Source organism: Numenius arquata, chromosome 1 (assembly GCF_964106895.1).
Source record: "Numenius arquata chromosome 1, bNumArq3.hap1.1, whole genome shotgun sequence".
NCBI lineage: Eukaryota > Metazoa > Chordata > Aves > Charadriiformes > Scolopacidae > Numenius > Numenius arquata.
The window spans coordinates 114710947-114855125 of NC_133576.1; the positions used below are offsets into that span (position 1 = coordinate 114710947).

General features: G+C 40.8%; 3 protein-coding genes across 5 annotated transcripts; 2 read left to right on the top strand and 1 right to left on the bottom strand.

The window, feature by feature from the left end:
• Window positions 1–8713: 8713 nt before the first annotated feature.
• CCNA1 (cyclin A1) lies at window positions 8714–14708 on the bottom strand. The gene is made up of 8 exons (XM_074149115.1): window positions 14580–14708; window positions 13096–13336; window positions 12754–12875; window positions 11807–12030; window positions 10992–11196; window positions 9953–10066; window positions 9097–9230; window positions 8714–8765 (listed from the first exon to the last, which is right to left on the bottom strand). The coding sequence occupies exons 1-8, from the start codon at window positions 14706–14708 to the stop codon at window positions 8714–8716; spliced, it is 1221 nt and encodes a 406-aa protein (XP_074005216.1).
• Window positions 14709–55520: 40812 nt separating this feature from the next.
• On the top strand, window positions 55521–73973 carry SPART (spartin). 3 transcript variants are annotated; one of them, XM_074145475.1, is made up of 9 exons: window positions 55521–55583; window positions 61272–62111; window positions 63167–63364; window positions 64852–64956; window positions 66731–66860; window positions 67652–67846; window positions 68361–68519; window positions 68598–68688; window positions 71753–73391. In XM_074145475.1, exons 2-9 carry the CDS (start codon window positions 61281–61283, stop codon window positions 71937–71939), a joined length of 1896 nt encoding a protein of 631 aa, XP_074001576.1. In that variant the 5' UTR covers window positions 55521–55583; window positions 61272–61280; the 3' UTR covers window positions 71940–73391. The 3 variants fall into 3 exon arrangements, with proteins under 3 accessions (XP_074001576.1, XP_074001592.1, XP_074001584.1); XM_074145491.1 differs by lacking the exon at window positions 64852–64956 and adding an exon at window positions 69660–69717 and having other exon boundaries at window positions 55522–55583; XM_074145483.1 differs by lacking the exon at window positions 64852–64956 and having other exon boundaries at window positions 55525–55583; window positions 71753–73973.
• A 5094-nt stretch (window positions 73974–79067) lies between these two features.
• CCDC169 (coiled-coil domain containing 169) lies at window positions 79068–106770 on the top strand. The gene is made up of 8 exons (XM_074158247.1): window positions 79068–79144; window positions 85299–85381; window positions 86123–86233; window positions 86326–86366; window positions 99228–99326; window positions 99521–99574; window positions 103261–103337; window positions 106668–106770. The coding sequence occupies exons 1-8, from the start codon at window positions 79068–79070 to the stop codon at window positions 106768–106770; spliced, it is 645 nt and encodes a 214-aa protein (XP_074014348.1).
• Window positions 106771–144179: the final 37409 nt, after the last annotated feature.

Consider the following 144179-nt stretch of genomic DNA (forward strand, 5'->3'; position numbering starts at 1 on the left):
GCCAGGTGAAATGCAGGCCCCATTTGAAGACAGTATGAGATTTAGTGAAGTTTTCACTAGTTCAAGATAGTGGCACTCAAGAAGAGTAATAAGCAAAAATCCAGCCTTTAATCCTTTAGCAAAGTCACTTATAGAACATCAAGGCCAGATAGGTTCATTCCATTTGATGCTGTAATGAGCCTTTTAGCTTTAATGCTACATTGGATTTTACACCATTACACTTAATGTTAGTCTTGAATTTTTCAATATCTTTCATACAAATTAGCACAAAGAAGTTCCCAGAATCTCCTTGAGCACCCTTAGAATGATCACTTATGTCACACCATACAAGATAAAAATCCTAAGGATTCTAAAATATCATTTCAGACACTTACCAACCACCTGTGGAGGCTTTTCCCATCCCAAAGCATCCAGAAGTTTCTCTTCTCCAATGAAACAGCAACATTTTAATTTATATTGTGTTTGCTAAAGTCAATTCAGTACAGTATTGATATAATATTGACAATATAATCTTCTTGGTAATTATTTTAGTGAATCTAAGGTTGGTGTGGTTGTTTTTTGTTTTGTTTTTAAAAAAATCATTTTCTCTTTACAAGATAGCTATGAAAGGTTCTGGAGATTTCATCTGACAATAAAATAAAGGATTTTCCCAGTTTAAGTCCTGTCAGCATTTGCTTTAACACAAAGTGGAAGTTACAGAGATCAGCAGTTCCCAGGCTGTAATCTCTGAATTGGTCCAGAAAGTGGCATTAAACAGCAGAACCTACTAGTACATCCCTTACATGCTGCTCAGCTTAGAGGTCTGGGAGCACTGGCAGCGGTTGTGCTGTGAGTTTCATGGTGGCCTAATGTTTATGCACTGAGACAAGGAACTATTTACAGAAAGTACAGTTTTGTGAGGCATAAACTGGCAAACTGCAGCAGAGCTTTCTGTCCTGATTACTCCCTGAAAAAATAAAGCCATCAAAGCCTGTTTACTCCCTGCTGCGCTTGTCTTTTCACCAGGTGATACAGGATAACTAGCTAAAAAAAAAAAAAAGATTAGGAGCCAACTTCATGTGTAAGACTTAGTGCAGGGAGATGTTTTTTTAAAATGAGTGTGCTCTGTTCAGCACTAGTGTGTCAACCCTGCATGACGGGAGGTTTATTATTTGCTGGCTCCGGGCCAGCGGCCCTGCACAGCGTTATCCTGCTGGCAAACGAGCCTCTGCAGAGCCACATCCTCGTTCCACATCGTTTGAAAGTTGTGAGCAGTCACTGAATGAAGAGAAAAAAAAAAAGTGTGCAATGTTCAGCCACAGGCGTATGCAGAAAATTCCATTTGTTCACGGGTGCTCAAGTGCCTACTGAGGATACGCACGCATAACGTGAACATACTCCGCTTTCCCCCATACTTCTTCACCACGACAGCAACACCTACCAAAAGCTGCTACTGTTAGCCAGAACAAAACATTTGTTTTCCTCTGCCCATGTTTGGCAGCTCATGCATCTGCACAAAAACTGCTTCAGCAACTGTCTTAAAATACATCTGTACAGATATCTGCAAAAGCTCAAAAAGAATAAGGAACCTGGGCTCAGCCACAGCTCAGCAACATAACAGTCCAAAAAAAAGAAAAAAACCAAAACAAACAACATTTGCATTTGACTTAAAAAATGCTTTATGGACAAGTTTTTTATTGAATAATCTTAGATCACCACTGCAGCACTTAGATGACTGCTCTGGATACAAGCTTTCCACCGAATCTACCAATGCACCTCCCATTTAGAGGCTAAAGCCTAGAGCAGCTAGGCTAAAGCCTAGGAACAGCTTCAGACACAAAAGCAAGCATAGATTTGAATGGATGAGCAGGTTGTGAAAGTAAAACTCACTCAAGCTAGGAACAGAATAGGGAAAACATGACTAAGATCCAAAAAAGGACACAAACACAAGATGGGCAATAATTTTCTTGCATAACCATGCTCCATCTGGCTAGATTACCTTGAAACAAGAACTAATACTGAAGTTTTCAGTAAGCAAGAAGAACACATTCTAACTTTAAAATTATCATTGATTTTTTAATTTTATTTTCACCTTCCTCCAAATAGGGCTGAATCATCTGGCAGGCATTACCCTCTTTCCTGCACAAACCATACAAACTCTGTAATATTACAAGCGCTTCGTCTGCCCAACCTGCAATATAAGGAGATGCTTCTCCATCAGACCTGCTTCAACAGAACACTTACCTATGCCATGAACATGAACAGCTTCCATTATATTTTTATCCTGTCTGAAGCAGATTTTAAGTTAATATCAGATAGCCTGGTTTGTATAGCAAAAAGATCTAACTGAAAGTGTTGGATAAAAAGTGCAAAAAGTCAAGCTTCACTGTACAAGACTATAGATGTTGTGAAAAATTGCATTTATTTTCTTCAAGTATCCTTGGAGCACCACATGTGAGAGGCAGACAGCACAGCTGACAAGCTTACATTGCAGTTTCACTAAATCCTGGTTAGATTTAATGAAAAAATAACTGAATGTAACTGTACTGATGCAGTAATCTCACATGTTGCTAGTCTACCCAAAAAACGTGAAAATGAATCCAGGACTAAACAGGCCTTCTTGAGCTCTGACCCAGCATCCTTTTCGGAAACACTTAGGTTGACTTGATGCTCAAGCCACGGACCAAGGACGTTGGTGCCCTCTTCTGGTTGTATTCTTTGGAGACCGTCAGAATAGAGTATCACTAGTATTTTCACTGTAAGTCAATTCGCTCTTTGCTTCTTAATAGAATAAAAAGCTTCAGGTCTTTTCTTGTGTGGATGAACCTGAAAACACAGCAACCTGGTCTAGTGGGAGGTGTCCCCACCCACGGCAGGGGGGTTGGAACTCAATGATCTTTAAGGTCCCTTCCAACCCAAACCATTCTATGATTCTATGAACACTTTTATATGCCTCTTCAGTAAACAGAGGTAACGACCCATCACAGCACTGGGACAGGTATATCGTTCCTAAGCACATGCTATACAAATATGATTTGAGGTGAACTTGGTTCTGCCACCTTGACATCTCACTCCACTGTCACATGGGAGACCAGCACTGCTGTTGCTGCTCATCTGCAGCCTGTTTTGTCATCCATTTTGTTAATTCCCAGATATTTCTATCCTCCTTATGAGGGACAAAAAAAACCCAAATGGAGGATGATTTTTTTTTTTTTTGAGATACATGTCACATTCCAATCTCTGCCTAGATAGGGTTTATAATATTCTATTGTAAGCAGCTCACTGATTAGTACCAAATGCCTAATCTGTTGAATACTGTAGGCTCTAGGGTTCTCTTTCCTAATTTTTCAAGTTATTTACACATCAAAACACAAAACAATAATAAACAAACAGAAAAAGCAGCTTGGCTGCAGATGGTGGAGGGAGAAGACCTATTTCTTGCCAGAACTCAATGCTTTATCATGAGCCTGTTCTTCCAGCACTTGGCTCCAGTAATGCTCCTCTGTGTTCAAATAAGGAGGGTCTGAACATCTGAAAGACAAGGACTGACGACTCCCTTATGGTTTAGCGAGACATTTACTGGTGTTAGTGACAGGGACACTGGGGCAGACAGCAAGCATGAGCAATGAACACAGCCACCCACACAGCCCGCTAGCTCATATTGACTATTTTGTCCTGCTCCAGCAAGCTCTTCCCAGGACAAATCTGCTTAAAAAGGATCTAGCCCTAAGCATCATGGAAACAAGCCAAATGGAGACAGATGTTTGGCCAGGAACCAGTCCTTGCTCAGCCCACAATTATTTTTCCAATACCAGCACAGCCTAACTAGACAAGCACTGTACAAAACTCCAGGACACAGAGCCATAATTTTAGCATCTTTAGAAGGATTAAGGCCAGGACTGCCTGGTCTTTCTTGCCTTAGCTTCGTTTAGACTCAAGTTAATTTGATGAGGGTAGGCATGTATTTTAGGATTAACTGTATCATATGCTCAGTATTTTTCTGTAGACCATCCTAGAAGTTTGTCTGTGCTAATTCTCTTCAATGTTTGCACTGCTGCCATCTACACTGACAAACACCAAGCAGGGCACAGAAGAGTTAGGACTGGCTATATTGGCTTCCAAAGCCTGTGTAATGAGTAGCTGATGTTTCTCTACATCTCTGCAGGAGCATCAGAGGAAGTGCACATCCTCCATAAACTCGTTGCCAGGGATGTTCATTATGGGCACCTCATCGTGCAAAGTTTTGTATTTTTTGTGTTAAGTGGATGCAATCTGAACAAGAGAAAGTCTGAGCTTACCATACAAGAGAAGAACTATGAAGCAGACACAAGAGCTAAAAATAAGTATTCAACGAAACTCTTACTTGTCTGCTGCAATAGGGAAATACATATATCCACTATAAGCAGCAGAGGACCTAACAAAGTTCGTAAGACTCAACTTGACAGGGTTCTAGAACACCTGAGTGGTGGGTCTATACCTCCTCCAGTTCACACCTGCCTAGCAGAGTCTGCATAGTTCTTCAGTATACAAAGATGATCTTGCTCTGGGACAGCAGGTGCTGAGGAAAATTGCAAGACAAAAAGCTTAATTCCAGGAAGCAATCACTGGTGCTGATGGCTTGTTTCTCATCCTTAGGAGCAGCCCCACAAGCTGCTTCAAGGTCACTGGCAAAAATAAGTACCAAACTCAGCACTCAGAGCTAATTCTAGTCATTTGTAGAACTGACAACAAGCAGGTATGTACACAGACTAATCACACAGCCAGATTTCCCAGAAAGGCAGACACCCTTCAGTCATTAATTAATAGCTTAACTATCCTGACCATAGTTAAATCATTCTCCCTAATTACCCAATTACCTCTCAGATATCCTTAACTCACTCCAGAGAAGAGGAAAACAAAGACAGATGCTAGTTGTTAAATCAGTACCTTCCCACAGAGTATTATGTTGAGTTCTGCTTGTCCGCTTTAATCTTAAGGGAACAATGGATCCACAACACATCCCCAGCTCTAAAGAACAGCTTTCTCAGGACACCAGAGGCAGCTACAATGTTTAATGTTAGAAATTATTGGTTAAAAAAAATTAAATTAACTACAACACAGAAGAATCAGGATCATGCAACCACAGTACCTTTGGTTCTTCTGAAAGTCACAGCATAATAGTGTGGAAACTGATAAAGAAAAAGATTCCTATTCTTCTATTTCTAATACCAATGTTAAAGTGCTCTTGAACCAAATATCATGGGTCAAGTTAAAATCCTCAACACTTCTCAATTCCAAGCCATTCCACTTAAAAGTGCTGAATGATCATTCAAAGCTCCTTGGATGCACTCAGCCTGCTGTCTCACCAATAAGTTTTCTTCCTAGTGTATTGTCCCAATACATTTTAACTGGGGGGAAGATGCTGAATATCAAGTTCTATGCGGGTCACAGTCTTCAAATGGAAATCAGACTGATCTTCATAGCAGAGCTAACTGAGCAACAGCAAGCTTAACAATCCTGAAAATGCAATCTCTTAAGTATTTCATGAACAAAGAAAATGAGGTGTTAATTTGTGGCCATGGTCTACATGCCACTAAGTCGGATGGTCAAGAATTGCAATTGTCTCTGTTTAGTCTTTAATGTTGACTCTCCTTTATTTCTTCTCCAGGGTATGGCTGTCTTCAAGAAGTCTGGTTCTGTTTCAGACATCACACACAAAGCTGTGAGCTTTACAGATCTTATTTTTCTTGTATAGGCACTACATCAATGAAAACGTAAAGCTTCCTTTTGGGTTGTTTTCATCTCCCTCCTATAAATCTGTATTCCTGTGTACTTGATTATTTTCAGTACATCTTTCAAATACTCTTAAATGTTTTAATAAGATGAAGTTTAAATGCACATGCACAAACAGCATTATTTCACCTTCATTAACACAGTACACCAAACAGAAGCATCTCTTACACCTTTCTCAAGTATCAGCTGCAGATGAGAGCCCACTTGAGGGGCAGGCCAGAGTTAAGTGTGATGACTCACAGAAAATGAGAGAGGAGAGAGCACCCAGTTTTCACCTTGGAAAAGTCAAGGCTCACTCATACAAAAGCAGTAAGACCTTCCCTTGCTCTGAGTGAGACAAATACAAAGGAAGCGAAAACAGAGCAGGAACATTCCAAATGCCATTATTACCCACAGATCTCAGATGAGACCACTTCAAGATCACTTTCTTCTATCTCACAAATTAAATTTAATCCATCTTGCACAAACTTGTTATTAGCATTCACACTGCAGCATTATGTGATTCTTCACCTTAACTACTTAACTTTTTTTTCATTTTCCCTTTTAGTCATTGGAATAAAAGAGTAATTGAGCCACTAGCTCAGTTACAAAATAATAAAGAAACAAACAAGAAAGTAGACAAAGCAGTCTTCTTCAGATATTATAATTTAACAAAAAAATCAGGCAAGTTAGTATACCAGAGAATTAGAGCTTCAAGGAAGTTAAATGCAACTATTGTACCTGTCTTGCAGCTAAGTAAACTCTAAAAAAGTAAAACAGAAGGAAATTTTGGCTTCTAGGAAGCCACTAAATGGTAAAACATTTAGTCAATTCAGACCTGCCCGCCTCCTACTGTGTTAGATACACCAAATCTGTTGGCCCAGGAACACAAGACATGACCGTGGTCAGACTGTTTGTACGATCAAAACTCATCTCTTTCCCCATATGACATGACCATATGAATACCTTCAAACTGCTATAACACTAAGAAAACAGTTCTGTGCTTGAGACACTTGTTACTGCTTCTAAAATACTCAATAATAATTGTAGGTCAGCAAGCTTCTACTTATGAGCAGAGTAAGGCTTATTAAGATGAGGTTTCAGGACACTTTCTGTTCAGCCTGAAACACCATAAACAAGCTGGTGCTCATAAGCCTGGTCGATTTAGCAAGACTCCTTCTCAGTACACTCACCATTTCCTTATGAAACGGGCAACCAAGAAATTCACCACTCCCTGCTGTAACTAGGCACCTCTGGCTCTGACCTTCGTACCCAGCCACCTACTTTAAACGAGTTGGCTGCAGACATGAGTGAAATTCACAGCCCACCTTTAAGACTTCATCCGCAAGCTGTGAAATTCATTTCATGGAGACAATCCATGGATCTTGGCCCCCCACCATAAAGTGGATACCATAGACACAAGCATGAGATCTGGTCACATCTGTCATTGTCAGTAAATACCAAGACTGATTGATTTACTTGACTAGCAAACGTTTGAAGCAAGAGATCAGTAACTGCTTAAGCTAGACTGAAACTTAAGGCTCCCCTCCCTTAAAGGTTATTTATTTTGAGACAAGTGAATTAGTCATGACCACTACCTCCATTTTTGAGGAATACAAGCGTTTGCATTACTAGTAGGAGTCACCAGCCTGGACGGGGGAAGAAAGTCTTGCACACAGAAGTGAAACCCCTGAAGCCAAGAGCCTCATGACACGCACACTGGTATAATCAGGTTTTAAAATTAAAAAGGCTTGTTAGCTGGTATTTAGTACTTCTGCTAAATTGCACATTAATGTCAAGTGTTAAGCATATTCTTGCTTGGAAACACATCAGGCCCTGCACAGATTACTCTGAGGAAGCAGTAGGCACTGAAGATTTTAAACTCTTACAGCAAGAGAATGCCCCAGAACTTACCTTGCCTTTTAGATAAGTTGAATAGTTCTCTACATGTTGACCAATATGACCAACTATTTTTTTTTCCCCAACTCCTTTGTACAGCAGTTGCATTGAGGATACTCAAGGTAGTGTTTTGTTTGTTCTTTAAGAACACTAACAAATAACTGGGGGGCATAAGACAGTGCCCCAGGATAAGACAGTTAATAGTTAGCCCTGTCCCATCACCCCCTCCTTCCTGCCAAGGGTGATGTTTCTCTGGACTGCATAGCACACATGTTCAGCAGTGCTCTAGTGGCAGGAGAGGTTCTCTCAGACAGTTATGCCATAAGACTACTCAATACCACAAGTATGACACAGCAACCATCTCATTCAACTCCACTGTTCTAGCACCTCACACACCCCAGCTTCTTCCTAATAGCTGTCAGCATTGCTCTCTACTGCAGTCTGTCCACCAGTGTTCCTAAGGCTCTGCCAGCCACCATCTCCCATTCTTCGAACTCCCTGCAGAAGAATCCTCCTTATTCACCTCAATAAAGGCAAGTTTGACTTGCACCTCAACATTGAGGTCTTCAACACACATGTTCAGAGCTCATAGACTGCTTGCATCTGGATGATTTTGCTGTGATACGGTAAACAAGTTCTAGAAAATAGGGTCTGTTCATGGCTGCATGATCTTGTCTCATAGAAGAGGAAGAAACAGATAACTGCAGCAAGTCACCCATGTCTATAGGGATGTCAGGTTGTGTTGGTTCAAGCCACGCTTTAGCCACTGCAGCTACCTTAAAAGCCCTGCTCACAATTTTGTAGAAAGCCACAACCTTTTTCACTCACTGTTAAAACATTAACAGGAGTCAGAAGATTCACAAAGGAACAGTGTAATAAGACATTTATTAAAAGTGCTGTCAGTTTTATTAAGAGCTATAGTCTAATATCCTTTTTTGAAAAGGCATGTAGTTTAAAAAAATACTAGCTTAAAACCAGTCTGATCACTGTGGTTACAGACACATGACCTGCAGTGCTCTATGAAATATTAGACCAGCTTTGCTGATTAGGAGGAAGTTATCTCCAAGTCCAGGATCCACAGTCTCTATTGTAGAGGAAGAAGTGCTGGAGGTTCCATAAGAGACGCCTGCAGGTACCTGGAATAGAAATGCAGTCACTGAAGATATTAGTTTAACTGACAAATTAAAGATACCACCTTCTTGTGCCATACACTGAGGAAGAAAAGAATTATCCTGCAATTGCATAAGAATTTTTATCCAGTACATCTGTATACCTATGGATGAACTACTCTTTTGATCAGAAAATGTCTTCCCCTCAAGAAGCTGATAAAGGCTTCCATTTCAGGAATAGAAACTGACCACTATGAGAAGTTTTTGAGCTACAGCAGCTGTAGCCCAAGCTGCTAAACCGAGCTATCCTGTGCTTATCACCTCCAAGTTACAGAACACTGGCTTCCTGGTTACTTACTTTGAGTGCTTATACTTCTCCTTAATTGCTTGCAGTTGGCAATGGGGAGCATCAAGGCATGCTTTATGCAGATCAGTCAGGCAAGGCACTATCTCTCTTAATGAATACCCAGTGAATGCAGCAAGTGTTTCTGGCTGGTCAGAGCAGAAAAAACAGTGTTACTCTATCGTAGGCAATATTCATCTAGAAGATGCATTTTCTACAGAAGCAGGAAGCCATTTCCACTACATCAGTGCTCACTCTAGATTCTTTAGGCTTAAAAAGGATTCAAATGTATCTTGCCATCAGTTTTACTCTAGGTCTTATCTGGTGCCAGGAGATCTGACAAGGAGATCCTTCTGCTCTAAGTATGTGGCATCCATTACATCTCTTCTGGATTTTGCTCTCTGCTGAAGCCGTTCCTCCAACACATACCTGAGAGGCTTATCAAGGCCTGCATTAAAACAGCCACTCAGTGTGATCACTCCACTCAAGTGGACACATGCAGCTTTCCCCTCCCTCCCAGAAAACCCAGAATTGGTTTTGGTTTTTTTTTTTTTTTGCGGGGGGCGGGCAAGGGGGGGAAGAGGGGAGAGTGTTAAATTTTGGAGATTAAAAACTGACAAGGCCTTAGGTACAGACTTGATGTGAGCAAGACAGCGAGGTCCCTCCCATTTCAGAGAACAGACAGGGTATTTCAGGTTGATTTAACATTCATTTATCAGGTAGTCCCATGAGCCCAGGAACAGCAACTCATTCTAGGATTTCGGCCTTTATGACAACATACTTTGAAGCTACTACTTCTGCTTCTCAGCCTAGTTCTAATGATAACATGAAATGCTTGAGCTACTCATTAACATGCAGTTGTTGTTCTTACCCAGAAAGTCCTGTTCACAGTATAGTTTGCTAGACAGTAGGCTGCTGCAGCAGTTTGTGAAGGAAGGTACTTCAGAAAAGGATCAGCTTCAAGGAGACTCAGCTCTGCAAGATACTGAACAAAAAAAAAAACAAAACCAACAAACAAAAAAACCCACAAGTCTTGCAAACAGAATGGGCCTAGCTGGTACAGTCAGTCCAATACAGTAAGCACTGAAAATTGTCAGTGGTCTTGGTTGCATGTAAAAAACACGCGTTACATGTCTGGTGGGTAGAAATAGCATTCTAGTCCTGTTGATCTTACAGGACAACCTTTAGCATTTTTTCAGTGGTGACAGGAAGACCAAACAATCTACACTGCAATCTGAAGTTCTGGCCAACATCAGCTCTGGTGTTATATTACAGATAGAAACTTAGAAAATTCATGTTTTGTAAAAATGAAAGACAATTTTCCCATCCTCCAAGGCTCTTGTTCATATAGGTGGACCTCACTTGCAGATCAGGGATAAGTGGACAGCTTTAAGAACCAGAATTTGGGCTCCACTGGAGTAGAGTCACTCTACAGTCCTACACCCTTTGCAGATAAGAAGCAGGTCATATGTTTTACTATAAGCTTGAGTTACCCTGTTTCTAAGCAGGGCTGCCTATGCAGTTACACAGGCATTTGCTGTGTTATTGTGTAGTAAATATCTAATACCACCAGACCCAGGGCAGACTTGCTATGCCCTCACCACTGAAAAAAACAACCGGACTCCTACCACCTAGCTGCCTAAGTCAGTGCAGGCTGACTAGACCAGACAGGTAGATCAAAGGATTCTACGAGACATTTATCCAGAAGTCTCAGTACAGAAACATCCAGTTTTAGGCCTATTGCAGTTCCAGGTAAGACTTGGCTTAAAAAAAAAAAAAAAAAGAGTATCTTCTGATAGAGCATAGTATAGTAGCAGAACCTCTCTGTTCAGGTAACTTAGTGAAATAGAAGTGGTTCTGCTTCTATGATCACTTCTCCCCCTCAGTCCTAAAAGGAGGATAATTCATACCCTTGCAAAGTTCTCTGTCCTCATACAGACTCCATGCCTCTGAATATACTGAAGGAGGAACTGGTTGATGGTTGGGGCTGTTAGGTCAAAAGCCAGCACTTTGAGAAGCAGGTGTTCCATTCTTAGCAGCTGCCTCTTTGTGTAGGTATCATCTGTTATATACACAAATTCATCCACTCCTGGTGGGTAGATCTCTTCATATTTCCTGAAAAAGGAGTACAGAAGCCACATTTGTCATCTTAAAGTTACAGTAAAAGAAAGCCTTCTGTTGGACCATATCAGGATGAACATATGACATTAAGACTTGTCTAGAGCTCTTATTTTAGTCCTTCCTCCAGGATAGGCAAAAATTTAGTTTCAAATTTAGGCAAAGATTTTGAGAGGAACTCCAAGTCATCAGTCTAGACAGAAACACGCTCACATAGTTCTCTACTAATAGCAAGCTCTCAGAGAGAAAGTCTCAGTAACATAATGCACTCCAGACAAAAACCCATGCACTCCTAGGCTATGCTGGGTACCCTTTCAACTTTAACCTTGAACTGCTTTATTACAGATTGCAAGCATGCATCTACAACAGCCTTATAGGCTAGCAGCCTAACACAGCAGTGTTTTTGCTCCTGCTGTTATGGTTTTCCCACTGCAGTTCCTCGTATCACAAACATTAAGTGTTTAATTATGCTAGTGCCAAAGTAGGCAAAGTTGCTAATCCTGAGGTATCATGGAAAGCTACCTTCAGTCCTTCAAATTAAGCTAAAAGATTCTGTCCAAAAATAAGTTTTATCTCACTGATATTTCAGGAAGTGATAAACACTTACGCAGCCAGAAGAATTGCTGCTGTTCCTACAAGCTGCAGCTTCCCTCTGAGAACAGACATGCAGGAAAGAAACCTGTCCAGGAAGTTCACTGCCAAGTACAAAGTCTCCGTCCGAAGTTTATATTCTTCCCCAACTTCCACCAGCCAGTCTACTAAGATGGCACGCATTCCCGTTGTGATATCTGGTTGCTTCCTCATGTAGTTGGGCTTGGGCCTGAATCTTACCTGTTTGGAGAGAGAGCTGAAGAATCAGGACACTCACCCTGAAGAGAGCCATTGATGGCTGAGCTGGTTAACATTCTTTATACTTATAGTGAAAAGAGCATGAGTTGTTCCACTATTAATAACTCATTACTCCTAACCAAAATTATAGTGCTTGTAGTATTAATTAGCAGCTAGTAGCATCTCTAGAAAGTAGTATTTCTACACTGAGGAGATAGAAGCTACTGTGTTAGTAGCAGAATAGTAAAAGACCTCCTGGACTATAAACAGCTTCTGCTATCAAGCACATATGAGCCATTCAGAGGCACCTGAAAATAACTTTGAACAAATCACACTTCTTCCCCTCTTCCTGTTGGGAGACTGCACTTTACTTCTGATACAGAAAAGTAGGAAAAACTACCACTGTAGGAAGAGAGCTGTCAGGGAGATCACATCCAACTGATTTAGTACTTTTGCAGCATTCAACTCCCATCTGCAAGAGTTCTTCATTCCTAGGAGTCAAGAGATGCTCCAACAGTGGGGTACTTCTGGGATGCAGAGTAATCCTGAAAGATCTTATTACTGTCTAGGAGCTGCTCATGAGTCTACCTTCAGAGATGCCTTTTACTGCTTACTTTGTAACTCAATGGCAGCCTCAAGTTATCCTGGGGCAGCCATAGATCTTTGCAGTGTTGCAGCCCATCACAGAGACCACAAACATCTATGAGCTTGTTACAAGCCACTCACTTCAGCCTCTCGGAGGTACTGATGAATGTCTTCTGCATACTCTCCCACAGTCAAAGTTATGGGATCTCCCATGTGATCCTCAGGCTGGGACTGGAAGGATGTGTCTACTACCATTGGAGATCCTAACAGGTAAGAGGAACCAGCAAGACATTTTAGTAATTAGCCCCTTCTCCTGCTTTTTCTAGCACAGAAGTGCTGTACCTCACATAGACACAAACCAGGTTATGTTGAAGTGTTATTTATAGTAACATAAGCTACTTGCTAGCTTACCAGCATCATAACTCATAACCACCCTACGTGTACTTGTGCTGTAGATACCACCTCCATAGTAACAGGCGTTACCTGTACTCAGATCCAGCAGTAGGTGAATACTGGATTTCATCGCACTAGTATCCAGTTCACACAGGCTTGATTCCAGCTCTTCAGCCACCTGGCAGCTGTGGTTTTCTTTTTCTGGTTCATCTACGTAGATAGAAAATCCTTGCTTTGGTGCAGCATTGACCATGCGGTTGGGTAATTCATCTTTTCCAGATGAAGGGATGGTGTTTTCAGAGCCAGGGAAGCGTCTGATAACAGCAGCACCCTGAAACAGAGCACACAGCAATGCTGTGGGAGGGCGACTCGGGAAGAAAACAACAGTATCACTTGGTTTAGAAAATAAAATCACTTTCCCTGCCTCACAGACACCAATAACATAAGAGTTAACTGGAAAAACCACCCGCTACAACTGGTGCTTCAGAAGTACTGCTTGTTGCTGTCTTGCTGCAACAGACTCCTCACAGAAAAAGTGAGGTGTAGTCACAGTCGGGAACCAGGGGAGTAGCCTCATCTCCAGTGCCCACCCCCAAGGAGAATGAGGCGAGGGTGCTGCTCGGTTCTGAGGGGGCTGGCAAGTGCCGGGTATGCTCCGAATTCAGTTCCGGCAAGGAGCTGCTGCTTTAAAGTCCAGCAAGTTAAAGCAACAAAAAGGCTTAGGAAGGATTTCACTGGCAAGAATATGGATTTTATGCTGAGTTACAAGCCAAATTTTGAACTTTTCAGCTCAAGCACCACAACATGTGACCAGGATACAATCCTTCACATCATCTACTATCAGTGAGCCACCAACTGGGTTAGGGGCTTCACAAAGTCACAACTGAAAGAAGCTTGTTCACACAGGACACCTGCTATTTTAGGTCCTTTAAATCGCATTAACACTTTCCCTGCCACACCAGCAGACCCCAGGAGGCCTCAAGGAACACAAAAATGCAGACAGACACCCTGCTGTGAACTTCAGCTTCTTGAAGGCTCTGGCATCCTCAAGGAAGCACGGCTGGCCACATGGCAGTGGGACTTTGGGGTAAGCATCAGTGAACAGACTCTTCTTATACCCTCTAAAAGTCTATGGGGTGGTAAGTGCCCAAATAGCCTCACCGCATCTCCCTCCCTTCCAGGGGGGATTATCTGTTCAAAGCATTGCCGGGGGGGGAGTGCCAGTAGATGAGGACTAAGAAGCTACTAGCAGGGTTTCTCGGGAAACTCACGCTCCTTCACCGGAGCCCGATTCCGCTCCTCACCCCGCCGCCCCCAGGCCTTTACCTGCAGCCTCGGGAGAAGGTGCGTGCCCCGCTCACGCCCGCGCCAGGCGGCCGGCCCCGGCTCCCAGCCCGGGGCAGGGAACTCCCCTCGGCCCGCGGGGAGGGCGACGGGCCGGGGGCTTTCTCGGGGAGCCCGGCAGGTGGTCGCAGCCCTTCGGCGGGGAGAGGAGACGCGGCGGCCGCCGCACCGCTGCCGGGGCGGCCGGGCGGGCAGCAGCGAGGGAGGCTGCTGCCGCCGGCGGGGCTCACCTGGCCGCCGGGCCGCTGCTGCCCGTTCTCCGCCAGCACCCCCAGCACGGCCCGGCCGCTGCTGCTGCGGGGGGCGGCGGGGCACAGCTCCCGCCGCCCCGCCCGGCTCTTCTCGCTGACGCGGCGCATCGCCCCGACAGTGGTACCTTTCGGAGAAAAAAAAAAAAAACACAAAACAAAACAACAACAGAACACCACAAAGTAAAGCTGGGGGGAGAAAAACAACCCCAAAACAACCGAGCCACCGCAAATGCTTGGTTACGCCTCAGGGAATCCCCTCCCGCCCCGCAGGAAGGCAGGCTGGCGGTCTGCCACGCTGCCGGGGAGCCCGCACCGCGCTGCCCGACCCCGCTCGCCACCGGCCCCCGAAGGACGCTGCGCCACGCACCGCCGCGGAGGCTGCCCGCCCGCCCGCCCTCTCTATATAGGCGGCGGCCGATGGAGGCGGTGGCTGTTGGCCGCGGCCAGTTGGAAGCCCGGGCCGCAACCCCCGGCGCCGCCGCCCTGGCAACCCAAGCGGCGGCGGGGTCGTCATGGAGACCCCGGCGGGGGCCGCCCGCCGCGGGCCCGGCCGCGCTGCCCCGCTCAGGCCACGCACCGCCCCGCGCTGCGCCCGCGGAGCGGCCGCGGGCACCGGTGGCTGCCCGAGGGCCGCGGCCCCCGCCGCCGCCCCGCGCCTCGCACTGCCCGCTGCTTCTGAACATCCAGAATGTAAGAGAAGGATGTACAAGTGACAGCTTTACGGGGCCAGTTGAGGTTGGAAGAATTTGACTGCCCTCTTTGATAATGGAAAATAAAAAAAAAAAAGAAAAAGAAAAAGGAGATTTTAATTGATTTAAGTGTGGCTTTGACTCCCGTGGCACTTTGATAAAGTCTAAGCCAGGGGACAACTGCAGAAGTGATTGCACAGTTGGTACACAAGAGCAGTTGTCAACTGTCAATGATGGAAATGCAGAGCTTTGTGAGGAATTAAGCAGCAGTTCATCCAGTGGCACCAAAGATTTTCACCAGAGATGTGGGTAATGACACAGACAGCACGCTTACTAAATTTGTTGGTGCTGGGAAGACCTGTGGCTGTGCTGGGGAGGAAGATTAGATCCCAGAAATTATCTTGACAAACTGCAAAAATGTTCTGGAAAAGTGACAAGCACAAGTGCAAAGTCAGAGAGAGCTATCGGCTGCAGAAACGCAGGATGGGGAACAGCCAGGTAGGTAGCAGCTCCATGAAGAATAACCAGGAGGTTATACTGAACCTCAGGTTGAGCATGAGTCACCATACTCATGGCTGTCCTAGCGTGAGCGAACTGGAATATAGCTTGTGTGGCACTTGATCCCTCTGAAAGTCCATAGTGAAGACAAAAGAGCAAGCAGTATGAAAGCCTAGAGCTGAGTGTGACATTTAGGTTAGATGTGAGGATTGTGATGCTCCAGAAGAGGCAGGATTGGAAATTGGGGGATATCCCTTTTTGCAGATCTGTAAGAGCAAGTTAAAGAAACTACTGTCAAAAATGTCTCTGTCTTGGGCATTTGTGGTACTTCGTGAGATACTCTCCGATGTGACTGAAATATAGAAGCTATGATCCAAAATTTGGATACATCTTATGCCAGATTCGGTTTTGCAATTCTTGTCATCCAGGCTGTATTGTCTGCATTTTTTCTTTCCACTTCTCTTACGTTTATTTTTTAATCGACTTCCCCTCCTCTCCCCGCCCCCAAATTAATTTACTCTAGGAGGCAAGTGGTGTATCTCAAGGTGAAAAATGTTACCTGTGTTTGATCTGTTGGCCATGTAACACTACTTTTCCTTTTCAACGGGAGGATCTCCATGTGCTTGCAGCAGCAAGGTCGTAAGCAGGTAGTTATCATAGTGGAGCTGTCACAGCTACAGGTGTGGGCACATGCAGGTCAGGGGGACAGAAGTTTACGCTGTACTTCTGTGTTCTTCTCTTTCTTTCATGTCACCTCTAAACCCCAGGTTTGCACAAGGAAGACTTCACTTGGGGACACTTCTTTAAACATTTTCATGCGAAGTTTTTATTTCTGGAAAAAATCAGTCTAGCTGCCAGCCTTTGAATTTAGGTATCAGCTTAAGTGGAACTTTAAATATTTTTTATCCCATTCTTTTGATGAGATTATCAAAAAAATGTTGAAAAAATCCTGTGCTATGATATTTATACAATCTACACCAGTCTAAGAAAGGTCAGTGTTAATCAAAACCATTTCTAAATGCGTGAATATTCCACACTTTAATGAAAAATTTCCATTGTAGTAACATTTTTAAACAGCTTTTGAAATTTTTGTGGTTTATGCGTGAAAAAAAAAAGCTCAGTCTCACATTTTTAGCAACATAAGAAGAAAAAATGGGATTTTTTTCCATCAAAGCAAAAATTTTTGTTCTTTAGATTACAATTTAGCAATGCTTTTCTAATTCAGGAGTACCAGGACTCTGATTTCAGTCTCTGATTTCAGTCTTTCAGAAGAATGGAAGTTGTATATTCAAGAGTAAAATGCTAAAATATAAAAAAACCAAGGGAATGTATATATATATTTTTATAAAAAATATAGAATAATTAGGAAACTCATTCTCTCAGGACATCAATGTGATGATGGTTCTAGGGCTTAGATCCCTGAAGACATTTATGTCCCTGCTGCCCTGGTTGCATTCAGCATGGTCTGGCCTGCCATGGACACGGGTGGCTCTGCTCCCAGCCACTCACTGCTGCTGCCACCCTTCTGCTGGCACAAGGTTTTGTGCGGTTGTGAGACAAGCCAAGGACCTATTCCACCCGAAAAGTAACACAGCCACAACAATGGGTCAGTTCTCTGAGCTCCATGAACAGCAAGTCCAGCCCAAAAGAAATGATGAGGCTGAGGTACCAGCATCAGGAAGGCAGGGAGGGTGGTGCCATCCCTTGTCTTTATACACCTAGTACTCCATGCCTGAATAACTTTAAGTGCTGTTTTTTCATAATTTTTCATAATTTTTAAAATGTTATGCTATTCTTTTTCAACACTGAAAATCAGCTGTTCTTTCAAGGGATCTTGTTTTGGCAGTGCCAGAGCTGTTCTTTTTCTTTTCAGTAAAAACATCTGGGTATGATACTGAAATAGATGAAACATTATGCAAGTACATATTTTCAAATAGGTAAATGCTGTTTGTGAAAACTGTCTGTCGCTTATAAAAATAAACTTACCTCTGCCCAAATGTATTTCCCTTAACTGCTCAGTCTCTCCATATGGTATTTAGCACAAGAAATGTCAGAATTGGTAGTTACATGTTTAACAGATAACTCACATTCATACAAAGATCACGTGTCACTCCCATGACATGGATGGAAGTTATTTACTAAATTCATCTTCGGTCAGTGAATGTCCTTTATATCCAAATGCCTACCACATCCGTGTACCATATGGACATAACTGAAGAACCTCAGCTACTCAACAGATGACTTATTCCTATTTTTATATATGAGCAGAATATGGATATCCTCCGTAGTCATACAGTACATTAATGTAACTGAAACGCCTCTCAAATAGCTTTTAATGAGGTTATCTAAGCTCCAGTTTCTCAGGAACTCTTTGAAACAGCCCAACATGGATTAGTACCTGAGGGAGGCCAGTGAGCTTTGCCAGCCACTACTTAATTGTAACAGCAGATCAAATAAAGCTTTGGGCCATTAATCATTTACTTCTGAGCTTCCCTGCGTGTGCTTGAGAGGAAACTGAAGCCTTCCAGAGTGGACCCCTTAGGGCTTCTTGCAGTAATTACTGCCTTCTGATTTCTAGGAAGACAGAGAAGTCAAGAGCAATTCCTGACTTGGCGAGGATGCTTCCTCTGTGGCTCTGGAGAAGACAGTATTAAAGGGATGGTTAGGACTCATCTCTATCTCGTGAATCTTTCCTAGCTCCTTAGCTTTTTCTCCTTTTTGCAGTTTCTTATTTGAATGTTGAAATTTCTGGATTTGGGACCTTTTTCAATTAAAGGGACTTCCCTTCTGCCATGCCATGGGAGCAGGGATGGGCTCCGGCTTTCCTCTCTGAGGACCACTGTTAAGTCCCAACTTCTACACAGCAAGCTCCGTCCAGGCTTCACTTCACGATCCCTGGCATGGGGTGTGACTGTGGATGACCTCCAGTTCTGCCCCAGTGGACGACCTCCCAGAAGTGCCACAGAAGGCAGGGTTTCTTTAGAGACTGAAGAGCTGGATTTTATTTTTAAATTTCCTTTATATATCAACCTTTTTGCAAGATTTGAATTTCACTGAATTTCACTGAATTTTTTTTTTAGATTTGGAAGGGACCATATAGATCATCTAGTCCAACTCCCCTGCTGAAGCAGGATTGCTTAGAGAATGCTACTCAGGACTGCATCCAGGCGGGTCTTGAAAATCTCCAAAGAAGGGGACTCCACAACCTCCCTGGGCAGCCTGTTCCAGGGCTCTGTCACCCTCACCGTGAAGAAATTCTTCCTCATATTTGAGTGGAACCTCCTATGTTCCAACTTGTGCCCGTTGCCCCTTGTCCTGTCACTGGGAACCACTGAAAAGAGTCTGGCTCCCTCCTCCTTCAACCCACCCTTGAGATACTTATAGGCGTTAATAAGGTCTCCCCTCAGCCTTCTCTTCTCCAGACTAAAGAGTCCCAGCTCTCTCAGCCTTTCCTCATAAGGGAGATGCTCCAATCCCTTAATCATCTTTGTTGCCCTTCGCTGGACTCTTTCCAGTAGTTCCCTATCCCTCTTGAATTGGGGAGCCCAGAACTGGATGCAATATTTGTTTAGAGGAGAGAGAAATGTCTGAATAAATGCAGGTGCTTGGTACCATGCCTGGGAGCAGGAGAAGAAATGAAGCATACTATGTTTTTTCCTTCCTCATTCAATTGAGTTTTCAAGCTACCACCACCACCACCACACACCCCTTCTTGCATCTTGGTCATGCTACAGAATCACTGAATCACAGAATCACAGAATGATACGGGGTTGGAAGGGACCTCAGAAGATCATCTAGTCCAACCCCCCTGCCAAAATGTTGCCCTTGTAGGGAGCATCTTTTACCTCCGTGGCTTGAAATCACATAATTCACTCATGCTTATAAACATACAGGAGCAAAACTGGCTTTTGAAAGGAAATAATAACATATTTTGACCCAAAATATCTTTCCATATATTTCTTCCTCTCTTGAGCTTGAGATGGACACAACTGTTTCAGAAGCTCCATCTGTCTACAAATCAGACCACTGTCAGCTGTCCCCTTCTCTCTTTACCCATTGAAGTATTTTTAGTCCCTAGTGTGTTTTGATCCCTAGGTTTTCAGCTTGGCCTAAATAGCTATTTGCAGCCTGGAAATAGCATCTTCACTGGTAATAGAACAGCCATTTTCTTACAAATACGTGTCAGTATAAGGTGGGAAGTGGTTAACGTAAAACTGTTGCAACTTCCCAGCCTTGTTTCTCTAAGTCTCATACTGAATTACAACACAATATTCATATAGGAAAACCCATTCAGGCAGGTTAACATGGAGTTATTATGACCCTGACCAGGTGACATTCAATATTTGGCAAGTTTTTTCAGACCAATGTACCAAGCAATCACACAACAGGTCCTCATGTGCCACAGACTCTTCTGAGGTCAGGTTATTGAGGAGAAACCCTGGAAGTCCCACTGCATAGCAAATGTAACGCATGGCTGCATTACACCCTGGAAAATGTGCCACGGGAGCAGTCTTTGACTTAAGAAAGTTTATAAAAAGGATTATGAAATCTCTTAGGCAGAAAGAGCGGTGCCTGGCCTCAGTGACCTGCAAGGTCTGATCAGGACATTGTTGTATGGTTTTACCATAGCAAAGCAGTGAAGAACATGACCTCTATTCTTTCATATGGCTGTGATTCCTAAGCTTGTGACTAGTTCCCTGGCTGCAGTTTGCTTTGATTATCATACCAGTAAATTAATTTCACGTTATTTAAGAATACATAGATTTTTATCTTGAGTTTCGGTGTTTTTCTGAACTATCAAAATCAGAAAAATGGCCAACAACTAAGACATGAGTCCAGGACTCAGGAGTTGTTGGCCAAGGCACACAAACAAGACCAAGACATAGCTTTGGCTAAGCCAAAAGCTCTCCACATATATTATTAGACAGATCACTGTGGCTTTCTCTATCTGTACTGGATATTTACCACAGGCCCAAACTAGCACCCAAGTCCAAACTTGCCTAGTATTCCTCTGCGTAAAAGCCCACAGTGAATGGTGAGTTTGGACAACCCTGTAGCCCAACAAGGAAAAGCTCTGTGCACCCAACAACTAACAGATAGGATCACATATTGCTGGTAGCATAGGCAGTCACAGACACAGTCTGTATTGCTTGGTTTCAGATAGTGCATTAAAAAGGGACTGAAAATGTACACTAGCATGCAGTCCAGTCATCTATACTGCACAGTTGTTAGTACAGCTCTGACGTGGTCCCTGCTGCAGTTCAGGCTCGTGGAGATGGTGTTTTTCAACAGTTTGTGAGCATAATCCAAAGATGCATATGGCCAGGGACCAGTCCCCATTGGCCATAGGCATGTGGACTCCCTGTTTGATAGATAAGAGAACCTAATATAGTTTTTCTGAGCCTATATTCCTAAGCATAGGTCTGAGAGTGAGGATTGTGCTGGTTCAGCACTCTCCAGAAATGAAAAAAGAGGCCATGATTGAAAGAGGTTGTTAGGATGCAATCAAATTAGTAGTATCTGCCACCTGTTTTCCTTTCATTTTCTTGTGCTTCTCCTTTTGCCATTCCATAACTTTTCCAAATGCCTTGAGTTTTCGCGAAGTTACACTTGTCCAAAAAAAAAAGTAGAAGAAAAACAAAGCTAGAATTTATTTCGTTGCCTTCATAGGCAAAAAGAGGGCAGAGACAAAGAAATAAATACTGTGTTTAACTGAGAGTTTCAAAACACTAAATTGCTTTTCTAAAGTATTTCAGGGAAGTTTTAGAAAAATAAACTATGTTCTGAATCCTAGAAGATGGAAACTATATTGGAATGTTTATAATCTATTGTTTTGTCAAACAATAAGGATTAGGGTTTTTTTACTAATCCTTAATCTAAACTTAATGGTGCAGGTTGTACTGATTATCTAGTGTTAATTGATATAATTTAAATCAGGCTACATATATGCTTGTGAGCTGAGGCTATGTGTAATAGTCACCTCTAAGTTACAGGATGTGAAAGAAAGTAACTTCTTCCAATGAACCTAGTTCTTAAAACTGTTGCTTATGCACACCTGATGTCACCTGATGTACTTTAAAATCTACATGTCTCCTCTATGATGCTTCTGTGAATGATGTCTACATAACTTAAATTTGTAATGCATCACTATTCCTTAGGCTGCTCTAGAAAATACTTCGTATTTGCCTTTCAGAATCATTTAGTGATTAACTGTACTAACTTTGCCAGTGTTCTCTATTAAGCAAGTTCCACTAGGTTTCATGCACTAAACTTTTCAGTTATAAAAAAGAGAACAATCAAGCTACCATGTACATACAATTTACTTTGTGCAAAATTACATTTTCTCTGTGTGTATTAGGGCTTCACTGTAATGCAAACTTTTGTGTATTTTTTAAATACACTGGCTTTATAAGATTAATTAACTTAAAGGCTTAGAGTTAAAGCTTTCTTCCTAAATAGAGGCCTAAACTAATAACTCTTACTCATTATGTGTATGATAGCAGATTATCAAATCTGAGAGCTGAAATTTATCTGGAAAGTGAACGGAGGGATCTTCCTCAAGCCAAATCAACAATCAGTGCAAGAGGTTCATATTGCCTGCAGGATCAATCAAGAGGCTTATTTTGTTACATGGGACAATTTTTGTTACTATGAGCCAATTTCTGATTCTTACTATATTGCATGCCACTAGAGCACATATATTAAATGTAAAGTGGGTGTAGAGTAATTCTTATATAGAGATATGGAGCCAGGAGCATGAAGGAGGACAATAAATCTAGGACCTTAGTAAGTAGAGTGTTCCTGGAAATCCATTCTGCAGAGCAGCCTGGAGACAGCCATGTGAGAGGCTGGTGTAAGAAGAGCTGTGGTGATCCCAGAGCAGCCCTCAGAAGCAGATTTCTGTTCCCTAGATGTTGAACGTCTTCAGAGTTACAGTACACAGTCTGTGTTCTTGGCAGATGCTGTGCAAGGTAAGACTGAGATGTGCCTGTACTGTGCACTGTACTCCACTTGCTATAGAAAACAGAAATAATCTGTGAAAGCCCCAGGATGTCTGAAGGGAAGCAGCAACGTATCCTACGTCTCAGACAGAGCCATAAGCATCTTGTTCCCTCTACAGGAGGGGAACACTTTCTTCTTTGCTGGCAGCTGCGTTGTTCATGGCGTGGTTGATGCTGGGAAAAGCCTGATGCGCTCCACATCCTTATTATCTCTGTAGGTTCCCTGACCTTGGAGCACAGCCTGCCTGCAAAACCCATAGCCCTCATGCTAGATAATAAAGGGACCCTCCAGGAGCAATTCTCTGCTACCATGTCTCATGTCTGACAGTAGGCAGAACTCACCTCAAGGAGCAGTGGAAGCTACAGAGCACCAGCTGATGCCCACAGCGGGGAAGCAAAGCCTAAAGCCTCCAGCAGGTGCAAGATTTTCCCCCATGGGGTTGTAACGATCCTAACCAGCAGACTATTGTGCATCAAAGATTTAGTAATCCACATAACTGAACCTAAGTGGGCACACACAGCTTCTCCTTCAGGCCTGTGCTGGGCTGCGCAGGTCTCTTGGCCGCAGAATAAACTCAACTGGGTGACAGTAACAGAGGAGCTTGCAGGCAGCTCCCACTCGGTGTTGTCGATTGCACCACCTGCATGGCCTTGTCTTTATCTTACAGTGGAGCAGCAAGTTCTCATGTGAACATATGGTTGTTTGATGGCAGACATTATGAATACAGTATTTTTTTTTGTCTAAGAAAATCTTATAAGAGGTCTTGAAACCAAAATGTCAGTGAACCTTTGTACGGGTGGGATCTGTACCACATGCCCTGAACAGAGGTCTGTCTAATGCTGCACAGCTCGGGGTTCCCGGCACCTGAAGGGATGTAAGATTACCTGTATTCTTTCTCTTTCTTGTATTAGCTCCAGAAAATGGTACTTTAAGCAATAGCTTATGGAGTCTGAATGCCTTTCTTACCGGTATTGTAAGGGACACTCACCCCAGTTCCTTGCACCACAGGGTATCAGCAGAACAGCCTGAAGCTGACCCCAAAACTGTTTCTGAATCAGGTGGTGTGATAGGTGAGAAATACTGCTCCAAAGATTTCCAGCTTTGGGGTTGCTTCTCCACAGCAGTCTAGGGCTGCTCCTGCTAGCTTTGTGACCATGTAGGCTGCCCCGCAGCACTGCAGTTACTCCCATTTCACCCAGGACGAGAAAATTACTTTTTTCAGTATCAAAACAGTCATAGAATATAAACTATACCCTTTAGTGCTGCATATGAAGGGAAAATATCAAGCTTGAAATCAAATATTTCTGCTGTCTTTATTTTATTCCCTTAAAAGCTTCTCTGTATCGTAAAGCAGCTGATAGCGTACTGTAGCGCTGTGCATGTTTTAAATTAATGTCCTTCACAGCACATTAATATCTCAACCCTGCTTTTCATTTCAGAACAACACAGGAAAATGCCCGTAACTGACAGAACCTTGAAACAGTTCTGCATAATTCAGAAATAGATATTTCCAGATTGTTTCAATCACTGTCTTCAATAACCAGGTAGCTCCAGTGCTAGGTCCTTCTGCCATTGGGCAGATATTGCTGAAGTGCTCGCTAACATGCCCTTGTTGTACAGTAGATCTTTTCTCAATCAGCCCGCTAATTTATGGTCCCTATATTCACAGCATCTGTTACTCAGCTGTTTTTGACAGCTGCTGTTCATTTCTACTCAGAGGATAACCATTGAAAAGTTTTAAAAGAAATTCATGTTTTGATTTGATGATCCTATGGAAGCTGACTCTTGAGCTCTGTTTCGAGCTCTGTTTCTCAGGTTACAAACCACAGACAAGTTCTCAGAGTTCAGCATCTGGACATTAAAAGTGTTATTTATTATTTGTTGCTATCAGTTCTATTTGTTCATGTTAGTAATTCAAATGGAGTGGCTTGCATGCATACAAAGCAGATGAGGTTTGTTTGTATCACTAGTTGGAGATCAACTACCTGTAACAAAAAATGAGGCAAAATTTATAGCAACAGTAATCTTGGAAAACAGTTTTTTTATCTTTGTTGTTTTGAAAAGTAGGTGCGATGACCAACATCTATAGTATTGTGAAGGCAAAGGCTATTCATGAAGGCCTCAGCTCAGCACAGCTCTGAAGGGTTGGTGTAAATGCTGGGTATTGGATGTTGACAGGGTGGTGACTTGTTTGGGACTTTTCACATGCTAAAATTCACACCGTAAAACTTTGTTACCACTAAACTAAAAGGTGTGAGCAAACTTGATCACTATAATTATCTGAAGCCGTTTTAATAGTTTTCTTAGTAGAATAGCAGTTTGATACGGGATTTCCTTTTTGACTTAGAAAGAAATCAAACACCAAAACTTTCAGATCTTTCCTTTCTGTAATACAACTTTTTGATATTATAAGCATTTATTTCAAATTAAATTGAAAATATCTGTTGAAGGCACAAACAATATCTCTGAACAAAAGCAATGCATGTTTTGGTTTTGGAGGGAATGATCAGAATGACAACTATTTATCGGAATGAATAATGACAAGCAACTGCAAGGTTTGGCTTGCTGGAGTCTCACAATGGTTTTCTCTGACCTGGAAGAGATGTTGTTCTCTGAACTCTATGATTTACATATGAAGTACATGACTTCATGCCACCATGTGTGGGTGAAAGGAGAGATACGTGCTTAGATAGAGCATGGCCATTGCCAGAGCCATGGCCCCATGGTTTCACGTCCCTGGCGCTCTTTCCCTTATTTCCCCTAGAAGTCAGTGTTAAGACTCATCAAAACTGTTAGATGATCTCCTTATACATCAGGGCATTAGTGTGGAATTTATAACTTGTGAAGAAAATAGGCTGTACTGTACTCATCATACCTGGAGCATTGCAGTCTTGCCTTTCTCAAACTAAAGAAAATTACAAATATATGGCTGCTTGCAACGATGCACTGTTCATCACAAACTGTATACCAGGATTATTAGCCTTATGGCCGGGAAAGCGTATTGATAAAAGAAACAGGAGCAGCCATAACCTGGAGAGTTCCCTTGCCTTTTTTATTTGGTTTGTGTGTTTTAACTGGAATACTGTGTGGTTTCTCCACAATGTAATTTTAGTTGGCCCTTGGTTATCTGAGTACATTAGTTAATGATGCTTGCTCATTGCAGTTACACTTTCCCATTGCAATTATCTCAATTCTGCTGTTTCGAGTCATCTATAAAGGACCTGTGTTCATAATTACAGCATATTGCTAATAAATGTTTGTAGAAGATGTATGGTGCAGCACTGCTTATGTACATATACAGCAGCTACTGTTTAATGTAGCTGAGCTCACACATTCTTATTGCTTACTGCATGCTTTGCTAGTGATAAATGATAGCCATTTTTCTCTACTGCCGCCGAGAACAGAGATTAAAACTCTAGATACCAATCTGATCTCACAGGTCACAGCTTGTCTGTGTAACCCGCTTTATGTTATAACTGATAGCAGTAAAAGGTCTTTCATCAACCTTGTTTATTTATGTCTGTGATTCACAGTGATGATGATTTATAAAGCACCTGTAATTGCAAGTGTATACCTCTCATGAAAATGCAATGCATAGCTGGAAAAAATGACCTTGTGGGAGGGAGAGATGTTAAAAGTCTCGTATGAATAAAAGAAATCCTAACAGTGTGAATAAAATAAATCCAAACAACAGGATAATCCAATTACTAAATAAAGAGTAAATCTGTATATAAGCAGTGGAGGTGGATAATTAGAAGGAGAAAATAGAGAACTGGAAAATTTGGCACATCTTTTACAATGTTTAAAATTTTAAAAGTTCTGTTCATGTAGTCATCTATGCTGTTTGTCTTGCTAACATTCATCTTGACTACATCTTAGAAAGCTTTGAAATCATAGAGATTGAATTTCCAAGTTCAATGTGGCGGAGAATAGGAACTCATGAGATCTATAGTGTAGAAAACACGCACGATGATTTTAATAGGGAAAACCAATGTCTGCATATAAAAAAGACATTGAAAATGTAGCAAGGGATGCAGAAAAGAATAAAATAAGATGTGGAGGTTTTTATGAAAAAAGAGACGAGAAGAGAAGAGAAGAGAAGAGAGGAGAGGAGAGGAGAGGAGAGGAGAAGAGAAGAGAAGAGAAGAGAAGAGAAGAGAAGAGAAGAGAAGAGAAGAGAAGAGAAGAGAAGAGAAGAGAAGAGAAGAGAAGAGAAGAGAAAAAAGAAAAGAAAAGAAAAGAAAAGAAAAGAAAAGAAAAGAAAAGAAAAGAAAAGAAAAGAAAAGAAAAGAAAAGAAAAGAAAAGAAAAGAAAAGAAAAGAAAAGAAAAGAAAAGAAAAGGAAAGAAAAGAAAAAAAGAAAAGAAAAGAAAAGAAAAGAAAAGAAAAGAAAAGAAAAGAAAAGAAAAGAAAAGAAAAGAAAAGAAAAGAAAAGAAAAGAAAAGAAAAGAAAAGAAAAGAAAAGAAAAGAAAAGAAAAGAAAAGAAAAGAAGCCTTAAAGGAAGAGATTTAAAAATCTCAACATCTTACTAAGCAAAAGACTGAAAGATGACAGGATTGCATCAGGACTCCCATGAGAAGGTACGAAGCCTGAAAGGCCCATTTATTCTAGAAGACACTGAGATAATAAGACTCAATGACAGGTGCCTGAAACCAGTCAGATTCCAATTAGACATAAAGCAAATGTTTGTAACAATGCGATTGATTATCCATTACAGCAATCCCCTGGGGGAAAACGGTGTCTTTCAATGTTTTCAGTAAGCCTTTACTTAAGATATACATTATCTAAAAGATATACATGCTACCAGACTATATACACTAGAGTAACTGGGGAAAAATATTATGGTATGCTAATAGACAGAAAGTTCAATGAAATGATCTAACAGACTCTTGGCTCCTAAGATCAAAACAACTCTTATCTGAAAATAGTTCCTGTAAAGCTATATTTGGGCTATGCCATCAGTGACTAGATGACCCCATAAGCTTTCACTTGCATATTTATATTTACCTAATTTCCTACACTGGGAGCAGCTCTTTCCTCAGAAAACACAGTAAGAGAACTGAAAACTCTTTCCTCCCTTTTTAGTCTGGCAAGTCAAGAGACTGGTGTCACATTCTTCTGTCCTCCAGATGCTGCCTTCTCCCTGTTTTCATCATTCCCTACTTTCCACCCCAGAAGCCAACCGTGTCCTATTCTCAGGTAGTAATAAGCATCCATAGGTTGCCTCTGGAGCCAGGGAAAGCTTTGCCTAAAAAGGGATCAGCATCTGAGAGGTGAAGGAACTATAGCCATTCTAGAAGAGTCTTTATCTGTGAAACAGCCCAGGCCACTACGTATTCATTTGTTAGCCAGAAAAAAAATAATTTCTGCTTATCTCTGTCTTACAGACTACCACTGTGGTAATGATAAGATAGAAATAAATGCCTTTCTTGAAATAGAATATACTATCAGAGACAGTACTTAGAGAACTCTGTTTCATTTACTGAATTTAGATTTCTTTTTAATGTCTAGCATATGTATTCAGACTTTCTTCTTTTATTTTTTATGGTTGCTTAGTACCAAGAGAGTAGAGAGCTTTTACCTTTTTACCAGCTTTTTAGGGTTTCAGGTCTCATTTTTGGACAGCAATGCAGGACACCATTTAAGACCACTAAGAATTTTCCTGGTGCTTCCTTTCCTGCATATAGTTGTGCCCTGCTGACAGCTCTATACCTGAGTCTTGCACTGATCTCAGTGCTGGGGTGACGGAGACATGGGATCCCACTGTTTTAGGGCAAATAAGGAAGCCTTTGGAGCCAGATATACCAAAACAAGAACATAAATGTCACTGCTTTCCCCTTCTGTAATTACTGTCTCCTTGTTGTCCATTTAATCTCAGTATCCCTTTTGGACCATGGTAATTATGTCTCTGCCTGCAAATGACCTGGTGTCTGTCACAGCAGGTCAGCCCCAGCAGGCAGGGATGTCTGCTCTGTGCAGCAGTCCCGCTCGAGAACCGTATGGCTGTTCCCCTTCTCCGGGGTCCTTCCCTAGTACAGTTCAGTGCCAGCGCGGTTGTTTGGCAGTCCCAGAATATGCTCTTTCACCAGAGGCAATCTGGACCCTGTCCTGGATGCTGCTGAGCATCTTTAATGTGTGCAAACAGTCCCCTTTTGGGGACAATGAAGCTTCTCAGCACCTGACTGGAAATGCCCAGAAAGACTTCTCCTCTGCTGCGTGCCTGTGAAACAGTGATGTACTCAAGTCTTGGAAAGTTTAATTAGTATTTACATAACCAACTGGTTACCTCTACACCTGACTCTTGTCTCACATTTATTGGCATGACACAAGAAACTCTCCTTTGACTTGTAGAGACTTTCCACTCTGGTTTATGCAACCATAACATTCAGGGAATCAGGTCCTCCTCTTCTTGTGTGATGCTCTTTCTCAGTTGCTGCTTATGAAATGGATTTGTAAAAGAGTCATAATCTGGAGAAATTAAGACAGTTGAAACAGAATTCCTAATGTGCTGGAAATTATGACTTTTTGAGATGTCTTCCTTGCCTAAAGACACATTTTTAGTTTCCCATAAAATGGGATCTGGACATAAAAATGAATATGCAAAACTTCTTTCTAAAATTTGAGAATGTAATTTAAAATATTTTTAATGTTGAATTATTTCATAAAATACCTATTGTAGTATACAACATGCACCACAACAGACATACTGCGTATATATAGAGGAGATGTTATTTTAATTTTACTCTAGAATCACGAAGATAAATTACTCTTTTGTGGTTGGACAGAATACTTTCTATAGATTCCCTGTGTACTCCCTGTAGCAACCTGAGATATTAATCGTAAAAAAATTATATGGAAATGCAATAGTACAAAGTGGTAAAGGATTTGTAAGTATTGAACAGGCATTTCATAGTAGGGAATATTATGTTTCTTCAGAGCCAATAAATACATTTTTTATTCAATGGCTACATAAGTAAAACTTCTTTCAGAAAGTCAGGTTGAGGTTTTAAAATGTAGTGTAAAGCTCTTACAAGAATATGAAAATAGGTAAGAATAAGAATGCATGAATAGGTATATAATGACAGTCTTCTCAGCAGATCTGTTGTACATGTAGTTGAACAGCCTACCTCAGGCAAGGACCAACACTTCATTATTCAGAAAAAACCAAAATTCCGTTCATATGCACATTGTGTGAATACAGAAAGTGCTACATCCTCTTTATATTCCAGATTTTCAGTTGAGATAGTGATCAGTGGCATATAAATCAGAGAAAATTTTCTTGCAGTCCAGATATGGAAAGTAGAGTATGTCTTGCTTGAAAATTTTACTTGCCTTGAAGATAAATTTGAAAATTATGTTCTCTTGCAATAGAAGGGCATGTCTCATTTTAAACTGGGTCCTAAAGGTTGATAAGCTGAGTCAGCCTCAGGAGGTGCCTCGCTCCCTCCTTTGGCTGTAGACGGAGACTATCTCAACAAGTTATGTGAGATGAACACAATCTCTTGTGATTATTTTGTATCTGGAAGCTATTAATGTCTAATTTTATTTTTTTTTCAAAATCTAAAACTTAACTCGCAATCTGTGATCTCTGATGGCAATAAGTAATATACACTCTGTATTTAGAAATAATACTGTTATCAGTTTCCCATGTGTGGCTGTTTTTGGGCTCATTTCTGCTTATATTGACATATCTAGTTTTTTGTTTGGCTCCAGCTGGAGTCAGTTCAAACTTTTCAGTTTCTTTATACATTTTTACAGGTCAAAGGCTATTGCTGCTGTCTTCTAAAACCCAGGCAAAGGACACTAATGGCTTGACCTGTGTTCGTAGAAGGTCCAGTATCCCTGGATTTTAACACTGCCAAAGTTTTGGCAGTATTTGGGCAGATTTTTCTCTGTAACTCTTCATTAGTTAATGGAGTCAGTTTTTTTGTTACAAATACTACACTGACTTCTTTTAGATATTCACATTTAGCCACCCAAGGCTATTGCATCATTATGAGAAATGTCAGTTGTGTTGGGAGCACAATTAAGTATTATTTATTTTTGTTTACTGACAGCAAAAAGTTGTGCTAAAGATGTGCCCAGCCACAGAAAAAAAATAAAGCAACCCATATTAATTAAAGATTTTATTAAAAGCATACAAAGGACTTGAAGCATAACCAAGCAAACAATTGCTGTTCTCTCACCCTAGGAGAAGGGAGGAGAAGGAATTCCAGTGACAGGAAGCTTGGTTGCTTTTGACAAGAAGGGAAGCATAGATCTCCTAATTAACAGTGCAGTTAAAGAAGGGTGAGCAGCTTGTTGCCAAACATAACCACAGGAAAAACTGTAACTGCTGTAATCAAGGGAGTTATTTACCCAGTCAATAAGAACAGGCTGAAACAAATCACATAAACCCCTGAATAACTGTCATCTAAGAATAGGAAGTTACCAAGGAACGTGGCCGCTGGTGGGTGGTTCCCCTCTTGGTCCAGAGGAGCGTGAGGTGACACAGGTAGTGGACTGAAGGTGTCCTGTGTTGTATGTGCAGTGGTGGGCACTGAGCTTGGGTATCATCCCTGTGAGAGAAAGATCAAAGAGAAGATCATGTCCACAGATTATGAATATCCAAAGGGAAGTGACCGTCCAAAGACTCCCCAGCTATTGATCAGGGTCAACTTCCAGGCTACCAGGTGCTGAACTGGGCTGCACCATTTTGGATTTTGTAATGAATCCCAGGAGATTTGTATCTTCATCTAACCATGACAGGAGACAAAAAAATTTTCCATTCACTCCAGCATTTAGTGGGTCAGGACATATTAAAGAGCTAGTGAGCCTTTTTCACAACCTTGACAGCTTCCAGAGTGCCCCAAAAGAAATGAAAATCACTTTTACAAGTCTCAATCCAGAAGTGATTTGTCATACATCAAAAAGCAAAATGATTCTATATATGCCTTGGCTGACCTTTACAAAGATATCAGAAAATGCTCCAGATTTAAAGCTTGCCCTGGACCACTGCAGTGCTAAATAACTCAATGTCAATGCCAAGTCTGGTGCTGTGTGCACTGTAAGGAGTAAGCCATTGATAATGGTCACAGCTAACTGTGGGTTTGCTTTTTTTTCCTCTTCATATTATATTACCCAGAATGTCTACCATGCCCTCACATGATAGTCCATAGCCTCAGGCCTATGTTCTTGGTGTCCTGATGTCTTGCTATCAAATGGATCAGTGATAAAATGTGGTTCAGATAAATAGCTGCATATTTGGCGAATACTGAATACTGTTGATCCAGGTACCAATTAAAATCTTAGTGCATATAAATTATTTCTTTCTTAGCTTCAAAAATACTAATGTATTGAATCTTACAGCTGTACTGAGCCAGTTCCAGGTAATATGTGATTTTCTCAGACTCTTCGGTGCTCCTTCTTCAGATGAAGAGGGCTCTGATAAGGAGGAAGTGGTTGTGTGAGTCAGACTATGAGGCTCAGTAAGGATTTTCAGGACTTGGACTGATATATCTTAGCTTTCAGCTCTAAAAACATCTCTGCCTTTTTGATTAGCTTTGATGTAATCTTCTCAACCTCTGCTAACAAGAAAGCCAGCCAATATTTTTTTGTGTGATTGCAGCTAAAAATAACAAGTAGCATAAAGGTGCATGTGCAATTGAAATGCTTTCCAGTTTTTGGACATCTGAGTACCTGTGTCCACACTGAAGTCAGCTGCTCTGTTATTCAGACTGTAATTTCTACACAGCCCTTTGTGGACACAAAGGGTGTGTTTCCAAGCAGATTCTCCATCAGGCAAGACACTTCTGATATTACTGCACACACCCACCAGGTGTGAGTCATTGTGCTGATAAATCCTCATTCCTCTCTTGTTTTTACAGGTTTAGCAACTACCTTAAGTCACACCAATGCAAAATAGCAGAGAATGACACCGAGCAGATCTGACTGCCCTCATTTTCTCATCTGCACAAGACTGAAGTGAAAATAATCTGTGGAAACAACCAGAAAAAAAAAAAAATTGAATGTAAATGAAAGATCTGACCCAGCTGGAAAACCTGCCTTTAAGTTCATCAGTAAACTCTTCAGGTGTTTCACTTTCCTAGAAAAAAACTGGAAGGCAAGTTTCCCAGCTGCCTGGGGCAGTAACAGAGCAATTAAAGTGTCTCACTACAGTCCCTATGCCAGAAATTTAAACATTGCATAGTGCTTGCCATAAAGGGTGTCCCCTGGAGGCCTAGCTGCTAACGGGCATCTGGTCCACAGTAGCCAGACCAGGCAGTAGCCTTATCATACGCCTTTGCCTACTGAGTCTAAACATGCCTCAGATGCACGCACCAAAGACATTCTTGCAGCGTGGGAGAAGATGTAGAGATGAGAGGGAAATGGGTAAAACATGGGATTTGCATAAAACCATAGGAATGGCCAGCAAGAGACAGTCAAGCTGATTTGGGTGTTCTGTTACTGTTATTTAAGCTTTCTGTAAAGCAAACACTGGGTAAGAGTTCACTTTAACCTCATGCAATGCACATTGCCTTTAATTGGAGCATAGTAGCAATGGCACCTGCTCACAGCACCCATCAATCTCGTTTGTAAGTACCTCCATCATTTCAGAACACAGTTACAGTTGTCTCCTAAAAGTATATTATTTTGTTGAGTGATGAATGGCATTGTGAAATATTACCTATAATCAGCACCCTTTATTGCAAAGCTCATTAAATTCCTGACAAATCTAGTGTCGACAGCACTTTAATTTTGTTTTATTGCCTCATTTTATCTCACCAATTTCTGTCTCTGGTTTACAGTTAATAATGAAAGACAGCAGAACTACACTGTGCTTGAGAATCAGCAAAATAAGTATTCATCTTTTAAAAAGTCCCTGATTTAGGCCACAGGAACAGTGGGTACTAGACAATGCACACATTGAGAAGGTGATTAAAGTTTAATAAAACTGTCAAGTGAAATAAACCAATCTCCTTACAAAACATTCTGTTTGCCAGGTGCTTGGATTTTAGCTGTTAAAAAATTCTCTTTCAACAGTCTGTTTAAATGTGCAGCAGACTAATGTTGTGACTGCCAAGTCACAATTCAGTTTTTTGCATAATCTGTTGAGACTTGGTAACAAAAAAGATTGCTAAAATGACACATTCAGAAGCCACTACAGTAAGTGCTATATAGAATAAGCGTACTATTATTTAATGAGTTGCTACAAAGCTATTCCTATCTCTTACTGTCCAAGTTAGGCTTTGGAGCCTGGTCTTTCACCACTGTCTTCGCAGAAGAGGGTCTGATTCTCCAGCCGTGTAGTCATCTGCAACTGTCCAAACTGCGTATCGCTACCAGTGTGATTTAACAGCACTTTCTAGCACTTTTTCCATATACATGCACATATACAAAATCCGAGGCAGTGAGAAATCAAACACACACATACACATATAAAATCTATAGTTCCTATAATCCCCTGAAACAACCTTTCATCTAAGTTCAGCACAGAACTCTATTAAAATGTAAAAATCTCTGGTTATTAGTGTATTACTAATTATTAATTGATGTGCTATGCACTACCTCAGGTAACATTTTAAGATTTTTTTTTTACAAGTCATATTCTCTGTAGGTGAGTTAATACACAGAAATTCATAAAGACATATCCCCATGATTCTGCCTGACATGTCAGTGTGGGTACCGTCTGTCAATCCCTTCCTCCGCCTTCTCCAGCAGCCTCTCTGAAGAAAACACGTCAAACAACAAATTGAGTTTCTTTAAGGCTGTGATGTTCTCAAAGGACTCACAGTTACTTTAATGAGAACATCAACTGGCCTCTCACAAGCAGCCTTCCAGTATCTGAAGGGAGCCTACAGGAGAGCTGGAGAGGGACTCTTTATCATGGAGTGTAGCAATAGCACGAGGGGTAATGGTTTTAAATTGAAAGAGGGGAGATTTACATTAGATATCAGGAAGAAATTCTTTACTGTGAGGGTGGTGAGACACTGGAACAGGTTGCCCAGAGAAGTTGTGGATGCCCCATCCCTGGAAGTCTTCAAGACTAGGCTGGATGGGGCTTTGAGCAACCTGGTCTAGTGGGAGGTGTCCCTGCCTCCAGCGGGGTTGGAACTCGATGATCTTTAAGGTCCCTTCCAACTCTAACCATTCTATGATTCTAAGGTTTCGCAGCACAGAGCGCATCGTCTCCCTGAGTCAGAGGCAACCCTGACTGACCAGAGAGAGACCTTAAATAATGAGGAAACCATTACACCCCGGCGCTGCCCTGACTTAAGAAGGCAGCCTGGTTCTCAGGAAGACAAGCTTTTTTGGGGCCTCTCTGGAAACACTGAGTGACCTTTAGAGGGGAGATATGTCCCCCTGGACAAATCTGTCTGTGCACATCCCAGCAGAGCAGGCTCCTGCTTCTCTCTGATGTCAGAGGCAGCCAAAAATACCCACCCAGCCAGGTGCTCACTGCATAGGAAATTAAAAGAAGGGCTTAAATCTAAATCTGCAATGGCTTGTGGATCACAGTGCTATCTGTGATATCCCATCTTCTTCCCTTATTCTTCCCAATAATTGCTATTCCTCATGCTTGCAACTTACTTTAAATTGTATTGCAAGGCTCTTAGGAGGAGGCTGAATGTCTCTGTGTGTCTGTATTAGCTCAGCTCCGTGTGTGAATTCTGTATTCCAGCTTCAGGTACTTCTAGGGCTAGTACAGTAATACAGACACATATATGAGAGCTCTCTAGATAGGACAGCATTAATTTCCCCTGGAAAATTCTCGTTCAAAACAAAGAGAGCAAAAATATGCAAAATTAAAAGGTCACACGCATGTCAGCAAAGTTTGCATTTTTAATTTTCCTATACTTTCTCTGTGCTTGTGACAAGATGTGTGAATTTATACAAAGCTTTAATTAGTACTGGGTGGTGAGAACTGGAAAGCTTTATGAAAACACCATTTACAATTTTATCTGGAGGCTCCTAAAGATAATGAGATAAACCTCATATTTTCTTCCCCTGTGCTTGGCTTTTCAATAATACTGCCAACATACACTGTGCCATGTACAGCATTATCTGTAGAAAACCACTGCAAAGATCATAAGAAAAATAAGATATGCTATACTGAAGGAAAAGTAATTTTGTTTCTTTATGTTTTTGACAATGGTTTTGAACAGAGTGTATTTTGAAATTATGCGGAAGAGTGTGAGTAGACTCTAAGTAAGGAAAATGCATGACCTTTTCAGCGAACAAAAATCACCCTTTGTAGCAAGATCCAAATAAACCAATATGCCTGGCGTTCAGCTGAATGTATTGCCAAAGAGTCTGGCTGAAGGTGCAGCCCTGCTGCCTGGAAGGAGGCTGTCAGTGGGCTCCATTCCCCCACTCTCACGTTAATATAACCCCCAGGTTTGAGTCTGCTGCCTGGTAGTACAGACCAGGATTGTGCCAATATCCTTTCTTGTGCCTTAGCCAAAAAAAACCCACAAACCCAAAACCAACCCCAAGAAGAAGGGACACTATGATAAAATAAATATTTTCAGGGGGTTGCATTTATTTTATTCTATAACAAAGGAAACGTTTTTTTTCTGAGGATTTGTTTTAGGACCATTGAAAAGCATGGGAAATCATAGAATGGTTCAGGTTGGAAGGGACCTTAAAGATCATCTTGTTCCAACCCCCCTGCCGTGGGCAGGGACACCTCCCACTAGACCAGGTTGCTCAAAGCCCCATCCAGCCTGGCCTTGAACACCTCCAGGGATGGGGCATCCACAACTTCTCCAGGCAACCTGTGCCAGTGTCATCACCACCCTCATAGTAAAGAATTTCTTCCTGATATCTAATCTAAATCTCCCCTCTTTCAGTTTGAAGCTATTATCCCTCGTCCTATCACTACATGCCCTTGCAAAAAGTCCCTCTCCTGCTTTCTTATAGGTACTCTTCAAATACTGGAAGGCTACTCTAAGGTTTCCCTGGAGCTTGCTCTTCTCCAGGCTGAACAACTCCAACTCTCTCAGCCTGTCATCAGAGGAGAAGTGCTACAGCCCTCTGATCATCTTCATGGCCCTTGCTCCAACAGGTCCATGTCCTTCTTGTGCTGAGGACTCCAGAACTGGATGCAGTATTCCAGGCGGGGTCTCGTCAGTGCAGAGTAGAGAGGCAGAATCACCTCCCTTGACCTGCTGGCCAGGCTTCTTTTGATGCAGCCCAGGACATAGTTGGCTTTCTGGGCTGCGAGTGCACATATCAGGCTCATGTTGAGCTTCTCATCAACCAACAACCCCAAGTCCTTCTCCTCAGGGCTGCTCTCAATCCATTCTCAAATGACAGCCTAGATTCACAAAATCTGGTGCTGGTGGTAACAATGCTCAGGTAATAAGCGTCCCAAGCTGAGATGGGGGACACTTCATGTCAGATGTCTCCTTGACTAAGAGGATGTGAACCCTGACCCTTTCTCTGCTCTAATCACTGTACAGGCTGCTCCCAGCCACGTCAGCTCCAGTGCAGTGACCAGGGCAGACCTTTATAAAAACGTTTTCAAGTAGAAAAATTACAGCGTAAATAGCCTATGACATGGGCTAATGTAGTCATTTCACTTTTTGAGGAGGGAAAAATACCTTTCCTGAGAAGGAACTTCAGTCTAATCATCTGGACCACCAAGAGCTCTATACTCACTTTGATTTCAGTATGTTGAACATCTCTTTGTGAAAAATAAGCTGTATTTAGCAAAAGTTAAGTATTTTGTATTCAGAGTGCTGTCTAGAACAGGAATGGTCACCTTTAGCTCTTAACCTCCATTGTCTTATGGGCGAAGAACAGTCCTCAGGCAGAAAATGGGTCCTCCTCATGGGGCAGAGAGTGCTGAGGGGATTATTTGGATTCTCCGTGGTGGGAAAAAGCAAACCAGCCTGTGCTGCTATGGCTGCCATCACCAACTTGCCCAGTGTAACCTCATTCTGCAAAAATGAAGTGCTGGGACCCTAGGAGAGATCCTGCCTGCAGAGTGCTCCCAAAGTTTACAGGAGATTCTGATACGCAGCTTACAAGGTCAGGAACTTTTGGCTACCCATCATCTTGAACAATTTATCACTGCTTCCCTTCCCACCGAGAGATAGATGTTCTGTATAGAAGTCTACATGATTCGTTGCAGACAGAAATTTTCTCCTGCAAATCTTTTGCTGCTAGCTTGCCAGGAGGATGAAGCAAACCATTCTGGCATCACATTCAGACCCTACCTCGGCCCAACAAACCACAATCTCTCACACACGGCATTCTCTCAGACCAACTTTTGTTGATTTGAAGGAAGATGGAGGATGCCATCTCTCTCTCATGCTTTTATCATTGTTGGAACAAAGGGGTTTATTCTTGTTATCTCCCTCAGTGAGCAATAAAAGATAATCCACAGGACTTAGAGATTCAAAGGAAAGCTGAGAGACGTAGCTGAAGAAGTAAAACAAACCGCCAGCTGTGGCCAAGCACTGCAGGCAGGGAAAGCTGGTGGGGTGCTTCACGGCATGTCCTTCTGTGCCTGATGGCTTCAGGTAAAGTGAGAGGAAGAGGGGTAAAAAGATTACAAGGATGTTTCTCTCTCGTACCCTTTGGTCTTTGTTTTAGCAGTCAACAGGCACCTTGTGTGGTGCAGAGATCTATATCTAGATCGTTTTTTTTTAAAAAGGTTTGGGGGCAGTCTATTTCCAAGAAATTATTAATGCACCTGAAGCTCTGTATGTATTTAGCCCTACTGCTTTAAAAATCCAAAATACCCCATCATCTAACCTGCACTGTCTTTTACTAAGAGACTGCAATATCTTTTAATTCCAATAGTGTAGTACAACAGTGACCAACACGTTTCTACAGTTCCACAGCTCCTTGTAGTGCTGCTGATAGTAGCTACCAAGAGAGCTTCAAGCTGATGTGCAGCCATGCTAATTAGGACTAATGTACACATCAACTTGTAGAGACTCATACCAAAAACAAATACACGGGAGGCCTCTCTCTTCCACTGGTAACAGCTGCTCTAAGAAGTCTTTAATAAAAAATTGTTTATCAAGAGCCACCTTCTCTATGCATCTATTGACATTTGTTTATTGAACAATGCAGAATATTTACATGCAGCTTCCAGCAGACACTAATCTCAGAAGTGGGGAGTGGATGAGTAATGCGTATTGTTTCTTTACTGGCTGTCTCCAAATCATACACCACATGTTTGTCCAGCTTTAATTAGAAAACGGTAAAGTGATAGGACTTGGTTTCATTTCCAAGAACACAGGACACTATTTCTTGGAATGAATTTAATTTGTTAACACTTGAATTGTTTGTAAAGGTGACGTACATCAGGAGTATGAAGTTATTACTAATGGTTTTCTGGCTTAGAATTTGCTTGAACGACGGACAAGCAAATTCAAGGTGATTGCTATGTACAATTTAAGCTGTAATGCAATTTCCTAATAAGAGTTTATATCCACTCAGTGCAATGACAACTGCTGGGAAAGATAATACTGACATATCTAGAAAACTAAAGTAATAGAAAAAAGATGGTATCGTCACCTTATTCATTATTATTATGCCTTTTTCTAAAGGAACCGAACTGGGAAAAACAAGACAGAGCTAATCAGGGTTTCAAAATCATTTTTGGCAATGATAATAACATATTTATGTAGGAAATTTCATTCAGAAGAGCTTTTCACCTAGAGATTTTAATTAATTGCCTACACCAGACAAAGGAACCACAGAAACTCAGCCATTGCTGAGGAAGAGCCCACAGCCATTCTACAGCAAAGATAAAGGATGAGAGGTGAAAGTCAACTTCTCCCCCTGATAGGCAGGACTTACTGCTCACACTGACTGGGAACGGCAGGAGGGTCAGCGTAGGCAGCTGCCTCCCGGCGCAGCGGGATGTGCCTCGGGAGACGGGCTGGGAAGTGCAAGGACTTTGTATGTGGCTCTCGCTCGGCAGGGCTGAAGCGAGACGGGGTTTGTGAAGTTTTCAAGCAACTGCTGCCTGGGGGAGCTCCCACAGCACGGAGCTGCCCCCGGATCCCAGGCGCACAGATCCCATGTGCCTTTACACATCAAGCTGGGCTGGGCTGGACCACCCCCATCCCCAGCTGCGGCTCCCCTGCCATCCCTTGTGCCAGCCAGCGCTGTCACACCTGCCAGAACCACTGCTGGCACCCCAGCTGCTCTCAGCACGGCCGGCACTTCACATCGTCAGGGCATCATCGCTCCAGACGTACAACAGCTGCCACGGAGGTACCTCCTTCCTGCAGGTTTCCAAATCAATTGGTGCTTACTGTCGCCCATGCGAGAAATGCTGAGACTTGGAAAAGACAGAGCAGTACTGGAGTGCCTGCCTGAACCTCCCCACCGCTCCTGGACTTTCTCCAAGCCCAGCTCTCGGCTCGCACAGCAGCTGTGCCCAGGGGAGCCGGGCAGAATCATGGCCAGCAGCCAGGCAGTAGCTCCTCGTGCACAGGCCACCTCCGCTACAGCTGTGGGCAGCCAGCAAACCTAGAGATGTTTCATTCCTCCCAAACTCTTGACCGTGAGGACATTCTCATCTGGTAATTTTAGAAATTTTGACGTTTTAAAGGAGCAGCAGCAGATGTGCTCCAGCTTCGGCCCCAGATCAGCACAGCTGCTAATGTATACACACAAAAATCAACAGAGCCAATTTATTGATTCCTTAGGGTATACTTATTCTACAGGGAAACAGAATAAATTGGTAGTTTTATTTAATATTGTGCATGCCAGTGCACTTCTTTGCAACTACTTTGTGATTATGGTGCGTTGGAGGCATTAACCTGGGTCAGTTCCGGCCCTAAAGGAGTGTGAAAGCAGGATCAGAACATCTGCAAAAAAAAAAAAAAAGAGTAGCAACATGCGAGACGTGGATTCAGCTTCCGCAGCTGGGGATATCCTCAGCCCCTCAGGTTTCTGAAAGATTGGGAAGCCTCATTGTGTTCTCCTTCACGTCCCCACACAAGACCCTTCATGTGCAGAGGACACTTACCAAGAGTCAGTGTGAGAATACAGCCTGATGGCTCTGCACACCTCTGTTAACAAAACATTTCAGTTTTCCCTGTATATATTGTACTGCTGCAATCATACATTGGCTTATATTTCCTCCTTATATGTGATACCAGCTCGCCAGCTTGTTCATGTCAGTTCTTCTCTTCGTCCATCAGTGTTTGAAAGTTTGGTTCATGTTAGTGTCACAGTTCCGTTAAACCTTAATGCACTGCTGTTTGAGCCTATTTAATACAGACTAGCGTGTAGGACCATTTGTAGGTCTTGACATCAGGTGCTATTATACTGGGCAGGGTAGTCAGGGTTGGCTGACAAGTGAGCAGAATTACTTTCAGTAAGGTTACAAGACACAAGAATGGCTTTAGGAGGGAGCATTCCCTGCATATATTTAGGGAAATGGAGTAGCTGCCAGACTTGCTGCTTTACATAAGCTTTTTTATTTTTATTATTTTTATTGATTTTTAAACTCTTTCCAGGTCTTTTTTACTATAATCATTTCCAGAAAGGAACATTAAAGATAGGGCAATTTTTGACAACACTGGAGAATGTAGCTTTTACTGCAAGTGCAGAAGCTGAGGCAGAGAAGTCTAATACAAGAAAATGATAGCGCTATGTTTCAGACGTGACATAAACCCTCTTACTTTAAGTATATTAAACTAGAGCAGACAAAGAGCTAGAAGCTCTTTCACCTCTGGTGTGTATAAACTTGTTAATACAGAAGTCAGTTCAATAGGGATTAACTCAAATTTAGGTTACAAAAGCATTTTTTATACACTCACTGTTTTCACACCTACCTGATAAAATTGTCTACAGGAACAACTTCTTTTTTAAAGGCTTCAAACAAAATAAGGAAACTATATAAGCCACTTCACTACCAATCCTTGAAGCTAGGAGAACAATGTTCTGCTCTTGAATGTCTATATTTTCACTCAGGCAGCTTTTGAAAATACTCATAGAATTTATGCAGCAGACAAGAACAGTGAAACAAGTTCTACTTGAGTAAATAAGTATTGAATATTTATTGCATTCAAAGCATTTTACAAGTAAAAACATGTCAGAGAGAATTAAATCTTCAAACTTGTCTTCTTTAAATTAGAACAAAGTAATCATTTGACGAGCCCAAGATGGAACGTGGCATATTGTAAGGAAAGCTAATTTACCTTTCACTGTTACAGCAGATACTGTGTGGAGGTGTTATTTTCCTGGACAATGCAAGTCACCATCCTCCAAATGCACGTGCTTCCTTATGCCCAGAAGAGTATCTTTCTCACAGCACCTTAGTATTGCAGAGCTGCTGTTCTCAGCAGAGAACGGTGATCCCTGTCCTGTTGCTTATTGTTACCTTATGCTAACAAAAGAAATCAACTACTTACTACTACACAGTTGAGAAACATCTTAGAGGGTGTGTGTTTTAGTTCCTTAGGGTGCTGGTGGTGCCCCATTTTCTCCAGCAGCAAGGCTATTTTAACAAGTTCCCCACCTCCATGCTGCAGTTCATCACAGAATCACAGAATCACAGAATCTTCTTGGTTGGAAGGGACCTTTGAGATCATCGAGTCAAACCACCACCAACAAAAAAAAAAAACAAAACAAAAAAACCCACAAAAAAACAAACACCAAAACCAAAACAAAAACAAAACCCACACAAAACAAACACCCACAACCACACACCACACTCACCCACAAACAGACACAAACCAACAATCTTGGGCACTAGAGCATGCCCTGAAGTGCCATGTCTACACGCTTCTTAAATACCTCCAGGGACGGCGACTCCACCACCTCCCTCGGCAGGCTGCAAATGCGACTGTGATGGGGACCTACCATGAACTGCATCAGCGGCGTAAAAACCTGCCAAATCAAAGACAAAGAAACAGTTCTTCATGGGTTGGCTCGTTGGTTGGTTTTTAAACCAGGATGATTTGATTGTTAAAGGTAATTATGCCCTCCGCCTCTCTGCACTCCACTAGCATGTAGACAGCATGAGTTTCTGAGCTTTTGAAGGGTGAAATTAATATTAGTTTATTTGATTTGCAAGAGGGAAAGTGAAAGGGTATTTTGGTCCTACAAGTATAGGCTTCAAACCAGGTTAATTCTGTAATAGCACATATCGAGACCTGTGCACATAAAAATCTAGATTTAATTATGCTGCATATTATGTTTTCTTAAATATTTTAATAAATAATATTTGAGGGTAATAAAATAATTGTACTGGGATATAATAATGTCTCAGGCACCAAGGGAATAAAAGGCATGAAAAATTTCTCATAAAAATGTAATCCTTCGGATATAAGCTTGTTACTTGCATTTTAATATCACACAGACACTTTGTCCAGTAGGTTAAAGAGTTCTCAATGCTATTGGGACTTGTTTGTGTTAAATTAGCCCCAGAAGGGTTTTCCTTGTAATCCCTGCATAAAAAGGAAAGGTATTAAGTATTTCACTTACAATAATTTTGAAGTCTAATATAAATTCTAGAAAATTAAAAAATACCTATTTCATTTCTGAAGAGTTTCATGTTCACTAAATTTAATACGTATTTCTCCTTGACACAAGAAGACTGAATGAAGAAAATAGTAATTTTACTGCAATTTATTTATACGATGTTGGAACAACATGCCACCACTTGTACAGTGTAATTTACCTAGGCAAGGACATAAAGACAGTAAGAAAGGAGCTTTTGTTTAAAGTTCAACTTTTATATATGCTTCAGGTACGTAAGTGTTGTGACTGCCAAGCTGGAATAACCGTGAGCTATCTCTGAGTAACGGGTGCAGCCTTTTAACCGTGGGAGGAGGAATTAACATAAGCACAGTGGTTAACGGGTCACAAGTTCTCTAGACGCTTGGACAAAACCCCACACGTGTGGGTCCATTCACAGCAGGTCAGTCCATAACATGAAGGATGAACTAAGGTGTCTGTATCATCATCGTCTCAATTTTCTCTATGTTTTGGCAAATTTTAAAATAAATTCAGTTATATTGATAAGTAAGTAATGTATTACCTTGCACACTTACCCATATATTGAAGGCCAAGTCTTCACACTGAGCTCCCTAAGTATTGATAAGAGAACTGTGAACTTTCAGGTGACTTTTTCATCCAGCTTTTATAGCTTCTGCTTATGAGATTTAATGAACTATTGACCCTTGCTCCATATTATACAGCTTTTGATTATGAACTGCTGACCTTTGGTTGATATTACACATCTGCAAGAACTTTGGAGCTTCATTTCAGGTTCAGATGGCAGCTTTCCTGCCTTGAGCTGATAAATATAAAAACATTCCTATAAACTACAAAGCACAGGGACTGGATTTATACAAATAAAGAAAATTCAGAAAGCTTTTAGTCCATGGGTTACCAAGCAAGGCAGTCATCATGGGGCTGTAAGACCAGAATTACTGAACAGAAATGCACTTTTGCTAATAAAATTGTGCTTTAAAACCCTACATTATGATTTCAAATAGATATGTCCATAGTATAACTTCCAGTGTTATGCAGAAATACTGAAAATAGATTTAAGGATCTCTGTACTATCCTACAGTCTGCAGTCTATAGACAGACCCTGAGCAAAACCTGGTTTTCACTGCAGGAATATTTGATTTCAGGCTGACACCTCTGCACACTACATAGTTCGCCTGCTTTGCTTTCTGCAGTTTAGTCTATAAACTAGAGATAAGAAAGTACAGAGAGCAGCAGAAAAGGTTCTCTCGATGGTACCTCCAAGGACAGTGAGCTGAAATCCATAAATAATTGAACTGCGATAGCAGAGCTCAACTCAGCCCCATCTTAATGCTGAGGGCACAGCAACAGCTTACCAGAGAAGACAATATGCTTACATCATCCTGGCAATGCCAGGGTCTCCTTTGGCCTCCAGATCAGGTCAGCACAATCCTAAAGGCTCTTGAGACCAGCATCGCGGTTGAAGCGGTGGCTAGCACCTGAGGAAAGCCACGCCAGTCAGCTCTCCCTCTTCTCTCCCCTGCCAGGGAACCAGCCTGTCTGACATGTAGTCCACATCCAACCTGTCCCCATGGACCCTTTAAAAGGGTGTAGTAGAGCTGATTTTTGGAAGACATCAGAACATTCTAATTTACTCTTTAATTTATTTTAGTTTAAGGTGGCTTTGAACAGTTCCATGGCTTTCTTGGACTTCTCATCTGTCTCCCCTGCTGCCTTTAGCCTCCTGCTGAGAAGGCAAGTCCTTCCAGCACAGGAGCTTCCCTGTTGTTCTTTGCAATTCTCAGCACAGGAATGTCACGAACAGGGGGATTCTAGGAAATACCATCTCACTAGTAAATGAATATATAACTTTGCATACATTTAGAGACAATTTTTAAGCAGTTAGCGGTGAAATCAGTAAAAATAGAATCATAGAGTCACTTAGGTTGTAAGAAACCTTTAAGATAATCGAGTCCAGTTGTAAACCTAACACTGCCAAATCCACCACTAAACCATGTCCTTAAGTGCCACATCTACACGTCTTTTAAATATCTCCAGGGATGGCAATTCCACCACATCTCTGGGCAGCCTGTTCCAATGCTTGACAACCCTTTCAGTGAAGAATTTTTTCCTAATATCCAACCTGAACCTCCCCTTGTGCAACTTGAGGCCATTTCCTCATGTCCTATCTCCTGTTACTTGGGAAAAGAGATGGACCCCCACCTCTCTACAACACCCTTTCAGGTGATTGTAGAGAGTGACAAGGTCTGCCCTCAGCCTCCTCTTCTTCAGGCTGAACAACCCCAGCTCCCTCAGCCACTCTTCATAAGGCTTGTTCTCCAGACCCCTCACCAGCTTTGTTGCCCTTCTGTGGACCCGCTCCAGCACTTCAATGTTTACTTGTAGTGAGGGGCCCCAAAGTGAACACAGCACTCAAGGTAGGGGCTCACCAGTGCCGAGTACAGGGGGACGATCACTTCCCTAGTCCTACTCACCACACTGTTCCTGATACAGGCCGGGATGCTGTTGGCCTTCTTGGCCACCTGGGCACACTGCTGGCTCATGTTCAGCCGACAGTCGACCAACACCCCCAGGTCCTTTTCTGCCAGGCAGCTCTCCAGCCACTCTGCCCCAAGCCTGTAGCGCTGCATGGGGTTGTTGTGACCCAAGTGCAGGACTCGGCACTTGGCCTTGTTGAACCTCATTCTGTTGGCCTCGGCCCATTGATCCAACCTGTCCAGATCCCTCTGCAAAGCCTTTCTACCCTCCAGCAGGTCAACACTCCCACCCAACTTGGTGTGGTCTGCAAACTTACTGAGGTGCACTCGATCCCCTTGTCCAGATCATTGATAAAGATACTAAAGAGAACTGGCCCCAGTACTGAGCTCTGGGACACACCACTTGTGACTGGCTGCCAACTGGATTTAACACCATTCACCACAACTCTTTGGTCCTGGCCATCCAGCCAATTTATTATCCCACAAAAAATATGCCCGTGCAAACCATGGGCAGCCAGTTTCTTCAGGAGAATGCTGTTGGAAATGGTGTCAAAGGCTTTACTAAATCTAGGTAGACAGCATCCACTGCCTTTCTCTCACCCACTAAGCAGGTCTCCTTATCATAGAGGGAAATCAGGTTAGTCAAACAGGACCTGCCTTTCATAAACCCATGCTGATTGGGCCTGATCACCTGGTTGTCCTGTATTTGACACATGGTGGTACTCAGGATGATCTATTCCATAATCTTCCCTGGCACCAAGGTCAGACTGACAGGTCTGTAGCTCCCCGGATCCTCCTTGTTGCCCTTCTTGTAGATGGTTGTCACATTTGCTAACCTCCAGTCAACTGAAATAAAGATGTGAACAGCTGCCTACAAGAATGAAAGTAAGTAAAGAATTCACAACTCTGTTCATGCAGAAGAGTCAGCATACAACAAAGCATAGAAGAAACCTCCAGAGCACTCAGCTCTTTTAACACCTTTCAAGATGCTCATTGAAATGTGGAGTTGTCCCTGGCCATCTACCCAGCATCTTATATCCAACAGCAAATACACCATGAAACAACTTAGCCCAGATTATTGTCTCTTCCAATACCTAAAGGGGGCCTACAGGAGAGATGGGGAGGGACTCTTTATCAGGGAGTGGAGCAATAGGACGAGGGGTAGTGGTTTTAAACTGAAAGAGGGGAGATTTACATTAGATATCAGGAAGAAATTCTTTACTGTGAGGGTGGTGAGGCACTGGAACAGGTTGCCCAGGGAAGTTGTGGATGCCCCATCCCTGGAAGTGTTCAAGGCCGGGCTGGATGGGGCTTTGAGCAACCTGGTCTGGTGGGAGGTGTCCCTGCCCATGGCCAGGGGAGTTGGAACTCAATGGTCTTTAAGGTCCCTTCCAACCTGAACCATTCTATGATTCTACGATTTTTGATTTACAAAACATTGCCTGTTCTGCACAGAAATCGTTGCCCAAACCTACTTGTCTCCTCCTTACCCATACCCCAATCTTTCTGGTCTCACTTCTCTGTGCTTGTTTGTCACTCATCTCCTTGCAGCTCACCCTGGCCTTCAGCTGAGCGCAAGCAAACTCTGTTTCTCATAATGCACAGGCATCCAAGGTTGCATGCAATTGCAAAGTAATTAATTTGCTTTTTAGCAAATGAGCCTCAGGATATTGGTCATCCTCCAGAAAGCTGAGAGGACAAGGTGGAGCCAGCCCACAGCTTTGCTCATAGTGGAAGCCCTGTGTGAGCCTCAGGCTGTGTGAGCCAGCAGGGCCCGACCTTCCCAGCCCGGGGACCTCCCAGGCTCATCCTCACATGGGCTTCACATTAGGGACAGGAAGGCTTGTGCCACTGTGCGCGGTAGCCTGGACTAGTCAAATAAATGTCTTCGGTGAGTAGGGAGGAAAACATGGTAACCACCTGAAAGGTGTCCTTGTCCCCTGACAGGGCAAGGTGTGGGTTATGCCTGATGAAGGTAGGTAAGGCTTGGCGGGATAGATAGAGGGAGCTTGTTGGACATTCAGAATGAATTTGTTGAAAAAGTGTTTTGTTATGTACCTGAAAGGCAGAAAAGTCCTATATAATCAAAGCAAACTTGTTGTAGCATTTCATGGTACTTTTATCATAAACATATGTTTCCCTCTAATACTGTTTAAAGTAACTTCTTGGGATCTGAAGCTGGAATCCATTTCCCTGTTCATTGTGTTTACAGACCAGTCTATTATTATAGACACGTTCAATAGCTTGTGCATTCTACTGTGCTCCATTTACTTGCTTTTATAACCAAACAAATGAGGTTTGGGAGATTTTCTACTGAAGAAAAACAGTAGAAGATAATTTTAAGTATGATTGAATGCCTGCTGAGTCAATGGCAAAGATTCAATTTTTCCCTTAGTATTTCCTCAAATTTTAAGGAAATCGAGTATGTATGTAAAAAGAATGTTTTTATTTTATTGCAGTATCTTATTTATACAATTCTCAAATTAAAATACTAATAATTTATAATATTATATTAGCCCGTTTTGAAAGATGTAGACCCATAATCAGATAAAATGATCAACAGCGAAATACTACATTTCATACTCATTACCTCTAGGGCCAAATTATGAATCTCCAATTTAGACAGCTAAACGAAGTGGTCAGATTTTCAGATGTGTTAGGCATTCAGACATTCTTATGCAGCACATTTCAAAACAGGACGATGACATTTAACTGTTACAGAGCAGTGAGATTTTTCTGAAAATCTTTCAAATAACCCTGTTTTTTCTCAAAGCAATGTGAATACTGCCATCTAGCTATACAGTAACAGTATTTCTTCAGTCCAGTTCTGCTAGACACAAACTTTTTCAGTTTCGGTTTAGAATAGGGCAGAATAAGAGACAAGAATAAAAGACAAATGCAAAAGTTGCATTTGTTAGTTCAAAAATATGTGGGCACCAATTACTATTAAAATTATATTATAATATTATAAATTATTATTTTGACATCAAACTTAAAAGTTAAGAGCAAGAAGTTGAAGGTTCAAATTATTGCACCTGATGGTGAACAAGCTATTCCTTGCGAATGACTTATTTTACAAATGCAGGATCTTATTTTTCAAAGGTTTATACATGCCTTTAATTGAATGGGGTAACTAATAACATTAAAAGCACACATTAGTAAATTGAAGTCTAGATCCCCTTGCCAGTTTAAGATTCACCTACCAAAGATTAGGATTTCCACAAAACACTTTGTCTAACAAATATCTTTATTATTATATTTAAGCCATGAATTGTTTGGAAACCACTCAACCGTACTGAGTGGTTGAGTTGTACTGGTTGAGTTCTGCCGCTGGCCGTATGGAGGCACTTTCAGAGGTGTATCATTGCGCGCTCAAGATGTTGATCCACCAAGCATCCTACTCAACACCTCCTTGGGTAACCAAAAGACTGAGAAACTGAAGACACATACACAGAACTTGTCCTGATATTGAGAGGGCCATGGATGGTCTCAGCGCCTAGGCTTGGGAACTAGAAGAACTGATTTCCACAGCCAAAATCCACATTTCATCCAGAGCATTATGTACAGAGCTTTGCAGAGCCAGGCTGTTGTTTGGGATTACTGAGTGGATAACTAGAATCATTCTGGTTGAGCTCCTGCCCATCAATTTGAGGAGCTTGTATTTCAAAACAAATTGAGACACATGACTCCTTCAACTTTCTTCCCTAGGTGGGGAAAATTGATGCAATTACATGACAGACATGCCACCTAGTTAAACAGACAGTCTCGTTCCTAAGTACAAAGCTGTCAGGAAAGTTAGCCATTTCCCACCTGAGGAAGAAAAAGTCTACGTAAGCTAGCACACACACAGAGGGACTCTATAAAGCAAAACCTAACCAAAGGCAGACATACTTTAAACATAAAAGGAGAGGAAATCTACAGAAGCAGATGTCTCTTGGCTAGTATGTCGTAATTCCTTACCAAACAAGACACACAATATGACATATATTCCTGCACAGAACCAGTTCACAGAATTGTCTAGTCCAAAATCTGCCCAATACCAGATTGATCAAAGGAAGATGCAAGAAAATGTGTTGCTACTTACAGAACAAGAGCCCTCAGACCCATCCCAATTCAAGCAACAGGAGATTAGCCCGGATTTCAAACTGTGAAGAGCTGAGACTATAGGAAGAAAAGCCAGAACTGCCACATGCCGGACCCCAGCCTGCTTCACCTAAATCATTAGGAAAACAGATGTTCTCCCACGTCATCTGCAGTAAAATCTTGATGACAGTTGTTCTTACATACAGTATATCACAAGGCACTAATTCTGCCAGTATTGTTTTTTGAATAGCACACTTTGAAGTTCAGGTATACCTGCTTTTGTACACACTGACACACACGGAGAGCCGAATGAGAGTTACAGTTTCTTATTATTAAAAGATGAAGAGACTACATGCAGTCAAATGACTAGCTCAGCTTATCACGAGTGCCGAGCCACTTTTGGCCACTGAAAATCAATAGAAAAAACTGGTATCACTAAGACTATACATTATTTTTCAGTTTGACACATTAGTGCTCGATGGTGGTGTGAGCCACACAAAGCCAGAAGACAAACAAGAAATTACCTTTCATGTTCCCAGAGAAATTAATTTATGGTGAAGTGAAATCAGCATGCAGACGTGTTTCTCCCAAACATCAGGAGCATTAAAAAAAAATGTTTGATTACAGATACAGTGTGAGATATGCTACTTTCTAATTTTGCGTTTTCAATGTTGCATTTTTAATCTTCGGTGTAGCCTTTCTCCCCAAACAAAAACCAAAAAACAGTAGGATAAATTGCATAATTCAGGATTATTTACAAATTGTGTAAAATTTCACTCCCAGACATGTGAAGTGCAAAGCCCTTGTGCTTGAATGGTTCCCCTTCTTTGACAGCAGCACACTTTGCACCTCTGGTGCTAAAAGAAAAAGAAATATATTTCACCACCTCTGCTGCTTTCTGCAGTCTGACAGTATGTCAAATTATTCCGGACAACACATAGCTGCCAGCTAATAAAGTGGCCACTATTCCAAGCACCACAAAGGGGCACAATTGAATACACATTGCCATTTGAGTATATTTTCCCTCTGAACTGAACAAGCAGCATCTCAATAATGCAATCGACATGTGTGAGTAACTCGAGTTATGTGATGCTCAGCTTTATTGTGATCTATCCCAGCAGGGACGCGTTTAACTACAAACCACCCAAGAGAATAACTCTGATACCACTAATCTTTACAGAGCCAGGTACTTCCCTGGCAGTATTCTCTTCTGAATATTTTTGTTGACTTACTGTATGTACTGCTGAATTAACAAACTGAACTCCCAGTCGGTTTAATCTGGTTCACCATCTGTCTGCCCGCTTCTCACATGCCTATCTCCGTTGCAGCAGACCCTGCCATAGTAGACCCTCCAAGAGCACTTTGACCCCTTTCTAGAAAAATTTCCCTTAAGTTTGACTTGAGGACCACGCTTGTAACATCTCTGACGGTAGGAAATGTTAAATCTGGGGTCCCATAAAATGGTCTAGGTTTCCTGTGCTTACTCTGTGGGTACCCCCTATTCAACATACGAATATGGCAGCTTGTGGAGACAGCATTTAATGACTACACATGAGGAAGTGACTGCTCACAGCCAAGGGCAGGGAAAAACCTTGCTCGAGATGGCTGCAGCCTGGCAAGTGGCCAAATGCAATGTGGCGATAACATCTGGACCCGTATCTATATCTTTGAATTGGCAGAGCCTCCTCCTTCCCAGGGCTGTGCTGTTAACAGCCCTTTGGGAGCAGGCATCCCAGACGAGATCTTCTCGGGAGCCACCTACCCTTTCCAGATGTTTCCTGCTTGGAAACTGTCCTGCTGTCTTGGTTGTTAAGTGCATCACCCCTGCTGGTAGGTCAAGCCTATCAACGCCGCACACACACGCTGAGGACGTGTTCCTGCACCTTAACAGAACGCGGGTTCACTCTGGGGTCAGTAGCTGGCATAATTTTAGAAAGCTCCAATATTACCTTCATCAGACAGCTGTTATTGCCATTTCCTCACATGGCTTGAGGACAGATTATCCAGAAATGATTACAGGGTTTGAAGGCAGAAAAAAAAGGCAATCATCACAGATAAGATATCTACTCATCTACCACAAAAGTTTTTACTATTGTTACAAGATGTAGAATAATTATATATTTGGTTGTACCCATACGACAGTGATTTATTGCACTACCATCAGTGTTTTGGGGGCTGCTGACGAAATGAACTCTGTCTACACAGCATGAAGTGTAGGTAACTCCCACCAGGTTACGCTCGTTCTGGCGTTTGGTGTAAGTCAATGAAATTTATTTGCATACTAGTAAGTGGTTTTGGAGAATTCTCGCATATTTTTTTATTCACAGCCTCCCCTGCCCCATGTTTGCTAACTTTTACAGATCAGTTTGAGATCACTCGATGATTTTACTGTTTGAATGATGTTTAAATAACTTGGATATATATACATGCTTATATACCTAAAAACATACATATATATACAATTATTGCCTAGCTTACATAGAACTTATTTATATGTTATTAAAGCATAAAAATGGAGATATTTAAGGAAAATTATTTTTGTGAAAGTGCAGACAAAAATTAAGGAAGCCCACAGTGGCTGTTTAGATTGAAATCACTGAAGATACGGCTCACCACAAACAGAGTTATCATTTGGAAATGAGGACGAAGACTTGCAGAATAAACACGCAGTTTAATTTATGCAGATTGAGGTCAGGCAGAAGCAGTTTATTTCCACAGCTATAGGAGGAACCATATAGCGACAGAGATTCAGCCCTCAACCCATGTTAATTCTGAATTAAAGCAAAAGTATTAGGGCTTGTAAAAATTCACAGCAGATACAAGCTGCCCTGTGAGGGGGCCTGACGCAGAATCACACAGAAACACAGGATTGTAGGGGTTGGAAGGGACCTCTGATCATCTAGTCCAACTCCCATGCCAAACCAGGACTCTCTCCAGTAGTTCCTTGCCTTTCTTGAACCGAGGAGCCCAGAACTGGATACAGTACTCCAGATGTGGCCTCACCAGGACAGAGTAGATGGGCAGTATGACCTCCCTCAACCTGCTGTCTGTGCTCTTTTTAATGCACTCCAGGAGACCATTGGGCTTCTTGGCCAATGCTTCAAGGGCACATTGCTGGCTCATGGTCAACTTGTTGTCCACCAGGATCCCCAGGTCCCTCTCTGCAGAGCTGCTTTCCAGCTGGTCAACCCCTAACCTCTACTGGTGCATGGGGTTATTCCTCCCCAGGGCAGCGTTTCCATGGAGGGAAATGTTGTCACAGCGAATGCGCCTGTGTATTGCTGATAGCTCAGAGGATGCAGCCGGTGGCCTCGGCGTACTTCTGTTCACCTCATCCCTCCCTCGCTTGTGACGCTGCTGTGCCCTTCACCAACTTCACCAAGGCCTGCTTCCGCAAAATAATGTTGGTAGAAGGGTTTACTTAGGCTTGTTTCCAGAAAATGCTGTACTACTTAAAATGCTGAGGTCTCTATCGACTGATATAAATGATATGATTTTTTTCACTTTAGGAGGTATCCTCTCAAGCGACCTATAGAAACTACTTGCAGTTTCTGCTCTTAGAGAAACAAAAAAACAATCTATCATCAGTCATCACTTAGATCTTCTCAAGATTGACCTGTATTTCAGCAGTCTGGGGTTTTTATCCCTTTAAGGACAAGACTGGTATTTATTTCATAGAATCAGAAAAAATTAGGCTTGAAGGTCATCAAGTTCAACCCTCTGCTGACAGCACAGCCAACTCTGAACCTGCACCAAGTTGCTCAAGGTCATGTCCAGCCAGGTTCTGAACACCCCAGGGATGATGGCTGCACAGCCTCCCTGGGTAAACCAGTGTCTGACGACCCGCCTGGTAAAAAAAAAAAAAAAAAAAAGAAAAAAGAAAATCCTTATATTGACTTGCAGAAGTGCTTGAAAACAGTGTAACTTCCTTCATAAAACTGTTTTTCACTTGCTTGTAAGTCTTGCATATATCTGCATAACATAATTCAGTGTTATCTGGTTATCTGGTTACCTGAGCCCAACCTATCATTGGTCTAAACCAACGTTTAGGTCCCTCTCCACCAGCCCAAACCATGAATGCCGGTTGATGGACGATCAGCACACACATTACAGGACCTGAGAAAGCAAGTTAATTAGTCCCACTGGTAGGCTGGCACTCAGCAAGTTCTGGAAGAGCTTGCTCAGGAGAAGAAGAGTGCACCATGGAATGCACCTTTTGTAGATTTAGCATGGTTTGAAATTTTCTATGTGAAAAGCAAGCTGCAGAAGGTTTTTAGCATTGATTACGAAAGTGGCAAATAAATAATATCCCACCAGATTATATTCAGAAATTCTAACAGCTGTTTCACTGAGAAGTTGAAATTTCACTGAGAATGTGAGTGTTCATTTTCTAAGGCAGGTGCTGGAAATTTAGTGAGATCACTTCTCTTTTGTGTCTTCCCAACATCAGTGCACAAACGCAGCTCCCCTGTCCCACCGCTAAGAGGCCAGGACCTGAGGCAGCCAGCTCCACTTTCCCCACAGCTGGAAACCAGCCTCACCTCCAGACAGCCACCTCCGTACACTGAGCAGAACAGCCATTTTGTCACATTTAAAGTCAGAGCCAAAGTGAAATTTGAAATACGTGACATAAAAAGGGAGATTTTAAGCTTCAGAATGGTAGGTTTTAAGCCTTATTTTTCCATTTTTTTAAATATTGGTTTCAATTACCTGACTAGAAGCTCTGGTTAGAGCAAGATACCCTGGTTTTATCACCAGCGCCAGCCACAAGGCCTGTGCTCCAGTGCCAAGTGCTGCCCATTTCACCACCCCCAGGCTGCTGTGCTCACCCACCGGTGGTGCCTTGGGCAGGGGAGCAGTGGGAGAGCAAGTCCTCTTTCTTCCTGAGAAGAGATCAAGTCGGGGAAAGTCACAGATCACAGCCAATAGATCACAGAATCATAGAATGGTTAGAGTTGGAAGGGACCTTAAAGATCATCGAGTTCCAACCCCCCTGCCATGGGCAGGGACACCTCCCACCAGACCAGGTTGCTCAAAGCCCCATCCAGCCTGGCCTTGAACACCTCCAGGGATGGGGGATCCACAACTTCCCTGGGCAACCTGTTCCAGTCCCTCACCACCCTCACAGTAAAGAATTTCTTCCTAATATCTAATCTCAATCTTTTTCTTTTCAGTTTAAAACCATTACCCCTCCTCCCGTCACTACACTCCCTGACAAAGAGTCCCTCTCCGGCTCTCCTGTAGGCTCCCTTCAGATATTGGAAGGCCACAGTAAGGTCTCCCCAGAGCGTTCTCTTCTCCAGGCTGAACAACCCCAGCTCTCTCAGCCTGTCCTCATAGCAGAGGTGCTCCATCCCTCTGATCATTTTCGTGACCTTCTGCTGGACCTGCTCCAACAGGTCCACGTCCTTCTTACGTCCTTCAATATTTATGAAACACCTTTTATTAATTAAACTGTTAAACGAAGAGAACCCAGTCGTTGTATCTACGCAGACCTCCCCAGCGCGCCCCTTCCCCCCCCACCAGCGGCACGGCTTCTCCTCACATCTCCCGTATCCCCCCTCAGACAAGAGTCCCTCACCCCGGCCTCCCCATCCCTCCTCCGACCAACAGCCGGCGCGGACCCGCCACCTCCCTCCGGGCCGACGCTCCCTCAGACCCGTCCCGCCCCCCACCCCCCGGCGGCCCCGCCCGCTGCCGCCTGACCCGGGAGGCGGCGGTGGCGCAGGCGGGCCGGGGCGCGGCGGGGCTCGGCTGGGCGAGCGGGGCCTGGGCTGGTGAGCGCGGGGACGGGCTCGGGCTCTCCCGGGGGCTGGCGGGGCTCCCCCGGTAGCCGGGGGTCTGCGGTGAGGCGGGGGGTGGTGGGGCGGGGGTAGCTGGGATGGCTGCGGGGGGCCCGGACGCGGGCCTGGGCCGGGCCTGGTGGGGATTGTGGTGACAGGCGCCCGGGTGGCTCCTGTCCTCTCACTGCGGAGGAGCCCGGGGCGGCCCAGCCGGGGCGGAGGCCCCCATGGCCGCGGTGCGGTGCGGCCGGCTGGGAAGGAGCAGGGAACCCCGCTGGGCTGCAGGGCCGGGGGAAGTGGAGGAGCAGGAGCTGGGGGGGCGTGTGCGTGCGTGATTAGGCCAGATTACAGTAGCCATGATAATAAATAGCTTTTTTGAGTACCTCCTTATGGAACTGAGGGGTTATTTGTCTAAAGACTTCGGAAAACTGCTCCTTCTATTTTGGCTTTTTTTTTTTTTTTAAAAGGATTCGTGTCAGTTTGGTCTCGAGTTGTTTGAATGTGGAAAAATCTGTTGGCAGTGATGGGCTGTCACACAGCTAATGAAAAAGTATTAAATAGCGATCTTGCGTAACGCTAAATTTTCCGTGATGTTGATCGAATCTTTGGCCACAGAATGGGCAGAAAGCGGCAATGTTTTCGTACTCGCGTGCTGTGAAAAATGCAAGTGCAGGGCAGCGCAGCTGCAGGGGAAAGGGAATTACCTGCCCCACTTCCCTTTTCGTTTCTCTTTTTAGAGAAGTGCCAAATAGGTGTTCAGAGCCTAAAAGCTCTGCCGTGAGAGCAAGTGATGGAAATACAGGCCAAGGAGGGAAGGGGAGTCCCATTTATTTGAAGAAAAAAAAAAAAAAAAAAAAAAAAGGCTTGAGACGGCAGCAGTACCGAGAGGAGGAAGATGAGACGCGCTGGCTGGGTGACTGTAGGTGCTGGGATATCGGCCTGAGAAGACAGTGTGGGTTGAAACGGCAGAAGATGGGAGTTTACTGAAGTCTTCAGTAATTGTGAGAGTAAGAATTACCATGTTAGATCAGATCACTGACGTTCTCTGTTGTCTAGTCTTAGCTGTTATCTAGCCTTAGGTGCTTAAAAGCTAGCAGTAGGCCACTGCTTGATGAAAAATTTAAGGGCTACTTTAAACAAACTAATTTAACTAAAAGCAAAAAGTGGTAAATTTATCAGCTAGTATCTAGCTTGTGTTACTTTAAATCCTTTATAACATTTGTTTTAATTCAGTTCGTTCTCTGAATTCTTGGAAGTTGCTAATCTTTTCTTAATTGCTCTTTCCCTATAGAAGTAAGGCTTAACCAGTTCTGTCTGCATGGTAGTTATCCTTCATCCTTTTCATCTTTGAAATCAGTGGCTGATAGAAAACCAGTTGTCATATAGGAAGAGCTCTTGGATTAAGAAGTTTGTTTCGGTTTTGCTTTTTCCTTCTCTGCTTCTCCCAGGTTTCAAAAATAGTGAGTGGGAGAGTGTCCTACCTCTATGAGTCAGGATATTTAATCCTCTTAATAAGCTTTAGGCTTCATGTTTACCTTCTGGCAGAAGGGTCTGCCATTGAGCTATATTGTTTTTAATATACACGTTATTTTTTAATTAAGTGGGGTTTGCTGCTTCAGAGGAAGGATACTCAGCCAGATATTTGAGATGTTAGCTTACTATACCAAATTGAACTCAAATTTCCCTGTTGCTCTGTAGCCTCCCTTGGTGGAGTCACAACCCCAGAGTATATCTGTTCTGATAAATGAAAACGGGCCAAGGGATGAGCTCAAGCACTGGATTGATGTGTGATTATCTACAGCGCCCGCTAGCTCTTTTCCGAGCTCTGTTTTGGCCCAGCTTTCTCCAAGACAGGTTGTTCTTCCTCTAAATCTTGCTTAGCATTAAGTGGTACAGATCAGGGCCAGATCTTACGGACCATAGAACCAAAGGCTGGCTTGCGGCACTCTCGTATTTAGCAATATACACTTTGCCATTCATTCCAGCTTTGAAACAGAGGGAGTAAGACTCCGCATTGTACAGAAATCAATTACAGATAAATATTAAAACATGCAGGACACTTAAATACTATATTAAGATCATACACTGAAAATAAAAATGACCAAGGACCTTCCTTGCATAAGATCAGATTTCTACTTGAATGTTCTGTTTCAGAAAATATTTCTTCTTGTGTTGTGAGGGAGCAATCCAGTTGGCTTATTTATTTTATACTATCCATTATTTTGTATCAATTTTAATAAATTGGTAAGAATTAATTAAATGGAGTTCCTCAGGCTGACTTTTAGTTATCATGTTAAACTTAAAAATCTACTGTGTATTCCTTTTTCCATTCCCAAGTGCTTTGCCACCGAAATGCATAGTTTGATGGTACATATACTGCGAACTTGGGGCGTTTCAAACAGTCAGCGATGAGTTGCAGCACTCCCACTCTTTTGAATTGCTGAGCCAGCTTTTCTCTCTCTGCCACACACGGCCATGCACTAGTGCCGGGTATGCACTGATCGTGCTGACATCTCTGTTTTCTTACAGACTTTTTTAGTGTTAATGGAGACCGAGCTTTAGCAAGAACAGTGGTGCTGGCAGTATGATGAGCATACGGTGAATAGCAAATCAATTCACTATTAAGTTGAAATGCAGCTGTGACTTTAGGATTTTACTTGATGTCTCTTCTTGGTATATACTAACAATCACGAGCAGAATAATTATTTGAAATCTCTATCTTTGCCTTCGCCTCCCCCAGCAAAAACAAATCAAAAAACATGTGGAAAAGTAGACTGTGGTACATGCAATTGCATTCACACAAATGAATTGTTTACTTAACGCCTTAGGAAGGGTATTTTTACAGAATTGGATTCACAGGCACTAAAAATGTCAAACACTAATAAAAATTTTCTGTGTTTTGGAAACCTACAATAATTTTGAAATCAAGAGTTCTTTACTATTAAATTGTTTCTCACTTCTGTACTCTCCTTAAAAAGAACAATGGATGTTTCATTAGTAAATACAAGTGGTGACACAAGATGATGTGGTTTAGGAGCCCCTAGGATTTTTTTGTTAGCAAATATTTCGACTATGCATATCTCAAATGGTTAATGCCTAGATCATAAAATATATGGCAAGGTTAAGTATAATCTTTCATGTAAGGATCCAGCTATATTTGCAAACTTATTAGTTCTTTCCATTTACTTTCATTATAATTGCTTGCTGTTGTGCTGGTCAGAAGCTTGCTTATATCTTCTAAACTTGATGTCCTTGGTGGTTATTAAACATACACTTATTCTTATGCAGTGTTGTTGTTCAGCATAAATCAAAGATGCTGAGCCTATTGGCAGCTGGTCAGTGCAGGCTACCAGAAGAATCTCCTTCAGCCCAGGATTCATTTTCCTGCTACGTGACGGGGAACGGGCAGCGAGCCTGGTAGCTTGAGTCGCTGCTGATCCGCTCCTCGTGGGCTGCCTTCTCAAGCCACCCATGATGTATTCTAGCTATGCGTCTGTCATTGGACTGAAATCACACATCTTAGCTTTTGCATGAAGTTGGATTCTGTCACATCACGAGAATACAGAGGTGTTCCAGATTGTGTGGCACTTCTGTCATGTGACTGCAGATGCATCAGTCACATAAGTGCTATCTGTGTTTTGATTGTAAAGGATGTGGGAGCAGAGCACAGTGTTCCATCTTTGCCTCTTTAAAATCATGACTTGTAGTTCCTAAGTTTCTCCGGTTTTGTTGGAGTAGAGGAAGGATATTTTCCAGATTATATGCATGAAATACCTTCAGTACCAGAGGTCTTTGACCTAAGAACAGGTCCTAAAGGGACAACCGCTGCTGGTCACCAGGTCAGAGAAGCAAAAAAAGTGGTTTGGAGTTGTCTTTCTTCCCACTTCATACCCTGAACCTGACAGCCTTTTCTGCTGACAAAATAGCAAATTAAATGAACGTTTCTTGCACAGCAATTAACAGAGTACAGAACAAACATTTAGATTGGTTTCACTTCCTCTGTGTTTGGTATTTCTAACTCCTAATAGCCTTAGTTGCTAACATCAACCCACTTATTCTAAACAAACACCAGTGCGTGAGCAGTGCATAGCAGCAGAGCTAAACATCCCATCTTGCTCTGAAAAGAGAAAGAAAAAGTAAGCTATTTATTTTTTTTTACTTTATCGATAGACTAAGGCAAGAAGAGACATTAAATAAATACAGGCACTATTTCAGGATTTTATTAAAAGTTTAGGTTTCAGTACTTCTTTTTTCCTGATTTACTTTTTTCTTTTGTATCCAGTGTGTTTATAGAGACTAATCCAATCTCTAAGCCTTTGGTTTATTGGCTTGATAAGACAAACCTACTTCTCTCTAGGGAGGAGTAAAGTAATTGATTCATCAGAAAAAAATCAGTAACCAGCACACCTCTTCCTGTTCTGGTGCAGCTTTCTTGAACATGGCTCGGCGTTGTCTGAGGTCTCACCGGTGCTGTGTACAGGGGCATTAATGCTTCTGTATGTGTAATGGAAGTATTTTTACTTCTGCACTTTGGATTTTACTTACCCCCATGTTTTCTGTAGCTTGCTATCATTGTGATTGATGGATGTCTCTAGATTTTTCTAGCATCCAGTTTACAGCCCAGAATTGTTTTTCTTGAAAATGCACGCTCTTTCATTTTTGTTGTCCAGGATCATTATTCTCTTCTAGTATAATAACATGATTTTTCTGAATTGGCAATGCCTCTCAACACTGTCAGCAAAAAAATTCCCTGGAATTTTTTGCATTGTGTGTTGTAAACACTATCTTAGTCCAAGAATGATTTGTGTTTGCTGCATTTGGCCAAGACTGACGATCTGCATTCAATTAAAACAGTGATTTTATGCATTTTAGAGTTCAGATGAACCTGTTGGATTCTTTTCTGCTCTTCTGTTGTTGAAATACATGAGGCAGTTTGCGGAATACTTTCCAAATTACACATAGAATTTGCAACCTTTTGTACATATTGGTTCTTCCAAGTCTTTGTCACCTGGGGAGCAAGGAAGGGAAAACACCAGTTGTCTTTCTTACTTTATAAACACTGTAAAGAAAATAAGTAATTCTCTGGTTTTGTTTTGTAAAGCACAACTTTAACTGTTCAAAGTATTTCTTCCCAGTTGTGTGTTGATGTTAGTTGAAGTTTGTCAAGATTTTTTTTAGATCTCTTGAGTGCTTTCCCTTAAATCATTTAAATAAAAATGTACTGACTTTGTAAGTTTGTTTTTTATTTAAATAGACAAAATGTTAACTGAATTTTTTAATACCTCAGAGATCTTTTTGGAAAATATTATCAAAAGTAAAGTTAGATTTTCAAATTATTTTTTAAGTCCTCTATTTGCTACTGATCTTGATGCTTTTTAAGATGCAAAGTTTATTATCAGGTATGTCCATATTCTTCTGATGTTTAACTTACAAGAAATACGTGTCTGTGATGTAACTGGATGTGATGTGTGTAAATGCCTTGCTGTCTTGGGATCACGTATTCTAAATCTGAAGGTTATTAGGAGATAACCGTAACATATCAGACACTGTACCAAGCAACTAGATAGTCTTCTGCTAATACATGCAGTATGGTCATCAATAGAAACTAATTAGAAGGCATTTCATTCGAAGGTAAACATTCTTTGGCTTCATTTATGAGTACTCTTAATAATTTTTTTCCAGTTCGCAGTAATGGAACAGCTGCAGGATCCAGTTATGACAGAAGATGCAAATATTAAAGCCATTAATGAAGAGTACAGGAAAGCCTTTATTTTTATCAATAAAGGACTAAATACAGATGAACTGGGTCAGAAGGAAGAGGCAAGAAGTTATTATAAGCAAGGGCTTGACCACTTGCTCCGAGGAATCAGCATTCCATCGCAGGGTCCTGCTTGCGTAGGGTCCCAGTGGGAGTCTGCCCGGCAAATGCAGCAAAAGATGAGGGAGACCCTGCGAAACGTTCACGCTCGACTTGGCATTCTGGAACAAAACACCCCACCTGTACCAGCCAGTGCTGCTGCCATGGACGTCCCTGCTGGGGTGCCCAGGTTGTACCCATCCATTCCTTCCAAAGAGAAGCCAGAAAGACCCCCTGCCCCTTCTTCTCTGTTTGTACCAAGTCAGCCACCTGCAGCAGACGGAAGCGCTGCAACTGCGAGCCAGGGGCAGATCCCAGCTATGAGTACATCAGCTGCAAAACCTCTTTGTCTGCCAAATGAAGCACCTCCTGCCTATACTCCTCAAGCCACCAATGGCCATTTTACTGTGTCTTACGGCACAGACTCTGGGGAGTTTTCTTCTGTAGGGGAGGACTACTACAGTAAGTGTACTCAGCCACCTCCCCTTGAAAACCTGGGAGTGGATGCAGATGAGCTGATCTTGATTCCCCAAGGAGTACAGATATTTTTTGTGACTCCTGACGGGCAGGTTAGTGCTCCTTCATATCCAGGATATCTACGCATTGTGAAGTTCTTGGATACAGACAGTGAGACGGCCCAGAATCGCCCACCTGCGTTTCTTCAGGTAACAGGAATATAATTTTCTCCTTTTTTCAAGAACTTTCATAAAAAATTAAAAGGCAGTCTTCTTAATCTCTTACTCTTCTGAGCCTGAATCTCTGTGATAATAAGAAGTGTTACAGCTGTTGGAAAAAGTTTTTTGCAAATGCACACTTTTTTTGACTTTTTCTGAAAAAAGTCACCTCTGTGTCTTCCCAGGGTTGTCAAGTGCTGACTGTTCTGGTGAATTCCATTTTCTAAAGGAGTTGACTTAACATGTCTTTTCATTTTGTAAAATTAACTAATAGAGAAGACATGTTGATTCATCTATTGTGACATGTCAGTGTTAAACAGGGTTGCCGCTACTCACTTGAGTGTCAACTAGTGATAAAGTATTGCAATTAGGACAACTGATAATTTGGATGGGCCCATGTTAATCCAGACTCTGAACTACAAATAAGAAAGATGCATTATTTGGATTTTTTCAGTCCATGCTTGCTTCACGTGGGCATGTTCTGTAACGTACATTGTATTTCTGGTCTGGTTTCTGACTTCAGATCTCTGTTGGAAGTCTCGTCAGTGAAGGGGAAACTTGGAGGAACAAACAAAAACTGCTTCCTAGTTTTGGCTCTGCTGGTTCACCTCCATCTGAGTTAGCAGTCTTCAACAGTTGGCCAGCGATAGCCATATGTTCTCTTTATCCCATCGGTTAAACCTGTCCTGAGATCCACAGGAAGTTACAGGCGCTGTGAATCCTGTCTTGTTTGGCAGTGCTTTGCATCTGCTTCTACACCTGGGCCTCAAGACTAGAACTCAGTTAAGAGGCTACCAGCCTGAAGTATAGTCCTGTAAAAATTAGGTTTTTTCTCTATATTGACTGTCAGAATGAATCAAAACATGGGTTTTTTGTTTTGGAGTATTTCCCTGTTGGGTTTTGTTGTTTGGTTTTTTTTCCCCCAAGATGGCTTTTTTCTTCCTAAACTTTATGGAAAATCAAGTTTATGGTGCTTATCAGTACATTCTGCTTGCCTTTCTTTTTAAAAGGATCCTTTAATTCCTCTACGTAATTATCTTGTCTAGGTTTGTGACTGGTTGTATCCTCTAATGTGTAACCAGTCTCCTGTTCTGTGCTGCAATACTGGAGTCTACATGTTCCCTGACACGATGTCCCAGGTACCAGGGTCCTACGTGGGAGTAGTGCTATCTTCAGAACTGCCAGCAGCTGACAGAGAGCTCTTTGAGGATCTCTTAAAACAGATGTCTGACCTTCGAATCCAGGTAAATTTCTGAGCTGCCTGCTTTAAGCCAATAAGGAAAGGTGTAAGTGATCAGTATGTTCTCACATTTAGAGTTAATTGTGTAAAACTGCAAAGTTCTATGTCTTGCTTGGTAAGCTCACCAGTGAGGAATAGATAAAGTACTCAAGATTAAACAACTTGGTAATGAAATTATAGGCCCTGTGAGACTGATGGCACTGGTGCGGTCGCACGTTGAATACTGTGTTCAGTTTTGGGCCCCTCGCTACAAGAAAGACATTGAGGTGCTGGAGCAAGTCCAGAGAAGGGCAACAAAGCTGGCAAGGGGTCTGAAGAACAAGCCTTTTGAGGAGCAGCTGAGGCAGCTGGGGTTATTTAGCCTGGAGAAAAGGAGGCTGAGGGGAGACCTTATCACTCTCTCTACAACTACCTGAAAGGAGGTTGTAGAGAGGTGGGGGTCGGTCTCTTCTCCCAAGTAACAGGCGATTGGACAAGAGGAAATGGCCTCAAGTTGCGCCAGGGGAGGTTTAGATTGGATATTAGGAAAAAATTCTTCACTGAAAGGGTCATCAAGCATTGGAACAGGCTGCCCAGGGAAGTGGTGGAATTGCCAACCCTGGAGGTATTTAAAAGACGAGCAGATGTGGTGCTGAGGGATATGTTTTAGTGGTGGACAAAGCAGTGCTAAGTTAATGGTTGGACTAGATGATCTTAAGGGTCTTTTTCAATCAAAATGATTCTATGGGAAGTCAGAAGTTTTAAAATACTAAATTGTAAGCACAGAGAGGAATTGGAGACCATTTGGTAAATTTTCTCTATTTTTCAAAAAGATAATATAGGACCCAAAATGAAATTTTGTGTTCAGGAGAAAGCACGTTTTCTCCTGTCTGCATGCACACACACACATACACACACTCTCTATGGAGTTTTGATGATGCCTTTCTTGGAATATTGTGTCCAAATGTGTTTACAGTTAGAAATGTTAAACCGCTTCAGAGAAGACCTGCGAAAATAGTGTGTACCTCAAAAATCTTCCTGTAAATGGGATCTCAAAATAGGTAAATCTAGTGCCTTATTGCAGTAAAATATTGACAGATAGAGAAAACGGAAAAAACACCTCATAGTCTAATGAAGGTGCAGTAAGATACAGTGACTGGAAACAAGGTGAAAAATGTTATTGTAAGAGCACTGGAGCACCATTTCAGGAAGAGTGGTAATCAATAACTACTTAAAAGCTCATAGCAAGATGGTATCTTTTCATGAAAGACAGAATCTTGTTGAATCACCAAGATTTGAATGCAGTGGTGATGTACGACCAGTTTGCTGCATGCCGTGTTGGCAGAGTACTTTTATGGTATAAATTCTGTTGAGTTCAGCAGGGATTAAATAACTAGACAAAATTCTGTCATCTTTCCTGAGTAGAAGTACTTCTTAATTGGATATCTCACTAGTTCCTTACTGTCCTAAAATTCCATGTTTTTGTTAATGTTCCCTGATACAATGTCACAGGTGCCAGGATCCCATGAGAGAGTAGGGTTATCTTCAGAGCTCCCAGCAACTGTGAGAGCGCTTTTTGAAGATAAATTTAAACAGATGTCTGGCCACAAAGTCCAGGTAAATTCCAGGACAGCGATTCCAGAATTATATAACGTTAAAAAAAAAAATTAAAATAATAGTCACTGAAATACATGCTAGAACTGCTGAGATTCCAGACTTGACTGACGGCAGTAATGTATGCTGTGCCCTGTGGGGATTTTTGGTTGGTTTTTTTTTTTGTTTTGTTAAGAGCTGATTCAGTTACTACAGGCTACCACATTGTGCAAATCAGCAGACTTCTGAAGTTTTTAAAACTGTGATGTAGCACAAATATTTCAAAGCCTAGTAAGATGGTCATTTAATGTGTCTTTTATATAGTACTCATGAGGATCTAATTAACAGCTATATTTAATATAATTATAGTAGTCACCTGGTTTATTAGATAATCCATTTCTGTTCCTTAGCATAGTCCTTAGAAGCCTCATTGACTTTTTTTCTATGTAGTGACACAAACTGTGGTATAAATAAATTATATCTGGAGCATAGTTTGGAGGTTTTGTTGGGGTTTTTTTTGTTTGTTTTTTAGCTATAGCTGTGTATTAAGGTTATTTCTCCTACCCAGCCCCCAAAGTGTTTTGGTCACATGCTAAAGATGTTTCTTGAACATGAGATTTCACACTGTTGTCAAGCAGTAATTGATGATATAGTACATGCCAGTGATATATTGTTAACCTTCTAGGTAGCAACCTTCTAAGTCTTAATCTTTTCTGTTAATGTTGGTTTTGTTTTATTTTACTGCAGCAGTCACCTTTCTGCACTACGCTGCTTTTATTTCTAGTAAATACTTCAGGGGAAGCTAAGAATTCCATGTAATATCAAATATTATTCTATGTTGTGTATTCTACTCTGCTTATAGGTTTGCTCTAGGAATGCTTTCATTTAGACTTTTCTGAACTAAAAAAAAAAACCAATTTTTTTCTTTCTATTCATCATTAACTAGCAGTGTTTTCAATCATTGCAATATTTGGGTTTTTTTTTACTTTTACATTGGAGAAGTTCTAGAAATAGCATCTTAAGAAAAACCTAAATGTTACTTTTTTTTTTCTTTCTGTAATTAAAGTTTAATTATACATTGTCTGTGAACTGTGTAAAGTTACAATTTTTATAAACGCTAACCAGACTGTGGTGGTGGTTGCTATTTTTGAATGATTAACATCTACTCCAGAAACTCTAGTGTTTGACGTGAAATCGCACAGAACCTACTCACCTAGCTTGAAATGGGGAGCAGTGTCATGCACAGCTTGATGTGTTCCTTGGCTGTGCCAGTCTGCAAAAGCATCAACAGCACATAGAATGAATCATCTCCTTTATTTTTGAATTCAGGGGGAAAGGATGGGGAGCAAAACAACCAAACAGCTGCATTCTTTTAGTGCAGCTTGATTCTCTGACTAAAGACTCCAGTTCTCATATTGAATAACAACAGAGTTGACTTCCTTTTGAGAAGATAAAAATGATAGATGGACAAGTCTCTTATCCTTTTTGCCAGTTAACTTGTACTTTAAGTTTTCCCTGCTTAGGTACTTTACCATATGGCCATGTTGGCAAGCAAATCTTTTCATTGTAGCTGGATGAAGAAAGTGTACAGAAAATGCTGAGCTGTCTGATAAGCTTTTTTTTGAATGCATAGCATTTCTGTGCAAAAGTAATTGAATCACAAATTTCCCTTGAGTTTTTGTACACTTAGGCAAGGAATACACAACATTGAGATTATTTGATAATGGATCTGTATGATTTAAAACGTATGATGATGCGTTACAAAGTAGATTCTCAGATGTTTACTTTCACTTTTTAGCCTTCAGAAGCCTCTAGTGATGCCATTAACTTGCCTCAGACTGTACGTATCCAACCACAACCTGAAGGAGCAGAAAGCCAAAAAGAGTTGCCAGAATGGAGTGAGAAAGTTGCCCATGGAATCTTGTCAGGTACTGTTTTAATAAGAGGATTGTGTTGAATATAAACCTGTGAGTAACATTTAAACAGTATTTTCACCTAAATGCACGTGTGCTGGTGGAAGCTGAGTGGTTAGTAGTAGTTGATCACAACTGGAACTGGTGAACATCTAATGGATGCTTTTATGAGCTTTATAAAACCAGTGCAGAATTTAAATCCATTGCCAACTGTCTTGTTCACTGCAAATGAGTTAGGTCTCCTCATTGGACTATATGTTAGGATATCGCCCCCGTGACTCAAACCACTATGATAGAACAATTTAACTCCTGTACAAACTGATATATTAAAGCAGGTATCTATTGTGATTTCTGGAGGTAAAGTTTTTTTTTTTTTTTTCCTGTGAGAACCTTTGGAATATACTAATGACCACCAGCTCCTGGTAATAAATATGAATCTGCTAGGAAGGCTAGAGTGTTGGATTGTACATTTTCAGAATGTTAATAGCATTGAGATGTGCAGTTCTATCACTTCGGACCCAGCTGGGGCTTGGATATCTATTAAAAACCTGAATATCTGTATTAAGATGAAATTTCAATGAGGGCTGGCTGTATTAAATTTGAAGTGAATTGAAAAAATGTGGGTGGTATAGGAGCAGAAATCACTGCAGGAATTCATGCTGACCCATTCAAGGAAGAGTGTAATTGCAGACTGTGTAATCAGGAATGTTTCTAAAGTCAGTGTTGCAGAGGCAGAGGAGGGAAAGCTGTAGCAATCATCATCTGTAAAATTGTACATTCTAAGAAAAACAATTTTTGCCTTGAAGGTGCATCTTGGGTAAGCTGGGGCCTAATAAAAGGAGCAGAATATACTGGTAAAGCTATCCACAAAGGAGCTTCTAAGCTGCGAGAACACATTCAACCAGAAGAAAAACCTCTGGAAGTCAACCCAACTGTAGCGAAGGGGCTTCAGGTAGCAAAACAGGCCACTGGAGGAGCTGTGAAAGTCAGCCAATTCTTAGGTAAGAATTTCCATCTCATGGTATATTATATTTTTTCCTTAAATAAATATTCTGTAAAATGAGAGATGGTTTCACTGAACTAGATAGAGGAGGGACTGACCCGATGAAAAACAATGATCAGTAGTTTGTGCCCTCCTTGTGCTTTGTAAGAAAGACTTCTCCAGAACACAAGTCAGGAAAGAAACTTGTTCCCTCTCTGGAAGCTAGGGATAACAAAGCAATGGAAGCAGAGTGTGTGACATGTTCTATTTCTTGTGAAGTGCTTTTTAGCTGTAAGACCAACCTTACTTGTTTCTTAGAAATTGAAGGTGTGCAGAATCTGAAAAATAAGGTTGCTTCGCTATCAGTTGGGTACTTAAGCATGGATTAGAGTCTGTCTTTCAAATAAACATATTTAAATAGAATCAATACTTAAGACTTCAGTGAAGCTTACTTTTAATTAGGAGGAAGGAATTTTAAAGAAAGATGTTCTATGTTCTTACTAAATAATCTGCATACTCTTGTTTTATGGTAGTTGAGGGAGTGTGTTCTATAGCAAGCTGTGTGGGAAAGGAGCTGGCTCCCCACGTGAAGAAGCACGGCAGCAAATTAGTTCCAGAATCCCTTAAGAAAGATAAAGATGGCAAATCCACTTTTGATGGTGCTCTGGTGGTAGCAGCAAGTGGAGTTCAAGGTAATAAAAATTCCATATACTTTTTAAATTGCACGCTTTTCAATGCTATGAACTCAAATAAGCTGTTCATTCTTACAGGGTTTTCAACAGTGTGGCAAGGTTTAGAAAGTGCAGCAAAGTGCATTGCTAAAAGTGTTTCAACTGAGACTGTAAAAACTGTCAAATACAAGTAAGTTATGTTTTTATTGGTTTCATCTTCTACAATATATTGGTATTGTGCTTGATTACTGGCAAAAAAAGCTCATGAAAGTGCAGGGAAGCTAACTGAAATACCTGCTTTGCTCTAATTATGCAGCAGATGATAAGCTGCTAAGTGCACAGTAATGAGCATCTCCTGTAAGTGAAAATATGAAATGAGTAAATGGTTGTGGTAAGTATTTTTTTAGCTCTCTTCTAGAAGTATTATAGCTTCAGTCCATGTTACAGATACTGTTCGGATTTATATCTTTCCTCTACAATACAGTGTCATTATGAAAAAAGTTACGGTTTTAAACCTCTCAGCTCTGATCTTGAATTTATGTAAACTTAGCTAAATTTGAAGAAAAATGGAAGAAGGTCTGACTGAAGCGAGGAGGTACAAAAAAGAATATTGTATAAGGAAATCTAAGGCATAAATAGCAATAATAGGATAGCCACGACTTGCAAAATACAAGTGTTCTTAGAAAAAGGTAACAATGAAAGAGGATAGTAACATTCAGGATTAAGATGATGGAAAGAACAAGGTTGAGTACAGGTACTGGAAGATGCGGTGGAGAATAAGGGAATACATTGAAATAACTGCAAAATGTATGAAACGCACCCCTCAAAAAAGGTACAATAGGTATAATAGAAATAGAAGACTAAGCAAAAGCGTATGTGTTAAATGGCATCGGCGATAGCTGTAGCAAAACAGACGTTAAAAAAGATTGCTGCAAGTGGATACAAGCTACTAGCAGGAGGTAACAAGGTTAAACATCAGCACACAGGATTAAGTGGGGTGGCATTCAGGGTTGTGTTGTGATGCATTTCAAATAGGAGGCTCGACAGTGAAGTTCTAGTCACTGGTGCTTTCTTGCTAATGTTTCTTTTCAGTAGGAACGTCAGGGGGTATTGTACTGGTACTCTTTTTCACATAAATTCCCATTAATGTTTTTGTTTTAGATACAAAAATAGGAAATACGGAGATCAGCAGTCAACAGCCACTAAGAGTGAAAAACAAGTAACTAAATGTTGCAGTTAATTACAATATAATTGAAAATATTTGATATTTGATCTTTATCTATATAAATGTATGAAAATTCTACATAATATCTCTTTGGAAGCTGCTTTCTGTTGCAGTGACAAAGATTTCTGACACTCAAAGTACTTCAGTAAAAAAGCTAAATTCCACTTAATGGAAACGAAGCTAAAGGACCGTCATCACAGTGTCTCTAAATCAGAAAAAACCTCAGCTAAAACTTAGCTGCAATACCTTTGAAGTTGAAATTACAAAGAGATGCTCATCATATGTGTATGTTGATCAGAACCAGGGGAAAGAGTAGCCCAACTTTTTTCTTAAAAAAAAAAAAAAAAAGTTAGAAATGATGCAATTGAGACAGGCAAACTGAAAAATCAATTATCAAATATTAAGAAATTGTTAGACTAACTGTATGGGATGAGCTACAGTCTTACTTTAAATGAGGTTACCTATTTACTCATGTTATATAAAACTGGCTTATGATGTTCCTGAGGTGAAAACAACTAATCAAATTGACAAATACTGCGCTTTTGCTGTGAGATTAATTCTGTGATCTGCAAATCAGATGTTGGTAATTCAAGGCTGTTACTCTATCAGAGAATTAAAAACAAAACAAAAAAAAGCACTAATTCTTTTTATTCAGTTTCATTCTTGGTTCCATCCATTATACTATGGCTGCTGTACTGATGATGTGACAGATTTTTGGATACTTTGACACTCTGTGCTTCTCTCTAGCATTATTTTGAAGTCCTCAAAGAAAACCACAGAGAAAAAGTAACTCTGCTAACTGCTGGGATTCTGATGGTGCCAGAAATCCTTCCCTTTGGCCTGGTTTGTTTGATTACAGTGCTCTCTGGGGAAATGCCTGGCTGCCCGGAACAGTTGAGAGTTACTGCTCTCTCTGTATTTTTGTCCTCCTCCAGTACACTCTCTCTACTGGGGTAGGTGGGTACCTTGCTTCACACTTGAATAATTAATACGAGACTGCTGACTTGCCCCCTAACGCATAAAGAAGCTGGACCCACAGCCCAGTGTAGAGACCAGAGGTTTTATCTCTTGGTAATTTTCAATAAATCCTCAAGATAGTTTTGAGCGTTTTGGGGTTTTGTGTAACTTTTCCTCTCCCCCGCCCTTCCCCTTTGCCACTGTTTTGATTCCAGCTTACTTCAGACAAGTTTTCACTGCACAATGAAATCTTTTTTGCAAGGACCTTGCTACCCCCAACATATGAGCATAGCTGTGTCAGCAGTTCTTTGTACTCGGGAGACCTGTTAAGATTAAATTAACCTGTCTGGGTTAATTCCCTTGAGCACAGTGATGCTCTACCTCAGTGAGTCTACTTTTGGGACTTTGAACTAATATGCCAGTGTGTTGCTGTTACACCAGACATAGTATCATATTATGCCATGTAGACACAAGTAAAGGTGATGCAGCACAAGTACTAACCAAGCACTACTCTGGCAGTGGTGGTACCAACTGAGAAAAAGTATGCCTGAGGTGATTCTGGTCCCTTTTTCCATGAGATTTGGGAAGGTGAGATGGTGTTTGCCCTCCCTCCTCCTCAGTGCTGCCACCCACGGTACAGACTGAGAAGGTTTAGCAGCTACAAGGGTCTAACTGTGAGGACTTACATGGGGGAACAGAGGGTATTAGGAGTTTTACCTAAGAATTTAGGTTAAAAAGTACTTAAGTGTTATTGCACACAACTTCCCCTCCTTATGGTTCTATAGATAGCCTTCTCTACTCTTCAAAACTAGAAGAGAAGGAGGGAGAAACACGGGAAGGTTTTTGAGGAAAAAGCTCAGAAGCATATTAGTATCTTTAAAGAATAATCCGTATGATAGAGGAACAGCCCTTACTCAAACGGTTTGATAATTTCTAATTTTATTCTTTGACATTCAGGCTGTGTGCTTATTATTTGTTCTTGGTGATGCTTAAATTTTTTCTTTCAAAAGAATTCTAGTGAAGAGAACAATACTAAGGTAAACATATTTACAAACCTGCTATCTTTCTTAAGGTATGGGGATGATGCTGGCCATGCTACAGACAACGCCATGAATTCTGCAATCAACGTTGGTGTGACAGCATTTAACATTGACAATATTGGTATTAAAGCTGTTGTAAAGAGAACTGCGAAGGAAACCGGCCATGCTGTGTTAGATGAATATAAAGTATTGGATAATGAGAAGAAGGATAAAAAATGAAAGCAGTGAAATACTTCTCAAAGCCTTATATTAGAGACGAAACTTCCTATTTAGAAGTAACTGCATTGCTAATCTTCGATTTTAACACAAATCACACTATAATTTTCAAGCAGCTGTTACTTAATTTGTCATGAAAATGTAAAAGTATGGAGGGCATTCGTAGAAGGAAAAATGAAAGTTGTCTTAACTCCTCATTCGGTATTGAACAAGGGTTTTAAACAACTGGACCAGGGCTTTAGACAACTGGAAGGTTATGAGTTTGCAATAAATAAACTTGCCTCTGTAAGCACTTTTTCAAAATATAATAGATTAATGTAGAAATACTATTGTGAATATTTTTGTAATACTTTATATTTGTAAAGAAAGTGGTGATACAGAACAAACAGGATTAGTAATTGTGGAACAAATATGATTGCTAGTTTTGTTTTTTAACCTTAAGAGTTAGTTTTACTAAAACAGCCTTGTCTTATTTAATACGCATTACTAAAATAAGCTTTGTGTTTCATTGTTTTGTAGAGAATTTCCCTTTTCAGCTACCAAACAGCTAATCTTATCCAAAGTTAATGTTAGAAGAAGTGAAAGATGAACCTCAGGTAACTAGGTATTTATTCCCTTTAAAACAATTTTTTTTTTTCCATCCAGCATATAAGCAAACCAAAGATACCAAGCATTTATTCTAAAAGAGGGTATTTACAACTCTAGAGAAGTGTATTCTGCTGCTGACTCCATAAGGAATATACAAAGATTCTTTGAGATTTCTATGTAGAGAAGATAAGTACGTTTTTGCATAAATTATTTTTCTGTAAAAACATTCTATAGAGGATACTAGGAACTTCTATGCATTCTGTACTTTTCAGCCAATCCAGAAAGATTCAGAGTATATATCATGGCCTCCTGAAGGAAGACAATATGTATTTGTTCAACAAGTAGTTCTAACAGCATCTTTATTCCACTAAACTCATAGTTGCACAAGGTATGTCATTAAAGGGTATGAAGACAAGCCCTTTTAATGAAGAGATATGTGTGGAATAGAATACACACTACTGTGTAGGTTTTTCATCCTGTTCCTAGCACAGTGTGAAATAACTCCATACATAGAACCCATTAGATGCTTTTACACTGCTACTTATTTAACAGTTCATTATTGAGTTTTAAGGCTGCTATGCATTTTAATACTGGCTGGACCTGCAGCAAACAGAACACCATCAATTTACAACTTATCTTCACTTCATGTAAATGGAAAAAATAACTATAAATGGTTGTTAACAAATGATATTTGCATCAGATTGAAAAAATACACTAACAACTACTGTCTATTAGAATGGTAATAGGTGCACATTTTGTGGTAGCTACTGTAGGTGTGTACTTAGGGTGAGAAATGTGAAACAAAGGATCTAACCACTTGAAGTGTAACTTTGATTTATGGAAATAAAGGTGAAATTGAAATTGGTTAATCTGTACTTGGCCTTTTTATGATGTGAAGCTACTGTATGGATCAGTGAGTGGGAAGACTAGGACTTCTGAAGTAATAAAAGGACAGTGTTGGGGTATGTCTACAATAGAAACAAGCTTGTCAATTAGAGCTTAAAATATTTCAAACTAAAAAAGTCCATCAAAAGTACACTACAACAATTTCTGTTACTACAGTCTGTCACTTGCCAGCAAGTGTAACCAGTTTAAGGCTACTAAAGACTTCACACTAGCAAAAGCATTTTTGTGTTATGAACTGCATTTACAATAGGGATGTATGTATTTGTATCTTCCTTCTTCCTCCCATTTTGGTTTTGCATATAGCTCATGCCCTTTAGTTTCATCTATAAATTATCAGAACAACAAGTTGTATTACAGCAACAGTTAAGATCAAAGTGTTACAGTCTTCAAGAGACCAACTTGTAGCATAATGAGGAAAAACAGATTTAAATGCCATCAGTATCAGGCAAGAATTGTCGTCCTGTTCAACCTGCTTGTTCTTTTCACAGGTACTCAGTCTTTCAAATTTGTCTCAAAGTAGATTAAAGCTTTTTTTTTTTTTTTAAATAATGCCTACCCCGTTTTGTAGTTTTTCATGTGATACATCCCTGATCTTCCCTTTTACATTGTTCTAAAGTTTAGTTAATTCTCACTGCTGAAAGTATTATGCTGTTGAACTTGCCCTGCTTCAGCTGTCACTGCTCGGGCCCTGGGCAGCGAATCCACTGTCTTCTCCCCACTTCCTAAACTACATACAACAGCCTTCGCCCACGTACTGCCTTACCTCAGCTCTCCCTTTCATACAGTACTCACACTAAGCTCCCTAAGCCTCTTATCTTAGGTTTGCTTTCTATTCCCTGCTTGGTTTTGTTTCTCCTTTGAGCACTGAACATCTTTTGATGTATAGCAGTCCAAGAAGCAATCTTACTAGTGCTGTTTACTGAGTGAACTACCCTATTTCCTAATGCATTGCTATTTCTCAATTAACTTATTCAAAGTCTTTTCTGTTACAATATTGGTCTCGAATCTTGTCTTGAGATTACTTTTGATGACCTCTAAATCATTGTAAGCTACTGCTGAATCTGGCATCTTCATCATTCCATAGGTATAAACTATTCTTCTTACCTCAAGTCTAAACCCCTGCGTTAGAATGGATTTCTCTAGATTCTAAGGGCGGGCAGGTTAGCTGGTTTGTTTAAATACTGATTTAAAAACACCTTGGGATACCCTATTTCTTAATATTCCCTGAAAAACTAAAGCCATAATCCTTTGAAAAGAATTGGTAAAACTACCTTCCACTAAAATATGCTGACCAGCTCAGTTATTCAGATCACCATAGGTTATCTGTAGGTTGGAAGGGACCTCCAGAGGTTCCAGATTACAGAGGTCTGTAGTCCACCCTCCTCAAAACAGGTCCAGCTGGAGCACATTATTCTGTGCCCATTCTTGTCGTGTTTTGATTATCTCCAAGGATAGAGACTTTACAGCCTCCCTGTGCAACCTTTGCTAAGTTTGACTCCGGTAAAGATAAATATTTCTCCCTTATGCAAAAAATTTTATGTGCACTTGGGTGCATTGCTGCCTATCTTTCCATAGTGCACACTGGAGAAAAGTCTGGCTTCTCCGTCTTCTCTACACCCTCCTCTTACGTAGTTGTTAACAGCACAAAGATTTCCTTGTGCCTTCTCTTCTCCAGGCTGGACATAGGCTACATGTGCCAGCAGGTGCTCCCACAAGTCCTGAATGAACTGGAAGAACCACCTCCCTCAAACTCCTGGCTACACTCTTGCTCAGGTAGCTCGTTGGCCTTCTTTGCTGCAAAGTGCATTGCTGGCTCAAAGAATCATAGAATTGTCTAGGTTGGAAGGAACCTTTCGGATCATCTAGTCCAACCATCAACCTGATGCTGACAAAAGCCATCACTAAACCATGTCTCTAAGCACCACATCTACCGATCTTTTAAACACTTCCAGGGATGGCGATTCCACCACTTCCATTGGCAGCCTGTTCCAATACTCGACAATCTTTTCGGTGAAGAAATTTTTCCTAATATCCAATCTAAACCTCCCCTGGCGCAACTTGGGGCTGTTTCCTCTTGTCCTTTTGCCTGTTACTTGGGAGAAGAGACCGACCCCCGCCTCTCGACAACCTCCTTTCAGGTAGTTGTAGAGAGCGATAAGGTCTCCCCTCAGCCTCCTTTTCTCCAGGCTAAATAACCCCAGCTCCCTCAGCTGCTCCTCAAAAGGCTTGTTCTTCAGACCCCTCACCAGCTTTGTTGCCCTTCTTTGGAATCGCTCCAGAATATCAGTGTTACATCTCAATGTCATGGTTAGCTTAGTGACCCGGAAGACCCATGTCTTTTCATGTGAAGTTGCATTTTAGTTTACTGCCCCCAGCCTGTACTGATGCATGGGCTTTTCCCATCCCAAATGTCAGACTTTACATTTTCTTGAATTTCATTAGGTTCCTCTCAGCAGCGTGTTTCTCCAGGCTGTACACCCTGCTCTGAATGGCAGCACTGCCCTCCTGCATGGTGACTGCTCCTATCAGTTCATCACCATCAGCAAACTTACTGATGCTCAGTCTTCCAGGTTGCTAATAAAGAATTAAGGGTATTGGCTTGTGTATCGATCCCAGAGTCAAGCAGTCATACTGATGATCACCACACTTTAAGCCTGATGGCCCAGCCAATTTTCCAGCAACCTTATTTCCCAGTTATTCAATCTATAACTCGCCAATCTGGCTACAAAGGCACAATAGGAGACTGTTTATCAAAGTCCTCTGTAAAGTCAAAATAGACAACATCCACCAGTTTTCCCTTGTCCACACAGCCAGTCATCTCATCATACTCCAGTTACTGATGCTACAGAAGTAACTACTTCTTCATAAAAATTAATTCATGTCATAATCTAAATGTTTGTCTTCAGCAACTGGTCTACCTTGCTTTTAAGCAACCCTAGCTGTTTATTGCCGTCACATAATTTGAAGGTACTTATTTGAGTATAAAATTCTGTTTCCAAACCACATTGTGCTGTGACCAAGTTTCCTAAATTTTCTTGCTAAAAATTTTAGTTTCAAAAATAATGTTAAAAGCCTTAAATCAATTAAAGTTTAAGGTTAAGTAGTTTTAAGTTAAGTACATTTACAGGTATCTCTATATGTAATTTTACCAGATTTATTCAGAACAAAGAAATGGAGGAAAGCTCTTATGTGTTGCAAATGTCATTATATTACTGCCATAATTGTTAAAATTATTGATGGTTTGAAGTTTTACCCACTCAGACAAGACCTCAGTCCACAAGACACTTTTGCTCTTCTCCCAAACCATCTGGCAAAGCACACAGACCTGCTGTACTGTGCCAACCCAACCAGTATGGTCTGGGCTCATCCTTACGTGCCCTGTGACCTAGTTCCTGAGAGCTTACCTAGTTAGGACACCTTGTAATCCTTGAGTTGAGGCTGGGACCTGAAAGCATCCTGGAGAGGAGGTCAAAGAAAAGTCTCCTGGGGCAGAGAGAGAGTGGCTGGGATACAGCCCTCAGTTACACTGTTCTCTCTTCTCAGACTTCCTTGTGATTCCAGGGATCTTTCTGAGCTTTCTGGATGTGCCCTCCAGTTGAGAATTCCTCAGGTACACTGGTTAAGTTAATCTTGAAGCAGTTCTTCACAAAAACTGGTAACAAGAAAAATGATTACTGATTAACACCTTTGGTCTTAAAATTCGGTACCCTGAGTTCGTTATGAATGCTAACCTAGGTCCAAGTCATTACTTAAATTGCTGGTTTGGTATGGAATGTGTTTTCAGTATGTATCTTAAAAAGGTAGCATTCAGTAAATCCTGAAGGCAAAATGAGCAGCTAAATTTAAATGCTGTTACAGTGCAGCACTCTTCTAAATTTGTTTCTTGATTAAAGTATTTCAGACAATTTTGAATTCAATCCACACCTCAAGTGATAATTCACTGATGAGATGATAAGCATCAATTGTAACTTGAGACTGTCAAAAATCTCCTCCTGCCCTAATATATATGAGACAAGTGAAATTAAAAGGACTTTTTCTTCTTATGATCGAGCTTCTCACTCTCCATCCTCCTGTTCTACCCCCAGACACTAGATCCTGCTGGATTAGTGACCCTGCTGTTGCAGTATCATTGAGGTGTTAGATTGGCCCATTCCAGTATCACAAACTACCAATTTAGGACTAAAATTCGCAAAATTTCAGGGCCAACTTTGGAGGGCAATGCTGATTTATGCTTCGTTAAAGTAATCTATTAACGTAACCCTGGTTTTAAACTTTAAAAGCAGTGTCTGTGTTGCCCAGCAAGCTGTAGGGCTATTGCATTTGGCTTGCTGCTCGTGCAACAGAATTACTTCTGAGTTACTGAGAAACTGCACCTTTTTTCATAGTATACCAGTAAGGCAAAATTACAGTCCATCTCCTTCCTGAGAAAGTGAACGGATAGTTTCTCAAGTGAGCGCTAGGTCTCGTGAAATGGGGAGCTGATCTACGGGCACGCTAATCACTCCCAGTTTCACCCCGTCCCTTGCCATCAACTCCAGTACTTTTTTGAGCAACCGGTGAGCCACTTCAGCTCACTAACCAGCAGAAACGGCAACCGTTTTCCCCGATGTGAGCCTTCCAGGTTTCGTGAATTGTACTGCCTCCTTGGAGAGTTACAGGAATGTCAGAGCTGGCACTGAAGCAGCCGGAGATGGCGACAGGGAGAGCCTGGCAAAAGTGATGCCGCTCTTGCAGCATTAAGCTGTTAAATTAACTCAGTCGACCCCATAAAGCTTTACCTTGAGAAAACCATGAACCTATCTATCTGAAAGTGCTTGTTTGAAAAATGCAACATCAAACATTTTTAAGCATGAATCTGGACCACTGCAAGGTAACTAAAATATCAGCCAGTATGTATTGACTAATCGACTCCATTGACTTGATCAGTGAGGATTAAGGCTGATTATTCTAAGCTCTTCTGTCCTGTCTCAAGTGAGGTTCTTGCAAACTAATTAATGCAGAGCACAGACCGCAATTACCAAGGGTGTAAAATACAGGCTAGGCGCTCTTTTAAGACCAGACCCCGCCGTGCTGCGCCTGCCTTCACATGTGGGTCAAAGCGTTTATTTAAAACCGTGCTACTTTCTGTCCTAGAGAAGTGTTTAAAAAAAAAAAAACAACTGCACATATTTGTGTTTCCCAGGTCATGAAAAGCTTAGCACGGTTCATCCTGTGCAGTCAAAACGGGGCCAAAACTGTACAGTATGTTTCCCATGAATTTCTGGTGCTGCCCGAGCCACATGCTGGGGGATTTCCCTGGACAGAGGGAAGAAAAAAACCCTTTAAGTCAGGATCTGGTACAAATGTGTGAGATTGAACAACACCGGGCACACCCCTGCCAGAGGAGGTGAAGGCCACGCCGGCCACCAGCCCGGCCCTGTCTCCCCAGACAGCGAGAGAGCCCTGGAGGCTTCAGAGACAGGGATCGCCCACCCCGAGGGGTGACCGGGCCGAGATCACCGGCCACCGACCTACGGCCACACGGTGGCCGCGGAAAGGCGGGGCGGGCCGGGCCGCGCCGCTCCCTCAGGCCTCCCCCCGGGCGCTCGGCGGCCGTTACCCCGCGCAACGGTCGCCGAGGCGGGGGCGAGGGGCGCCATGGGGGAAAGCGGCGGCGGCTGGGCGGCTGATCCCGACCGCCTGGCGCTGGAGCTGGGGCGGGAGAGGCGGAAGAAGTGAGTGCCGGGCGGGGAACGGGGCTGCAGCCGGGGAGCCGCCCCGAAGGACTGGCCGTGCGGGGGCTCCTGCCGCCTTCCTGCGGCAAAATGGCGGCCGTCGCCGCAGGCGGGTGCTCCGGCTGATGCGGTGGGTGGGGAGCGGCCTGGGGGCTCTACACAGGAGGGCCCACAGCTCGGTGGGTTGTGCTGGTAACACGGTTGGGACTGGGGAGACGGTGTGGGGCACGTGATGGGCCATAGGGGCAGCTGGCCAAAGGGCTGGGACTGGCAGAAGGAGACCAAAGAAGGAGGATCAATAATTTCAGCCAAAAATGAGGCTGGTACTGTGCAGGGCTGGGGAATAGGACTGGGCATCATGGTTTAACAGCAGAAGGCAGCACAACCGCTTCCTCGCTCCCCTCCCAGTGAGATGGGGAGAGAATCAGAAGGGTAAAAGTGAGAAAATTTTGGGGTTGAGATTAAGACACTTTAATAAGTAAAAAAGAAAAAGGAAACAGACAAACCCAAGAAAAGCAAGTGATGTCGTAAAAACCCATTGCTTACCACCGGCCGACCAATGCCAGTCCCCAAGCAGCGGCAGCCTTGGCAAACTCCACCTCCCCCTAGTTCTCGCTGCTGGAGATGACATTACGTGGCGTGGAATATCCCTTTGGTCAGTTGGGGTCAGCTGTCCCAGCTGTGTCCCAACTTCTTGTGCACCCTCCGCTTGCTCCCTGGCAGGGGGATGTGAGGAGCAGATAAGGCCTTGATGTGTAAGCACTGCTCAGCAAGAGCTAAAACATCCCTGTGTTACCAGCAGTGATTTCATCACGAATCCAAACAGCATCGTATCAGCTGAAGAAAATTAACTGTATCCCAACCAAAACCAGTACACTGGGACTGGAAGCCGCGATGGTGTAAGAGCAGAAAAGACCTCGTGCCTGTTTTGGGGAATAAGAATCAAATGGACAAAGTGCTCTTTAAACACACTTCTTTCCACAATGTTGAATAAAACTGGAAAGCTGGATTTCACTTTTCTCTACTATCAGTAAATGTCTTTGAAACCTACAAGGAAGGTACGGTATCTCTCTCGTGCCATTTGCAGAGAAGATGAGGACTTGTTACTGCTACCAGTTAGTCCCCTTGCTTATGCAGCAGGTGTTTCAGTGCTCTGATGATTATTGATGCTCAGGCAGTGGTGGGATTCTAGGTTGGGTTTTTTTCCCAGTTTGCTTAGGAAGTTACACATTTTTCCCTGTGTTAAAGAACGTGATTGCCTTTTGAATGTTAATAAATTAAAAGTTAGAAACTGTCAGAAGCTCCTGTGTTACCTTAAGTCAGACCCTTAATATTTACATTTCCATACCATTTTCAAACATTTTATTCCATACTGATTTTTCCCCCTGGTCAATGTTTCTTTCAGTGTCTGAGCTGCAGGTTCTCTTCAAACTAGTCCTGCAATTGTGAACTTTATAAAGTGTTTATTCACTAATAGAAAGGGGGAAACCAATATTAAGAGAGTAAAATGGTTAGGCAGCTACTGCATTCAAAATGTCACAAAAAGGAGCATGGATGTACTTGCACTGGTATGTAAGCAAATGTCCTTTTACTAAGTCTCCCGAACAGTAGTGTGTCAGTGTAGTATGTGTTATCCTCCGCATGCGCCAATTCTTTTACCTAACACACCGTCCTGATATTACGGGTGTTCAGGTAAAAAGCAGAACGATACTGGCTTTGTTTCACTGATCTGATTTTAATTTAATTTTATTTTATTTTTTTAATTAATGAGAACCTGGATTCTTATGTGCCTTAAGTTCTTGCTAATGTACCTGAGAATCTTCTGCAAGACTGGGCCCAAAGCCCAGGACACACTGTGAAGTGGTGACTTGTTTGCTGATGGAAGGAAAATATATATTTAAGAAAAACCTTTATTGTGATGGCATGGCAGTAAAAGACTAGCTGCTTCAGGTGGATTCTACAACTGTTTCCCATGTATATCTTGTGTGTGCAAGTAGACAATACCATTATTGCCTATTTCATTGAAGTTGTTTGTTCAACATAACTGTTAATGACCAGGCTTGTTAGACATCTATATCTAAAGCAGTGGCATGTATAGCAATGAATACAGAAAGGCTCGGTGAAGGTGTGATTCATCTGACCTACTTTGGCTGGCTGTTTTAGCATGAGATGACTCACACCCCAGGAGGTGCCTGTTTCTCTCCTTTGGGTATAAAGCAGTCTGAGGATGACTGGCTTGCAGATAGCTATCTGCATTCCTTCACAGCCATCTCACACTTGTCGTCTTTTTACTGGTTTATTTGATTATTATGCCATTTAGGCAGTTTGCTAACAGGCCTCCTACCACTCTCCTTTAACACTCATGAAGAAGAGATTTTTACTTCAAAGAGTAAATTGAATCATCCATGTCTATAAGGGGTCTGTACCTAAAGTACCTACTGATTCTCAATGATTGTGGATGTAATACTGGGAAATCTTTCAAAGGCTTTAATGAAAGCAAGTTTAAATCTGAATCTGAATTACTGTTATCAAGATTCAGTACAGGTTTTGACTGTGAAATGTCATCGCAAATATTTCTGAGAGAGAGAAATCATATAATACTGTGGTATACTTAACAGACAAAGAGGTCTTAAAGCCATATATTTATGCATATCACCTACTTACTAATGTTGATGGAGCTGTGTGTTAATTCAGCTTGTGAGATTTCAGCTTCTGTGGCTTTTCTGGCAAGGAAAGCTGCAGCATTTTCCCAGCAGACTGCTGACTGCAAGTGTCAGAAGTCTGTAGCTTTCAATACTGGGTATGCTCTTCGCTGTGGTGCTTTTTGCACCACGCAGTATTGTTTCTGCTTTGTTTGTAGGTTCTGAAGGCATCTATGTATTTTGTCTTCTACAGGAATCCATAAAGGTCTGCTGCGTTATAGAGCTGATGCCCTAGAACTGATGATTTGTCATGAGCTTCTCCTGTAATATTTCACCGGTTTCCCTCTCCACGATAGAAAATGGCTTCAGGCAGTCTTTTGCCTGATAACATGTAGCAGATATCCAGATCTGGATAGCAAAACGTGCAGGAAAATGGCTTTCATCCTAAGTGGCTGTCACTTTAAAGTAAAATAATACCTGTAAACTGTCTTAAAAAGAGACTCAGCAATTTTTTTTCTTTTGTCGTTTCAATCACAGCCTTCTTCTCTGAACTGCCCTTTTTTCTCCTTTGCTTTGCAAGAGCTTTCTTGTTATGATTAGCATGCAAGGATATAGTTAAGTTCCCCTGATGACTTAAATGTGAGCTTCCAGGATTTATGGGCTTTCTTCTGTGATTGTAAATTGTCCATTGTTACGGGAAGGATTCACAAGTGTTAAATATGTGTGATTATGTTTAACGAGGTTGCAGATAAAGTCACACCGCAGTCCAAGTACAGACCAAGTCTCTATTTGGGCAGGTGGCTATATGCAGCTGCAGTAAACTCCCAGTAACAGATACATGACCTCACCGTCACTTTCTATCACAATTAGAAATAACTCCAGAAATGCAAAGTACTCCAATACAATAAAAAACGGAAGTATTTATCAAGTTGGTAAAAGTGATTTATTTCTACATCCCTTCTCTGTCAGTGCAGGGACTGTAATTTACTGCATATACACTGACTAAAATAGAGAGATTCCACTCTGGCTACTTTCTTGGTGCTATTGGAGTATTGGAGTATATTTAATAAAAACTAGATTTTTTAAAAAAACTAGTTTCAGTTGCCAAATGAAAATAAGACTTTCTGTCAATGTAGCAGTTACAGTCTGATAACTGACAATTTATCATTTCTGTACACATTTTCATCAGGACAAAATATAATTGGAAGTTGGCTGGTAGTTTTGCTAATGGTGCAGAAAGAATAATACAATCTAATGTAAGAAATGTTGTATATATTCTTGGAATGGTAACAGAAATTAAAACCTGAAAACACTGGATTTAAAGAACTCGTTCTTCCTGTGTTATCCCTCTGCATCCATCTAAGCATCTAGTTAGGATTTGTTTGAAAAGGAAAACAATTTCATTTTTGATACAGGTCAGCTGTAGTTACAGCTTTGACCATGTCTAATTTACAGTGTTGTTTCCTTCCAAAAATCCCATTTAACACTCACTGTTGACATAATTTCCTCTTTTCCAAGCACTGAGACGTTGATATAAATCTGCTTTATAGAAATCATACCTATTTGTATCAGAATGATACCAGCAATGTAGTAAGATTTTGTCTTTCTTCTTCCTAGTCACCTGCCTCTATTCATTTGGAGTGGAAGCAAATAGCAGAAGCAAACAGATTTCCTTCGATTTTCCTGCATCTAAGCTTTTTTTGACTCATGTTTCAAGTCTATCTTTTGCTGGGGCTTTCACTACAACCTTTTTGTCTCCATCAACTTACCAGTACTTTCATTATTTCTTTGCCTATGTCCCCGCTATCTAATTTAACATTGGTAGGCACAAAAAGGGCAATGGCGCAAGGAGGGATTGGAAGACCCCGCGCTCCCCTGCCCTGCCCTTCAAGATGTCTGTCTTACTTTGCTCCAGTGTGTTTCTTGCACTAAAAACTTACTTTAATTACCTTAAATTACTCCTCTTTACACTTCTTTGTTATTTCAGCTCTTCAGCCCTCACCATTCCAGGCACACCTCTTTGGTTTAAGATTGGTTGGTTTGCTTCTGCAGCTTTTAGTTGAAATTTGATGTTTCAAGCTATGGAAAACAAATGTCAGCGACTGAATGTGAACATGAGGAGTGCAACAGGTGATACAATTTCTTAGTGACCAGCTTTGTCATCAGAGCTTTGATTTCTCATAGGCTAATTAACTATTTCTTAAAGAGCATTTCTCCTTATGAACGTGTTCAGAAAGAGAAGATCCATGTTGACATGGAAGCCCACCTTTAAAAAAAACAACACCAAAAAATAGGACAACATAATGATTTTCTCTCTTGCGTGTTTTAATGAACTAGGCTAAGATTTAAAAGACTTCTATGTCATATTGGTATTGTAAAGCATTTCCAAATGGCCTTATTTGGAGAGTTGTGTTCTCAGTTCTTTTGAAATATCTCAATTTGGGCACTGAAAAATGGAGGTACCCAAGAACCACTGATTGTTTTTTGAAATCTTGGCCTTCCAAAGTTCACTTTAAAGGACAAAATCACAAACTGCTCTTGCGTTATGTTGCGCTGTGTTTTTATTGCAGTTATCCTGGTGTGGGCTGACTTGTTGGAATCTTACAGGCAAGAGCATTTCTCCATAGACATCTCCAAAAACAACTGGGCATAAATGTGGTCAATAATTTAGTTAGCAGTAATTTCGCCGTGGCATGATTGAGATCAGATGATTCATTGTAGCACACTGAACTACCTTCTTGCCACTTAAAATTATAAGAGTCATTCAACACGTTGTATGATGCATGCAGGTGGGTTTGGCTGTCATTAGACTAAGTCCTCTGCTAGCTTCTGCTTTTGATATTTTCCAACGCAGAAAGAGTCTGGTTTTCCATTGTCAGTTGTCTGGCTGCCTGACCAGTATACAGAAGCAAAATATATTTTTAATATATATATAAGATTGAGTTTAAGATATCAAAAAAAAAAAAAAAGGTGGCTTTAGCTCCAGTATTTCTCTGTAACACTCATCTTACTTTAATTGCTGGCTTTCTTTTCTGGTAGTCATAATACATGATATGCTCTGATTGGGTTTGTTATGGGTACAATTTGAAAAATAACTATTAATCATTGAGCAGTGAGTCAAAATGAAGAATTAATTCAAAATTTCAAATAGCACATCTCAGGCATATTCTTTCAAAAACATTATTTGGGCATGTTCTTTTAGATGAAAATTTAAAGCCATTGTCTTCTCTACATTTGTTTAATTCTGATGATCTGCTAGACAGTTATTAAATTTTAGGAAATGTTGGTCTTGTTTTTTATAAATAATTTTATTCACAAAACAGAAATGTTTCTATTGTTTTTAGGGCACTGTAGTATCTGTAGAGAAAAATACATAAAAACCCCATGGATAAGATGATGTAATTACACAGGGAAGACCAATAGAATTGAAAATATGTTCAATTTATTCTTTTTAAATTTTAATAATAAGATTAATGCAATAGACAACTTATTGACTTCTCTAAATACCACAGGCAAATGCTTGAAGTCTCAGTATTTGAACTGAGAAATACAGTAACAGAACTGGAAAAAAGACTTAGCAGTGTTGAAGATGAAGGTAAGTGAATTGCAACAGTCTTGCTAATTGATTGGGAAACACAGGAAATTAATTCATTTGGGTAGATACAGAGATACAAATTTTTATTTGGAAATTGAAGTTTTCCCTTTTCAAACATGACTATTACAGGTCTGATGTTGCAAATCTGAAATTAAGGAATTTATGCTGCATGTTAGCTTTAATTATTAGTGAAACTATGAATAACATGAATGCATAGAGTTGGTTAATATTCTGACCACAGTAAGCCCAGTGAAAAATTCCCTTGATTTACATTTTCAAGCTCTTTTATATGCAAAATTCCTCATTATGAGGATTACTAAATGGAGACTTTCACAGTGTCCAGAAAATAGCAGGAACTGTTTGAAAAAATTGTAGAATCATAGAATGGTTAGAGTTGGAAGGGACCTTAAAGATCATCAAGTTCCAACCCCCCTACCATGGGCAGGGACACCTCCCGCTAGACCAGGTTGCTCAAAACCCGGCCAGCCTGGTCTTGAACACCTCCAGAGATGAGGCATCCACAGCTTCCCTGGGCAACCTGTTCCAGTGTCTCACCACCCTCACAGTAAAGAATTTCTTTCTAGTATCTAATCTAAATCTCCCCTCTTTCAGTTTAAAACTGTTACCCCTTGTCCTATCGCTCCACTCCCTGACAAAGAGTCCCTCCCCATCTCTCCTATAGGCCCCCTGAAATGGATGAAATAATCTAGAAAACAGAATAACCCTGTATTTCTTTCTAAGGTAATGAATGGAAAACCAGATATGAGACACAAGTAGAATTGAACAAACAGCTGGAAAGGCAAATTAATATTCTTCAAGAGAAGATGGAGCTTATACGTGGCAATCCAGCAGGTAGAAATGGGTATTCATAACTGTTTTTCACTAGAATTAGTGTTCATATGTTGAAATTGAATCAATGGGTCACATTTTCTGCTTATTTGTAGATAAATTGTCCATTGTTCGCAGCTTTGATCAAATGCCTGTGGTGAGTATTACAACCCTTGTCCAGAGAAGGGCAACGAAGCTGGTGAGGGGTCTGGAGCACAAGTCTTACGAGGAGAGGCTGAGGGAGCTGGGGTTGTTCAGTCTGGGGAAGAGGAGACTGAGGGGAGACCTTATTGTTCTGTACAAGTACCTGAAAGGAGGCTGTAGAGAGACGGGGGTCGGTCTCTTCTCCCAAGTCACAGATGATAGGACAAGGGGTAATGGCTTCAAGTTGCGCCAGGGGAAGTTCAGGTTGGATATTAGGAAACATTTCTTTACTGAAAGGGTTATCAGGCATTGGAATGGGCTGCCCAGGGAGGTGGTGGGGTCACCATCCCTGGAGGTATTTAAGAAACGTGTAGACATGGTTCTTCAGGGCATGCTCTAGTGTCCAAGGTTACTGGTTTGTGGTGGGGTGCTGTGTGGGTGGGTGATGGTTTTTGGTTTGGTTGTTGTTGTTGTGTGTTCAGGTGGTGGGTGGTGGTTTTGTTTGTGGTGGTTTTTTTTTTTTTTTTTTTTTTTTTTTTTACTGTTGGTTGGACTCGATGATCTCTGAGGTCCCTTCCAACCACTACGATTCTGATTCTGATTCTGATTCTGATTCTGAAAAGTCTTGGAGATGATAGAACATTAATCTAGAAAATTTGCAGTAGAGTCTGCTTCAGACAACGTTATTCCTGTCAGCCTGTAATGCACAGACTGGCATACATGCTTACAGTATCGGAAATGTTTATTTCCACCCAACTGCTAGTACTCTCTCAACAAATCCTATTACACCTTGCCAAGCACTCAAAGAGTCATTACCAGTGACATAGTCTCCTTTACCAGCAGCTGGGCTGCATCAATCCAGTACATTTCTAATCCCTACTAAATGCTGCCCTGCCTCCTCACCTATGAGCTGTGGTTCTGAGAGGTTTAATTACTTTTCCCACAAGTAAAGGAATGACAGCACAACTGAAAGATTCATACTGCTAGAAGAGTCTAGAAGACTCCTTTGGAGAGTCCTAGACTTACTCAGTGACACGTAGGGAAGCCTGGAGCCAATGAGCCATGCCATAGGTTTTTCTTCTGCAGTTCTTAAGTCCTTCCTTCAGCCTTCCAGCTTAGAGTGAATACATTCTTCTGTTTGCTAGCCAGAGGGGAAAAAAAAGCGCTTAGGGATTTAGTGAAATGTTTCATTTTCCCTTGTTTTGATTTTCAGGAAATGGAAAGAGGGGAAGAAAATTGATGTATTTTGTGGGCTTTGCTGTTGGGTTTTTTGTTCCACTGAGGCTATCAGAAAAATCAGTGTATATTTCCAGACACTCTTGGAGAATGCAGAGCTGCTTTTTTTTTTTCCTTTAAATTTTCAGAGATAAAACATTGGTAAAAAATCACACAGATCATTTTGTGGTGTTTAAGCATATAGGTTTATCCAAATCCTTTTATGTTTTTGAGAGTTGTTCAGGGGAGTAGAGGGGAATATTTAGCTTCTCCACAGATGAGAATAAAGAGCAGATGTGGTGAGTGGGTGTAGAAAAACAAAGAGCTTTGCAGGCAGTCATCAATCTACATTTGCTCAAAGTAAAAATGCTGAGAGTGGGTATGTATAAAATGGTGTGTGTGTGTGTGTGTGTTCAATCAAAAGTACACTATGATATTCAGCTTTCAACTGGCAGTTGCATATGAAGCTCTGTGGAAAGATAGCAAAGTGATTCTTCCAGCAAGATGATATAATTTCTAGAATACGGTAACAGTAGGCAGCAGATTTTGTTTTGAGCAACGCTAAATAATATTTGCAAGTCTTTTTAACCTGTGTTCCCAAGAAAGTTAGAATTATGCAGTTAGAGTAATTAGAAGGACCTCTAATAATTCTTAACTTCGTAAGCAATTTTAGCTGTATTTAACAAAGGAGATATCTCAAAGATGGTAAAGAGATTTATCTCACTCAGCTAGTCATTTAATGTCCTACCATAGTCAATAGGAGGAGAAAAACATGTCTGTAGAGTAATTCATCCCGTTTAGAGATAGGTAGCATAAAATATTTTCTCAATATCAAGCACTACAGGGAAAATGAAAAAAGATTAGTCATCAGGGACCCTGGCAGTCAGCAGGCTATAAAAACCTGAATGAAAGAGAAGAATACAAATGCAAATTCTGGAGTGATGAACAAGGAAGCACAGAGGATTTTCTGTGTTGATAAATTGCAGTAATTGTTGCAGATGGCTTGCACTATTTTTGCTTTAGAATTAGCATTGTTCTGATGACTGATTCCTTGCTATTAAAAATACCCCTAAACCATTTAAATATATGGTTATCATTCTGAAGTTATACTGACTTGAGATAATCCTTTTTTTTTGTTTCAAAAAGATCATGTAGGTGTCACATGACAGTAAGTGCAGAACCAGTACCTTCAACACACAAAGTTTTTACAGCCAGGGTTTAGAAAATATTTTTTGTGTACTGAGGGCAGATTTAAAGCAATCTAAACAGTGACAAGCACAAGGGAGTTCCAACAGTGAAAACTGTTTAGTCAGTAATTTCCTTCGTGTCCCAATGAATAATACAAATGTCATACAATACTTCAGAAATAATTATAGAAGGAATGCCTTCTCTCTGAAGTATAACATGATATGAGTTTTACTTGCCTCTCTTAAACATGCTGCATTCATTTGTTCGCGTTTTTTCATTAAATGAGTTTTGGTGAAATACATACTCTGCTGAGCATAATTTCCCATATAAGCGGAAAGAAAATTATTCCTTTCTTTCTCACCATTTCTGCAAGAAAGAATCCCTAGATAGCAGCTTTAGTATGCAAATACTGAAAAGCATACTGCAAAATCAGTTCAGAAGAGCACACTCCTGATAGCATTGCCTTAGCAACACTCCAGTTAAGATTAGCCAAGGCACAAAGGTTTCTGTGATAAATCACCATTTTCAGGAATGTCCAGCACCATAGCTGAGAAAATTCTGACATTAAGGGCCAGATACTTGCTTTGCAAAGCTGCCTTTCCGAAAGCACAGTGACCACAAAACTGAGACCCTCACACAGCCACCTCAGGGTTTTTGCAGTCGGTTTTAAACTGTAAGCAGAAAGTGTGGTAGTAGTGTCACGCTGCAGAAGGTGTTGGCAACATGACAGGAGGGGAATCTCGGGTTTATAAAAACACACAACAAAGATTTTGTATTTCAGTAGGTGTTGATAACTACCCATAGGGAACATCAGCACTTGATAATGGCATAGGAAATGTTGACAATTCTCCTAGCAAGTCACTGTTAAATTAACCTTGTTGCTCTTGCTGGATTAAGTCACCAGCAGCTTTCTGGAAAAAAGGAATCTGTTATCCTATCATTTTGTGAAACTTGGAAGTATTTGGATACTGTAGTTTGGTCTGACTGCCTTAAGCTGTATGCAGCCTCCTCACAGACTTCCCCTTTCTACTCCTTTCATCTGACCTCAAACAAGTATTTTGGATGCCTCCAAGAGACCTTTTTGATTTGCATTTTTTCCTTTCCTTGTAATGTTGGCATTAGTTGTTCCTCCTGGTGGCCTTGCACAAACCAGCAGATTTATTTTACTCAAATCATTCTGTGGTATTCACAGAGGCAGAATACACTTTGTATTTCAAAGAAAAGAAAAATCTTGCAGTCAAGTGACATTATTAGCTGGTTGTTCTCAAGAATTCCTTAATAATTGACCGGGACCCTGGGATATCTTCCAGAGAAAATGTATAAAGAAGCAATCTCTAGCCTTTTTCAGGCCTACCAGGAGAGACAGTAAGTGAAATGTTTCAGGCAGCAATGACTCGTTCTGTCAATCTGAACCACAGCAATGGAGATCTCCATTTTAACTTCCTCCTCCCCAAGTCAGCAGATAACCTCTGTGAGCAATGCTGTGGAGACCATTGACATAAGGACTTAGGGTAGCAGAGTCCCGCAGCTATTACACTGAAGGAGCCTGAACTTCCCAGCAAGTCTCCAGGCTGAGTTCTTTACCCTGGCCATTGCCAATGTCTGGTGCTATCAGGATGTGTTGCGTTCATGTAGTTCAGCACTCGGTCTAGTTTCGAATATAGAGATGATGGTAACCACAAGGGGGCACTTGGCATTTAGACAAGTATAGGGAGCCTTTCTTCACCTGTACTGAAGCCGTTACAGGATCTAGTGTATATATATCAAGTGCATATTCTATGTAGAAATTTAGCTGTGCTAAATAATTTTTGTGTATCATTTTTTTCAGTAACACATGACTAGTGAGTTTATTGATATCAACATAAATTCTTTTACATTAAAGCTAAAGATGTAGTATTACTTTTTGCTCTCGATGAGTTTAAAATGATATGTTAAAAGATTCAGCTAAATCAGCTGATGAATATCAGCTCCTAGTGTTGGAGTGAAGGGAGTTTATTTTCTAAACAAAACTTCATTTGATTTAAAATGTCAAGCAGAATGGATTGCAAAGGCTTCTTGTGTTGTTGGGTTTTTTCCTACACGACTGACAGATGTATTGCTTCTGTTCTAACTCATGGAGAAAAGTTAAAGAGGCTTAGAGCTAAAGCAAATTGCCATAAGGATCAATAGTCTGCATGAGCTGGGCTCTTATGAAAGCAAGTTTGAGCCTCTTGATGATGCCATGGATTTGTCACTTTGTCTGTTGTGAAATGATTGATAGAAATTGTCTGCTCTGTTACCACTGGTAGCAGGGCAAGGAAGAATCCAGAATGAGAGCAACTTACGTGGGTGGGCTTAAAATTCAGCTGCAGTATCATTCTGTATAATTTCATTTTCTGGCAAGTGTTAAGCCAAATATGTAACTTCAGTCGAATGAAAAGGAAATTGTGTGACAAAAAGAACTGGAGAATTGGTGTTCCCTTTGTGAAACTCTGGGCTTTGGTCACTGTTGGACACAAGACTTAATGTATCATTGCTCTGAGAGTGAATCTTGCTAAGCCCTGCAAAATTCCACTACATGAAGAAAGTATTCATTTAAAATCTCGGTGTGTCTTTTAGCTTACCAGCTTGCTCAGAGTGGCTTGACGTGGACGACTTATTGAAAACTAAGGATCTTAAATTCAGGTTAAATCCCTTAGTCAGCTTATGTCTCCTTTTCAGGAATACATTGTCCAGCTATTCAAGGCTTAGTAGAATCTATAATAAATCTAACTTCAAAAAACACTTCAATATTCAGTTAAACCACTTCTAAAAAGCTTTTTCAGAATTTATCTTACTGGTTCATCCTAGAGTTTTGATGGCAATTTCTCCTTCTAGGGGAGTGCTGCATAACTGGGAGGCTCCTTCTGTGCTCCCCAATTCAAGAGGGATAGGGAACTAGTGGAAAGAGTCCAGCGAAGGGCAACGAGGATGATTCAAGGATTGGAGCATCTCCCTTATGAAGAAAGGCTGAGAGAGCTGGGACTCTTTAGCCTGGAGAAGAGAAGGCTGAGGGGAGACCTTATGAATGCTTATAAGTATCTAAAGGGTGGGTTGAAGGAGGAGGGAGCCAGACTCTTTTCAGTGGTTGCCAGTGAGAGGACGAGGGGCAACGGGCACAAGCTGGAACATAGGAGGTTCCACTCAAATATGAGAAGAAACTTCTTCACGGTGAGGGTGACAGAGCCCTGGAACAGGCTGCCCAGGGAGGTTGTGGAGTCCCCTTCTTTGGAGATTTTCAAGACCCGCCTGGATGCAGTCCTGAGTAACATGCTCTGACATGCTCTGGGCAATCCTGCTTCAGCAGGGGAGTTGGATGAGATGATCTTTATGGTCCCTTCCAACTCTAAAAATTCAGTGAAATTCAGTGAAATTCTGGTTCTCTTGAACTCTCGCTGGCCCTTGCTTTCCATGGAGACTTTTCTGTGCTTCAAGAAGTCTGCTTCAAGTCTGGGTTACTGTATGCTTTAAACTCTGTTTCCTGTGAGCTTCAGCTTTTGTATTGTTTTACTGTATTAAATGCTAAGCTGGTCATAGAACCATAAGCATCAAGAACTGAATCTGTTTCAGTGAGGTTTCTTTCTGTTACTTCCCACAGATTTCAGGAAAGGCAAATCCGTCCCTTAGTGATTTGGCTGCATTCATACGCTGGTGTTTCCTGCTTCTTGATTTATATTGTTGTGCAGCAGCTAAAGACTTCAGACACATAAGGTCTCAGCTAGTTCTTCAGTTACTGCCTTGAAAGTAGGGGTGTGAGGTAACTTCCAGCCAGTCCTAACTCAGCTTCGTAACTCAGCTGCCTAGGTTTCCTGGGTATTAACTGGGAGAAAGGCAGTTTGGCAGAGATTGGGATTCATAACAGTGTGTAGCATAGATGGAAAACCATTGTGTCTGAAATCCTGTCTCCTTTCCAAAAGTAGGCATGACCTTGCAGCCTTTCTCACTTGTTCCTTCTCCATCCACGTACTTTTTGCATTTCTGACTGATTAACAGCCTGGTTTCAAAAATTATCTCAGCAGTAGTTAAGTATGATGGGAAGGGCACTCTTGGAATTTTGAGATATGAGAATTCAAGCTCTTTGGGTGGCAGAGGACTAAAATGTAACTTATCTAATTTCTTTGTGGATTGATTTTTAGGCTGTTAGACAGAAGAGATTTCCTTCCTCATGTAATGTAGATGGAGCATGCTCAGGTTGTGTCCCATTAGGGAGATGACCACCAGGAGGCTTTGCTTTGAGACTCCATAGAGTCTTTCAGCAGCAAACTGAGTAGCTTGATTAAGCTTGTGCTTATGGGCAACCACAATAGCAACAACTCAGATGCCTGCCTAAGTTATATGACAAAACCAGATGTTAGGAATGTAAGACATTTCATACATTGCTATATTAGCATTAGGATGTTAAGTTCTGCCTCAAGTGCAATTTGCGCTCTAGTCCCTTTTTGATTTTGGGATTTACTTCCCAATCTGTAAATTGGGAGTAATTTATAACTTCCTTATGTCACAGGAAAATTGTAAATGTAGGTACATTAAAAATTGTGAGTCACCCACATACTGTAGGGATGGTAACTGTGTACTTAAGTCACATTATCAACCTATTTCCGTCTGCTTGCTCATCAGAAGCAGTGTAGTGCACCATTTGTTTGCTTGTGGTTGGATGTGATCCTTGCTCCAGATCTGAATGAATGCCCAGGCATCTGCACTGGACCAGCTGCATTGGCAGCAAAAAATAGACAGCGCTTCTGAAAAGATTAAATGAAAAAAAGATAAAAAAGATCCAAAAGTATTTTACTTTGTAGGTGAAAGAACTCAAAGAAATTAGATGAGTACTATCATTGAGGAGATACCAAATTGCTCTGTTGTGACTAACAGCTGCAACACCAAGTCTTGCTGACTCACATAACACTGATGGACAATATAGTGAGGAAATAAATAGTGGGCTGTGGATTTACACAGAACAAATCTGGAGAGCAGCATGAACTTCTGTATTTACTGTATTCAGGCTTACTGTGGTGGTACAAAATATGTTGTAGGTGGTACAAAATATGTTGTACAAAATATGTTGTCACGTGTTTATAATCTTTAATGTGCAGTCAGGCCAATAAGGCAAAAAAAAATAGTTTCCTAGCTTGACAGTGCTGAGGCCTTCTCTATCTGTCTTTTTTAATTCCATACAGACACTGATATTGTAATGAAATAGCACATGACCCCAGTGGAACTTAGCCACATCTTCTCTTTAATCTGCAGCTTCCTTTTTCTCCTTGAATTGGCCAACACTGACTGTAGGAGCCTTCTGTATTAGGACAAAGATTTCATCTCTATCCAAGATACTTCTGCTCTAATCAGGAAAAAAACAAAAAAAAATCATTTTTTCCATGTCTCCTGTGTGTCCGTTATAACAAATTAAAGTTAATAACAGTTCAGTCATATGCAAAACATTCTTGAAAGATATAACTCTTCTGTATCTCTCTTTTTTTTTTTTTTTTTTTTTTTTAACAGTGGGAGGGATTATTCTCTCTTGGCAATGTGTTTTAAAAGTACTGTGCCTTTTGCCATGTTCCTGCAAAACCTTGACTTTAATGGAAATCATTCCTACGGAAATCTCAGTAACAATGTTTTTGTGAAAAATAAGATTTGGAACTGAATAAGTAACATGTACAAAAAATTATGTGAAAAAGAATAAAAGATGCAATGATTTGCAGATGCTAGAAAGGAGAAGACTGGAGATTTCAAACAGGGACATCTAAGAGGCAGATATATATATATATATGTTTGGTGCTATCTGTTAGAAACCATTAGTAGGACTATCACTTTACACATCCAGAAAATAGAGTGTCCTGATGATGTCCAAAGTCAAGGATATAAGTTATGGACCTGAAATGAAAATGCTCTTATAAGAGTGATGTAATCTTTTGTGTGACAATGACATTTTCAAGTTCACTCTGGAATAGACCAAAGAAGACTGTGCTGGGTGGATGCCCAAAAAAATGGAAGTTGAATTTGTTTGACCAAGGTGCTGACTGAGCGATGGAAGGCACAGTTGTAACAATAAAATGGTCACAGAATCACAGAATTGCTGAGGTTGGAAGGGACCTCTAGAAGTTGTCTTGTCCAACCCCTTTGCTCAAACAGGGTCACCTAGAGCCAGTTGTCCAGGATCATATCTACATGTTTTAAAAATATCTTTAAGGAGGGAGACTCCACAACCTCCATGGGCAACCTATTCCAGTTCTTGGGCACCCTCACAGTAAAAAAGTGTGTCCTGATGTTCAGAGGGAGCCTGTGTTTCATCATGTGCCCATTGCCTCTGGTCCTGTCACTGAGCACCACCGAAAAGAGCCTGTATCTGTCCTCTTTGCAGCATCCTTCCAGGTAATTATATACATTAATAAGATCCCTCTTCAGTCTTCTCTTCTCTAGGCTGAACCGTCCCAGCTCTGTCAGCCTTTCCTTGCAGGAGAGGTCATCCACTCCCTTAATCCTTGTGGCCCTTCTTTGAACTTTCTCCAGTATGTCCATGTTTTTGTTGTATTGCGGAGCCCAGAACTGGACACAGCACTCCAGGTGTGACCATACCAGTGCTGAGCAGAGGGGAAGGATCACCTCCCTTGACCTGCTGGCAATGCTTTGAGTAATGCAGCCCAGGATAACATTGGCCTTCTTTGCAACAAGGGTGCATTGCTGTCTTATGTTCAACTTGTTGTCCACAAGGATTCCCAGGTCCTTTTCTGCCATGCTGCTTTCCAGCTTGGCAGCCTCCAGCATATATCAGCTCATGGGGTTGTTCCTTCCCAGGTGCAGGACTTTGGACTTCTCCTCGTTCAACTTCATGAGGTTCCTGTCAGCCCATTTCTCCAGCCTGTTGAGGCCCCCCTGGATGGCATCATGACCCTCTGCTGTATCTGCTACTTCTCCCAGTTTGGTGTCATCTGTAACCTACCTGAGGGGACACTCTGCCCAATCATCCAAACCATTAATGAAGATGTTAAACAGGACTGGACCCAGTATTGATCACTTGACGCTTAACTTATGTTTGGGATTTTTTTGCCATTAGCAAGCATTCATAAGCTTTCCGAGAAATAAACCATGCATGGATCTTCTGGATCTGATGCTTGCATGATAAATAGGCAGAAATTTCCACAAAAAAGCAGGAGCGAATATTTGGAGAGAGTCATATTATCCTCCTTTTCATGTTTACCAGGAAAAATCTGGTAAATAAAGGCATAGTAAAGCATTGAGGTCATGAGAAGGAATAACTGATTATTAAGGCAATGGTAAGGTAGTCAGTACAGAAAGTGAACGGATTCAGCTATTCTGACTAGGGACATGCTTTAGTTAGAAATAAAAGAAACAAAAATTCTGAAACAGATACTTATTTTACACAGGGAGCCTAAGCAGACAAATATAAGAACCTGACTAGCCTGAAATGTAATAGGATTTATAATGAAAACATGATGGGATAAGTATTAAAGGTACGCACTTGGCAGGAAAGATCAAAACAGAGATAGATGTGGTATGTAGCAGATGTGAGAGACTTTTACATTACTGTTATTTTTTATTTCTTCATCATCTGTTTGGATTAATTCACCTTGAGGATGGAAAGGAAAACAAATTTTAATCACAATAATATTGGGAAATAATATTGAAATCTACAATGAAACAATATGACTCACTTAAATATTAGGACACTGATATTTTCTTTTCTATATGTATGTGTCTACCTCTTAGCTAGATCTTTAATTCCTTCTACAGGCAGTGCAGGTCTAATTAATACAGTCAGCTGAGTATAGGGAGTTGTATATAGATTTATCTAAGTAGGCATTTTCAGTGGAATAGTTGTGTAAACAAAGTGGAATAGTTGTGTAAATAGTTGCAGATGTTTCAGTGCAGAGTAGCCCACTGCTGCTCCAGAAGGACATGTCTCCTGTAACCTGTGTCATATCTGCCACACATGAATGTCTTTGGCACTCTAGGGCATCTCAGATGGCAACTGAGTTGAGCTCTTCAGCTGCTCAGCTGGATGAACCTCTGCGCGTTAGCAATTGTGTTGACTGTGACTCTTGGTAGGACCTTAGTTTGCATATAGAACTCAAATGTAGATATCCTCACCTCAGATTACATCCCATCCATAAAGTCAAATATAGATATAAATATAAAATTTGGATGGATGAATTTGGATATAATATTACTAGATTACTTCCAGAAATTGCATCATATGTAAAACTTGTAAATAAAGACTGAAACCCAAGTGCTAGTAATAATGATGAGGCACAGATCGCAGTGGATGTGATAGTTACACATTTTGTCAGAAAATACTGGATAAAAAGGAGGAAATGCTGGTTTAGATTTTGAAAATCTAGAATAACATTGCAGAAAGGCCAGTCATAAAAACTGTCAGATCAAGTGATCATGATTTCATTTGTTTTAAATTAAACGTGTATATTGCCTAAATTTTCAGTAAAGGCAGAAACAGTAAAATGCAGAACAAAGGAAGAAATAGCTGATGTCAGCAAATGCTTGGAAGACGAAATGACAGTAACCAGATCCTAAGGAAAACTCAAGGAGCTGGGTATGCTTAAATTGAGGGAAATGGGTAATCTGTGCCTTAGGATTCTGAAAGAACTGTCTTGCTACATCACTGATCTGATAGCAAGTGGTTTTAATAAAGCTGCGCGTGATGGCATTGTGTGCATTGGAGAAAAGAAAATCTATTTTTTTAGTTTTAAGATAGACAGAGAGAGGAATAATTGTTGCAAAACCAGACTGAAATATGGACTTACTAAAAGTGGCTCATGGCAGGAAAACCTGTTGGCACTCTGTGATGAAACAATAGATTTTTTGTCACAATAAATAAAGTAATCTTGTTCACTGTGACCTCTGATAAAGATACCGTGTCGTATGGAAAGTGACTGATTAATTTGGAGAAAATGAAAATTAGTAGATTTGCTGAGGGAGTCAAGAGCTAGAAAATGGAAGATGATAACGGTGGCTAGTGAAAGAGGCTGCTAGGAAAATACAAGCAGAGTTCTTCCAGGACCAGGTTTAGGACAATTCTTAACGCTTAATGCATGACCTTGATACACAAATTAGAAATAGATTATGATATCTTTCTCCTGATACCAATTATGTAATATAATAGGAATCTGGATGTTGTTTAGAAAAAGAATTACACTGAAGACTAGATTGTTAAAAATGAGATTAAAATGTAATAGTGTAGACTAAAAGATTTAGGAAATCGTAAACAAATTCTATTATTAATTGAGAGCTGATCACCTGTACGTAGCTGCAGAGGAGAATCTGGGTATTCCAGCTGATCCCATGTTGACTGTGAGCCATCATCGTGCAGCTGTGAAAAAGGAAAACACAATCCTAAAATTTGTCTGTACAGATAAAGAAGGATTACTGATGTTGTTTAAGGCAGTGAGAGGGCTACTGGAGTACTGCATGCTGGTTCTGTTCTCCAGCTGTAAGAAGGCTGAGATCTAGCCTGGTGTACAAAGGGGCTACTATGATGGTTAGATGAAAGGACAGCCTGCTGTGTGAGAGACGGTGTTTAAAAGCTCAGCTTATTTATCCTGGTAAAATGAATATTGCAAAAAGATGTTCCTGTTTTCTGTCTGCACGTGCTGGGGGCAAACACCAGGGAGGAAGAAGAGCGGTTACCTTAAAGGTGATTTCAATACAAGAACAAGCGGGTACAAACTGACCTTCAGTAATCTAAGGGAAGGAATTAAAAAAGCCATCTACTATTAGGGCCTCCCAATAAGAGTGTCTCTACTGGATGGAGTGGATCAATTTTTGAAGGGGATTGTGAAATGCAGTTCCTGTGTTAGAAATGGAGGGGGACCTGCTTGGGTGTGCATTCTACTTCCACTATACAGCAAACAAAGAACTGGCCAGTGCCAGTAACCATAACGGACTCTACCACTGTTACTCTAGCTCATCCCAATTGTAGATAAGGTAAATGGCTACACACCTAAGACAGGTAGTTTCCCCACAAAATACTGCTTTCTGGCCAAGTTGTTAGGGGTTATCTTTGACATCCCATGTGCAGCAGCTCTTTTGGCAAGTGGCTTGAAGATGCATGTGCAGGTGAGATCTGAAATCCTCCTACTAAAAAGGAGCCATCAGAGTGAGCTTTGGTTAGAAGCAGGGAGCAATTCTGTCTGGTCACCACAAGGTGACTTTGCTAACCTATCGAGGAGCTACAGTGTGGAAAACCATGTCTGTATCATTTTAACACAGTGGAAATGTGTAGCGTGTAACTTATAATTGTAACATATGGTTAATTGCTTTTGTCTCTGCAGTGGGCCAGTCAGAACCATGTAAACAAAAAGTGCACAGGAAGCAAATAGAGTGACAGACATCATGCTTGAAGAATAAGGACTATGGTGATGGTATCTTTACACAGAATGGAAATGTTTGTAAAACATCTTTTTATTTACTATAACCACAGGGTTCCTTAAAGGAAGTTCTTAAACAACTAGAAGAAGAGAAGAGAAGTCTTCAGAATCAGCTAAAAGACTATGAACTTAGACTGGAACAGGAAGCAAAGGTTTGTAATCACTGTATGCCGCTAATCTATAAAGTTATTATGTTGTCTGACAGTGTGTGTGGAAAACACAATAGTTACACAAAATAAGTTACTGGAAGAAAGCTCTGCTGTATATTTGTTTCTTCCTGTATTATTCAACTTTCAAAATAATAATATATATTAATGGTAGCCTATATCCCTTATTTTAAATGTAGGCTTACCACAAAGCTAACGATGAGCGGCGCATGTACCTCTCAGAGATCTTACAGGTAAGAAAAAAAATGTGCAACTCAATGACTTTTAAAAATCAGTATGCTTTCTTAATATCAGTTAATGCCATTAGGTCAAAGTCTTTAATCACTTCATTCATCTACCAAATCCATTACAAAAGCTGCTTTTTAAAATTTTTAAGAGGTAGAAATTGAAAGATAGCTATGGTTTATTTATTTTCAAATACTTTTTTTTTTGCTTTTGTATCAATTGAAGTTTCGTTGTTCCCAAGGATAGTCAGAATGCCCGTAACTGAGAAAGCTGAAGCAATTTCCAGGTACTTGCTTGCACATCCGTTAATCACAAGACTGCTATGTTAATTTAATGTTTCAGTTGAAAAGAACAGAACCAAATTATTAGCAGTGGTGACGCCCACCTTAGGTAGCAATTCCTCTTTTTCATATTTCCCCTTTTTTCTCTTAAAGACAAGCTAGCCAGCCAGCTGAGAATGACAATACAGCACATAATTCAATTAAATTTATAAGAGAAGATACATTGTTTATGTGAAATCAGAGGTTGAATTTTATTGCTGCAGATATGTAATACATAAAAGTTGGTACTACAAACTGAAGGAACCTTTAGAGGGACCTGTAAAGATTTCTAGTACCTATTCTGAAAGAGCTCTTAATTCCTGAATACTGTAAAAGTAATAGCTTAGTGTCGTACTCAGGAATGATTGTCACTGAATCCCTGTCACAGCTAACTGGGGTGAAAGGCTGTAATTATCAGTGTTTCCATGTGTTTTCACAGTGAGCAACTGCATCTCTTATGTGGTTCAACACTGCTTTGGGAAATCTGAAATAGTTGCTTAAACTATCTTTCCAACATGAAACCAAGAAAGAGCCCAGGAAATGCTCAGTATCTTTGCATTAACAGTGAAACTGGGAGCTGCTGGAGGAAGGAAGGAATAAAAGATGATTTTATTACTTAACATGCTAACAAAAGGAGTGCCCATGTTCAGCTGCCTCAAAAAGCACTTAAATATGCATAAAACATTATCTGAAGTGAGGTATATGCACTGGCATGTTGCTTAAATGGGGCATTAGGGACTTTGCCACTGAAATTCAAGGTAGTTAGTGCATTATATTTTCAGTAATCAATTATTTACCCCCATGATTTCAGAATCAGGAGAGCAAAATAATCATCTTCGGATTAATCTCCCTATCTTTAGTTCTCAGAATGTTAAACAGCCAATCTAAAGTAGTTGTAGAGGGATCCTCTGTAATCTATGGAGAGAAACATGTTTAAGGTGCAAACCATCACACCTGCTTTAGATCAAGATGAAAAGAATTTCCCAGGGACTTACCTGTCTCTCTTCCTGAGCCATAAGCAGAGCCTAGGTGAGTAGTTTAGAATAGACATCTACCATTTACATTGCTAATGTGAACATGGCAGTCAACCTAATCATGGTTGACTGTTAGTTGCAACGGAATCAGTGGCTCATCAGGTCTCTTCAGGTCCTGTTCTGCTGTGACTTTGATGGTATGTAAGCCCTCCTTTTTAGCAGTTCAATTTAACATTAGAGGCAGAAGTAAACTCACATTCAGTCCGGACTCTTTCAGATGTATCAAAATTTCACTGTTCTGGAGTCTGCACAGTAATGTTGGCAGCAGTTGAGTTAGAAGGATTTACCCATAGACTAACATTTTCCATACATTCCAAAGTAAATGTTGTTATTCTGTGACAACAATATATTCCAGTGACACTCTCTTAGCTATAGAGAATGGATATAATGGGGTTTTAGGCCTTTTTTTTCTTCATTATCTTTGTGCTATTGTATAGCTCTCAGTAAAAAAAGATAATAGAATGGAATTTTTTACTGGTAGGTGTTAAAAGTTCCTAGATGTTTTGGGTGTTTTTCTACTTTGTTTTGTATCCCTACTGAAGCCTGTGGCAGAAGCAGAAGAGAGAGATGCTTCTGAGCAGCCATTTCTTTTATTTACCCTTTTTATTATTGAGTGCTTTTCTGCTTTTTTAGAAAATAAGTATATGTCTGAGTGCTTTTGTTATTTGTCTTGCCTGGGTCCATCAAGATATAGTCAATTTAAAATGATAGTTTTAAAATAAATTGAAGATTTCACAAACTTGAGAACTAATGCTAGAGGCACCAATGGTTTATGGTGTATTTTTGTTTGCTATTTTGTTTTGTTTTTAATCTGAAAAAATTATGGTTTGGGATTTGGACTCCACAAACCTCAAAGCACTTTCTGGTGGTATTCAGAAATTGGTTTGAGAAGCAGGCAAAGAAAAATGATAGCAGATCTTTAAAAGGGTTATTCTTTCAGGCCAGATTTCTACCACAAACTTTTACTAGTGTAGTAGAGCCTGACTTGTGATTGGGATTTCTTTGCAGAAAGAAGCCCGCAATTATAGATAGGTACAGCTGGAAAGCTGCCTGTGCAACAACTGGCATTCTATATTTATATAAATTAAAAAATCAGTGAAGGCAATTGTAGCATAGGTCTTGCCTCATGTGTCACAGAATCACAGAATCTGCTCAGAAAGATGATAAATTATATTAGCCACCATCTTTAGTACTACAGTTCCTTCAGTGCAAAAAAATTCTTGCCTTCGAGGAAGTAAATCTGTGCAGATCCTATCCAATTTTTACGTTTGCACTCTGAAAAGACTCTGCTTTAGTTGTAGCTGACTTTGCTATGACTGGGTCAGGAATACTTGCCTGGAAGTATTCCTGAAAGTAGAAACCTTTGTCATAAGCAGTGAAACATGCTTCTTTTGAGTGCCAGATTTCTTTCTCATAAGTGCAAGATGTTTTCACACATGCTACAAAATGTAGTGTTGTAATGTAATGTAATAATCCAAACCTCGAGCCTTGTTTAGGTAGCCCCAAAATCCAGCTCTAGGCTTTCAAAAAGGCTTCACTGGTCTGGTGTAGCCAATACTTCGTATATCATGATTATCATATATTTATTACGTGTTCCTGATGGATCTGTTTAAAGGGGCTGAGAAATTCCATTCACTTACACTGGACAACCTGAGTGTGCACAACAGCCAGAGAAGCCCTAAACCTTCTGTGTTTTCTGGTTTTCTGTCCATGGGGTAGCTGTCCCTCTTAAAGGCAGTTCTAGTAAAGGCAACTGGATGAGCCAGCAAGTGCTGGGTGAGGGAGGAACCCTGTGAGCCAAGGAATGGAGAACCAACTGATTTAATCCTGCTCAGATTCTGTCAAATGCAATACCAAGAGTAACAATTGGGGTTCTTTCAGTATGGCCAGTAATGTACACTGCCAGAGTATGCAGAGATTTCCATGCTTTCTTAATTTTTTTTTTTAAAAGTAGTTCCTGTTCCTAATTAATAGTTTAAATCATTCAAAAATACAACTAAGTCACTATAATTTGTTTGGTTTCCCATTCAGAGTATGTTAAAAATATAATGCTTCTTCATTGAAAATGTGGAGTTATAGGCAGTATGACCAAAAATATGCGGATTGAAATTACATATTCTCTGATCATCCAGCTTAATAAATAAAGGTGGTTTTGCACAGCAAGGGATTTGGGCATGTGGTCAATTCCCCAGATCAAGAACACATCAATATAATATGTGCTCAAAGTACTTCATGGCAGTAAGACCATAGTGGGTCAAAATTAGTTTGGAAATATTTTGCTTCCTTAATTGTGAATGTGGTTAGGATTTAACTTCTTTTCTAAAAATGTGGCTATTGCAGACATCAGCTTCACTTAAAATTGTTGAAAGGCAAAAAACAGATGCTCTGACACACAAGGGAGAAAACAAGATACTGAGGTAAATTTCCTTTATATTCCCTCTGTTTTCTGGTTTATTATTTTACGCTGAGTACTGTGTTTTGAATATTGCAACTCTCCGTGGTAAATATTGCTGAGAATAATATTACTGACAAAATATTAATCTTAACATCATATTTGATACTGCTTTTCAATCAGTTTTATTTACTACTAAGTATGTTGCAATATCGAAAATACACTTAAGTGGCCTTTTTGAAATCTACAGTTCCTCTGATGTTCTTCCTTTCCAACTTCTGTTTAAAATGGATCATTTTTTTCTATATCACTGCACAGCTGGGAGCAAGAAGTATACCCTTTAGTCCATTGTCAGTAATTCAATTAAATATATGCCTTGCTTGGTCTTTTTTAGCCAACAGAGATTGTAAAGCTTTTCTTGATGATAATGTGAGTGATTTTAGGTGACAATATATAAAGGCTTCATTGTTTAACAGATTTCTGTTTAGTTATATGGGCTAGAAATTTAAGTTTCTGAACTATATAGAAATAAAATTAGTTTCTGGTTGTAATGCTTGTGAGAAAGCTTGAAATTGGAGGAGATTTATTTTTTAAGTGAACAGAAAATGTTAAGAATATAAAGTATGAAGAGTATAGGGAATCATATCAAAAGTGTGTCGGATTCAGTATCCTGCCTCCAGTGGCCATAAGTAGATGACTGCAAAAGTGTGTAAGGAGGCAGATAAAATATTTGCTTTTGGAACTCTCCCAAATACTTTCTTTTTGGAGAGTTTCTGAGCTGGTATGGTTTCTATGTATTTAGCATCCCACAGTAAATACTCTTCCATGAGCCCACTTACCTATATTATTAAAATGAGCACACACAATACGTATTGGGAACATCTGAAAATGTAATGAGTAAATTATAAACTTGAAATTGTGTAGACATATTTTCTTACCAGCTTTATCCTTTTATTCTGTGTAAGCACAGAATCACAGGATTTCATAAATTGAAACAGTGGACCTTCATGCTTCAGGAGAGGATATTAGTAGAATATGAATTAATGTTGTACAATATGAATTAATGTCTATAACTTAAATTTCTCAATACAGAAAAAGCACTGTATGGGTCTGAGGTACCCCATATAGCCAGTGTGTTGCTTCTGACCCCAGGGATGTTTAACATGGCTCACGTGGAGAAGGTCAGGAAGCTAGAACTAGGAGAATTCACTGTTTCTGCTGGGAGATTAAATATCATCAGCCAGATACTGCGATTTGCTGAGGGTTAGCACTGATCTGTAATTATGTTGGGTTTTTTAGTAACTTATTTTAGTAGACTATTACTTACCTTGAAATTGTATGACAGTGCATTTCTGTAATTTATGTCAAACAAAAGAAAATAAATTATAAAAGAAATAAAGTATAAAGGAAAGAAAGTGTCCTGTAATTGCTGTTCCCAGAAGATGCGTATTATAACAAAATATCCCCTTTCAACCCATTTTCCCTCAGAGGATTTTTTTTTAACTTTTTAAAGTACTTTACACATATGAAGGGAATTGTTCATCTTTTACATTTTCCTTAGTGGCAAAGAACACAGTTTGCAAAGCATTGGCTTTTATAACCAGTGACTTGGAGCTTTCAGGTCAAACTTTGGGCTTAGTTGGCAACACAGAGATAAGAATGGGGATTTGGCATAGTTTGTAATTTAAGGAAATACTAGAATGTAAATAAGCACCCATTGATCATCACAAGGTTAACACAGCCATTGTTACATTACTCCTTTTTAACTATGTTTTGATTTACAACCTGAAGGTTGTTCATTCAAGCTGACATTAATGAGAAATAATTTCATTCAAATAACAGAAGACATGCATGATTGAAAATAAATGTGTTCTTGAGAATAATTTGAAATTTTTCTGGCCAGAGTTCTTATTCACTTCTGTTGGCCTTTCAGAAAACACCCACTTTCATTGGATTTCAATCCATACTAAGAAACTATTTTTAATGTTTTTTAACTATAAGTACAGGTATGAAAAACCCCATCTATATATTAAAGCAACAGTGAAACATTTTGGAGTAGTAATTGTGAACACTAATTGTTGACGCATTCAGTTTCCTGGCCATCCAAACACAGAAGCCAAGTTCGGTAGCAGTCCTTTTTATGGTATTTCATGGGGCTAGCTGACAACTGGGGAAAAAACCATGGATGGCTTGATGACTTATGTCTCTGATGCAATCTGAGCAGCCACTTTAATGTCCTTCTGAGCCCTTACTGTTACACTGAGTCATACAGCAGAGCTTATTAGCTCAGTTTCAACACCGCACTGGCTGCAGCTACCTGGCTTTAAGTCTGTTAAGTCCAGCTGGTACTGAGTGGAAAGAGGTTTTGCTGCCTGCAGAATTCCATTCTGTCTGCTTGGTCCAGCTCTACAGTGAACTACGGATTAATCAATTGATTTTGAGTAATCCATCAATTTGAATTTGAAGAATCAATTGTTTATTGAGCAAAATGGGGCCTTGGGTTCTGATCTTCCAAGCTCTGAATAGAAGCAGCTCCATACCTCTGTGGGGGCAGCTGTCCCTTCATGACCATGACTGCTTGTGGGAGGTGGAACAAAGGATGTGTCAATCTCAAGAACACTAGCCAGCCGCAGGGACAGCTTTGTGGGCTGTTTGCCCAGAAATTTGAAACTTGCGCAGATCATGTCATCACAACTTCTGCCATATAACAAAGTATTTCTCTGGCTGCCATCATGAATATAATGATGTGATATTGCAATATATTTTCCTTCAGAACACCTATTACTTGAGAAAGACATTGAAACCCTGTATATAGTCATTAGAATATGTCAAGTGCTGTCTGTCCACTGTAGTAATGAACAGGGAGAGAAGCATATGTAGGTGGTGTATGTATGTATGATGAGTACCACTTCAGAAGTCTGCTGGCAGCATTTCCTTTGTAAGATCATGGGCTCAAGAGCATGGGTCTCCAGAGTGGAATACCTGCAGAAACCTGGTACATGAAGTGTTTTTCCATTCCCTAATGGGGATTATGTAACTGATGAACATGTCTCCTTCGCCAGTTACTGTTCTCTTTGTGCAACTGTTTAGTATTCTGTTCATGTTCTTCAAATGCCATCATTTAGGTAACAGGAAGTAGTCAGGAATGATGAGATGAGGATTGAGATTGTATGCAGAATAATTAGATGCTCTAGTAGCCTGCAAAGCCAGAAATATACTTGTTTTTTCCTCTCTCAGGTTTATTAATTCACAATAGTAATCAGTTATGCAAATGTAAAAGGCATGCAAATTTCTAGCGGTTAAAGCTTACAGAGAGTGTGACATTTGATGACTAACTTCACCCATTTTCTTTCAGAGGGAGATGCAGTGTTCCAGGAAACACGAAGATCGTTAATCCTCAAAAAGGATCGATTAAAAAGACTGTAGGAGTGAAGCAGCTTCCAAAACTAAAGCACTGATTTAATATTAATGACGAGACCTTCCAATCGCTTTTAAAAAAATTTAATTTAACAGGAAGTTTCTAAATTGAAAATGAATGTATTTGTGCCATCCTATAATGCCAAACCTGGATCGGTATGTCTTCTTGGCAGCCTTAATGTAAGTGTTCCTCTGCCTAAAGGAATTGTTCTTCTAGTTGGCACCTTTATTCTGGTGATCTCTGACCCTTTCCACTCTGATTCTCATCAGTGATTCAGGAAGCCTTGGAAACACTTAAGTCCTTTATATGTTAGGTAGATCCTTGAACTCTTTGACTCCACAGCAACCACTAAAACCAAACAAACCTCCAACATTTTTGACCTCTCAACCAAGAAGAAGAAAAAGGCAGACTGATGTAACCTGAAGTATTATCTCACCACCCCAAATGGTAAATCTCAGATAAAATTCCGTTCCAAGGGCATCCTCATTCAGTACAGGCACCAAAGAGAGACCCTCAAGTAGTCGGATGTTGGTACAGCTGAACATGCCTTTCATTTGGCTTTTAAATAGACTGACAGCATGGTTTACTAGCCAGCCTGATGTCTTGCGTGATACCATACTGTAGAGTCCCTTTACAGCATAAAGTTGTTTTATATTCTATGAGCTTTCCTACTGTAGCAGAGAAGACAATACAACTCCCAATTTAACTTTTCTAAAAGCTGGCTTGCCACAGATCATGTGTTGACCACCACTTTCTGTTTGCATGGTTTGGAAGCACAGCGCCATTTCATAGGATCATTTTGGTTGGAAGAGTCCTTGAAGATCATGAAGTCCAACCATCAACCTAACACTGCCAAGTTACCTCTAAACCATAGAATCATAGAATCATAGAATTGTCTAGGTTGGAAGAGACCCTTGGGATCATCGAGTCCAACCATCTACCCTACTCTACAAAGTTCTCCCCTATATCATATCCCCCAACACCACATCTAAACGTCTCTTAAACACATCCAGGGATGGTGACTCAACCACCTCCCTGGGCAGCCTATTCCAATGCCCAACCACTCTTTCTGTGAAAAATTCTTTCCTAATGTTCAGTCTAAACCTACCCTGTTGGAGCTTGAAGCCATTCCCTCTCGTTCTGTCATTAATTACCTGTGCGAAGAGACCAGCACCAACCTCTCTACAGTGTCCTTTCAAGTAGTTGTAGAGAGTGATGAGGTCTCCCCTCAGCCTCCTCTTCCTCATACTAAACAGTCCCAGCTCCTTCAACCGCTCTTCATAAGATTTGTTTTCCAGGCCCTTCACCAGCTTTGTTGCCCTCCTCTGCACTCGCTCCAGCACCTCGATATCTCTCTTGTATTGAGGTGCCCAAAACTGGACACAATACTCGAGGTGTGGCCTCACCAGTGCTGAGTACAGGGGCACAATCACCTCCCTACTTCTGCTGGTCACGCTATTTCTAATACAAGCCAGGATGCCGTTGGCTTTCTTGGCCACCTGGGCACACTGCCGGCTCATATTCAGCCGCTTGTCAGTTAGAACCCCCAGGTCTCTTTCTTCCAGGCAGTTTTCCAGCCACATTTCCCCAAGCCTGTAGCGCTGCTTGGGGTTATTGTGGCCTAAGTGCAGAACCTGGCACTTGCCCTTGTTGAAACTCATGCCACTGATGTTGGCCCAATGATCCAATCTATCTAGGTCTCTCTGTAGAGCTTCCGTATCCTCCTGGGAATCAACACTCCTGCTTAGCTTGGTGTCATCTGCGAACTTGCTGATGATACACTCTATGTCCTTGTCGAGATCATCAATAAAGACGTTAAACAGAAATGGTCCTAACACTGAGCCCTGAGGCACACCACTCGTGACTGACCGACACCACTTGTGACTGGCCGTTTGTTTTTTTTTTTGCTTAGATGGAACTTCCTACGTTCCATTTTGTATGTTATGTTCCAGTTCCTTACTGCCATCCTTTGCTAATAGTACACTGAGAGTGGGCTTGATTTTTGCATTGGTTACCTTACTAGGGAAAATAGCAATTGCTACATAAATGTCCATTAAGTTACTACAGGTTTCAGATTTGTGTATTTTTACTTTGAGTACTGCAAATAATGTAGAAATTTCCTTGTGCAAATAGGTAAATGTTTAAAGCAAAACATTAACAGACCAAGATATAGGAAATGAAGTTATTTCAAGATCCAGTAAAAGTATAATAAAATCAAACCAAACAAATGCTGAAGTTAAAATTAAAAAGATACATCTCAACAAAAATCATAGATTCTTTCTGAAGTCTCCCCCTCTTTTCCACCATCATGATGGTTTATGTTACTGAGATTTATTTCTCAGCTGTCATTGGAAATATAAGCTTACTAGGGCTCAGTTGCTTGACAGTAGTAACTCATAACACCAGTAAGCTGGCCGCTGTTACCCCTCTGTCTGCAACTCCTGTTCCAAGTGCCACATCCACACATCTTTTAAATACCTCCAGGGATGGCAACTCAACCACTTCCCTGGGCAGCCTGTTCCAATGCTTTATAACCTTTTTAGAAGAAAATTTTCCTAATATCCATCCTAAACCTCCATTCCCAGATCCTCCTTCTTGCCCTTTTTGTAGATGGGTGTCACATTTGCTGTCACACAGGACTGCTGGCAAATGATGGGAAGTGGCTTGATGGGCATTCCCGCCAGCTCCCACGTTACCCTTGGATGGATCCCATCTGGCCCCATAGTCTTGTGTGTGTCTCAGTGGTGTAGTACTACAGCTCCTGTCCAGTAGTTACTACAGTTTCCAGCTACTTTAGGCACTAGTAATGGGGAGAAGTGAAAGAAAAATTCATCAGCTTTTATTAAGGATTCTTCAGAGCCTCTTGTGGAGTGGTTGTTTCTGTTAAACACTATATACACATTATGTTTCCCGATATGGGTGTGTTGGTCTTTGAAATTCGATCTCCCAGATGAACTTTTGTATCCACAGTCTGGGTTCCATAAAAATCTCTTATGTATTCCTCAGTGCCACTGATCCATGTATTTTTAGAGTACAAAATAATGCCACTCTTTAAAGTCATCTCTTCAATGAAAGTTGAACTACTTCATATTTTCATTCTTAAGCATGCAATTATTGTTGCAGTTTCATTACCTACATTTTAGTCGTTAAACTTCAGCAGAATTTTTTTAAGTGGCAACAGGAAAAATGTTTTGGTAATGAAGTTTCAAGCCTCTGGGTTACATCTTAAAAGCTCTTCACAGAGCAAATGTGATTGATTGACTGCCCCTTATTATTTTTAAGAGCATCCCTAGCTCTTTGCAGTGTCTGATAAAGCTTTTTGTTTCTTTAAGAGCAGTACTAATAGTGCCTTATTACTGGCAGCATTAAAGTGAGGCTGTAATTAAACTCACACAAAAAGATCAATGATGTCATTCTAAAATGCAGAGAGACAAGACCTGCAGTATTGTACAGCATATTCAATATGGAAACCTCATTTTTTTCTCTTGCGTAATATGAGATTTATTACAGATATTTCTAATGCTACCGCGATGCACCTCGTATCTTTCTTTCCCAAGCAGGGTGGTCTGCCCAGCCAGCTTTTTCCCCACCGTCACAGCTGAAAGCATAGCACAGCTGATTAGGGTAGCACTCTTCTGTTCCTGTTTTTTACATGGAAAGTTTCCAGATTTTGATTGTGCTGGCATTTGTCATTGTGGAGAAGGAGAGGGGAAAAAAAGAATCACCATAATGGTCCTGTTGGCATAAAAGACAAGGGACATCTGCAGTAGTGAAGAATATCCAGTTCTTGGATTTGTGCAGCAGACATATACTACTGCTGCCTCTGAATCAAACGTTAGTTAATGCACTTGGGTTAGTCCCTGTAGCACCTCAAAATAACTGGAAACATTGCACAAATGTGGCTGAACGGCATTTATTCACTTGGACACTTCCCTCATGGGTAATCCTCACTGAGGGCTTAAAAAGAGACCTTTTTTTTGAGGCCTAAGAAGATAAAGTTTGGTACAGTTTGGTACAGCAGTGGCCTGAGGAGAGGAGCAGACTTAGGAGCAGACTCCTTCTTAGCCGCTGTTTCAGCTTGCAGGAACAAGCTCATGATTTGAAACTCGGTAGTATGATAATTAATCATAGAATGAATCATAGAATGGTTAGAGTTGGAAGGGACCTTAAAGATCATCAAGTTCCAACCCCCCTGCCATGGGCAGGGACACCTCCCACTAGACCAGGTTGCTCAAAGCCCCATCCAGCCTGGCCTTAAACACTTGCAGGGATGGGGCATCCACAGCTTCCCTGGGCAACCTGTTCCAATGTCTCACCAGCCTCACAGTAAAGATTCTGGTATCTAATCTAAATCTCCCCTCTTCCAATTTAAAACCGTTACCTGTTGTCCTGTCACTACACTTCCTGACAAAGAGTCCCTCCCCATCTCTCCTGTAGGCTCCCTTCAGGTACTGGAAGGCTGCTACAAGGTCTCCCTGGAGTCTTCTCTTCTCCAGGCTGAACAACCTCAACTCTCTCAGCCTGTCCTCATAGGACGGGTGCTCCAGGCCTCTGATCATTTTTGTGGCCCTCCTCTGGACTTGCTCCAACAGGTCCATGTTGTTCTTATGCTGGGGACCCCAGAGGTGGACACAGTACTCCAGGTGGGGTCTCACGAGCGCAGAATAGAGGGGTAGAATCACCTCCCGTGATCTGCTGGCCACACTTCTCTTGATGAAGCCCAGGATGCGGTTGGCTTTCTGGGCTGCCAGTGAGCATTGCCGGCTCATGTTGAGCTTTTCATCCACGAGCACTCCCAAGTCCTTCTCCTCAGGGCTGCTCTCCAGCCGTTCTCTGCCCAGCCTGTATTTGTGCCTGGAATTAAGCCCTAAAACATGTGTTTGACCATTCTAATTGTGTGTCCAGCTGTAATGTTTGCTGTGCAAAATGGTTAGAGTTCTGTACTCTTACTCTTTAAATTACTTGGCATTTCATTTTCCTCCTGCCTTTCTGAAAATATGGGCGCCCTGAGAATCGATTAAGTTTGATGATTCAAAGTTTCTTTGCAACAGCAAAAAGATAGGTTTTGTTTTAAAAAATGTTGTGTTATTTCTTTGGACCTGAATAAAAATTCTACACTGCTAGTTTTCCCAAACCATGTTGGAATTTTTTGTTTGGTTTGGTGGTTTGGAATTCATGAGTGTTTTGAAATTCCTGGATTTATTTCATGCGGACTTTTCTCACTGCTATTATGCTGTGCTGCGAAAAGGCTTTTGTTTACATTTGCAGCAATGAACAGTGTCTTTATACAATATTTTCTATATGAATATTTCAGCACATTTAGGAGTAATTAATCCTTCAAAGCACAGTAGGTACTATCATTCTTGGTTTAGGCATGGAAGACTGGATCTTAGAGCTAGGTTTACTTAAAGTAGGGATGGCAGTGTAGCGGTCTGGTTTTTCCCTGATCTCATGACCGGGTGATCTTCTGTGATGTTGTTAACTGTTACGAGGTGAACTCTGCCTCCTCTAAAGTCTCTGTGCGTCATATTCTAAACAGTGGGACATGGACAAACATGGGAAATGGAATTGCTGATAGTTGTGGTCAGTGAGTGAATGGAGCTAAACGTCAGAGGAAGATAAGGTTTAGAGCTGACGGTTTGAATCCGGCCAAACTTCTTCCTGCAGCACAGAAAGTAATTGGGATTCCAGATGTACTGGTTGTAGCGTAAGTGCCTTTAATTGATGGACCGAGAAATTTGATATCCTAACTCTTGGCACTTGAGAGATGCTCCCCTTACGTAGTTACTCATGTAACTACACTGATTTCAGATGAGTCGTGATTTTGAGGTAACTGGCATTTTAAGTGTTTACCTGCATTGTGGACAGAAAATATGAGTTAAAAAACCCAAATGTGGGTAAGCAAACATTTCTCATTTCCCCAAATACCTTTTTTTTTAAGTCTCATGATTTAAGAGGGCATTGAGTTGTGATTTTTCTTTTTTATAAATCAGAATAGTTCCGCTGTATTCCTCTATGATAAAATAAAATTAAAATGTTTGCTGGATAGACATTGAGTGTGGGGTTGATTATTATGTAATTATGCAGCATAACACAGACTCCAGAGAACTTGAATGATGAGCTTCCTCATATTCAGGATATTTTTAACAATAAGCAAGATATTTCATTGCTTAAATACTTTGTTTAATGGGTTCTCCATATAAATAACTGACTAGGTGGTACAGTTCACAGCTTCCCTCATTCCTATGATATTCCATCTCCACTGGTAAAGATGAGATGCATAATTTAATCTTAATACATTTCCAGTAGTGGAAGATGCTGCACAGGCATTTTTGGAAATGGGATGCAGACACAGTAGCAGGCTAATAAATAAATAAATAAAGGAACAAACAAAATTCTATGTTATTAAGCTTCTGCTGTTGCTGCCAGACTGGTGTCAAACATAAACAGTAATTTGAACCAGCTCTGGTTGGAAGCGGGAGTAAAGTGTGTGGATGAAAATCACAGGTAATTGCAACAGTTTTATCTCTTTACATACAAGTGTCACACTAATGGCAGACATTTCTAGACCAGATAATGAGGCTTTTCAAAGGTGGCAGTGTGTCATTTAACTTGGCAGATCAGTTTAACCCTCTTTTCCAAAGATGCAGACATTGTATGCAGTTCCTTGTAGGTTACAGCTTGGAATACAATTCTCCTGAACTTCACTAATCTGTCCCATAAGCTACTAAGAACCATGTAGAGCCCAAATGAGTATCTCATGTCTACAGGAGCAGGATGTAGATGGGACCAGGCTTCCCCTATGGTTCTGTGTGCAAACCAGTGTGTCGCTCCAAAGAAAGGGCTCACCCGGGCTGTGCTGTCCTTTCAGCAAGACCCAACAACAGCTGAGCTATTGGAATGGGTTTAACATCTGAATCCATTCTGGACACTGCCTGTCACACAGGTGGCTTCCACCACAGTCCTGTCCTCCATGTGGCATGCTCTCTGTAGCTGGCAGCATCCTCTTAAGAAGACTGTCAAGATGCCACAAGTTTCCTCATGAAGGAGCATGGAGGTGTGTTTTGTGTCCTCTGTCTGGCGGACCAGGTGACAGCTAGCTGCCTTAGCTGTGCCCTTGCCATTATTTTATAGAAATTTCCTCTGGTGCTTGTGACGCTCTTTATCAAGCTCTCAGACATCCTTTCCATGACCAGAGATGTTGGCACGTCACCCAATAGCAATGGGAAGAGCGATGTACGCCTGATGGTAGTAACACGGTATTGGCAATTGCACTCTGTCCACCCACAGTAGAGAGCTGAGGACTGAGAAGGATGGCAGTCTGCTCCCCTGTTTTGAGCATCTCAAGTTCTCCATCTAGAAAGGCAGATTATTTGAGGAGGACTGTACCCCCAGCTGAAGGTCCTTTGCTTATTATAGCCAGTGAGAAAACAGGGCAGAGAACACAGTAGTGACTGCTGCAGATGCTCCAGTGCACACCTGGCTAGGAGAGGCTGATCAGCCGCTTGTGCCCATAGGTACCTGGGCAGTGCCTAAGCTAGAGCTGGGCTTCCAGGGGCAGGCAATGCAGCTTCTTCAAATTTTGCAGCTGAGAGTACTCTGTTGCCGCGGCCTGGCCCATGACCACCTCTACTCCATCAGGATTCCATAAAAGACTTCCTTGGTGCTCTCTTCCCTGATCTAAGCAGCAGAGCTTCACTTCCAGGCTGGTAAAGTTCCTACACTCTGGTTCCCATGTAACTTCCTCACCCCCTCCCTCTGTTGCCTGGGAGAGGATGAACCCTGCTTCAGGAACCCCTCTGTAAAGTGGGGAGAATAGTATGTTTCTGATACTGAAAAGTGGTAGGAAGATAAAAGTACATACACCAGCGCTGGCAGGAAGCCAACTGGTAAAAACACAGTGAGCCTAAGTAAGCCTGACCTGAATCAAATGGGTTTCCTTTTGTCTTACAATGAAAATGGATAACATCGGTGCTGTGTTGGAGCAGAAACTTAACAGCTGTGGCTGCTGCGTCTTACTGGAAGGAATCACCAGTAAAGATTCATGTCAGGGTATTTCCCAATGAACGCCGCCCAGCAGTGTCAGCAGTTGCTCTGCAAATCTTGTTGAAGGAAAAAATGTCAGCCACGAAAGGAGAAGGAGCCCTTGTGAGGGGTGGGTGAGGACATGCCTTGCTCTCCCACCACTCTGTAGAGCTCCTGCAGCTGTCTGATCCCTCCTCACAACTAGCAAGTGTCCTGTGGGGAATCTGCTGAGGAATGATGTGGTATAAGGGAGCGACGCAGGCTGGGGAGCAGAGGAATCATGCACAGCTGAAGGGTTATTCTGGGGGAAGGATGAAGCAACGAGGGTGCGCCCCCTTGACTCATCCTGTGCTGATTAGGAATAGGATACTGAGACATCTTAAAAAAAGAGCAGAAGGGGAAAAGAAGGAAACGGAAGCATGGGAATCATCTGTTCCGAACGTGGGGCTTGAAAGTCATCCATCTTAGTCTGAGCTAATCACTGTATACTCCATGTGTAGTCAAAGGGAAAAAATAGACACCTTCAGAGGGCAGTTCCTCTCCTTCTAACAAAGATGCTTAAAATGGGTCAGGTGACACATCTACTGGGTTTCCCTCCACCGACTAGAAAGAGAATATAGGATGACAAATTCAGAATAACCTTTCTAACATGTAGCTAGGGAGGTTGAATCTTGTTCTTGAAAAGGCCTTTGAGCAGGGAGTCTGAGCCAAGAAGAAATGTTGAGCTGCAATTTCACTCTCCTTTGGGGCAATCTTTTCCTCTTGCAATCGCCCAGCACAACATAAGCACTGTATTTACAAGGCCCACAGATCTATTCTCATGTTGCATCAGCACTTATAAGGGCAAATTACCTTTTCTTTTTTTTTTTTCCTTCCCTTTGAATCCCTTGAAGAGGTTTGGCAAGCTCCACACTCATTTGACATCAAAGAAACAAGCTGCTGCATTATTCTAAAAAGCCCTCTCTAAAGCCTATGGACCTCCGATATACAGGTGGGACAATATAACCCATAGATCAATTTGCTTCGGACCATAGAAGAAACCCAATGCAATTGTGATAGGAATCAATAAACTAGAGGTCGATAGTTTTTTATGCATTCCTGTCTCTTAAAAAGCTGAGCTAGGAATTTACTAATGACAAGTCAAATTATTGGCTGGGCAAATGTGTTCTTGGACGATTAAAATAGTTTGTGAGTCCTGCCAGGCCTGCAGTGGCTGACAGTGTAACTTCATTAGTGTAATATATTTCTAAGGCAAAGTTAATTTGTCCAAATACACTTAAAAGTTTTGGATTAAATCATCTGCCTTGCCTTAGGCTGCCATTAGAAATCATGTCTCGGGCCAAGCCTTTGGTCTGTCATTGGCACCTGAACAGAGAGGACGGATGCTGTGAGGAGAGAATGCTCCTGTGCCACCACAGCCATCCTGGCTCGGAGGGGTGCAGGAACTGGGTGTCCTTCACGTGGCTGGTGAGGAGTCGAAGACCATAGGTCTGGGCTGTGTTTTCTACTCCACGCATCTGTGGCTATTGTAGTTTGGGCTGGGCTGGCCACTAAAATGAACCTACAACCTTTAAGAGTCCTGTGCTCTGCCGACTGAGCCAGCCGGGCTGGTGTCACCAAGCACCAAGTCTGAAAGGTTACTGTGCCGTGCTGTGCTCATTGCTGCCTTGGCTAATGTTTCTTAATTTGTATTAAAACATTAAGTGGTTGGTGTTTCTGGGTGTGCCCACAGACGTAATAAACTGGAGGAATACTGGGAATTCCTAACAATCTGAATTAACAAAATGCTTGCTGGAGACAGAAAAAATACCTCTTTCCAACCCAATCAAAATTAGAAGACTGAAAACACCACAAAACCACACTCCAATTCCCTGGCTACGTTTTGATGCCTTGGCCATCCTGGGCTCTGTCCGACCCTGGTTCCCCTTGCCAGGCCTAATTCCCAACCCCACTTGTGGGCAGATGTCCTGTCCCAGCCTTGGTTGTGCCCTTCCCCAGGGAGGTGCTTGATGCCTGGGGCTGCCCCCGTAGCCCCCCCAGCTGCCCTGCTCCTGGTTGGGGTGGTGGGGTGGGCCCTGCCTGCCCTGCCCTGCCTGCCCGGGGACCTCCTGCAGCTCCCGGCCCTCAGGAGCAGAGGTCACTGGCTGCCACCGGTCCGGTCAGATTTGCACTTGTTGGTAGCAATGACATAAATAACAACTCGCTAAAGTGCAGGAGTGATTTGCTTTAAGCACTTTAGCACCTGCTGTTGCTCATTAAGGGATTATCATGCCCCAGATTGTTACTGGCAGCCCAGGGTTTACAGTTTTAGCACATGGCACGTGCGTGTACGAGTTACCTTACAGCGGTGGGTTCATGCACTCACTCTGTCCTCCCCCTGCCCCTCTCCCCAACCCCGGCCTTTGTGTTAAGATGTCACGTGTAACTTGAAGACACACATTTTGGAGGTGGGACGCTGAGGAGGAAATTCAACAATTATATAGCAACATGCATCCTTTTAAAGTTAGGTGTCAGTGTTTGGCAGCATCTCGTGACTCAGAACAGCAGAGCATTCTCCATTGTTGGCTTATTTGTTCACCATGTGGACGCCATTGCAATTAGCATTTCTTGGAAAGGCTAAGAATGGATGTGGAAGAGACGTCAACCTGTGCTAAAGCCTCTGCAGTGATCTGGCACTTCACGCTGTCCCTCTGGGCCTGGCGTTCAGTGGAAGGAATTATAGCAGTTTTCATGGCAGATATTCCAAAAACCTTGGTGAAGATACCCGTCTCTCTCCTCCTAGTAATCTCCCCTGCCTACTTAATTGCTTTAATTGCTTGTTCTTCTGTTCTCTGCTATCTGCAGCACATACTTTCTCACCGTAGCATTTCATGCTACTGCAAACTTGTTCCTTCGTCTTGTTTTATTAAGGTTGGTCACCTGCAAGCCTGACCCATAGAAGAGTTCAATTATTATTTTCAGACCTGGTGATTTTCCAGCACCATCTTTTTCCTAATGCCAGCATCAGCCACAGCGGTGGCCGTTATTCCCTTTTTGAACTATCAATCACCTGCCCTCTCTCCTCTCACCATCAAAACTTTAACTGGAAAATAACTTGAATTTTACTGTTTAGTACAGCTCCATGACCAACTTGTCTGATCTCAAGGAACTATAATTTAGGAGCAGTGCCCACTGCATTTACCAAGGAGGAGAGAAGGAACGGTCTGTGCCCAAAGATACAGAAAATGGAAAAAAGCACATGCTAACAGTGCAGAGGACAACCAGCAGCCGGCTGCTTTCCCAGCCAAAGCTCTGATGATGCGCAAAAAACCCCCAACAACAACAAAAATACCCCAACCCAAAACAATCCCCCCTAAAGTCTAAATAATAGATTTATGCAATGAAAGACAAAAATGGTCCATACAAGCTTTGGCTTGAGTTATTTTGAGGGAAAGTTCAGCATTTCTATAAAAACATTGTAATATCAAACTTCATATAAACTTCAATTTAAAACAAGCGTTGGTACAAAGCAGGGGGAGAGGGGGAAGGTTACCCTATAAAAGCCTTTGAAAGGTTTACTTAAGAAATACCTTTGAGGGACTATTTTAAGTCTAAAATTGTGCTCAGAGGCAAGGAAGGTACTTCTGCTACAGAAGAAAAGAGGCTTGCTGAGGACGTAATTAATTTACTTGCAAAGATAAATCTTAACAAGTTTAATGGACTGGTTGAATTCTCATATAAAGGAAAAATGAGAGAGAAGATGTTCTAAAGTAACCCCACATGCTTTTGGTCTTCCATCTGAGCTGTGGAGTGTAAGCATAGCTGCGGTACTTGCCCAATATATCTGTGCAAAGACTGTCTAACAGTACCCAGTGGATTCCTGGACCCTCAAAAAGAGGGTGAAAGAAAATAATACAGAATGTGTTGTTAAGGTTTATGTTAAGAGCCAGAGGACTTTACTGAGTAGATTCAAAGAGGGCCCAGATTATGCAGGGCTTGAAAGTTAGGTTCCAGAAAGGGAATCTGCCACTGCTGTTGTCTGTACATTACATGGGAAAAGTTAGAAATTGAAGGATGAGTTTTGCAGCACTCAGATGCTGAAGGGGGGGAAGCCTAAGCTGGCCAGCCAGTAGTCCAATTATCAAGATGATGACCTGATAATTAAGGAATAATATAGGATAACTAAGGAACAGTGGAGAGCTCCCATCAACTCTGCTTTGTCTTATCCAAACCAAGTAGGTAAGCTACTTCTGGGGAGAGCTTCCTTTTCAGTTATTGGCCACTTCATGATGAAATGCAGCTTGACCAGAAAATTCTGTGCTGTTTGCCATTTTGGATCCCTCAAATGTCTTTGGAACAGATCAGCCTTTTGATGGTTTCTTGCTAATAGATTTTTCTACAGTGCAGAAATAAATACATCACCAATGTCATTGCATGTACATCGCAACATACACGTGTTCCACAGTCATCCAGAATTCACTGATGTTTGACAAATAGAAAATGCTCTGCTGGAATGGTTAAATAAAAAATGTTCTTGGTTGTTTTTTTTTTTTTTTAAATAGCACTTTACGTTATGAAATGTATGTGCACAAGAAGACTGAGAGTAATCATAATCAAGTGAAAGGGAAAGGTCTCCTTAATAAGGAATGCTGAAGAGGTTTTGTGTAACCTTTTCACTCTCTCCCTGGCAAATCAACAGTTCCAACATGTACATTTCTGGGATAAATGCTCTTATTGGGTTAGTTGTCTCTCTGTGTTATTGCCTATGAAGCATTGCTTTAAGTGGAACAGGTCAGTCTCCCTCTTCTGCTTTTTCCCTGACCTTAAACACAACTGATATTAAAGAGCCTGAAGTTGTGATTTTGACAATTTTAACAAAGCAGTGATATCAAAAGTATCCTGTCTATGAGCTGATTAGTCAAGCTGGTGACTCTCAGGAAGGATAAGTTAAAGCTTCTTCAGTGTGTGCAGAAATACCAGAAGATTTTCTCCCCAGGTATGACACTGTTATCAATTAACCCTTTTCTTTTTGTACACATCTTGCACTGTGGTTCTAAACCAGGAGTATGGTGAAAGCATTTAAGGTGCAATTATCATAGTTGCATGCTAAAGTTACTTTGGGGCACCTGGCTCTTAACTGGGCAGTGAAATCACAAACCCGAGAAATGCAGATGGTTTTTGAGAAAAGCTGCTTGAGTTTTCTGGTAGGAAACATAGGAAATCAAAGTCAACCTAGAGGACATGTGCCATAGAATCATAGAATTATCTAGGTTGGAAGGGACCTTTAAGATCATCTAGTCCAACCATCAACCCAACTCTGTTAAAAAAAACCCCATCACTAAACCATGTCTCTAAGCTCTATGTCAACCTGTCTTTTGAATACCTCCAGGGATGGTGCCTCAACCACTTCCCTGGGCAGCTTGTTCCAATGCTTAATAACCCTTTCAGTGTAAAAAATTTTCCTAATATCCAACCTGAACCTCCCCTGGCGCAACTTGAGGCCGTTTCCTCTAGTCCTGTCGCCTGTGACTTGGAAGAAGAGACCGACCCCCTCCTCTCTACAACCTCCTTTCAGGTAGATGTAGAGAGTGATAAGGTCTCCTCTGAGCCTCCTCTTCTCCAGGCTAAACAATCCCAGCTCCCTCAGCTGCTTTCATAAGACTTGTTCTCCAGACCCCTCATCAGCTCCGTTGCCCTGCTCTGGACCCGCTCCAGCACTTCAATGTCTTTTTTGTGGTAAGGGGCCCAAAACTGGACACAGGACTTGAGGTGGAGCTTCACCAGTGCTGAGTACAGGGGGATGATCACCTCCTGAGTCCTACTCACCACACTGGTCCTGATACTGCTTCCCCAGAATAAGGACACTATTTGCTATGGAAAAAAATGGAAACACGCTACCAAATTTTGATGCTGATTGTTCTAATATATCAGAATCAGAATCAGAATCGTAGTGGTTGGAAGGGACCTCAGAGATCATCGAGTCCAACCAACAGTAAAAAACAAACAAACAAAAAAAACAAAAAAAAACAAAAAAAAACCCACCACAAACAAAACCACCACCCACCACCTGAACACACAACAACAACAACCAAACCAAAAACCATCACCCACCCACACAGCACCCCACCACAAACCAGTAATCTTGGACACTAGAGCATGCCCTGAAGAACCATGTCTACACGTTTCTTAAATACCTCCAGGGATGGTGACTCCACCACCTCCCTGGGCAGCCCATTCCAATGCCTGATAACCCTTTCAGTAAAGAAATGTTTCCTAATATCCAACCTGAACTTCCCCTGGCGCAACTTGAAGCCATTACCCCTTGTCCTATCATCTGTGACTTGGGAGAAGAGACACTTAAAAAAAAACCCCAAATACCACAATAAGAAATCTGTGGGAAATAATTCATACCAAAGGTTTTTGCTGACTTTTAAAAACTCATATTCTATTTATGAGTCTTGGTTTTGTCTTTGAATTTTCAGGTAGATGGCACCATTTCAGCTGCTGAAAGTGCTGTTTTCAGCACAGAGTAACACATGTATTACTTTCTGTGAGTACCATTACCAATTACCAATGGAATCGCCATCACCATTACCAATGTACCCAGTACAATAGTGCTCAGCAGGGAGCACATATTCACTATGCCCGCCCACTTGGAAACTTGGAGGAGATTTGCATTGTATGAGAAAACTTGAAGCTGATATAAAACAAACCACAAAAATATGCAATAGCTATAATTTTGTTCCCAGGCGACAGCTTTCTAACTTAAAGAGGATTTTCTTGGGTTCGTAATAGGAGGGTTGTCTTTCTTTTTGCTGTAATTGTACCTTTAACTATCAGGTACATTTTCTCAGGATGGTGAGTGGAAATCACAGGCAAGCTGTAGAGCGCTGTGGACAACATCCCATTCATCTGAGCTGAGCTCTTGGGAAAACATTTTTGAAAGGAGAAGTAGTCCTAGCTAAGATTAGATGATTACTTTTAAATTTTCTTTCTAAAGGCTATTAAGTAATCAAATTAGCTCCTTTGATTGGGAGGAAGGCTCAGTAAGCTTACGTAGCAGTGGGTCAGTATGTTTACTAGTGAACAAAGGGGAGGGAGCTCCACATGGCTGGGTGGAAAGTTCCCAGAGATGGCCATGCCCCGTTTACTTCAGAATAAGGCACTTCATCAGGGGAATATTGAACAGCCCTTTCTTTGATCTACAGTACCTCCTGAGGTCATCCTTCAGGTCATGATCTAGCCTAAATGTCTGTAATTCATAGAATCATAGAATCATAGAATGGTTAGAGTTGGAAGGGACCTTAAAGATCACTGAGTTCCAACCCCCCTGCCATGGGCAGGATCACCTCCCACTGGACCAGGATGCTCAAATTCAAATATGAGACTGCTTGTTGTGCCAGCAAGGCTCTGCAATACTATTGAGGTACTTACCTTTAAGGTTTCCTTTTACTTAGATGATTCTGAATAGGGAAGTATGTTATAATTAGGACACTCGACTGGACTGTAGGAGATGATGATGATACGATAACTCAATTTCTCACTTGCCTGTGGGATAACAACTGTTTCCTGTGGGTGTTGTAAGCACTGTAATTCTGTCATGTTCTAGAGGTGTCTCCAGCTCAAAGTGACAGGCATCACCATTAGAAACCTGCAAATGAATCCATGCCTTCTAACTCAGAAAGGTGAAACAAGAAAATTGAATGAATGGTGGAAATAGTGAATTCTTGCATTTTTTGTAAACCAAAAAATGGGATTATTGGAGTTTATTGGCTGTCCACCCAGCAAGATGTTATATGCAGATTTCTACAATGAGTAGTTTCCTGCAGGCTGTTGAAGCCATGAACTGAGAGTGAGAGAAATAGTAGCAAGTTAACCAGTATTTTTCATTCTCCCTTCCTGAAGGCTAAACCTCTTCTCTGTAGGCAGAAAGACCCTCCAATGGGTAAAACAGAGCAGTCCACCATTGCAAGAAAAGGACGGCCACAGGTGGAAATCCATACTCTCTTCTGCAGCATGCCGCAGGCATGATTTTGAATTAATGGCTTCAAAATCTGTCATGTTCTGCTTCAGAAATTAATGGAAAAAAGGGACCTTTTATCTTCCTTTTTTTACTGGCATGAGGACTGGACAAAATCTGCTATTTTGTCCTAGCTGAAATGGGTACAGAACATCTATTATGACTGAATCATTGCTAAACAGCTTTGGGTTAGAGAGATGAGCCTGAATTAAACTGTTGACTGTACTGGGAATATTTTCAGTTCCTTCCTCATGACTGGCTCCCCTGCTCGGCCTTTCTCCATAACTTTTCAAGGAAAAAGATGGGATATTTGGTTCAGATGTCAGTTTTCATCCAGGTAGATGCAGTCACAGAAGCCGCTTCTTGTTGCACAATATGAGACAAACACAGAAAATTAAAATACAGCGAATATTTATATGTTAAAACTGATCAGGAACCAATGGAGAGTGGTCATAATAATAATATGTAAACTGACTTTACTTCATAAGTGATTCTTCTCTTGAAGAACTTTTAAAGTAAGAGTTTATACCTTATAGCTTAGCTAGATCTGATTTCAGCTTAAATTCTGCAGGCTTCTCAAGCTAAGCACAGAGATCCACCCACAAGAAACAGCTTGCAGACTCAGACCTTTAGCTGGAAGAGTTAGCTGACTTCTGTCAATCAGCTTCCCTCTATATACTCTCCCGACTCTTTTCTTAAAATAGCAGTAGCTAGTTGAAAATTTATTTTCATGGGGGTGGGGAGGTGATAGGAATAATAAAATGAATTCACAAGCCTAGCTGTGCATATGAAATATATCTCTTGATTCTTATGTATATTAGCCATTCACATATGGTATATGGCTGCAGAGTTCACAGTAAGTGGATTCAAATGGATTTTGACATTTAAAGGTCAAGGAGCACCAACATTCATTGAGAGAGCATGATCCAAAAAAAAAAGATAGGTAAAAGTGAACCTCAGAAAGAGAAATTAAGAGAATGATAGTGTGATAGCTTGCCATTTTGCTTGCAAATTGTTTTGAAGACCAGTAGGGAAAGTTTATCTTGCCATTCACTGTGAAATACAGTTCTAAAAGTGGCATATAAAGATAAGCCTTTTGCTGAAAAATGGCTACAGCACCTATCTGCTAGAGATCAAACAGCCAAGGCACTTTGAAAAGCAGAGGAAACAACAAAAAAATTATATGACACAGCACTGCTTCTGCTGCCTTCTGCTTCCTTCTTCAAAGAGCTGGCAAGTGAACTAAACCTTGCCCATGGTCCGTGCTTTCCTCCATTTCTTTGCTTCTCTTTTTTTTCTCTATTTTTTTTTTTTTGTCAGACAGGTAAATGGGTAGTTTTAGGAGAATGTCGTTATTAAGGAAGGAGAACTGACTGAGTTGTAAAGGGCCCCTTATTCAGCTTAAAACTCACTGAGTTGTGCTGGCAGAGGGGACTGGATATGCACACAGTGCTGTCATTTGCACAACATAAGGGAAATGAAACATTTTGTTTTCTAAGCTCTTGTTGTTATAGCAGTTTTATAAGAGCCACAGTCAGAGTAAAAACCTTCAGGAAGAAATGTAAACATTTTTCTAAATTTGTCCTGTTGCATAAGAACCGAAAGGTGAAACCAACTTTTCCCTCATTCCAGAACAAAAATAGACCAAAAAGTACAAAGAGGAGATTAAACTTTTCTTGAAGTCCATTTGTGATTAACAGAGAAATGTGGTTTCTCAGCTTCGTGCTCTCCATGGCCTTATGTCTGTAAGTCTTTATTTGACATCTGCTTTTCCACATCATCCAGCTCACCTGAGAATCTGCCTTTCACACTTCTTGTTAAAATGAATCTTTAAGCCAGATTTTTAAAAGGCTGACATTTAGCTCGATGGGAAGAAAAACTACATGACTGTAATGACAGCACACACTCTTTCTCCCACAACTTTTGGATGAAAGGAGAGGCCTGTCTTATGTCAAGGCATTTTCAAACTGCTAGTAATGATTTAGCAGGAAATGTATCCCTGCAAACAAAACACCATGACTCCCGCTGCAGAGTTCCTTACAGAACTGCCACGTAAATCAGCAGGGCTGGTTTGAAACTTTACCACGTGTTGGCAGGGAACAGAGGCAACACACCTTAAATAACTTCCAATATACAAGACTTCTAGAAAAAAAAAAATCGCAGTGAAAGGTCTCCCACTGATAGATTTTGATTTGTCACTGCATTATTTGGCACATCAAATGAAAGATAAAGTATTTTCAAACTCGTAATTGATATGGCTGTTATTTTTATGAAGTTTTGAAATGCTTGTTTTACAATCCCATTATTTAATAATGAAAAGAGTAAACACTAGAGATGAATGTTTCAATGTTAATGTCTGCTTTGTAAAAGACACAGAAGAGGAAGCAATATATTTCAGTTGATTTAACTTGAAAAATTCAGATCATGCCGAATCAGGGGAAAAAGCGGTAAAATACAAGTAAGCAAAGTAAGAGGAGCAACAAGCAATTCTGCTGGAGGGTGAAAGTTTACTATTTTGCTTTGCTCTCTGATGCACCTCCTCAATTTTAAGACTTACACCTGTATGTATTAAAGATGATATTACCAGTAACTAGTTAATCTAAAAGTTGTAACATACAACTTACATGAACATTAATTTTCAAGGAACGTAAAAGTTTTGTCTATGAATTCCCCCATATGTGGTACAAAGCCAGGGCACGTGAACTGAAATGGGACTGTGTTCCTGGGCAGAGCTCGTTCTGCTTTCCTCCTGCTAGAAGAAGACAACATGGTGAGTGTTGTTACAATGCATTGAGCAACTACTGCAACACAGCTTGCTTTCAAGAGGAATATACTTTCTTCAAATTATTTTAACTAGAGAATAAATTAAATAATTACCATGAACAGCTGTTTGATCTTCTGCAGCAAATAAAGGGGGAGAAATGATGTTACATTATGCACTATCTGGTTATACAAGGTATATCCAAGATAGGATTTCTCAGAGACTCTGAACTCCTTCTAGGATGCTTTACAATATTTTATACCCTGCCTAAAAAGACTTCCCTGGGCTTATCTGATTTTTCCCCATATTTACAGTGCAAAACCACTCCAAAGCAATGAAAGGACTCAGAAGAGGCTTCTAACGCCTAGACATTCATCACCACCAGCCCGCATCATGGCACAGAGGTATTCCTGACAGATGTGGGTCCTTCAGGGCCTATATCTCAGTCATTTGTCTTTACTGCTGAGTGTCAAGACACCAGGTGTATGTAACATACACAAGAAGAGGATCCGGGCAGGTGCATAACCGGTCCTTTGTCCTGAGTAATTTTTCTTAATCTTATAATATCCTGGGTCATTGGTCTTCTGCGTGCTGTTTGTGTGTCTATACATATCATTATGAAGGCACCAAGTATATGTAGACCTATCATAGATGCTCTCTGAGACCAAGTCCCTTGTCAGCCTGCTATGAGTTGCCTGGAGGTACTCCCACGAGCAGCTCTGACGGGTGTATATTTATGTGTGTGCAGTGCTTTGCTCTCCAGAAACTGGGGCCAGACTTCTGTCTCAGGATTATCTATCACCTTCTCTAACAAGCTGGAACACACACTAGAATACGGTGCTCAGAGATTTAGTAGAAACGACCATGCAAAAGCCACCAAGGGAGATTTTTCACTCATCACAGCTGCCAAAGGAGGTACGTGCCAACAAGAGTGGCAGTGTGAGACTGCAGCAAGTCACTAGCAATATCCTAATCATAGAGATGTTGATAGTTTGCAACGCTACTTCATGAGACTCAAACCAGATTTGACTTAAGTGGCCTTTTTTTTTTCCATTCACAAACAAGCAGGAATAATCACATTTTAAAGATGCTTTGAGCGCTGGTGTGGGCTGTCAAGTTGTGCTGAGGATCTCGCCGGGGACCTTGGCAAGGCTGGTTTGTAGGCAGTGGATGGCTGTCTTTTTTTCTTTACGCGGGTGCCTATCTTCACTTTCCCACCAGCTCAGGCAGCCAGCCTGCAGCCAAGCAGCGTGGGAACACAGAAAGAGGAGTAAAGCAGTGGCAGTTAGAAAGACCACAAGTTACTTTTTCCTCTGGTGATGGGTGAGTGCAGGTTGCGCTGATCCAGTTCTTTGTGCCAGAATCCCATTTTCCCCAATGACTGCCTTAACTTCAGCCCTCGCCCCTGCCTGAAAGATCATAGAATCATAGAATGGTTTGAGTCGGAAGGGACCTTGAAGACCATCCAGTTCCAACCCCCCTTCCATGGGCAGGGACCCCTCCCACTAGACCAGGTTGCTCAAAGCCCCATCCAGCCTGGTCTTGAACACTTCCAGGGATGGGACATCCACAGCTTCTCTGGCAAAGAAGAGAAACATGCCATTTGCAGTTGCCTTTTAAAGGGAGCTTTTAAAGCAGAGAGAAGTACAAAGCAAAATCTTGTTTCCATACTTGGAAGTTGAGCTTTACAAAGACAGATGTTTTAAGTTTACATGAGTGAAGGCACTTTGCAACTGTAGCATGACACAGGTGCCAGGGATATGCCTAAATCTGACTGAACAGGGTTTGTTTCTTCTTTTTTTATTTTTAAGATTGTACACAGAGATGCACCATACATATCACTGGGGCGAGGGTGCTCAATGTACGGTTCAGAATATGGAGGGAACATTACTTCACACTGATGCAAAATCTGCTCATCACTCAAAGGTGAGTATCTTGCTGGTCTGAATCTAGTGGTTCCCAACTCTTGCTAAGTTTCTGCAGCAATATGAATCAGGAAGGAGAAAGACTGCTGGGGTTATGCACCTTGAAAGAGTGAAGAAAAGAAAAAAAGTGAGAAGAAACCTGTTTGCGCATGCACAAGAAGAGTGGACAAGGAATGAACAAGGAATGTGACTATTTGGTAAATCCTTGTTACATGAAGCCATGTTTCAAATGTTACTTTGCTGAAATCCAGAAATCTTAGAAAGAATTAGAAAAATTTGGTTTCTTTTTTTTTTTTTTAGTTTTGCTATGTTCAGGAAGTTATCCAATTTATCAGTCTATTAAAGACCGAATCTTTCCTCAAGTTGGGAGAATAGTCTTAAGATTTCCTCTGAAGAGAGAAAAGAAAGATAGTTGCTCCTAAAAGATTATGCAGTTTTGAAGCAAGCGCATTTTTTACTGAAATTTCCCTCTTACCTTTGACTCTAGAGAAAACTCAGTTGAGTGTCTAAAGTTAATGGTCATAAATCTGTGTAAAGATGTGTGGAATGAAAGGGTATATGGAAGATAAATGATACAGGGGAAGTAAAGGCTGTGTAGCTACCTGGCATGGAGGGACATCTCTTTTGTGGGGATATCTGGTTAATGGTTATTCAGCATAAAAAACGAGGGTGAGAGTCACGAGAAGTAATAGACCACATCCAGATACACAAGCCCTAAAGAACAGGAGATAAGAGACAATCTTGAAGACCAGAGTGCTCAGATCACTGATGCATGGGCCACTGAAGAAGCCCCTCAAGGCCTTGAGGAGGTTCAACCAGGACTTTGTAACTGATAAGAAGGGGTGGGGAACAGGTTTACCATGGGGCTCATGGAAAAGAGCAAATTTATTTTGGGATATCTGCTGGGGCTTGTCGGATTATGTAAACCTTTTTATGGGATGCTTGAAGGGAATTATGGAAAAGCGTGAAATTTTTCATGTGATGTTTAAAGGAAGGGACAAAGCTGAGGAAAGGAGGGACAGGATGGACACGGAAGGAGTAACTATGTGAAAATGGAGTGGAGGAGTGGATAATAGGGGCCAGCTATGTATAAATAAGCTGTTGGTTGTATCTTTGTCTGGACAAGCCCAGCAGCTGATCAGTCTGTCCTGTCTTATTCTTAAACACTATTCACAACTATTTTCCTGGCTAAGAGTGCTCTCTATTCTGTTTTTGTAGGTTTGTGTGAGACACCAGGGAACTACAAGCCAGAACAGGGTGAGAGGTCTGGGAGCCAGCTACTGGAAAGACCATAGGTCTGGGGACCAGGCACTAGTGAGCTGGCTACTGGAGGGACCACAGGTCCAGGTTTGTGTTGTGTGGGTCTGGGTGGGAGCTCTGCTGGCAAACTTAAAGCCTGAGCCCAGTTGGCTGGCAAGTAAGAACAGGATCAGAGCATTTGTACTGTTCATGTGTATGTGAGAGCTGCTTGTCGTGGGCTCTGTGTGTGTGTGTGCAGGGGGACACTGCTCTGCCTGGTTGCTGGATGGTCCTGAGGGCAGACTGGCAGGGACTGGGATGGGGGGACTCCTCAGTCCTGAAGCCATCAGATTCAGCTTCCATCTGGCAATCACAGCCCAGATGTCTACAGACACAGAAGCCATGGGAATGGACTCATACAATGCAAAGGTTCTCAGGAGAAGCTGGGATAATGTTCTGCATAGGTTAGACTGTGTCCACCAGAGTTCCTGCTGTGCTAGGGTATGCTCGGAAAGGACTACAGCCATGCTTTCTATGCTCTGAATTATTTAACAACAGGAAATCAGTAAAAGTGAGATAATAAACAAAAGGTAACAAAACCACACAGTCTCTGTCCCAAGGCTTGAGCTACGCACAAAAATATAAACATTAGTAAGATGTTACAAGATCACTTAATTCTGCTTCTTCTGGTGCTGCCAGCGGTTCTTGTCACTTGAAAATGCCTCACCAATGTCTCTCAAGGACCTTCCTTCTCCCTTTGTTCTCCTCAGGGAATACCTTTTCTCACTAACCTTTAAAGGGTCTTATATCTTTCCCCAAGTCAATGTTTTGAAGCACTGTAGAACACTGTTTGAAATACGCATATGTATATATAGCCAGTTTATCAGGGTAAAGCAAATTTTGCAATTTGCTAAATTAAATTCTTAAACATTATCATATGAATGTGTTACATTAAATGTCTGGCTCTCTGGTCAGGGTAAAATATTATGGGTTTTATTTTACTCAGTTTATATATATATGGCATTACCAACCTAAGTATAAACCAAGCGGCAGATTTAAAAATGTATTGAATTTTCATTAAATTAATAGCAACTATGTGCCTAAGTTAATCTTAAGTGTAAATTACTGTTCAGGTAACCTTTTTTTTTTTTTCAGTTGAGGTTTATCTAAGTTAAGGAGCTCAGGACTTGTCTCTTGACATCTTTTAATGTACTGAGTGAGAATTAAGTGAGAATTAAGTGTGTGGGTTTCCATCACCTTGATTACCCTTGCCATCAGCAGGGGAAACTGTGCTGCAAGTAATAATAGCAATAATGAGACTGTTTCCTTTTTTTTTAATTTCAGGCAGAGCGCTCTCAGTTTGAAGAGGAGTAAAATTCATGTCGATAAGAAGATTAAAGGCTGTTTAGACTACCATCATCTGTGGTCCACAGAGAACTTGAAAGCAATATATTCTACTGGCGATACCTGCATAACTGGGATAAAAATACCAGTAACATTTTGTTTTCCTGAAATGATCGTAGTTACCCATACCTAGAGGCAGTAAATAAAGCTAAGTATCACAACGGAGAACAGACATCAGGCTCACAAATAAGAATGTCTGCTTTCAGTATGAAAATGCCTGATTTAAGCAGCTTGAAATTTCAAAAAATAATTGAGAATTTTCCAGTCCTACATTTCCTCCTAAAATGAAATAACTTTACACAGCTGCCTTGTCAAAGCAAAATGGTGTGTTTGAAGCTAAACTAAAGAAATGTATCTGAGTTTCTGACTTTCTGTTAGTTGAAAATACTTATCACATGGGGAGCGCCAAGCCTGATTTATTGGACTCACCAGTTTCATTCAGACATTACTCAGTGGTAATTAGAATGCAGTCCCGCTGGTTTGCAGTGCTTCCAAGAATCATCTGAATGAAAATCTCTGTTCATTGCTTTTATTTTATTATTTTTTTTTTTAATCTATGAAAAATTCAGCTCATTTTGGGTTGAATATAATTTGACTTAGGGATTTAAAAGAACCGTAAGAACCTCATGAAGTTCAACAAAAGTGAATGCAATCTCCAACCTCTGGAACAGAAAAACACCAGGTACCAACACATCTGGGAACCAACAGCTGGAAGGCAGCTTTGCAGAGAAGGACGTGAGGGCTCTGATGGACAAGTTGACCAAGAGCCAGCAACATGCCCCTGTGTCAAAGGAGGCCAGCAGCCTCACAGGCTGCATCAGCAGGCATGGCCAGGGAGTGATCCTTCCCATCAATCTGGCATTTGTGAAACCACATCTAGAGTATTGTGTCCAGTTTTGGGCTTCCCAGTATAAGAAGGACATGGACATACTGGACTTGGAGAAAAGAGGAATACTGTAGGATGCAATCCATCTCACTTTCCCTACCCTGAAAGTCAGTGTGGAATTCAGGTGCCCACCATGTTTTTGCACAAAGCTTACTTGGTTCTCTTTAAAAAGTGTTTTCTAGCTGTTAGGGTTTGGGCTTTTTGAAGGAAATCCAGTGCTCTGCCCAGTTCCATTTATCTTGAAGAACCAATCATACTAGAAATGACATTTATTGTCAGTGCACCAGCTCAGACTGAAGTTCAGGATTTCTTGCCTTTGTCACTCTTTTGTATTCTTCACTTTGGCCGATTCATTGCACACTGGCAATCTATTTACTGTTACAGAGTCCTCCTTCAGTTCTAACAGCTGTTGTGCCATTTCTTTAATTAACTTCTATTCTGGACTTAGCTCTTCAGCTTCTCTAAATTGGGATAGTAGCATTTGATTACAAAAGCTCTGTGATTACAGTGAAGGCGGACTCTCTAGGCTTTTTTCCTCCCTCTTCCTTTCACTGGTGAAGACTTTCACATGCCAGTTACGTGTGTGAAGACTCTGACATTTCCATGAGCTAATCAGAATATGCATAAGGAGACTCAGAGGATTTTCTTCCCTTTACAAATGTTTAAGTGACACGGTCACATTGGGGTGTTTTATTCTAGGAAACAGAAAGGAGTACCTGAAAAAGTAGTTTATTTCTCTTACTCTGAAACGTTATAATAATTATTTTCTGTTTAAAAGTATTCAAGAGGAATTCATGCTGTTCTAGGGTGAAGTCAGTCGTTAATTATTTACATTTTCTCCTTTATTCAGCTATTCTTTCTACATAATTAAAAATTCCTTCCCATCCAACAAGAAGTCTGTGTTCCAGCTGAGTTTGAGTCTCCTAGAAGGAAAGGGTTTTTTTGTTATTGCTGGTTTTTAGTCATCCCCTGCTGATATCCTGTCGCCCAGTCAAACCAGAATGAATTTGCAAAAGGATCCCAGCAGCAGAAAAGTCTCTGAAGCTTTGCTGTAAAATAATGCATACAATGTACTGGAAAACAATTGAGCTCACAGTGCTGGAATATAAAATCATAGTAACAAACCACTAATCAGCTTGGCACACTAGGTCCAATATTGATTTGAAACAATTTCATGTAGTTCTTGTGCATTGTCAAAGTGGGAAGTGGATGTAATAAAGAGGCTACCACAATTAACTTATAAAAGTATATAGAGTGAATCAAATAATCACACAGAAGTTTTAAATGACTGATAAATATCTGATCAGATTTCATCTTACTGTGGTGAAAGCCTTGTCTGTTTTGTCTGAGAATATTGTGAAATGCCTAAGAGCAATTGAGTATCTAAAATGACTTAGTATCCAAATGAAGAATTTTTGAAAAAAATACATTTCCTAATAAGTATAACTCACTAGATTGCCTGTGGACTGTCAGTGCTGACGTGAGGAATTGGCAGATTCACGCACAGGTAGATATGGGCTCTTCTAGAAGTCACTGACATGGAATCTGAAAATAGTCTACAGATACATCCAGCATTGTCACTACTGAATACTGTGGAAATCATCATGTAAGTTGGAAAAGCACAGAAGACAATCTAGATTCTGGTTGGAGCGCAGGATGGAACGCTAATCTGGACATTACCTGCATTTTAAAATTTTAAAGTTTAATTTAATTCATGAACACAGTTGAATGAACACTTTTTTTTTTTTTTTTTTCAGTATATAAATAAGGCAGTGTGGCTACACCAGTCAGAAAAGTAATGTGGGAGATGCATATATACAGCATACTTATGCATCTGTCATGTTCCAGGGAATGTGGATGCAATACCATCGGGTAAATCTATTCCTTGTGACATTTTGATGGGGTTTTTTTGGATCTTTTTGGCTGCAATATTGTAGACCACAGTCAAATATATCAAGATTTATTTTGATGTCTCCTACATGGAATCCTTATCAGAAAACAGCATTAGCAGGATGTTCTCAAAGGGCTGCTTCTGAATGGGCTGAGACAATCTGAGACAGCAGAAAGCACATACTCACTATTATCTTATGCATTATTGTGAGCCATTTTATTCAAATTAAAAGTTTGTTGTCCAGTTTATTCTGTACTGTCTTCCTGTCTTTCTGTCTTTTTCCTCCTTTGCAAAGCTTTTTACATATTTTTCATCCTTTTTTAAAGATTTGTATGAAGCATATACTATATAGAACATACTGTGCTAAAAGTTTTTCTAAACCATTTAAGATTTTTGTAGTCTATGGCCGATTCAGACAACCAATCTGTTAGACTAAATAATAAATTGTTTTATACAACCAAAACATTTGGAATAGAGAAACGCTTTCCAAATATTAATTAGATATCAAATTATTTTTCTGTCCCTGTTAAACTGTAAGCTTGAAAGTGTATGTTACAGACCCAAACATGTTTAGGATACTACATGCAAGCAACAGGCCAAATTCAGACAGATGATGCTCAGCCAGGTTGCTGTGTATGGCTCAGAAAGCTTTTACTGTCTAATACTTAAAATATATCATTTAATAATGCTATTCCATTCATTCTTTTTTTACAAATCTTCATTTTCAAATGTGAAATTGTTCTTTTCTCTGTGGAGACTACATAAGCATAGATCCGAGTTACTGGGAAACAAAGGCAAGGTTTTGCTAAGGGAAACTGCAATGGAGAAATGCATGATAATAATTAAGAAATGTAGGGGCTCTGCTTATCGCAGTTACAGACTATCTGTTATCCAAACTTGATTTCATGAGAAGTTGCATCTTGAGCCACCTAATTTACTCCACTTTTTTGCAATGCTGGATTAATCTGAAATACAGATATTTTGCTGGTGTCACATCTGGTCACAAGGTTGGAGGTTAAATACTATTATGTACAACTTAAATTCTCATCACCCTATTTACTCCTGAACCATTCTTGATTTTGAGACTGCAATAGCCCCTGAAACTGTTGAATAACTCAGTAAAGAAATTATTTTATTTTTTTTTTTCCTATAGTGAAGGTCTAGCATGAACAAGGAACTCTTTATTTTTTAAGTTATTCAAGCACAGCTTCTTTTACCTGATATTTAACCTATGGAAACCACAATTTTCAAACAGTTCATAATAGTACGGATGTTCACAACGTGCTAAATAATGTGTAATCATTTTTGCCTTAAACTTGATTTCTCTAAATGTTGTTTTCTATAAATATTGTTTGATTTAGTGGAACTTATTTTAGAGCTCTACTGGAACAAATCAATTACCTCTTGAAACTTTTCCCAGTATCGAGCATACTAAAACCATCAATTTTAGTTTCTAAAATAGATGATTTTGTATAGTGTTCTAATAGTTTCTGAAGGTTTCTAGAGTAACTATAGCAGAATTTCCCTTTATAAAACAAATGATTTTTACTCTCCAATGGGGTCTTTTTCTTCTAAAATAGTTAATTTGATAATAGCTTCTATTAGGAAATAAATTCTCAGTAACTTTGAAATATGTAAATTAAATTTCTCTGTAAGGACTTGATTCACAAAACTTTTACCTAATTGGCAAACTGCAAACAATTAGGACCAGCTTTTAATATTATTACAATTCTGTTATGCCAGGAAACAAATATTTAAGTGCTCCTGAGCCTGAAGGATATTTTTTTAATTTATTTTTTTTATGTATATAACTGTGAAATACAGTATCAAGGAACACAGTCAGTTTTGTGGTATGCAGTTAAAAGCTTCTTGGTACTTTTTTTCCTGTAATCTACCCCATCTCTATGAGTTCCTTGATTATGCTGCTTGTTTTCTCACACATCACAATGGTTTTTCTTTAGTCAGTTTTCTCCTCTCATTGAATACACGGAGGACTGCAAGAAATTCTGATCCCAGCAACCCCCTATTCAGCTGCCTTTTAAACACCGAGGCACCTGCAGCTGACAAACATCCATTCTCTTTAGCGTGCAATGCTTTCACTGCGTATCCATAATACCCTGTGTTGCTGTATGTCTGGAAGCATCAGCCTTCACAAGGCAAGGTACCCCAGCACAGCTCATACCTAAAGCCTACAGAGGTCTAGAAATTTAGAATTACATTCTTTTCACCTAACTTTTCAGCCTCTTTTGATGTTCCTCATTCCCCACATGCGCTTCATGGGAAGCACAGGCACCCGTGAAAGGGTTCAGATGCCAAGAGCATAAACAACTTTTTAAGCTTCCACCTTCTTCATGACTGCTCTGCTTAGCTCTCTGGAGGATGTCTTCCTACAGCTTTGAATGAAGTCAAGGGAGGATCTCCCAGCACCAAGCTCACACCTTTTTGTGCTTCTCACACCTACTGGTATGAATAAATTAAATTTTTCTTTTCTTCTCAAAAAAAGAGATAAAATATTGCCTCTTATAATTGCACAATTGGTGAAGCTGAAACCTAGAATCCATGTGTTGTTTAAGTGGTGATTCCAAACATGACTGATGTTAAATGAAAGATGCGAACAATCAGAATTAATTTAGAGCCAGCCATTGAGCTTGATTTCTTTGAAATTGTATTTCTTGTTAAAAGGCAGCCTTAGCCTGTGATAACAAAAGATGGCAAAATCATTTTTAGGTGCATTTATTTTTAATGCTAGAGAGAGATTGCCAAACAAAAAGAATTTTATATGGCAGCTGTTAAATGTCTGAGGAAAAGCAGTAAGATTTGCATTGTCAATTTTCACAGGTGACTTGTTAATATTTTTCAGAGAGCTATTAGACTCTCTGAATGGTTAATGGGGAATTGTGTATTCATAATCTACTCTCAAGGGGTACTTCTAAACTACGAAATATCTTAGTCCCCCAACTGTCTTCTGGGTCTTGGCTTCCTGATCATCAATACTGTATACATTAGTTCAGCGGTAAGCACTCTGTTAGACTGAAACATTTAGTTCCCCGCACAACACAATCTAGGTGCAGTTCTGGTGATAATTCAGTCCAAAAATCATTCTCCAAAATGTCTATATGAGCCTGCACGAACTCTAACTCCTGCATTACATTCTTCCAACCCACTCTCAGTGGGCTTTGCAGCCTCAAGCGACATCACATGTCTCCCCCAGACAGGTAATACATGCCTTCTGTTTCCTGCTATAAAAAGATTGCTTTTCATAGGCTGAAACAAGATCCTCATATTTTTCCAGACAATTTCAACTAGAAAATACAAGATATTAAAAAAGAAGTTTATCTCTAAGCAACTGGGACACCATGTAGATCCTTGAAAAGTAAGCATAAGGATAGCGTGGATGCAGCCAGCTTGTTTGAGAGGGGGAACCCACAGTGTGGACATGAGCCATTCTGCACCTCGTAGTGTGGGGCCAGGATTCTGCCAAACTCACAGTTGTGGTAGTGGCAACAAACTACAAACAGCAGAACTTCCCCCCTACCCCACCCTCCTGCACAAAATATGCATGCTTTGGTCCCACCTGTATTTCGTGTAAGTTTTTTGTACCTTTGTACCTTTGTTTGGATACCGAGGTATCCAAACACCTGAATGGGAATCATTCCACAAAAATGTTTAGACAAGTCTAAATACCTGACTTTGGCATACACTTCTGCATATACATTACTTTACTAATGCAAATAATTAGCTTCACTGGGTCTCAGTGATTAATCATATACTTAGGTGTTTTTTGCACTGGGTCCCAAACCTCATTCAAAGTTTAAGTGAGCAAGAATACTTTATATAGGCCTGCTTCACCATGACCTCTAAATAGAAATATTTGCAGTCCAGTGACCCCAAAGACCATTAGTCAGCCCCTTGAGTAATTTACACTTACCCCTAATAAAATGGATGCCTTTTTGACCTGGGGAAACAGTGTCCAGTCATAAACTCCATTTTGTTATATCCATCCACAGCTTTCATTCTTATGCCAAAGGTCTTCTGCTCCTGCAGCCCTTGAAATGATTAAGAATTTTGCTACTGTTAGCAATGCACTAAATCAGGGTGGGGTATTCTTTAATACTGTCTTAGCGTAAAGCTAAGATGAACAGCTAAACGCAGCTTTTCAGCTCTGCGAACTTGGCTATGCTTTAGTGATGCTGAGTTCATTCACGAGAGCTGTTCTCACAGTTTTGTGCAGCACGTGTAATCTTCCCTTACATAATTACACTTTTTTTCTTCATTCTCTAGCACTTCCTTAAAACTACGAGGCATGCACAGTATTCTGTGTTATTTCTAAACAAAGCAAAATTCCATGATTCTTACAGTTCAATTAAAGGAAGAGATTTAATTGAGTAGTTGAGTTTATTGATTTCTAGGGGGCCTAAGTAGACACCTCAAGTAGCATATGGGTAAATATGTTGCTAAATCATAATCTTTGTTTCTTTGATAAGAATTGCATTATCTTTCCTGTATTGGCCAGTCTAGGTCACCTACGCTCAGCTCTCGTTTTGGATGTCTTCTTCATCTCACCTCTCTAATCTCTAGTTTACTTTTAGTGGTTTAGAAACTGCTTCTTTGTTTATTTTTAGAAAAGAAATCTTTTCATGATACAGATTTCCCACCTAAGCAGTCTTTCCATCACTAGCTAAAGATGAAGCTTTATGAGTAAGATTAAAGTGTTATGAGTGTGCAGGTTAGAAATTGTAAGTGCTGTCCATCGTTACTTGAAATGAACCTGGTATTATGATTCTGTTTTGAGTGATTGAGAGCTGTGTCACCAAAAGGGTAAAGGGTTTGCCTTCCACTGGTCATGGCAAGACACAACTATGTTCCCTCTGCTACATCCTGGACATTTTGTCTTCACAGCATTCCCCAACCTCTTACTAGGGAGAGGCAGAGGCAAATGTGCAGACATACCCCTTTTGCCCGTTACCACAAACTACTAATTTTCACAGGCTACCAGTTTGATTAACAATTAATGCCAGTTTCCGATTTTAAGTATAGTAGAACTGTTAATTTTGTAAATGCCTTAATGTTCTACTCATTACCTAATCATTGTAAGATTAAGAACTCCCTGATTACAATCTAAACTGGGACTAAGAAGAAAAGGGATAGCTTCTACTCAGTGGCCCATTACATTCCCCCTCAGCTTTTAAGGTTTATCAATATGCCATTTGTATTACAGTCACATGTAAAGGGCCACCACTGTACCTTCTCTCCACTGCACTATACCAAATCATAAAATAAATGGCAATCTTCCCTTTAACAACGCTAAGATAGGAAGTATATGCTTGCAAGTTGTGCACAAATTGCACTGTGGCAAACATCTGAAAGCCTGAGAAACCAAAGGGCTGTACCTCTCAAAGAGCAGGTATGTTATGTACGTTATAGGTTTAACACTGGCTCTCTGAGAGGAAGATTTATGATAGCTCGGGATAGACTAAATTCCCTTTAAGGATGCTGCCAAATATTTATAGTTTTTTAAAAACAAAGCAATTTAATTTCCTACAGGTTAGCTTGTCCTTGTATCCAAGAGAAAAAAAAGGATAATACTCTTGAGAAAAGGAGGATGGAGAGGCTAGGAGATACAACATAAGAGGATCTGTACAAACACTAAACAGTTAACATCCTTTGTCTTATTTTGCAGTGTATCTGATGTGTGTACATGGGTGTATGTATTTATTCTTTTCTTTTCCTGTTTGTCTCATTATCACTGATTCTCCCCAAAGTATGTCTTCTTATATCTGGCTTGTAGGCAGTACCTTGTCTTCCATCTTTATATAACCATTCTCCCCCTCAGATTTCAACACAGCAGCCTGTTTCTTCCTCTCAGCTCCCACATGGCAATCACCCCCCTTTGCTATATGACATGCAGTCCCTCAATTCTCAGCATATACACTTATCTAACTTTTCTTAAATTCGGGAATATACCTGTTCTGCTTTGGTTCTGCTGGGTTCTACTTGTAGGAAAATGTGCTGGGATTCCTTATGTACTTAAGGGAAAGTAGCAAGTAATTTAAACTATATTGTTGTATAATAAAAACAGCAGATACATTATTTTTTTAGTGTATCATCACATAAACTTGCTGTACTTACAGTTTAGAAGACACACTGCACCTTATTGATTTAAACTGGCACACTGTGAAATGTAAGTGGCACTGCCCAAACACAGGCAGTAATTAGTGTTCTTTAAAACCTATAATCACAATTTTATCTTGCATATAGCTGTGAGAACATATGATAACAGATATATATGAGAGCACACATTCCCACTGATAAGACCAGTGACTTTTTACATGCATATTATCATTAGACACGGTCATAATACTATAACATGCAGCATACATTTTAAAGGTCTATTTTTGTCGTTTCCTCTTTTTCTTCACCCAGCTTTGTGCTTGTTTTATCCTTTCTCACCCAGAAGCTTTGTGTCTCTTCTCTAGTTTGAAAATGAAAAAGTATGAACACCACAAACTCTGCAGGGAGTTCAGGAAAATCTCTATTACAATGTTGTTTCCTGCAGTTTTCATAGCTTCTTACACAGAGAGAACCACAGAAAAGATGTTGAATCTAGGGCAACTCTTCCAGCTTTGCACTATACAGTATGTGGCAGTGGGGAAGCTGAAGGACTCACTGTGTCTGCCCAGCAACAATAAAGCAATCCCTCTTTAATGAGAAAGAAGGAAAAAGCATTTTTATCCCAGATGCTCAAGCGTTCATCTTACTACAAAATTCAGCCTGAGTTTGTTTAGGCTGCAAAATACAACTATCAACTTCTAACAGTATTATTTTATCTCATAAGCTTGCCAAAAGCACGTATTTTGTTATAGGTATATTTTTCAAAACTATTCACACCACTGAAAAGTAATTATTATTCTGATTTTTTTCTTTCTTTCTAATCCACCTTTACCCTTTGCTTCCATTTTCCTCTTTCTCTCTATTTCCTTTTGCCAATGGAAAAGGGAGAAAACAGAAAACAACAAAACTTCTGGATATCTTCTGGGTTGAGATACCTACTGTTTGTTGGACTATTTCTGTATCCAGCATCACCAGGGATCACATAAAATATGGGATCCCTGGAAACCACAGTCCAGGAACTACATCTTTGAGTAACTAGTAGGCAGTAGGCTTATGCTCCTGCATGCTGTCTACCTGTAAATGTAACATAACTTCAGCAAGCCAGAGGAGAGTCTTGATCATTCTGGAGTCCTGCTTTCATCCTGGAATATGAAGTAGCATAAGAGGACAATTTTCCTGCTAAGATTATGGATGTTTGGGGAATATGCTGAGCTGCCCAAGGAACGCGCAGGCATTGCATAAATGGATGTGTCTGGCAGACATTTGCCAAGACAGAGGTTTTCTGCACAGGTTTAGCTTTGTTTTCTAAGGATATGAAAGTCAGAAAATTCAGTGAGGCTCAATTCAAAATTAGCTCCTCTAAAGTATGGAGCAAGTATACTGGCAACCTGAGCACCTACATTTCCTTATCTGAACTTTCAACATGTTTTTGGCAGAGCTGAGGTGAGGACTCTCCATCCTCCCCCAAAGGCTCTTCAGGAGGATCCTGCCAGCCTTGGTGAGCAAGCCATATCGATCAGATGCCTCCTGAGCATTTGCAGCCACTGGAAACTGTAATCAAACCGGACAGGAGGAGAGAGCTCAAGTACGCTGAATTCCTTAAAATGTTATGAATTTAGACAGCTGGGTACAGAGAAAGGGTAATTGTGTCTGTGCTGAGGAAAAGGTTAAAAAGCTCATTGACCATTGGACATCAAATAATCAATATAGGCAAGATGTGCTACCACCTGAACTCCATTCGTTCTGCTGCTCTGGGAACAATTTTTTCTATATCTGTCTTAAGTGTGAGGGAACTTTCTGTGACTGATGATAAATTGTGTTTAATCACTTTTACATTATCGGTGACTTTCAACTAGCTAAGTGATTATTATGGTATTATGCAATGGATTTATCAATTTTTTCTAGATTTATTCCCTTTTGCAGGTTTGATACAGTGTTTAAATTAAAAAAATAAATATCTAGGTTCTGTACTAAGAATGTGGATTTAAATAATTCCTGGCTGATACTTTTATTTTGCTTTTGAGGCATATTTATTCTGCAACTTTTGTTCCTCAAAACATATTTAAATAGCTAAACTAACATGGCAAAGGGGTAAAAATGTTGTAATTCCTCAACAGCTGCTATCTACCAACTTCTGTTGTGTACCAGCCTCAAATCTAAGATGCTGAAACTGGAACTAATACTCCTTATAACATATGTAAGATATTTTAAAAAGCAAACTAATAATGCTAAAGGCCATTATATATATTTTAAGTACTTAGAATAAAGAAAAGTGGTTTCTCTGAAAGATTAGCAGACAAATTTTACATTACTTTGGTTTTCAATAAAAGGCTTTAAACTGCTGCCAGACAGCAGTGGAAAGCTATTGTTGACCTTAAGAAGGAAGCTAGGACAAGAAAAGAATCATAGCTAAACCATCTGAAACTAATACATACACAGGATACTTAGGTTGCATGTTTTTTCTCTGCCATGTGCAAGAAATAATAATTTATATGAAGTTACTTGCCATCTTAAAATGATTGAGCCTCATGTTTTCTGCATGGTTTAGTACTTTCAAAGTGGGACAAGTAATTATCTCTTACATAATAAACCATCTGCATAGATATAATTAAACATTTGCTCAGTTGTATTTGGTATTAAACCAGAAAAAGAATGTGGTTAAGCAGCATTTATCATGCAAAAGATGCCAAAATCAGCTGAAAATCCATCTATAACATCCTGGTTAGTTGCTAAGCTTTTGAAGGGGTCTTGAATAGATCTCAAATGTGATGCTGCATAACTCAGGTTGACATGGTAACGTGCATAGTAAGGAAAATCTCAGCTTTATTAGCAACTTCATTTTAATTCCCTCCCCTTTTCATATCTCCCCTCAGTTTCTGGAGTAAATGTATCTTAAGAGTCTCTGATTGTAAGTCATAATTATTTGGCATAATTAAGATGGTGTGCTAGTCTTTTATTTCGTAGGCAGCTGAATAGTAACAGGTCTATGAGATGAATCCCTAGCAGCATTTTTTAATGACCATGTTAAATTTAGTGCTGTTCTGAGAGAGATTATGTGTATTGCTTGGTTAATGGGATGCTTGCTATGTTAGGACTGATCTGGCAGCACTCTGCCAGAGGAAACGGGCAGAAAAGAAGAAATTTTCTCGATATAGCTACTCTAATGAACATATAAGCTGTTAAGGGTCAATGACCAGAGCCATAGGCTCTGAAGACTCTTGCTAAGCAGACAAGACCAGAAGGGCCAAAGCTTGAGAAAACAAGCTGAAGGACGACAGCAGGGTAAAAAAGGACCCCGTAAAACAGAGGAAAGAGCAAGTTTGCAAGAACAAAACTGAGACATAGTCAACACTTTTGGGATATATGGATAAAAATGAGGCTTCGTAGGTGACCATTGCAAAATTGTAGGTCTTAAAGTGATATAAAAACATATTTCGATTATTTTAAAGTATTTACCTCTAAAAGGTTTATTTCTTCTTCAAAGTAAACCATCCTTTGTTTTTAGCAAGGATTCATATCGTTATACATTCCTTAATTATCTTCTTCTGTGCATGAGAGAGCACTACAGATTGGTGTATGGTGTGGGATGTGTCTGGCACCTTATAGCGTGTGATTGAGAGGAGGAAGGGAGGGAGAGAGGAAGGGAAGGATCTGCAGAGCTAGGATATCATCTGAGGAACAGGAACTCTGATAGAGCAGGAAAGCAAATTGCTATGCTGCATGAATGCATGAGGTATAGACAGAGCTGAAAAGCAGTAATCTGTTTCACCGTGTGACACTTGACAGGTCTAATGGATACAGAATCACAAAGATATACCCAAAATCATCCAACCTTTTTGGCTAAGTCATGGATGATAAATAGAGTACTTCAGCTTCAAGGCTGATCGAGGGCCAGGAGAACTGCAAGATTCCACAGAGGATAACTAAAGGCAGACAACTAAAGGCAGGCTCAAAGTGACCCAAAAAGAGTGTAGCTGAAGCTTTCCCTGCAACCACGACCTTGGTCACTCTTCAACCCCCAAAATAACTTACCACTTAGAAAAGTGAGATGTTATCATCACACTAGACAGCAGTGTTATGGAGTGAGAAATGAGTGTTTGTCACCTAGCTTTAAAGGGGAACCTTGATTTACCATGGAAATACTGACATCACTGTGAGACATCTCTGACAAAGGAAATCTAATAAACGAATTTGAAATACTTGAAAATAAACCTGACATATGAAATAACAGAAAAGATCTTCCTCTTCTCTGATAACTCTGTAATTAACAAGACTGAAAAATGGTTGAAACTAGCTCCATGAGAGCTTCTGAGTCCATGTAGCACCACATGTTCACTTAATGTCTGATTCCTTCTGCAATGGCATTCCAAAGCATCAAAAAAACCTAGTCATTTTTTAAACTGACAAGAGGGTTTTCTGTTGTTCAGATAATTCTAAATACAATAACCCTGATAAAATTAAGGTGAGGAGACAAAACAAGAATAATTGTTTGGAGGCAGTTTCCCTGAGGCCTACACCATCCAAAAGGGAAGAAAGGAAAGAGAAATTTTAATGCTATTATCTACTGCAATATCATAAATTGATTGTTAAGCTTTAAAAATGCTGGTTTTCCACATGGACTTGCTTTACTGAAGCTTCAGAAACTTAAACCATGCATGATTTAAGGTTCTTTATTTTAAGGCTATAAAGAGGTGTAATTCTGTTTATGTAAAACTGCCCTTCCTAAGTTTTCAAGAGATTTGTTACACTAAGCTTTCCTATACTAAAGCAAAATTAATTAGTTCTTCAAAACAGGAGACTCTGAATTCCACTTTCATGGCAAATTAGGTTTCACTTTGTTACCATCTAAAAGCGTGAGGATTAACTTGCTTAATACTACTTTCCTTCCTATAAACAATGGTTTGAATGTAATCTTAAGATTTGTGTTTGTGTTCTTTCTGGCTATTACCGGTAACAGCCTCTTCTTATCAAAATTCATGTTTAAGACTACATGTTGACTGCACCTAAACATTCAAAATGTGACCACATGGACAAGCAGGAAAAAGAGTTATCTGGTGATGCAAAACTACCAGCTACCCTACTCTCTTCTAGGTCTTATTAGTTTCCCCACAAAACCACAGTTACTGTATAGAAAACAAAGGACTGAGCTGACAATCCACAATTTAAAACTGAAAACATCTGTCTACCCCAGCCCAGAGCTTTTGTCTT

What these genes read in the sequence shown, in the direction of transcription:
- SPART (XM_074145475.1), top strand. Translation starts at nt 61,281, where the DNA reads ATGGAACAGCTGCAGGATCCAGTTATGACAGAAGATGCAAATATTAAA. An exon ending in TGTCTGACCTTCGAATCCAG is followed by an intron (nt 63,365 to 64,851) that starts GTAAATTTCTGA and finishes ACAATGTCACAG; the next exon opens with GTGCCAGGATCCCATGAGAG. An exon ending in TGCCCATGGAATCTTGTCAG is followed by an intron (nt 66,861 to 67,651) that starts GTACTGTTTTAA and finishes TTTGCCTTGAAG; the next exon opens with GTGCATCTTGGGTAAGCTGG.
- CCDC169 (XM_074158247.1), top strand. Translation starts at nt 79,068, where the DNA reads ATGGGGGAAAGCGGCGGCGGCTGGGCGGCTGATCCCGACCGCCTGGCG. An exon ending in GCTTTGATCAAATGCCTGTG is followed by an intron (nt 86,367 to 99,227) that starts GTGAGTATTACA and finishes CTATAACCACAG; the next exon opens with GGTTCCTTAAAGGAAGTTCT. An exon ending in GGAGAAAACAAGATACTGAG is followed by an intron (nt 103,338 to 106,667) that starts GTAAATTTCCTT and finishes ATTTTCTTTCAG; the next exon opens with AGGGAGATGCAGTGTTCCAG.
- CCNA1 (XM_074149115.1), bottom strand. Translation starts at nt 14,708, where the DNA reads ATGCGCCGCGTCAGCGAGAAGAGCCGGGCGGGGCGGCGGGAGCTGTGC. An exon ending in CTGTGAACAGGACTTTCTGG is followed by an intron (nt 9,231 to 9,952) that starts GTAAGAACAACA and finishes TGCTCTGACCAG; the next exon opens with CCAGAAACACTTGCTGCATT. An exon ending in GAGAAGTATAAGCACTCAAA is followed by an intron (nt 8,766 to 9,096) that starts GTAAGTAACCAG and finishes TTTCTATTCCAG; the next exon opens with GTACCTGCAGGCGTCTCTTA.